The sequence below is a fragment of the Rhizophagus irregularis genome, chromosome 31, assembly GCF_026210795.1.
Source record: "Rhizophagus irregularis chromosome 31, complete sequence".
In the NCBI taxonomy this organism is placed as follows: Eukaryota; Fungi; Glomeromycota; class Glomeromycetes; order Glomerales; family Glomeraceae; genus Rhizophagus; species Rhizophagus irregularis.
In genome coordinates, this window is record NC_089459.1 from 884,729 (window position 1) to 1,028,404 (window position 143,676).

At 27.9% G+C, this 143,676-nt stretch overlaps 29 protein-coding genes across 30 annotated transcripts; 12 read left to right on the forward strand and 17 right to left on the reverse strand.

Annotated features, from left to right (window-relative positions):
- Positions 1–19,162: 19,162 nt before the first annotated feature.
- OCT59_022294 (uncharacterized protein) lies at positions 19,163–19,926 on the forward strand (the record flags this gene model as incomplete). The annotated part of the gene is made up of 3 exons (XM_066144720.1): positions 19,163–19,269; positions 19,335–19,444; positions 19,517–19,926. 3 exons carry the CDS (start codon positions 19,163–19,165, stop codon positions 19,924–19,926), a joined length of 627 nt encoding a protein of 208 aa, XP_066006155.1.
- Positions 19,927–23,617: 3,691 nt separating this feature from the next.
- Positions 23,618–24,443, reverse strand: OCT59_022295 (uncharacterized protein). Of its 2 annotated transcripts, XM_066144723.1 has the most exons (5): positions 24,391–24,443; positions 24,199–24,266; positions 24,044–24,132; positions 23,906–23,974; positions 23,623–23,812 (listed from the first exon to the last, which is right to left on the reverse strand). In XM_066144723.1, exons 1-5 carry the CDS (start codon positions 24,409–24,411, stop codon positions 23,718–23,720), a joined length of 342 nt encoding a protein of 113 aa, XP_066006157.1. In that variant the 5' UTR covers positions 24,412–24,443; the 3' UTR covers positions 23,623–23,717. The 2 variants fall into 2 exon arrangements, with proteins under 2 accessions (XP_066006156.1, XP_066006157.1); XM_066144722.1 differs by lacking the exon at positions 24,391–24,443 and having other exon boundaries at positions 23,618–23,812; positions 24,199–24,356.
- A 111-nt stretch (positions 24,444–24,554) lies between these two features.
- On the forward strand, positions 24,555–26,286 carry OCT59_022296 (uncharacterized protein). The gene is made up of 6 exons (XM_025322402.2): positions 24,555–24,821; positions 24,910–25,011; positions 25,087–25,183; positions 25,342–25,464; positions 25,589–25,999; positions 26,102–26,286. The coding sequence occupies exons 1-6, from the start codon at positions 24,572–24,574 to the stop codon at positions 26,139–26,141; spliced, it is 1,023 nt and encodes a 340-aa protein (XP_025166387.1). The 5' UTR covers positions 24,555–24,571; the 3' UTR covers positions 26,142–26,286.
- A 159-nt stretch (positions 26,287–26,445) lies between these two features.
- Positions 26,446–27,803, reverse strand: OCT59_022297 (uncharacterized protein; the record flags this gene model as incomplete). Its single annotated transcript, XM_025322401.2, has 3 exons — positions 27,671–27,803; positions 27,531–27,589; positions 26,446–27,430 (listed from the first exon to the last, which is right to left on the reverse strand). The coding sequence occupies exons 1-3, from the start codon at positions 27,758–27,760 to the stop codon at positions 26,446–26,448; spliced, it is 1,134 nt and encodes a 377-aa protein (XP_025166386.1). The 5' UTR covers positions 27,761–27,803.
- A 235-nt stretch (positions 27,804–28,038) lies between these two features.
- OCT59_022298 (uncharacterized protein) lies at positions 28,039–28,660 on the reverse strand. The gene has a single exon (XM_025322400.2). The coding sequence runs from the start codon at positions 28,523–28,525 to the stop codon at positions 28,094–28,096; it is 432 nt and encodes a 143-aa protein (XP_025166385.2). The 5' UTR covers positions 28,526–28,660; the 3' UTR covers positions 28,039–28,093.
- Positions 28,661–29,669: 1,009 nt separating this feature from the next.
- On the forward strand, positions 29,670–31,819 carry OCT59_022299 (uncharacterized protein; the record flags this gene model as incomplete). Its single annotated transcript, XM_025323337.2, has 6 exons — positions 29,670–30,239; positions 30,323–30,411; positions 30,501–31,269; positions 31,346–31,509; positions 31,594–31,723; positions 31,796–31,819. The coding sequence occupies exons 1-6, from the start codon at positions 29,730–29,732 to the stop codon at positions 31,817–31,819; spliced, it is 1,686 nt and encodes a 561-aa protein (XP_025166383.2). The 5' UTR covers positions 29,670–29,729.
- Positions 31,820–32,612: 793 nt separating this feature from the next.
- OCT59_022300 (uncharacterized protein) lies at positions 32,613–35,490 on the forward strand (the record flags this gene model as incomplete). The annotated part of the gene is made up of 4 exons (XM_066144724.1): positions 32,613–33,188; positions 33,259–33,601; positions 33,678–34,770; positions 34,854–35,490. The coding sequence occupies exons 1-4, from the start codon at positions 32,745–32,747 to the stop codon at positions 35,488–35,490; spliced, it is 2,517 nt and encodes an 838-aa protein (XP_066006158.1). The 5' UTR covers positions 32,613–32,744.
- Positions 35,491–36,799: 1,309 nt separating this feature from the next.
- Positions 36,800–40,035, reverse strand: OCT59_022301 (uncharacterized protein). Its single transcript, XM_025322399.2, has one exon. The coding sequence runs from the start codon at positions 39,865–39,867 to the stop codon at positions 37,084–37,086; it is 2,784 nt and encodes a 927-aa protein (XP_025166381.1). The 5' UTR covers positions 39,868–40,035; the 3' UTR covers positions 36,800–37,083.
- A 1,626-nt stretch (positions 40,036–41,661) lies between these two features.
- On the forward strand, positions 41,662–42,920 carry OCT59_022302 (uncharacterized protein). Its single transcript, XM_025322398.2, has one exon. The coding sequence runs from the start codon at positions 41,763–41,765 to the stop codon at positions 42,846–42,848; it is 1,086 nt and encodes a 361-aa protein (XP_025166380.1). The 5' UTR covers positions 41,662–41,762; the 3' UTR covers positions 42,849–42,920.
- Positions 42,921–43,045: 125 nt separating this feature from the next.
- OCT59_022303 (uncharacterized protein) lies at positions 43,046–44,867 on the forward strand. The gene is made up of 3 exons (XM_025322397.2): positions 43,046–43,189; positions 43,262–43,317; positions 43,401–44,867. The coding sequence occupies exons 1-3, from the start codon at positions 43,106–43,108 to the stop codon at positions 44,671–44,673; spliced, it is 1,413 nt and encodes a 470-aa protein (XP_025166379.2). The 5' UTR covers positions 43,046–43,105; the 3' UTR covers positions 44,674–44,867.
- Positions 44,705–46,225, reverse strand: OCT59_022304 (uncharacterized protein). The gene is made up of 3 exons (XM_025328501.2): positions 46,039–46,225; positions 45,277–45,932; positions 44,705–45,195 (listed from the first exon to the last, which is right to left on the reverse strand). The coding sequence occupies exons 1-3, from the start codon at positions 46,109–46,111 to the stop codon at positions 44,950–44,952; spliced, it is 975 nt and encodes a 324-aa protein (XP_025166378.1). The 5' UTR covers positions 46,112–46,225; the 3' UTR covers positions 44,705–44,949.
- Positions 46,226–46,940: 715 nt separating this feature from the next.
- Positions 46,941–48,526, forward strand: OCT59_022305 (uncharacterized protein; the record flags this gene model as incomplete). The annotated part of the gene is made up of 2 exons (XM_066144726.1): positions 46,941–47,086; positions 47,176–48,526. The coding sequence occupies 2 exons, from the start codon at positions 46,941–46,943 to the stop codon at positions 48,524–48,526; spliced, it is 1,497 nt and encodes a 498-aa protein (XP_066006159.1).
- A 4,992-nt stretch (positions 48,527–53,518) lies between these two features.
- On the reverse strand, positions 53,519–57,749 carry OCT59_022306 (uncharacterized protein; the record flags this gene model as incomplete). Its single annotated transcript, XM_025322395.2, has 15 exons — positions 53,519–53,724; positions 53,822–53,991; positions 54,075–54,153; positions 54,223–54,377; positions 54,476–55,361; positions 55,455–55,607; positions 55,700–55,781; positions 55,852–55,978; positions 56,063–56,130; positions 56,211–56,508; positions 56,584–56,590; positions 56,686–56,808; positions 56,890–57,007; positions 57,086–57,340; positions 57,420–57,749. The coding sequence occupies 15 exons, from the start codon at positions 57,747–57,749 to the stop codon at positions 53,519–53,521; spliced, it is 3,057 nt and encodes a 1,018-aa protein (XP_025166376.1).
- Positions 57,750–59,061: 1,312 nt separating this feature from the next.
- On the reverse strand, positions 59,062–61,319 carry OCT59_022307 (uncharacterized protein; the record flags this gene model as incomplete). Its single annotated transcript, XM_066144727.1, has 11 exons — positions 59,062–59,165; positions 59,241–59,282; positions 59,363–59,395; positions 59,562–59,570; positions 59,749–59,796; positions 59,861–59,917; positions 59,982–60,044; positions 60,115–60,297; positions 60,361–60,453; positions 60,529–60,850; positions 60,921–61,319. 11 exons carry the CDS (start codon positions 61,317–61,319, stop codon positions 59,062–59,064), a joined length of 1,353 nt encoding a protein of 450 aa, XP_066006160.1.
- Positions 61,320–63,080: 1,761 nt separating this feature from the next.
- On the forward strand, positions 63,081–63,488 carry OCT59_022308 (uncharacterized protein; the record flags this gene model as incomplete). Its single annotated transcript, XM_066144728.1, has 3 exons — positions 63,081–63,140; positions 63,224–63,230; positions 63,307–63,488. The coding sequence occupies 3 exons, from the start codon at positions 63,081–63,083 to the stop codon at positions 63,486–63,488; spliced, it is 249 nt and encodes an 82-aa protein (XP_066006161.1).
- Positions 63,489–65,588: 2,100 nt separating this feature from the next.
- Positions 65,589–66,456, reverse strand: OCT59_022309 (uncharacterized protein; the record flags this gene model as incomplete). Its single annotated transcript, XM_066144729.1, has 6 exons — positions 65,589–65,632; positions 65,697–65,759; positions 65,832–66,008; positions 66,085–66,186; positions 66,277–66,300; positions 66,378–66,456. The coding sequence occupies 6 exons, from the start codon at positions 66,454–66,456 to the stop codon at positions 65,589–65,591; spliced, it is 489 nt and encodes a 162-aa protein (XP_066006162.1).
- Positions 66,457–72,041: 5,585 nt separating this feature from the next.
- On the forward strand, positions 72,042–74,672 carry OCT59_022310 (uncharacterized protein; the record flags this gene model as incomplete). The annotated part of the gene is made up of 12 exons (XM_025322393.2): positions 72,042–72,044; positions 72,139–72,310; positions 72,409–72,467; positions 72,548–72,727; positions 72,854–73,164; positions 73,228–73,472; positions 73,588–73,737; positions 73,824–74,000; positions 74,060–74,155; positions 74,315–74,326; positions 74,399–74,440; positions 74,635–74,672. The coding sequence occupies 12 exons, from the start codon at positions 72,042–72,044 to the stop codon at positions 74,670–74,672; spliced, it is 1,485 nt and encodes a 494-aa protein (XP_025166371.2).
- A 648-nt stretch (positions 74,673–75,320) lies between these two features.
- OCT59_022311 (uncharacterized protein) lies at positions 75,321–77,667 on the reverse strand (the record flags this gene model as incomplete). Its single annotated transcript, XM_066144730.1, has 9 exons — positions 75,321–75,382; positions 75,464–75,505; positions 75,579–75,626; positions 75,703–75,750; positions 75,901–76,131; positions 76,204–76,320; positions 76,392–76,778; positions 76,867–77,188; positions 77,266–77,667. 9 exons carry the CDS (start codon positions 77,665–77,667, stop codon positions 75,321–75,323), a joined length of 1,659 nt encoding a protein of 552 aa, XP_066006163.1.
- Positions 77,668–79,230: 1,563 nt separating this feature from the next.
- OCT59_022312 (uncharacterized protein) lies at positions 79,231–82,823 on the reverse strand (the record flags this gene model as incomplete). The annotated part of the gene is made up of 10 exons (XM_066144731.1): positions 79,231–79,280; positions 79,367–79,408; positions 79,479–79,523; positions 79,624–79,714; positions 79,796–80,035; positions 80,113–81,335; positions 81,440–81,493; positions 81,562–81,792; positions 82,033–82,354; positions 82,431–82,823. The coding sequence occupies 10 exons, from the start codon at positions 82,821–82,823 to the stop codon at positions 79,231–79,233; spliced, it is 2,691 nt and encodes an 896-aa protein (XP_066006164.1).
- Positions 82,824–85,690: 2,867 nt separating this feature from the next.
- On the reverse strand, positions 85,691–87,063 carry OCT59_022313 (uncharacterized protein; the record flags this gene model as incomplete). Its single annotated transcript, XM_066144732.1, has 2 exons — positions 85,691–86,143; positions 86,476–87,063. 2 exons carry the CDS (start codon positions 87,061–87,063, stop codon positions 85,691–85,693), a joined length of 1,041 nt encoding a protein of 346 aa, XP_066006165.1.
- A 12,611-nt stretch (positions 87,064–99,674) lies between these two features.
- On the reverse strand, positions 99,675–100,551 carry OCT59_022314 (uncharacterized protein; the record flags this gene model as incomplete). Its single annotated transcript, XM_066144733.1, has 9 exons — positions 99,675–99,722; positions 99,795–99,818; positions 99,927–99,937; positions 100,003–100,044; positions 100,127–100,165; positions 100,266–100,283; positions 100,364–100,375; positions 100,456–100,465; positions 100,540–100,551. The coding sequence occupies 9 exons, from the start codon at positions 100,549–100,551 to the stop codon at positions 99,675–99,677; spliced, it is 216 nt and encodes a 71-aa protein (XP_066006166.1).
- Positions 100,552–104,756: 4,205 nt separating this feature from the next.
- On the reverse strand, positions 104,757–106,511 carry OCT59_022315 (uncharacterized protein; the record flags this gene model as incomplete). Its single annotated transcript, XM_025332657.2, has 6 exons — positions 106,068–106,511; positions 105,681–106,002; positions 105,216–105,608; positions 104,986–105,144; positions 104,875–104,910; positions 104,757–104,785 (listed from the first exon to the last, which is right to left on the reverse strand). Exons 1-6 carry the CDS (start codon positions 106,491–106,493, stop codon positions 104,757–104,759), a joined length of 1,365 nt encoding a protein of 454 aa, XP_025169115.2. The 5' UTR covers positions 106,494–106,511.
- A 2,054-nt stretch (positions 106,512–108,565) lies between these two features.
- Positions 108,566–110,031, reverse strand: OCT59_022316 (uncharacterized protein; the record flags this gene model as incomplete). Its single annotated transcript, XM_066144734.1, has 7 exons — positions 108,566–108,609; positions 108,672–108,713; positions 108,785–108,823; positions 108,964–109,185; positions 109,506–109,551; positions 109,640–109,872; positions 109,998–110,031. 7 exons carry the CDS (start codon positions 110,029–110,031, stop codon positions 108,566–108,568), a joined length of 660 nt encoding a protein of 219 aa, XP_066006167.1.
- A 3,854-nt stretch (positions 110,032–113,885) lies between these two features.
- Positions 113,886–115,306, reverse strand: OCT59_022317 (uncharacterized protein; the record flags this gene model as incomplete). The annotated part of the gene is made up of 4 exons (XM_025309550.2): positions 113,886–113,911; positions 113,974–114,405; positions 114,475–114,796; positions 114,863–115,306. The coding sequence occupies 4 exons, from the start codon at positions 115,304–115,306 to the stop codon at positions 113,886–113,888; spliced, it is 1,224 nt and encodes a 407-aa protein (XP_025169117.2).
- A 1,446-nt stretch (positions 115,307–116,752) lies between these two features.
- Positions 116,753–117,413, forward strand: OCT59_022318 (uncharacterized protein; the record flags this gene model as incomplete). Its single annotated transcript, XM_025327875.1, has 2 exons — positions 116,753–116,953; positions 117,171–117,413. 2 exons carry the CDS (start codon positions 116,753–116,755, stop codon positions 117,411–117,413), a joined length of 444 nt encoding a protein of 147 aa, XP_025169118.1.
- Positions 117,414–126,584: 9,171 nt separating this feature from the next.
- On the reverse strand, positions 126,585–127,913 carry OCT59_022319 (uncharacterized protein; the record flags this gene model as incomplete). The annotated part of the gene is made up of 5 exons (XM_066144735.1): positions 126,585–126,640; positions 126,708–126,863; positions 126,934–127,353; positions 127,427–127,748; positions 127,815–127,913. 5 exons carry the CDS (start codon positions 127,911–127,913, stop codon positions 126,585–126,587), a joined length of 1,053 nt encoding a protein of 350 aa, XP_066006168.1.
- Positions 127,914–128,636: 723 nt separating this feature from the next.
- On the reverse strand, positions 128,637–129,886 carry OCT59_022320 (uncharacterized protein). Its single transcript, XM_025321340.2, has 6 exons — positions 129,721–129,886; positions 129,607–129,624; positions 129,438–129,539; positions 129,173–129,358; positions 129,038–129,094; positions 128,637–128,945 (listed from the first exon to the last, which is right to left on the reverse strand). The coding sequence occupies exons 1-6, from the start codon at positions 129,803–129,805 to the stop codon at positions 128,908–128,910; spliced, it is 486 nt and encodes a 161-aa protein (XP_025169122.1). The 5' UTR covers positions 129,806–129,886; the 3' UTR covers positions 128,637–128,907.
- Positions 129,887–133,133: 3,247 nt separating this feature from the next.
- Positions 133,134–134,081, forward strand: OCT59_022321 (uncharacterized protein; the record flags this gene model as incomplete). Its single annotated transcript, XM_066144736.1, has 1 exon — positions 133,134–134,081. One exon carries the CDS (start codon positions 133,134–133,136, stop codon positions 134,079–134,081), a length of 948 nt encoding a protein of 315 aa, XP_066006169.1.
- A 2,112-nt stretch (positions 134,082–136,193) lies between these two features.
- On the forward strand, positions 136,194–141,228 carry OCT59_022322 (uncharacterized protein; the record flags this gene model as incomplete). Its single annotated transcript, XM_025308831.2, has 7 exons — positions 136,194–136,619; positions 136,692–137,013; positions 137,100–137,474; positions 137,564–137,728; positions 137,817–140,981; positions 141,056–141,097; positions 141,218–141,228. 7 exons carry the CDS (start codon positions 136,194–136,196, stop codon positions 141,226–141,228), a joined length of 4,506 nt encoding a protein of 1,501 aa, XP_025169125.2.
- Positions 141,229–143,676: the final 2,448 nt, after the last annotated feature.

Here is a 143,676-nt window from a genome sequence, read left to right on the forward strand (position 1 = left end):
TATACCGAGTACTTAATTCCTCAGGTAACAGCACCACTATAGAAGACATCCCCCATCGGGCCATTTTAGGCTAATCTGAAGCTAGGTACACGCCGCCTACTCATCCTATACTCATTGCATGATACTGATACTCAATTTATTTAACGACCTTTAGAGAGCATCTACTTTCATGGAGGACTTTCGACAGGTAACATCAACCATCTAGTACCCTTCAGTTTTATCCTTTTCCGTGTGCAAACAGTCTTGTGACTTTATCTTTTATTTATATTTTGATATCGAAAACATAAACGAACAATATTACAAAAATAAGAAAATAAACTAATAAAAAATAAAAAGAGTAGCTTCACGACTCATACAAGTAAAGAAATCTAAACTAAAATCAATTAAAGCAAAGAAAAACTAAACTATTACAGAATCGCATACCCCAACTTTACCCGAAGGCCAGTGTGAGTCAACTATCTAACATCCAAAAATCCAGTCCGTTACCAGAAAGAGATCCTAAGAGGTTGAACTGTTAAGCGGCGCAGAAAATCCAGGTGCGAGATCCATGATCCACCCCGAATTATAGAAGAGGATATCCAAGAAATCCAGGAATCCTGAGAAACTGTCGCCAAAGAGGAGTTGTGATGATGAGGAAAAATAGTATTAGAAGAAAAATTTGTAGAAGGGCCACGTAATTTGGAAGCAGCCGAGATACCCTGCGACTCTTCCCAAGCATGAAAAAGAACATTTCGGCATAGCCAAATTTCACCATATAATTCGACTTGAAAGTCATTAAGAAGGGGAGAAATAGTCTTGTATATAACAGAGAGAGAGAAGTGTTGATTCAAAAATGTCGTTAAATGTGCAGGCAACAATTCTCGAGTAAGCCAAAGACAGGATAAAGAAGGAGCTTCATAGTTCCAACATTCCAAAGCAAAAAATTCAGTTTGAAAAGAAATATCCAAAGATTTCAAGGATAGAAAGGAAGATAAACAAGAATCTCTAAATTTAATGACTTCAGACCGGTGTGTTAAACAAGGATTTAATTCCGGTAAAATATAAGGACAAGTCCAAAGATGATTCAAATCTTCTGGAGCAGAGTTACACTGCAGACAAAGCCAGTCAGGAGAGTATAAGTAAGGTTTGCGTTGTTGAAGAGTAGTTAAGGTAGGCAACATATCCAAAAGGAGTTTGATACGGAAGATCCAGAATTCCTGACGACCATTCTTATGTGAAGCAAAACCTTTGATTTGTGAAAGGCAAAAATATATACCAGCCCAATCAAAAAGTGAAGGAGAACCAAGAGCAGTAAAACGTGCCAATGAACAAAAAGATAAAAGAGCACGAGTGTCTGCTATAGAGCGAAGAAAGTGACGAATATTCATGTCAACAGGTAAAGAATTAAAAGTTAACAAGCATGGAGCATGACAAAATGCCAAAGGCGAAACAGAAGGTTGTATAGATGAATGAGCATCTTTTGCCAAAGAATCCGCTTCGTACATTATAAATGTCATCGCCATGAGCAGGGACTTTAATCAAATCGACATGGAGGTTACGATCCATAATAAGTTGTCGAATAGAAAACCAAAGAAGATGATTAGGTTCTCGAAGCAACTTCGGTGAGAAAGGAACATCAACAAAACGTGTCCATAATGAAATTAACTGACTACAATCAGTATAGATAGAAATTGAAGAATCACGGGAGAGGGCGGTCAATCCTAATAAAACAGCATAAATTTCAGAACGTAAAGCCGAATGGGAAACAAGAGGGAAGATGACGGATGAAGCATTCAAGCGATAAATCCATCATCATCGAGAGCAATCCAAGCAGAAGCCATGGAAGAGGATAAAGAATCTTTGGCAGGACGGAAAGAGCCATCGGTATTAAGGATGGTCATCGGTCCTACCGGTCCTACTCGGTCCTGGACCGGTCGGTCCCAGGACTTGTAGGACCGGACCGCGGTCTTGCATTTTTTTGTGGCGCAGTAGGACCGGTCCTGAGGACCGACCAGTCCTCGTACCGGTCTTTATATAATAAATGATTTTTATATTGAATAAACCTATTAATCTGATAAAGGTCTTCATAAAATAATATAAAGACCGGCCATTTCCAAACCAATAAATAATGACAATCACTCTTCCCACTTGTAGAGTTGCTTGTCAAAACGCTGAAACTCCGATACTCCAAAAAAAAGAGTTTAAGCGGAATATCTCGTCATCCAGTGATCGGAAAAGGATGAAACCACCACCATTCGAATCATCTCAGCGAGACGCGTCGAATGGTGACTAAATCATGTTTCTAGGATCGATAGATAGTCGGTAATTATTGAATTTATTATCAAATAGTTTTGCCGACGTAATATTTTTTTTATTGATTATAAAATCATGATTTTGATACCATTCGACGCGCTGCAGCGAGACGATTCAAATGGTGGTAAAATCATCCTTTTACAATCACTGGATGGTGAGATATTGCGTTTTGAAGTATTTTTTCTCAAAGCTTTAAATTTTCGAAACTGACTTCGGAAATTTCAAAAAAAAACTTTGAAACGTAATATCTCGCCATCCAGTGATTATAAAAGGATGAATTTACCACCATTCGAATCGTCTTACTGAGACGCGTCGAATGGTATCAAAATCATGATTTTAGAATCGATAGAAAAACAATTACGTCGGCAAAACTATTTTATAACAAATTCAATAATTGTTGGTTATCTATTGATCTGGAAATATGGTTTAGTCACCATTCGACGCGTCTCGCTGAGAGGATTCGAATGGTGGTGGTTTCATCCTTTTCTGATCACTGGATGATGAGATATTCCGCTTAAACGCTTTTTTTAAAGATTGGAGTTTCAGTGTTTTGACAGGCAACTCTGCCCACTTACATGCTTATATTCTTTCCTAATGCTAATTTATTAATTTTTAAGATTATTTGTTCATTCTGAAATTTAGTAATTTATTCATTTTTTATAAATGTTAATTTATTTTTAATGTTAATAATAAATACATATATTTTTAAAGAGAATACATAAAAAGTTAAAAAATTTATACAAAAAAAATAAAATAAAAGATTTTTTAATTATATGAAAGGATAAAATATCAAAATTTTTTAATATTTTATTCAATTTTTCCTTGTTCTAACCAAGATTTTAAGCATAAACATGCTCGTGCTGTATTAGCATCAATTCTGTTACGTGTTTGACTAAATTGGTTTCCTGCAATTGAAAAAAACTGTTCGCAAGGAACAGACGTTGGCATTATGGCTAAGTAGTCCTTTGCCATTTTTGATAATGTTGGGTATTCCATAGAATGGTTTTTCCACCATTCTAAAGGTACTATTTCATCACCCGGTGAGTTAGAAGTAAAATAAAGTTCCAATTCATTTAAAACAGGCTGCGGAGTTTGATTTGGTGCTATTAAATTGCGAAAAAAATTTCTTGTTTCAATTGCTGATAAATTCATTAAATGACGCTGAGAAGCCTGAATGGGTTGAGATGGTATATGAGTATCATCAGATTCTCTATAATTGGCCATTGCTCTACGAATTGGTTCAAAAATATTATTTTGAGACATATCACCATATGCTAATTTTTTATAACGGGGATCAAAAAAGGCTGGAACATGTAATGCCTCACTTATTTCATCAAAATAATTTGTAAAAACACGGTTCATTTCATCTACTTGGTCTTGTAAAATAAAATTTTCACCTCGAGATTGATTTAAATGCATTCTAATACCTTCAAAAAGTAATTTAACTTCACCAATAGTTGGATAACTAGAAGCAGATATCACTCTTGTTACTGATGCAAAAGGAGCTAATAAGTCTGCTAAAATAGTAAGTATATTCCATTCTTCTTCATTTGGCCAATTATTTGATAATGATGTAAGATTTGATACTAAATGAGCCAAAAGAGGTTTAATTTCTAATGCTCGATCTATCATGTAGAATGTATAGTTCCATCTTGTAGTACAATCTGGAAGTGGTACTTTAAATTTAATTTTTTCAACTTGAAAAAACTCCTTTAACTTATCCATTTGTTTAAAGCTGAATTTCTTACCTGTACTAATAAATATACGCAACTTTTTCGACACAATTAGGAACTATACTTGTATTAAGTGCTGCTTCAACAGCAAGGTTTAAAATATGTGCTGCACAGGCGATAGTGGCAAAATTCTGATAAATTAAGATCTTCTTTAATCAGTCGAGTCGCAGCTAACATCTTTGCTTCATTGTCACTAGTAATTCCAATTAATCGATCTGCAATATTTAATTCTGAAACAATTTTAATAATAGAATCTTTAATTGCTAAAGCTGTGTGTGGTGAAGGAATATACAATACATCTAATACAAAGTGATCAAACTGCCAATCATCTTTTATAAAATGAATTGTTACTGCCAAAATACCTAATGAACTAATTGTTGTCCACATATCCATTGTTAACGAAATTTTGGAAGTTGAAAGTTGAAGGTAGTTTTTTATTTGAATTTGTGCATTTTCAAACTTTTTCATTATCATATCTTTTATTATGTGTCGAGATGGAATTTTGTATTTTGGTTGAATAGATGCTATAAATTTTTTAAAACTTTGATTTTCAACAATGGTAAATGGTTGCTGGTCTGTGATAATCCAATTAACAAAAAGATTATGCTTTTCTTGTTGTATATCAACTGTCCAGGGTTTTGCATTAGATTCAACTTGACCTAAGTCTTTATATACATCAAAATGTTTAGCTTTTAAATGACGTTCAAGAGTTGTAGTAGAATTGTTTGCAGAGAAATGGCCTTCACAAATATGACATAAAATATAAGTTTCAGTTTGTTCATCATCTTTTTCAATTGTCTTTTTTTCAAAATGTTTCCAAACTCGAGCTTGTCTTAATTCTTTAGATCTAATACTAGAAGTTTCAGTTTCAGTTTCAGTAATTTCAGTTCCTCTTTCAGCCATTTCTGTTGTTATTTCACTATCTCTTTCTTCATATTCCTCATCCTCATAATCAATAAAAATTTGATCCTCTATAAAGGATTCATATGGAAAAGAGTTGTAATTATCCTCTTGTTCTTGCTCTTCAGCCATAATTCAAAAAAGAAAAAAAAAATTTAATAAAAAAAAAAAATTGCGATGGGAAAATTTTTTAACTACTGTGCAAGTTTGAACACTGTGATGCATTTTTGCATAAATACAACTAGTTTTATCATGCTTAACTCATATTTAGCTAAAAGGTTAGTGTTTGATTAAACGAAAATGATCATATGATTGTCACTAATACAATAATAGTAAGTGCATGACGTATGTGATGATCATAAATCCAGGTGATTTGTAAAAAAAAAATTTATATTAAAAATCATCCCAATTAGTGTTCATTTATAAAACAAGGCTATTCCTAATAAAGTTAAGGAAGAAAATCTTTTTTTATTTGCAAAAAAAGAAAAAAGACCGATCGGTCTTAAAAAGACTGCGGTCCTTAAAAAGACCGACGGTCTTATTATATGTGATACAGGACCGAAAGACCGCGGTCCTACACTAAGACGGACCGGTCCGTCTTTTTATGGTGTAGGACCGTAGGACCGCGGTCTTCTAGGACCGATGACCATCCTTAATCGGTATACAAAGATTGCACAGAAGACGGCAAAACATCATCATCTAAATTGTCCTTAACAGAAGGAGAAAGGGTGAAAGAAGCGGTTGAGGGCGGGTTCATCAAATGAACAAGGGCCAAGGACGTGGCATAACTCCATGAAGTAGAAAGAGTGATGGGAAGGTAGGCCGCAAAAACTTTGGCGTTTCTAGTAGGGTAGCCCACAGTTTCCGACAGGGTGATATTGAAAAAACACTTCTCGCTATTACAACGTTGTTTGATAGCAGATTTCTTGGATAAGGCAGGAATGTTAAGAGCACAACCAGGACAAGGGTTATAGGATCGTTCATCAGCCGAGGGAGATACAGGAAGCCAATGCGACATAATAGCCGAGTTTTGTTTCTTGTAGGTGATACACACACGACCAACAGATAAAGTTTGGGTAGCAGAGTCAAGATTAATAGCCCATTGAGGATAAAAAGAATAATCTTTAACAGTATGATCTAATAAACAAGGAGAAGCTAAAGTAAAAGAAGAATTAATAAAATATGAAGATAAAAGTAAAGTAGAAGAAGAAGAAGAAAGAAAATTATTATTGATAAAAATAAACCAATTAGGAATTCGTCCTTTACGACCAACGATGCCAAGATAACGAAGGTCAGGCCAATTCATAAGATAACGTTCACAAGGAGAAACCAACTGAGCAAGCACAAATATATTCAGGTTTTTCCAAAGTTTCCAACTTGATTGAAAAATGGAATGAGGTAGAATAGATCGGAGTGGCAGAGCAGGTTGTAAATCATGCCTCGGAGGCCGGAAGGAAAAAGACCACGTGATGTTCAAACGCGAAGAAAACAATAACGAATTAAACAAAGTGTGCGTTCGCAGAGAAACGATTTGTGACCATGGTTCTAAGTTGATAATAGTCGGGCAACTTTCAGCACCCAAATATCCTTGAAGATAGGAGATAGCATAAAGGGCAAAATTTTTGAAATCAGGATGAGTGAAGATTTTTTGCCAAGATGCAATATGGGAAGAAAGAAAGCGATAAAAGGCATTTTGAATAGAAAAGGGAAGTTTGAGGAATAATAAAGGTAACGGGGTAGTCGCAGCAAGACCAGCTTTTCTTCGAAGTACCGAAAACATAGGCTTGACAATTGTTTGAATAGTACTTTCAGAAAAAAGGGTAGTTTGAAGGCGAAATTCCAATCGCGGAAGAAGGACAGCATTATAAAGATAGGCCACATGCTGTGCTAATAATTTCTTCGGTCCCAGGAGAGCTGCCATATCTTTAACCATGGAGCGCACTTGTCTGAGAACAAAAGCAGAAGAGGCAGATAAAGAAAACCATACTCCTAAAAAACGAAATGAAGTTTTAACAGATAAAGAAGAAAGGGAAAGGGAAGGAATGGGAACTAAAGGAGAAGGGGAAAGATCAAAAATAATCTTCGAGGAGGGGGAAGAGGATGAAAGTAGAACATATTTCGCTGAATTAGCTTGAACATTATTTAAAGTATAAAATTCAGCAGTAATAGAAAAACGGTCTTCTATGCCAGATTTTGAAGAAGCAATGAGTGTAGAATCATCCATAAACGTTAAATGTGAAACCGGTAAAGAATGTTGTTCAAATTCAAGTGGAGAATAATTTAAAAGGGCTGAAGATTTTAAAATAAAAGGATCTCGTGCTTGTTGATTCAAAACAGTAAGTAAAGGATCCAAATAAATAACCCAAAGAAGAGGGGAAATGATTTCTCCTTCGATCGATACCAACACGTACTCTGTAAGCAGCTGTATCGCCATGACAAGTAATTATCTTATTATTTCGTCGTGTAAAAAGATTTAAAATAAATCGCACTAAAAGTGCAGGAATATGTAATCTATCTAAAGCTAATTTAAGCATATTTAAATCCATAGAATCAAAAGCTTTAGAAATATCCTGAGAAACGATCCATAGTTCTTGATCATCAGTAGAGTCATGCTGCTGTTGATGAATAATCGCATCGAGCATTTTGATAGGGACATCAGTGGAACCACCAGGTAAACCAGCAAAGTTACCTCCTTGAAGAATTTTACCATCAGCAAGGATATTAGAAAGACGATTCGTGACGACCTTAACTACACATTTACGAATTGTTTCCAGAAGGGTAATAGGTCGAGTGTTCTTCAGTTGAGCATCAAAATCGTGAGGTTTAGGAATAGGATAAACCACAGCTTCACGCCAGTCAGCAGGAATATCACCGCGAGAAAGGCAGGTATTGGCAAGTAAGAGAGAAAAATCCAAGGCTTCACCGGACAGATGTTTAATCATCTCATAAGAAATTTTTGAAGGGCCGGAAGCTTTGTTATTTGGCATGGAGGAAATCACAGCAGACCATTCTTGTAGAGAAATAGGTGCCAAAACAGGATCATATAATGAAGCAGACACATTAGCAAGAGGAGTGTAAGCTTGTTGCCATCGGGCAGGAAATGAAGCGATGGAAGAGTAACGGACCAACGGAGGAGAAACAATTGATTGAAAATGAGAAACAGCAGCTTGTTTAATATCCGAAGGATCCGTTAATAAAGTAGGAGTTGAGTCCAGAACAACCAGGACACGGTCAAGAACAATCGAACGTTTTTCTACTGATAAGGCAGAATCTATAAATGAGCCGAGTGAAGTCGAAAAATGTTCGTCACGTAGTGCAGTATAGTATTCCACTGAGTCCGTAAAGTGTTGGGCGAATTTAGTAGACAAAAAGCCAGAAACTAAATTCTTCTGTGATCGTAAAAACGATTTAAATACAGATGCAGGGGTGGTGGAATAGGTAGGAACTGAATAATCAGGAAGTAAGGAAGCTAAGTTCTCAAGATGGGAAGGCAAGGCAGCAGTCATTTGCGCAATCTGAGTGGGCCGATTAGAGCGACGAGTAGTAAGGCGATATAAAAATCGATCTAAAAACTTGTTAATAGCAATAAGTTTAGTTAATTCAGGAGAGTACGAATGTCGGTGTGTATTAGAGACTTTTTGAAAGGGTAATGTTTCAATTGCAGCACTAATTATGGCAGCTTTCAATGCATGCCACATACGATCAAGAGAAAGGGAGGAGAAATCAAAATTAGGGCGATATTGGCTATCTAAATAAACTCCAAGAGAATCATCTACTTCAACGGTAAAATTATTCCATTGTTCAACTGAAGTGGAAGCGTAAGAAAAAATAGTACGCATTTCTTTTTTTTGTTTAAGACGAGATTTAGCCAAAATGGCCAGACAAGAATTAAAGTCAAAAACAGTTGTAAGAACTTTGTGGTCGGTGAAAGGTCGATCAAAAAGATTCGGACAAGTAACCACTTGCGAAAAAAGACCAGGAGCAGGAAAATCAGGTGAAGACCAGATATAATCAAGTCGAGAAGATCCATTATCGTGAAAAAAGGTGGGATCAGGACCATCTGTAGAGGAGTGAGCTTGATGATCGGTAAAAAACCGAGAAGAAAGTAAATGAAGAAGTCTAAAATGATTAGAAGAATAATGGGAATGAGCGACTTCATCGATATTAAAGTCGCCAAGAATAAGTACAGAATAATTATTAGATCTGGCATAATCAAGCCAAGAAAGGAGTTTAGCAACGAGATCATTGCAAATAGATTGATGAATAGAACCAGAGGGGGGATAATATATAGAAATAATAGAAATTTTAGTTTGGTGAAAAAACAAATCTAATTTAAGAAGTCGACCTTTCCAGGGATCAATTGTTTGAACATGCTTATGAAGAGGATTACGTAACAAAATACCAACACCATCATGAGGGCGAGAGGAAGACGAACAAGACCAATAGGACTTAAAGTGATGTTGGGAGTGTTCATTATTAAAAATAAATTTAGCATTCGAAGGGGAAAGTCGCGTGTCATTAATAGATAAGTCACCAAAAGAAGAGTGAAGAAAAAAATTAAGCAAATGTTGTTGTCGAACTGGAGAGCATAGACCATTAACATTAATTTGACCAAATTTAATAAGAGGAGAGGGGTGAGGAGAAAAATTATGTTTTTTGTTGTCCATCATTATTACACACTAATAAATCGGTAATAAAGAAGGGGGAGAAAGAAGAACAATTATTGATTGGCTTGGCCTTGTTGCCGAGCCAAGATGAGGTTGTTTTGTTGGATTCCTTCTTTAATAGAACCAGCCAAAGAGGCAACAGTATCAGAAAGAGAGGAGAGACGCTGTTCCATATCAATAGGGGAGGAAGGAGCGACGTTGGAAGGTGGAATGGGAGCAAAATGAGGAATCGGGGAAAAACCACTTGTTGATTGCAAAGGGGAGAATTAACATCAACGAGGATATTATTATCAGTTCGATTCACTGTATCATCCCATCCTTGCATAGAGGAAGGGATGTAGGAAGAAGGTTTAGCGACAAAAGGTCCAGGAATAGGAGTACGAGCAGCTATAGCAGATTCCAAATTAGTGATGCGGCTGTTCATAGAAGCAAATTGTGTGGTAAGAAGGGCTAATTCTTCAACTACTTTTTCAAGAGCAGCACCAATAGATTTCCAATCAGTGAGCACAGTAGGAGGAGCAGGGTATGTAACATCCATGCCATCAATATAGTAATCAAGTTCATTTGCATCAGGAATGCGACGGCGTTGAGCATTATTATTGTTATTGAGATTGTCACGATTCCATGGGCGACGTTGAGAGCGAGAACGAGATTGTTGTCGGGTATTGGGTCTGGATTTTGAACGATGGCGAGAAGCATTGGCACGGCTTTGTCCATCATCAGCGTTATCAGGGCGAGCGAAACGATTATGTCGTTTAGCAGGATGAGAAGGGGGTAAATGCTTGTTATATAAAGCACGTAATTTATCATTAGATTGCCAAGGGCGAGAAGGGCGGTTGGGTCTAGATGAAGAACCACATCGATCAGGGTTACAGTTCGGGCGACCACATCGATGACAAAGAGAAGTAACTTCATCCGGAGAATGCCAGGTAAGTTCAACTTTCTTAAGGGCACATGAAATAGATTTAGCGTTTTCCATAGCCGTTTCAGAGGCAAAATGGCAATAGGCGTAAGGTTTCGGATTGTAGGAATTCATAGAGAAGGGAACATTGACAGATTTAGCGGAAATTTCATCGGCAATTTCAGCAAGATCGACCGCTATAGTACCACGCGGAAGACCGGCAAGTAAAGCGACATAAGCGCGTCTTTCAGCACGTTGGTCAGGTGAGAAGGTAGCGGGGCAGATACGCAAACAATGTCCTCCACAAAGGACGCCCCAGGTAGAGTCGAGGTCCCGTAAAGCACCAGTAGATTCAAAGGTAATGTATGCAGTACGATAAAGTTTAGATAAACGGGTATGGCAGCGAGTAATATTGCCGTAACGAGAAAAGGTACCACGCAAAAGAGCGTCAGTTATAAAAAGGGGGATATCGGTAACCACCAGGGTACGCGCGTGTTCGTCTGCCTTAATAGCCCGGGGGTCATATGCATGGAAATGCAAGCCAAACAAGGAATCCATAGCGGAAGCTGTGGCTTTGTCAAGATCATCCTTTTTTCGGAAGTGGACGATGATCCTCTTCAAATCGTTGGAACCACTACACGTGGCACGACTACCATAAGAGGGAAACAAGGAAAGTTGCCTATCAACCGCATCGCACGCGTCGCGGTTCGAAGCGAAGTGAGTCCAAAAGCCTTCGACGTCATTAGGAGCAGCCGAGGCGTAAAAAAGTGTAGGTTGAGACTGTACTGCAGCCTGGGACGCGTCCGGGGAGGCAGCACGTTCAGGGAAGGATACTGCGGGAGTAATATCTGGGCTTTTGCCTTTATCGCTAGGGGCGTGTTGAGAGGCATCAAGAGAGGAGGTATCAGGTTGAGAAGGTAGCTCAGCGGAAGTCGTCTCAACAGGGCCAGGAGGCGTGAGAGGTTTATCAACATCCATGACAGAGTCTTCAGCACTGACTCTGGTACGTTTATTAGTAGAGGTGGTCAAAGGTGGGGTGTTCGAAGGACCAGACATAGAGGAACCTTGACCAGAAACGTTGCCAGTTGGAGAGCTAGAGGCAGGACGTTTAGATGTAGTATCTTTGTTAGACTGGTTATTTTTCTTTTTGTTATCTTTACCCATTTGTAAAGTGTCGTAGTAGTTATCTAAAATAAAGAAATTATAAAGAAAAAGTAATAAAAAACTCCGAAAAAATTTTTTATTTTTTCGTAAATATTGTCAAGTGAGCAGAACGGGAGAGAGTTTTTTTTTTTTAGTTTTATCCTTTTCCGATCACTGGCTGACGAATTATTCAACAAAATGTTAAACATCGGCATTATAATATTTCTTGATTTACGTTTACTGTGCCATTTAACATTTTGCTAGATTTCTCGGTATCTAGTGATTGTAAAAAGACGATTTATAGATCGTTGGAATCGCCTCATCGAGACGAATCGAATGGTGGTAAGCTCATCTCTCTGTGATCAATATTGACGGAGTTACTACTTAAAAACCATTTAATATTTTTTAATTTCGGAAATTGATCTAGTGATCGGATTTCGATGTATCTTATACCATTAGATTCGTCTCATCTAGACGAATCGAATGGTAGTAAGATCGTCTTTCTAGGATCAATATTGGCAGAGTTATTACACAAAAACCATTAATATTTTTTTAATTTCGGAAATTAATCTAGTGATTGGATTATGACGTATTTTATACCATTAGAACCGTCTCATCAAGACGAATCGAATGGCGGTAAGATCATCTCTCTACGATTAATATTGGCGAAGTTATGATACAATAAAGTTTTAAGTATAATTCTGGCTAAAATTATGTTAATTTTTGGCCGGAATTATGATATACAAATATAAGAAATTTTTTATATAGTCACATTTTTTTATAATTACCAAATATGGACTGTCCCAAATGTGTGACTATAAAGAGAGTTGACTGTATTATTATGCATTTCTTTAGAATTTTTATCAGATTAGATATATAGCCAGAGAATTTCAATTATACTATAATCTTCCTTTTATTTTTTCACAATTTTTGAATGGTGTTGAAAATTATTAATTTTATGCAGTATTTATTTTAAGTTTTTTTGTTAAAAATCTTATAGGAATAAGCCAAGAGATCCCTTTTATAGATACCGTGCATAAAATGGGTATTAAGATTCTGCTGAAAGCAAATTGGTTTGCTAAATTTTTAAAGCAAAAAAATGACTATCAAAATGGATTTTTTGCAAATAGTATGATTTTTTTATTATTTAAATCTTTATTTTAATGGTATTTTTGGCCAAATAAGTGGCCATAATTTTAATTATAATGAATGTAAGTAACTATTTTTACAAAATTTTACTTTAGTTCAATTGAATATTTACGCACAAAAAACTATTTTAGATAATTTATTAGGAAAAACCAACATTTTGCAACTAAAATTCATTGATCATCTAACTTTTGATTTATATATTGTACGGACCTTTAATTTTGTATGTGATCAAGATTAGTATTGATCTTCAACCCTGGAAATTTTTAGGATAGGTTATCACATGACTTCAGAAAATATTGGGGTAAAGAAACTCATAATCAGGCCTGTATATAATATTAAAAGTTTTAACTTCAACTATATGATAACTTTAAGAAACTTAAAATAGCTTATTTTTTTGTAAAAATCTTTGAAAAAAAATTTTTTTCCTATAAAGTTATACTTAAAAATATCAATATAAAAATGGATTCTTTTTTATTTTTTTTTTTAAAAAAAATAAGATATTATATAAAAAAGATAAGTATTTGAAACACTTTCATGAAATTTGAAATGAAAGTTTTAATGTTATTTGGATATAAAAAATGCACCTATTTAGTAAGAGATTTTTAATTTAAAGTAAACGCTATGCTGAAAGAACAACCTTACGGTCACGTGAAAGGATCATGTGTAACTTGGCTGCTTCAATCCCTTTTTTGTATACCAGGTTTGTAGCGCAGCCAGCAGATTGTAGCGCAACAAAATCATAAAGAGAAAATTTTTTTAACAACATATAACTTCAAAATTACTAGATAGTTGTAATTTTGGCAAGGTTACTTATATCGACAAAAACGATTTTAAATATCATTATTGACTTATTTAACAAAAATTTTTCTTTCACGAAATCCATTTTTGGAAATGATCAATAAAGATGGTAAAATCAATCATTTATATGTAAAGTCAAAATCGGCATTCGTAACCTTCTTCCAAAACCTAATTAAACTTGCAGAACAAGTGAACTACATCTACAATATAAGTTTAAAAACTTTATGTCGAAGAAAAAATCCTTAATTGATGATCTGCGAGTTAACTAGAGAAATTACATATAAAATTTGACGCAAATCATATACTAATTTGTTGTAATACGCTGACTTTAATGATTTCTGATGTAACAAAAACTATAAAGCATAGTTTATTAAAAATAACACAAACAATAAAGTAAATGTCACACTTTTATTTTTCAAAGCTACAAAGTGTAAAACTTTTTTTTAACAAAGTTTACCTTGAAAGCACGCGGCATTTACTATGTTATTAGGTAAACTAAAGTTTTAAAAGTACAAATTATGGAAATATTTTTATATTTCACTAAACTTTCATATATATTGCTTTATTTTTGATATATTTTATTAGTAAACTGTACTGTAATAACTTCTAAACTGACAAATTCAAGACTTTTTCACACTCATTATACAAGTGATATGGTATGATAAAACTAGTTTTTGTCTTTCAAATCTCAGATCTCTTAGAAATTGGACTTTTTTCCAATGTTACATTATGGTTTTTTTTGCATGAGATTGGTGGGAAAACTGTGAAAAACTATTTCATTAAAGCAAAATGGCGTTATTTAAACATTTGGCTAGAGAAATTTATGAACAATCTCACATTCAGAAATGCAGCTTTTAATTAATAAATTTCCAACAAATTTTATTATTATTTTCGCTACTTGACTCGCAGATTACCAATTAATGATATTTTTTGCGCCACGAACTTAGCACACAAAAAAGAGGTGCAATCGTAACTGGGTTACATCTGGATATATCCGGATATGGGACTTGTCGACAATGTGCCAATATGTCATATCTTAATTAGGCAATATATAAATGAACTATTGGTAACGGTAACTATAACTTCTAGAAATTGAATTTGTGATCAAAAAAACAATTTAGAGATGAACTAATAAGAACATGAGACGTCTGAACAAATTAATTAATAAAGATGCCTTTATTGTAAAATTTGTTTGTAATTGCCGATTTGTTGCAGGAAGTCAGAATTCATTTTATTTAAATCCATGTTTCATTCATCCATTAACATTATCATACAAAAATGAACTATCTTATTCGACTTCTTTTCATTTTAAACTTATATACCTTTTTTATCTCTGATATTTTTGCTTGCAAATGCGCTAAACCTGATAGCTATGGCAGCGTTAGTACTTACTGTGGTGGTGAATTACAAATGCATGGTGGTGGTATGTAATGAAGTCTTCGTATGCTTTACTTATAATTATTAATAAACATAAATATTTTTAGAAGATGATTGTGGTTGGGATATTTTGTGAAAATGCTATGGTTTAGGATCTACAGCTAAACTTATAAGTCTTTGCGGGTATAGTTGTTGTAAAAATAATTTTGACTACAGTAAATGTTACATCGGCAATGGATATTTTAATAAATGTGATGAAACTTATTTGCCTAAATCTGCTAAATCTGTTACAACCAACCCGATCTCCTCAACAACCAATACAGATTCGCTTAATGTAATTACTCAATTTGAAAAATTAAAGAAATCAAGATTTTCTCAAACCTCACGTGAATACTTTAAGGCTAATAATAACTTCTTATGGGTTATTTTATGTAGAATTATAATAACATTAAACTTGCATGTAGAAATGTTTAAGGTTGTTGCTTATGGTGATGATGTAGGTAATAATTATGTAGATAATTTAGCAAAAAATGCACATTTTGATTAGGATCGTTATATAGTTTTTTGATGTGATGCTAGTATGATGAAAGTCCTTTCTTGTTGAAATGAGATTATTATTGAAAATAAGCTGCATTCATTTTTAAAAAATATTTGCAATTACAAAGGGTTAGAGAAATTTATTAATTTAAATAGAAATTCTAAATATCGAACATTAAAAGTTGATTGGACATCCACATTTAGTTGTTTAAATTGTAATATAAATAACAATGAAACTTCTGTTTCTTCTTCTAAAATGAAAGCTCAAAAAGTTCATTTATTAATTGAAGAAATTCCTACAATTGAATAGATGAAGAAATTGCTACTTGATTTATATGATGGGTGGATGTGCCCTATATGTGGATTACATAATGAAACCTTTAATTACGTATGGACGTGTAGTGATCATTATGATATTATTAATAATATTAGAGATAAAACAATTAATCATCTCTTGACTTGGATATTAGAATATAATGATAATATACAAGATTTCAATGCTCTCATGGCGCTTGATATGTAGGATATATCTTATGATCCTAACGTGTTTACTTTTATCAATCTTATTAAAGGAATTATATCTATGTCGCTTTCAGAATTGTTGAGTTTTTGGACTACAAAAAAAAATGTTGATGTTTTGATTCAAATGAGGCAGTTTATTTTTAATGAGATATTTGAAAATGTTTGGATTCCAAGATGTTCGCATTTAAGAGAATTTGAACGATCATTGGGGTTAACTAAAAAGAAAAAATTAGAATTCAAAAGCGTTCATTCTTTACCTAATAATAATAGTAGTAATAATAATATTATTCATTATGATTCTTTAGATAGTGTTAGGAATTACATTTATTTTGGTAAAAATATAATAGAATTTTATACTAATCTTACTTCGTAGCGCCATCGTAGATTTTAGTAGTTTGATTTATATAATTTTATAGGGTCAATTTTACTTTCTTCTGCAGGGCAGGCTTCAACTTACCAAGTTTCGGCTAGTGTATGGGAGGTAGTGGGTTAATTAAAGAAATGGTTTTCAGGTGTAGTTGGTTATATCTTTAATAGTTTCGTTTTTAATTGCCCCACCGTTGAAGTAGATTCTTCTGATAGTTTAGTTCATTTTTTTATTTTACTTTTTCATTTTTGATATGTTTATAAAATTTGTATTCACTAACTATTACTGTTAAATAAAAATAAAAATAAAAACTTTCTTGTTGATCGTTAGCTTAAAAGAGTTAAAAGTTAAAACTAATACAGTCAAACCTTTATATAACGATATGTCAGGACATATATGAAATTTTTAGAAAATATCATTATATCAAAGTTATACCGATATTTATATGTCCTCACATATAGTTGGAAAATAAAATTTTATCGGTATATCAAGTTTTTAATAGTATATCGGTATATCGAATATTGGTATATCGAGGTTAGACTGTACTTGTCTTTTTTTTCACTTTTATATTTCTTTTGAGAGTATCAAGCGCCAGTACAATAGTGCTCTTTGCAAATTTTGTTATGAAGTAAAAAGGTTGGCATATTGGAAAGTCTGATCAAGTGGGTTGCGGCATGGCACAAGAAATAAGATATCTAATATCTATTAATATAAAGTACTGACACGCAAAAGGTCAACACATTATTCACACGGTAATCTTTACTAAAGTTTGATTATGTTTTTTTTTAAAAGGTCAAATTACCATATATAATCACGTTATCATAATAATAGTGTCTTTATACAATTCGTAGTATTGTCTTATTACTTGTTACAAAAAAAGAGCAAAGCGTTTAAAATGAGGAAACTTGGTTTGTCCAAAAAAATTGGCTTCCTGATGGGTTACCAAATGATAAGTCCTCTGAAAACTGATGTTGATGAATCAGAGGTAAATTATGCGAGACTGATGATGACGATGATGATTGGGTCACGGTTGGAATTACATACATAGCTCGTTTTGGTTAAATTAGCCCGATCAAGATTATTGAACAGATTGATTACTGCGGGATATTCACCTCGTAGCCAGCACCTGCTTTAGCTGGAGTATGTGTAGAGACGGTTGTCTCAGCCTCAGTTTCAGTTTCATCTCTAATCTTATCACATTCAGTTTCAAGCTCAGTGATATGCTGTCTTAATCTAGCTCGGATGACATGATCGGTAATACTTTTTACACGACAGAAAATATTCAATGTCATATGGCAAATTTAAATAAATTTATTAATACAAAATAAAAAATAAGTACAAGTGCAGGATGCAAGCCTATAATACATGCTAATATACATTGATTATTTTTTTTCAACGATATCCTTCCATCCTGGCCCCTTTCTATCAAGTTCTTTCTCCATCCTTTAACAATCCTAACAATCCCACAATTATGCCAATAACCATCCTATTCCTTGTTAAATTCGATGGTACACTTGCCTGAGAGACTTCACCTGAAGAATAAAGCAAAAATTACCAATCCCAAGCAGTTGTTGTAATGCCACACAGGTAGTCGAAATCATCCTCATCGTCCCGCTTTCGCACGTTTCATACGAACTTTCCAGCTGCTTGTTTATGGGCGAAGCCCATTGTGAATTTATTTTGTTCGTCTTCCATGATGCAAATAAAGTCTTCAGAATCCTAAACAAAGATTATTGTAAACCCGCGTTAGTTCATTGCTGAGTTCAAGCACCGATAGATAAGTCATACCTTTATTGCGTAATCAACTCGCCCGGAACTTTTTTACTCCAATAATTTCATATTGAGGACGCATGCTGAGTTCTTTCTTTGTATCATCCCGGAGTGCAGTATGGAGTATTGACGCAACATACTCATTACGCACGGCTTCCAAGCTATCCGGACGCAAGGTACCATAATCTCTCAACTTATATTTTTGTTATACATTCTTCAAAATACTTATCAGTTTTCACAGATTGGTGGGTAAATAACGGAATTGCTTCAATACTATCGGAATCAAGGCTATAATTCATCTTTCAAACTGCGGTACGAGGAGAACGACCGCAAAAGTCTACAAGGTTTTACGAAGGCCTAAACTCAAGCCTAAACCTCGAAATTCTTCCTCACTCGTCTTGAGGCACGTCCATTAACTTTTTGTCTGTGTATTATTCGTCGTAAGTCCTTTACGCAGAAATCTATAAATTTGGACGTATTATATTTTAATTTCTTCCGCTAACGTGAGCGAGTCATTTCCAGTAGCAGTAGCGGAAGTGGTGGTAGAAGCAGGTGTATTAGTTTCTTTAGTGTTATTAGGCTCGGGTGAAAAAAAATAGTTGAACAAAATCTTATGTGAAACATTTTTAAACATTTTTATTGGTTAAAATTAATATTATATATAATTGAATATTATTGGTTAAAAAGGATCTTACCTGGGCTTCTATATATATCTGATATGAAAAAAGTTTCCTGTCGCACAAACGTAGCCCACTCACATGCTACATAAGTGTAGTGACGTACCCCTTAAGACTTTACTGATACATTTACCTCAGCATCATTAGAGATATCATTAAAAGTGATTAAATTAATGAGTCTATCAATAGCACAAATTCTCAATATAAGAAGGTATATGTGACGATGTTTTGTATAATAACTTTTTCCAAAACTGTTATATTGATATATAGAGGTTTAACTCTTAATTTCAATCCAAAAAAAATTGTTTCTACCTTATTAAAATAATAAAATGTTTTCATTTATTGTAATAATTGTTATTCTCTTGCTTCCTTTTATGTTTCCTTTCGCCTTGATCAGTTTTTTTTCACTTTCACCCATTTGGATACCAGTTACTGGGTACAATTTTTAATGAATAAATAGTAGGTGGAAAACATTTTACTAACATCATTGTTTCAATACAGATATTACTTTACAACCAAAGTGATAAAAATTATTACTTCCAAAATTCCTCAAAAGTATAAAAAATTTGAAATAATTCTACAAAAAAGAATTATGCACAATCAACAGGAAGGTTAGAAAAGGCAGATAGGATTTGCTAACTATATAAAATATCTAAAACTAATGTCACCACTTTCATTATCAGCTCTAGATGACGATGAAATTGAAGCTCAAGATCCATTTTTAGTAATCATTCCAAATAACACATGGATTAATCAGTATGGTATGGCCGCATACAACGCTGTTATGGATATATTTGCCACCAATGGCATGGGACAGAATCAACGCAGAGATAGAAATTCTCGACATATATTTCACTTTAGGGAGATTGCGGATCTTTATTCTTTACGCGATAGGATCAAAAATAATAATTTAGCACCAAACGCTTTCTGTGTATCTCCAGATATTCTCAATTATTATCAACTCACTTTTAATCTGATTGCTCCAAACCCGCCAAACTTACAACAGATACCAATCGGTACAGCATGGATCATAACAAAAATGGGAGTCACTTCTAGTGACTATACTGAAGACCGTCAATTTTTTTATTTCTGATGTATAATAAAGTACTTCTAAATTTAGAATAGCAACGGCCCTTTGTACAAAATATTTGTTTTTATTTGCTTTATATAATAAATTGGTTATAAAAAAATATATTAAGCTTTGTATATTTATATCATATCGGCAGATTTGTTTTATTTGCGTTAAATGGTCTTAAAAAAAGATTTTCACAATTTCCATTGCCCAAAATTGTTTTGTAATACTAGAAAATCATCTGATAAGTAATCCTGTGACTATATAATATGTTAAATAAAAATCTACATTCATAATGTTTAAAATTTTTCAAAAAAACATAGATGAAAAAAACCTATTTCACTAATAAAAAATCCATTTCTCACTCATATAGAAATGTGTTATTAGAAAATAAGTATATTTCAATAAAACAAATATATAATATGATTCTAATAGTCAAATATTTATAAAAAAAAAATTTAAAGTCGTTAATAAAAAATTTTTCTTATAAATAAGGATTTAAATTTTATACACACTTATGAAGTAAACCTCGATATAACGAAGAACACTATATAACGAATTGTTAATGTGTGACAGATATTAACATATGAAAAAACCCTTAATTAACCAAATTTTATCAATTATGGACTGTATACCATTATACAAAAGTTACAAAATAGCATATAAAAATAACCCTTTATAATGATTTTTTTCCAGTAAAACGAAGATGACTGATATACCAATGGCTCTATGATCATTTAATAAGAGGATAATTTTTTTTTAAATACACAATATATTTTTTAAATACACAATATATGAAAGGCACAGAATGCTTTTATAAAAGTTATTTAACAAATCGTTTTAATAATATTAAAATATTAAATTGTGTCATCGATTTCATTAGCTTTGTATTTGCACATCAGAGTTAACTCGGTTTGCATGGCACCTATCTACTATCTATATTTTATCTAGCATCCCTATAAAAATAAAAAAGTAGGAAGTTTTTTAAAGAAAATAATAATAACATCTCCCTCAGCCTCCTTTACCTTAATTGTCCTTAATTCCAAAAGTCCGGTCGTACTTTTCATCCAGCAACACTACAGAAAAGAAAAAATAAATAAATAATTAATTTATTTAATTAAATAAAAAAAAATAATGAAAAACACCTTCCCAACCCTCCTTTACCTTAATTGTCCTTAATTCCAAAAGTCCGGTCGTACTTTTTGTCTGGCAACATTACAAAAAAGAAAAAAAAAAATTAATTAAATAAAAAAAAACTAACGAAAAACACTTCCCCAACCCTTTCTTACCTTAATTGTCCTTAATTTCAAAAGTCCGGTCATGCTTTTATCTGGCAATACTACAAAAAAGAAAAAAAAATAATAATTAATTAATTAAAAAAAAAAATGAAAAACACCTTCCCAACCCTCCCTTACCTTAATTCTAATAGTCCGGTCGTGCTTTTCGTCCGGCAACACTACAAAAAAGAAAAATAATTAATTAATTAATTAAAAAAAAATAACGAAAAACACCTTCCCAACTCTCTCTTACCTTAATTCCAATAATCTAGTCATGCTTTTCGTCTGGCAACATTACAAAAAAGAAAAAAATAAATAAATAATTTAATTAAATGAAAAAAAAATAATGAAAAACACCTTCCCAACCCTTCCTTACTTTAATTCTGGTCATGCTTTTCATCCAGCAACATTACAAAAAAAAAAAAATAATAAAATTTTTTTTTAAGATCGGTTATCTGATTAGATTGGCAAGTCACATGTCCACTGCCTTTATACCAAATAATTCGTTATAGCGTTAACAAATTTTTTATAACGAAGGTCTTATTTTATTTAATTTTATTTGATCAACTAAAATTGAAATAAAGAATTAAAATTAAAGTTTTAAAGGTGAATGAAAAGGAACAAATAAAAGAATGAATAACAAAAAAAGGTGATGATAAAGAGCGAAAAAAAGGAAGAGAGATGATGAACAAACAGATGAAATGATGGAGAAGTAAGAGATCCAATTAAAAATAATAAAAGAAAAATGATGATAGAGACAGACGGCAGATGATGATAGAGATGAATAGAAGATAATAATAGAAATGAACAGAAGGTGACAATAGAAATGGATGGAAGATGCAGGCAGAAGATGATAGAGGCGGACAGAAGATGATGATTGAGGTGGACAGAAGATGATGATAAAGACGGATGGAAAATAACAATAGAGACAAATGAAAGAAGATGATATGAAGAATGGATGAAAGACAATAAAAAAAAATTTTTTTGAAAATTTTAAAATTTGTGATTATTTAAAATTACATTGAATTATTTTATAAAAAAAAGTTTGAAATTAAAGTAATTATTATTAAATAAATTTGCTTATAGAAAACTATTTTTATTACAAACCTATTTAAAAAATAGGAAATCAAAAAAAATCTTAGTAATTATTTTAATTTTAATTTTTTTTTATAAAGTAATTTAGAATAATCACAAATAATTATGAATTTTAAAATTATAAAGGGTAGTATTATAATTTTGAAAAAGTACAATACAGTTAAACCTTTAATAATCGCAAATAATTATGAATTTTAAAATTATAAAGGGTAGTATTATAATTTTGAAAAGTACAATACAGTTAAACCTTTATAATTGCATACCTTTTGGAATTAAATATATAATTTTAATTTAGAGATAGTATACATTTATAAAGGTAAAATAATTAAAGATTATATAAACTTGAAATTGAACCAGAAAGAGAAGGTATATATAATGGGTGCAATTATAAAGAATGCAATTATAGAGGACTGACTGTAAATTGTAATTTAAAATTATTTAATTTAATGGAAAAGTTAAATAATTTTAAAATTAAAGATATAAAAATTAATAATCAAAAAAATAAAAAAAAAATATATATTTTTTTTATTTAATAATAAAAATGGTATATAATATAATTTTTTTAGCTAATTAAAATAAGTAAAATTTTACTATTAAACAAATAATTTTAATTTTAAAATAAAATTTTACTATTAGAATATAACTAATATATATATATTTCCAGCTATTTATTTTTTAAATACTGGCTAAAATTATTATAGTTATAAACTGTATATTTTGAATCCTTTTATTATTTTTAATATCTTTTTTTGATAATTATATTTACATATTTTTTTTACTGATGCTTTTACATTTTTCCTTTATAGTTCTTACTTTCTACCACTTAGTAAAATAATCTATTGCTATTGAAATTATATATTTTTCTGTTTTTGGTAATAGCCCATTATATTTATCTTTCAGTAAAGTTAAATAAAAAATATTTTTACAAATGATTTTAAACATTTGACTTATGATTAGGCAGTTACAGCAGGTATTTAAAATCCTTTGGTAGAAAAGTAATGACTTTTCATATTAATTCTTTAATTTTGATATCTACTCTGAATAGCTTATAAAATATTTGGGTGATTAAAGTTTCAGGTTAGGAGTTATCTTACCATTAGGCTCTATAAGTGTTATACAAACCATAGAAAAAACAGATGGAAAGATCAATTAAAAGAGAAATCAAACCATAATAATATGAAATTATTTAATTTTTTTAAATGAAAGAAAGTTTGATTCCTAAAAGTGGGCGTATGCAAAACCACATGTTTGTACAATGTACAAACCATATTCTTATAATTAATGCATCACATTATCGTTGTTGCATTATTATTTATACATTGATTTTTTATAGAGTTAAATTTTTGTATAATTTCAAAATTTAGGTTGTATTTTATTATTATAATCGTGCAAATTACACATGATCATTTTTTCCTCTTGAAACGCTCTATCACTTTGTTTTTAGAGACCGCCATTAACTTCATAACTATCGATAGGAGTACTTACAGGAGCAACTTGTAGTCGACCTGGAGAAAGTGATTCACCTTTCGAATGACCTTATTAGTTTATTACAATAAAAAAATAAATTAGAAATATTCATTTATTTTTAAAAAATTATTCTAAAAGATAAAAGAAATAATCAGGTTTACGATCTGGATTATTATCTAATTCGTTTAGCTTTTTATTAATTATATCGAGAACTTCTTTAGTAAATTCCACTTTAAAAAAAAATTTAATTTGATCAGATTTTATATTAAAAACCAACTTTTTTGCGGTAAATACGGTACCTTGATGTTTAACATGTTTATCTTCTTTTGATAATCCAGAGCTGCTTTCATTTTTTTCATTCTCTGATACTTCATCGTTACTATCATCACTATAAAATTCACAGCCGATTTAATCATTTGATAAAAAAAGACTAATATATTAATATGTAACCTACTTTAAAGATATAAGGACATTCTTAAAATCTGTAGAATTTTTCTTTTCTGTACTCATGTTTTCAGTTTCCTTTTTTTGAAGTTTTTTTTAGGGGAAAAAAAGAATAAATAAATAAAATAAATTTCTTTAATTAATGCGGGATAAAAGAAAAAGTTATTTGAATAAGCTACTTATTTGGAAAAGTATTTATTACTTTGCTAGTTAATATTGCCATCCACGTGAAACCAAATAGGTCTTTGCCAAATTAGAGTAAAATATGGAGGAGTAAAAGTGACAATCTTTAATTACATTTTAAATCACTGTCGATCTGTGTAACAAAATGATGATAAATTTTTTCTTCGGATAGATTTCTTTTTTAAATCAAATAAAAAAAAATGATAGCAATAGGATTAGAAGGGTCAGCAAATAAATTAGGAATTGGTATAATAGAACATAATACCGAAACAGGCGTAGTTAAAATATTAGCAAATATAAGACATACGCACGTTACACCACCTGGCACAGGATTTTTACCAAGAGACACTGCAGTTCATCATAGGGAATATATTATACCAGTTATTAAAGAAGCTTTAAAAACGTCTAATATCAAAATTAAAGATGTTGATGTAATTTGTTATACAAAAGGTGGGTGATAAAGCGTTTTAGCGAGGAAAATGTGGATAATAATATTGATTTTAAATCACAATTTCTTTTATATTATTTGATAATAAAGGACCGGGAATGGGGGCTCCCTTAGTCTCTGTTGCTATTGTCGCTAGAACTTTAGCATTATTATGGAATAAGCCTATTGTAGGAGTAAATCATTGTATAGGACGTTAGTAGTTTTTTTTATAATATTTTCCTTTTAAAATTTATTTTTCTCTTATTGACTAATTCTTAATTTCATAAGATATTGAAATGGGAAGAGAAATTACTGGGGCGGATAATCCCGTAGTATTGTATGTTAGTGGCGGTAATACTCAAGTAATTGCATATTCAGAACATCGGTAAGAAAATTTTACAAAAAGAAAAGAAAATTTTTTAAAAAGGAAGAATCTTAACAGATGTAGATTTCAAAGATAGATGATGAATAATGAATTTAATCTTTTACTTCAGACACAGTAATTTAATTCTTGATAACAAAATGAACTTTATATACACATAGATATCGAATTTTCGGAGAAACGTTAGATATTGCTGTTGGTAACTGTTTGGATAGATTTGCAAGAATATTAAATTTACCAAATGATCCAAGTCCAGGATACAATATTGAACAATATGCAAAGAAGTATGCTCATGATCCCGTATAAAATTCTCAATTATATAATATATTTATATTTATTTATTTTATTAATGATATTTATAATATATATATATTTTTTTTTAAAAAAAAACAAAAAAAAATGTTTTAGAGGAAAAAAATTTATTGAGCTTCCTTATACAGTAAAAGGAATGGATGTATCGTTCTCAGGAATTTTATCAAATATAGAAACTATAGCAAATGATCAATTATCAAATAATCAATGTACTCCTGAAGACCTATGTTTTTCTTTGCAAGAAACTGTTTTTGCTATGTTAGTTGAGATTACTGAAAGAGCCATGGCTCATATTGGTAGTAAAGAGGTTTTAATTGTTGGTGGCGTTGGATGTAATTTAAGATTACAAGAAATGATGGCACAAATGGTTGAGCAACGTGATGGAAAAGTTTTTGCAACTGATGAAAGATTTTGCATTGACAATGGAATTATGATTGCTCATGCTGGATTACTTGCATATAGAACAGGTTTTGTTACTCCATTAGAAAAATCAACTTGCACTCAAAGGTACGTTATAAAAATTTATTAATTTCTTTATAGTTTCGCTATCAAATATATATATATATATACATATTCATTTATATTATATTTTTTATGTAACTATTTTAGGTTTAGAACTGATGAAGTTTATGTTGCTTGGAGGGATTAACTAAATTGTAAATTAATTGTACAGTTTTTTAATTAAATAAATAATATAGTTTTTAATATTACAATTGTTTTTTCTGTTGTCTCTTTAAAAAATAAAAAAAAAATGACAATAAATAAAGAAATAAATTACATTATTTAAACATGATAGAATCTTTTTGTTAATTTATTTTATCAATATCATATATAATCTACAAAAATCCCCACATTTCTTACTAAAGTCAGTTATAATTAATAAAAAAAAAATTATTTTATTTTTGTGCAATAACATAAATCAATTATTAAATATTTTCATTGCTTTACCTGAATTAATCGTCATCATCAGAATCTAGAATTTCTATGATTTCTCGAAGTTTTTTATTTTGTCTTATTTCTTCAGTTGGGTTATTTAAACCAGCTTCAATATCAATAAATTTTGTTTCTTCAATTATTTCTTCAAAATATCTCGCAAATTTGACGTTTGGTGTATTTGAAACCTTTCTATCCTTTCTTGAATTATCTTTTCTTGAATTATCCACCCTTTTTCCATTACATTTTTCAATGGATTTGTTAATATTTCTATGATTATTCTTTGTAATTCGTTTATCACGTTTCCTTTTACGTGAACGATTTTTTTTCAATTGTTCACGTCCTCTTTCAATCTCATCTTCGGATTCATTAATTTTTTCAATTTCATTTTCACTACTCCCTGATTCAGAAAGAGGATCCGGAGAAAGTCTTGAATATAATGGATCAGGAGTAAGGCCTCTCGATTTTAACCATTCTTTAGGACGATAATGTACAGTAAGAACGGCCGATGGTTTATCAGCACTTTTCCATCCATAATAAGCTCCAATTCCTACTATACTATTATGATCTGCCCTTTTTATTGCCAGTTTCCCTTCTTCGGACAATGGGGACTCTTCAAATTGAGTATCATAAAGTAAGCTACTGGAATCATTAAAATCATTTATAGAAGGCTTTTCGTTCTCCTTTAGAGTCCATTCTGCTTCAAAAAATTCTACGGATATACTTCCAAATCCATGACTTTTATTTTCTTTTAAATTAACATTTGAATCATCATCCGCCCACAATGATGGAGCAAATAAAAAATTATATTTATTCTTATCACTTTCATTGATAAAATAATCGATTATAGTTGAATGCGTGTCTGTTAATGTATAAGATACATGATCCCATGTACCATCAATATATACATGTGCTCGATAAGTCTTCCATTTCGCTGAATCTGCCCATAATTTAACGGTAAATTCCATTCCTGGTTTTGGTACTGCCACGAACACTGTTTTGTCACTAAAGAAAGGGTAGCATGAAGGTATGTTTTAGTAATTGAAAGATTTAATTCCTGTAAAAAAATGACCAAACTTAAAATATATCAAATCATTATATAAACCTTTCGTAACATTTGTTTGTTTTAATATCGTGTATAAGACTTGATTTCGTTGTAATTTGCTAAAGTTTATTCAACAAGAATAATATCTTTGATTTACATATGAAATATAAAATAAATTGTAAACTCTTATACAGAACTACCTCTTTACTAGTTTCATATGGTTCGCTATATTCTCGAAGAGGAATATTATTATTCACTAAGATTTCAATGCCGTAACCTTCTAAAATCATAGTTTTTTTTTTCTTCAGTTTTTATTGTTTTGGAATTTAGATACAAGTAAAATGCTATAATGTAAATTCTAAAAAAAAACTTGTTTCTGTTACACGATATCAACCATATTACTATATTAAGATTCTACGATTGTGTTACAAAAACTCGAATGCTAATAAAATGAAAACGAGAACAATTCTTTAATTAATAAGTAAAATACGAATTATAAATAATAATACAATATACAGTATATATATTACTTAACAATATAAACAATGATCACGGGTAATTAATTAGTAATTTCTTTAGTACAAAATTCTAATGAAATTTCTTTTTCTAATAAATTTCTTAATTCAAGTAAACCAAAGAGCTATAGTCGATATTATGTTAAAAATTCCAATATTCCATAAATTCAATAATGGTTTGTTGCAAGAAGATGTTTTATCAACTACAGTAACATAAGTTACAACAGTAGCAGTAGGAGGTAGAGTAGTAACAGCAGGGCCAACATACGTAGTAGTAGTGGATAAAACAGTTACAATAGAAGGTTGAATTGGTGAATCTGATGAACCAAAAGTAGGTTCTTCGGGTGTTAGGAACGGATTATTTGAAAAAGTTGGTTGTAATAATGAAGTCGGTGAGGGTAAAGGTGTCAGTGATGGCTCAGGAAATCCTGTTGTCGAAGTTAAAAATGGTGGTGATGTTGGAAAGCCTGGATATTGACAATTTGTTAAATTAATACTACACAGTATTAATAACGATATCAAGAAAATTATTATATGCATTTTATAATTTTGAATTTTTAAATTTTTATTGATTTTTTAATATGCAAAACGAAAATTTAATGAGAATTTATGCTTTATTTACTCATTTCATTCTGGTGATATACAAATTATATTAATAAATTTGGATTTCTTTTCACAATACGATTTGATTCGATTACCTTGTTTTTTTTTTTAGTATGAAATAATTTATTTTCAATGAAAAAAACTATAGCAGTTCATGACTTTTTTAGAAATAGAATAGTAACTGTGATACAATGATTCACATTCCGATTTTATACAGTCACGTTCAAAAAAAAAATAAAAAAATAATAGTATAAATATACTGTATCAACATTACTAGAGGAGATTCATTAAACAGAAAATAATTTATCGATGGTATCTGTTCGTATATTTTAAATTAGATATATAAGAACGTGTCTAAACGGAAGCGAATATAATTTCTTTCTTTGGTAGATATCCTTGTCGGGTTGCTGAAAGCAGGAATTACGAAGAAAAAAGAAAAAAGGCAAAATTAATACTTATACACATTGTTATTTGAAACTTATGCCCTTCACAATTGGATAATTAAATAGTAATTTTCCGTGTTTGTATTATTACCGTATGTACCGTATGACGCTACATACACTATTATAAGACCTAAGACCGGGGTTACTGTACGCAGCGCTATATGGCACTTATATTCTTCTAAATATATCTCCCCGAGGATAGACAAGTATTTATGTGTGACCATATATGATCATAATGCGTAATTGTGAAACATGAGAAACATGTTGATTTTATTTCTTTATAAGGCCGTTTATTGCGTATGCTTGCACAAAAACCAAAAAAAGGGATATTATTTAGGGGACGTTAAATGAATAATCAAAATTTTTTTCTTTTATAAAAAATCATAAAGTATTAACGCGAGTCGCAATAATAATTATTCACAATTCATTCAATTCTTAAGTAGTGGAAGCAGTGGATAGATAGCCTGGAAATAAAAGCGCATTTATGTTAAAGTAGTTTTGTGTCAACATTCATTCAAATCTTTCCAGCATCCAATTGGTAGAACGCGATCGCAGATCCATTTTTCCAATCCAATCAAAGTCGTAAGATCCACGTATGACGATTTAATAAATGCAGGCATTCATGAGCAGTAAGCTAGGGATCATATTTTTTTTAACAATTCCTCCATTCTTTTAAAAGTTTGTAAAGATAAAAAATTATGACAACTCTAAATAATAATTCAAGTTCATCTAAAAGTAAGTCTTCACAAATTGAACCAGTTGCAGTACAAGCGACATTAGAAGATGTAGCAGCTGGTATAAACAGGGTAGAAAATGTTTTATTAGATCTTACAAAACAAATAATCATACTAAATGAAAATATATCGACATTTTTAAACCAACAATTGCCACAATCTTCAAACGGTCATAAAACAAAGAATTTGGTTCATCAATTGGATGTACAACAAACTGAAATAAAACGAAGTACCAGTATAAGAACGTACCATAAAGATACATCTGATTCAATTGGAAACTTGACTTTACAAGTTGCTACTCTATCTACTAGTGTAGCTCAATTGGTTTCCCAACAGCAACAACAACAATTAAATAACGTTATCGCTTTACCCCGTCCTCCTCCAAGAATTCCAAGATGGGATCATGATCCTTATCGAAATCTAAATCATCGACCACCACCACGAATTATTTCACCCAGACGAGATAGTAATAACGTATGTTATTATGTTTATTGACTTTTATCAAAATTTCTCTTTATTTATTTTAAACCGCATTTTTTATTTTTATCTTTTTATAGTCAGTTGATAAAGGAATTGATGATGTAATTGAAAAATTTGAGAATATGCGTCTAAGACCAGAATTACTTCGTGGGATTTTGAATTATGGGTAGGATTTCAAATATAGTGATTTTTCTTTCACTATTTATAATGTATTTGAATCACATTTGTTTATTTATTTTATTTTTTTTTATTTAGTCTTGATCGTCCTTCATCGGTACAACAACGAGGAATTCCTTTACTATTAAAAGGGCAAGATGTTATTGCACAAGCTAAAGCAGGGAAAGAGAAATATGCGACATATTGTATACCAATTTTACAGAATATGGAATTACAATCAATGAGAACACAGGCATTAATTATAACATCAACCAACGAGACAGCGGGTCATATATATAGATTAATGTTAGGACTATCAACATTAATGCACCATGTAGAATGTATGCTTTGTATAAGTGGGGGTAATATTGGAGATGATGTTAAAAAAGCACAAAAAAGACCTCATATAATAATAGGAACACCGAATCGAATATGCGATTTAGTAAATTTAGACGCGATAGATTTATCATATTTGAAAATGTTTATTGTTGATGATGCAGAACATCTATTAATTCAAGGATTCAAAGAACATGCAATTGAATTAAGAAAAAATTTTCCTAAAACGACTATTATACAGACAATTATATTTTCAGGAAGCGTTAATACTGAAATAATGGATTTAACTACTTCATTACAAATGCGCGAACCTGTTAGAATACTTGTAAAAAAAAATGAACAAAATTTAAATGGAGTGCGTCATTATTATTTATATGTCGCCATGGAAAGAAGTGATTGGAAATTTGAAGCTTTAGCTGACTTATTAGAGAGTATTAAAAATCAAACAATAATAATTTATTGTAATAAAGAAAGCACCATGGATTCTATATGTTATAAATTATGTGAAAGGGATCTAAACGCTATTGCTCTGGTATGTAATTTCTTTTTTTGAGAAATCTTATGAATGAAAGATTTTATCTTTAAATTTTCCTGTGAATAATTTTTAGTATGGAGAAGTGGGAAGTTCACAAAGAGATTCAATTTTAGATAAATTTAAGTCAGGTAAGAATAATATACTAATAACAACAGAAGTATTGATAGACATCGATCTATCAGTTCAACTAGTAATCCATTTTGAATTACCCTCAAAACCCGAAGATTACGGGAAACGGTAAGTACGAAACTCCCCATTTTTTGGTTGCGTTTACTTATCTTGTTATTTTATTAATATGTTTTTTTATGTATAAATAAATAGTATTACTTTAGTATCTGCATCAGGTAGTTATCAGGGTGTTTCAATATCATTTGTAACATCAAAAGTTAAGGATATGAGTAATTTACGTGCGATTGAAAGTCTTTATAAAATTAAAATGCCTGAGATGCCGGTAAGCTCTTTTTTTTTTAAAAAAAAAGAAAAAAAATTCTTTATTAATTAAATAATTTAAAATTTCTTTTAGATTAATTTGCCTGAAATATTATAACATTGCTATATTAAAATACTTTATTAACATAAATAATATAATAATAATTTGGATGGGGTGGGGTTAATTATTGAGTATTTATAACAATTTGACATTTTACCGAAAGACTGATATATTTAAAATTTTTTCATTTTTATTTAATCAATTAAAAATTTATTTACTCAAATATTCTTGAAATAGTCCTTTTATAATAAAAATATAGTAAATACATATTTTTTTTTTCTAAAAGAACGGGAAAAATAAATTTGCAAGAGCCAAGTAAGTTTATCCTATTTAAAATTAACCTGTATCACCTTACTTTCTTGCATGTTAGTCGCACAAAGGTAAATTTGCATTTTGTAACACTGCATTATCGCGATCCACAAAGCATAGATTCGTTGTACCTTTTATGGAAGAGATACTGGAATACATTTAACATTTTAAATTTGATGTCATTTCATGGAGGAAAGGAATAATAAATTCTTAATAGGGCCAGCATTACAAACTTGACCAGAATTATGTAACTTCATGATGTGTTCTATACTAATTCAAAACATACTCACGTAAAATCTATTTCGCTAGTATAATTTAAAATCATGGATTGTAAGATAATTATAATATAATGTACCACTTAAAACTTGACAACATTTGAAATTAATGAATAAATAAAGCAGTTCCCACATAGCCTTAATTGCTAAGCCCCAACACTGCCTCAAGAAAAGTTAAGAAATTAAACAAGTATCTTCCAAGCCATGGTTTAGTGCGAAAAGCATCCCATAATTTATATTGATGTATACCATAATTAATTCAATTTTCCTCTTTTTTTGCTCTTACTCTTGCTTTTTTTTCAAGCGTAAATTATCATATGACCAAAGTTATAATTGGATCTCCGTTCCTTGAATTGTGATTCCTTTTTTCGTCTTGAATTCAAGGATAAACGAATATAATGAGTATCGTTCCCCCAGAGAAGCAGTCAATAAAGATATCTCTGATAGGGATTGTAACTCAGTTTGGGATAAATCTTACCTTAGGTTTTGGCACGCTTGTATTATTTAGTTTTTTAAGACCAAGAAATGTTATAGTATATTCCCCAAAACAATTTGCACCGGAAGATAAGCAACCACCAAAAATCGAAGAAAATAAATTATGGGGATGGGTTAAACCAGTGCTGGAAGCGAATGAAAAGTCTTTAGTGAATGAAATTGGATTAGACGCTGTCATGTTCATAAGGTTTATTAAATTATGTCAAAATATTCTCTTATGTTTATTAGTATTCGGAGCTTGTGTTATTATGCCCATTAACATTTTTGGTACTTATCGTGATAATAATTATGATATGCCAAGTAAAGATAATCCTTTACAAATTTTAAGCGTCTCTTATCTTGAACAAGTAAGTTAATATATATTAAGTACGCATTTCTTATTTTTATTTTTTTTTTAATAAATTATTATATTTTTAGACGAATTGGTTTTGGGCACATTCAGTATTTACGTGGTTATTTTCTTTAATTATATATTGGTTTATTTTTTTAGAATATAAAAATTATAACAGGCTAAGAATTGAATATTTTAAATCGGATGAATATCGTAAATCTTTACATTCAAAAACATTATTAATTACTGGATTGCCAAATTCCAAGCAATCAGATAAAGGATTAGTAGATTTTATGGAATCAATAAAAGTTAGACGCCCAATTTCTGAAGCAGTTATAGCAAGAGATATCGGAAAGTTACCCGATTTTGTGGTAGAAAGAGAAGCGGCTGTACGCGGCTTGGAGAGCGCTTTTGTCAAATATTTAAAAGGTAATTTATCTAAAAAAAATATAAATATATACTTTCTTAATTAAACCATTCTAATTTGTTTTCTATCTATATATAGGACATAATAAGGTGGCAGATAAAAGACCAGAACATCGAATGCATTTATTCTTTGGAGCTAAAGTTGATAGTATAACCTTTTATACTAATAGAATTGAAACGACCGAAGCAAGAATTTCTGAATTAAGAAAAGATCCAACTGAAAGAAAAGCTTTAAATTATGGATTTGTTTCTTTTGAAAGTATTTATCATGCACATTCTGTGGCAAGACAATTAGATAGCGTTCCATCTGTTGGTATAAGGCATGAATCACTTGGTGCTCCAGCTGTACATCTTGCACCAATACCTAAAGATATTATTTGGGGAAATCTTTCAGTGCCTGCCGCAGTCAGAAAAACACAAAGGTGGATCGGACGTTTCTTTTTTGTTGCACTTTGTTTTCTATGGTTAATTCCATTGGGTTTTATCACAACGGCAGGACAAATTAGGAATATTGTGAAAATATTTCCTTTTCTAAAAGATTTATTATATGAACATGATTTTATAGCAGGATTAATAGAATCGTGGATGACACCAATGGTTTTAGCGTTATTCGTCATAATATTACCAATAATTTTAAGATATTTAACAAAAGCACAAGGAATAATAACATACTCAGAAACAGAAAGATCAGTTTTAGGAAAATTATATTTATTTTTCTTTATTAATAATTTAATTTTATATACAATATCATCAACAGTATGGGATATAGTGGCTAAAGTTAAAGCATCAATAGACGCAGGTTACTTAGATTTAGACGATTTAAAAAAAAACATAACCAATTCAAAATTTTTGGATGAAATAGCGGAATCTGCCATTAAAGTATCATTCTTTTGGATAAATTATATTTCTTTAAGCGGTTTATTTGCTGTATGGGATTTGGCTCAATTGGTTCAATTGATTTACATCTGGTTTAAAAAGAAGCTTCTTAGTCCTACTCCAAGAAATTTAAAAGAATTAAGTATGCCACCAGATTTTGATTATCCTGTATATTATAATACTCATTTGTTTTTTTTTACTTTGGGTATACTTTATAGTGTTATAGCTCCTTTAATTTTAGTATTTTGTTACCTTTATTATGTTTTAGCTTATCTCGTTTATCGTTATCAATTAATGTAAGTATTAATTACATATTTTTTTTTTACCAGGTACATTAAGGATAAATTATTAAAATATTTAATGATCTATATTTTATTAGGTATGTATTTAATACTAAAATTGAGACGGGAGGAGTTTATTGGAAAGCTGTGTTCAATAGGCTCATAGTTGCTATTATATTTTGGCAATTAACAATGATTGGAGTAATGAATTTAAAAGGAGCCCATATACAATCTGTTACAGTCGCGCCCTTAATATTTCTTACTTTGATGGTGAAATTGTACTGTACGAATAGATTTGACCAATCAACTAAATATTACGTGCCGGATATAGAAAGAGCAGGAAAACCAACAACAAAAGATGATATCGTGGATAAAGGAAAACGTAAAGAAGAACATGTTTTTAACGTATTTGGACATCCAGCATTAACAGCAGAATTAATTGTTCCAATGATACATGCTAATGCTAAAAATCAATTAAAAACTGTTTATAAAAATAGTAGAATTACTGAAAAGACCGAACCAGGCAAATCAAAACCAATTATATTGATCGAGGAGGGGGATCATGTTTTAAAAATTCAACCTGTTGAAAGGAGTGAATTGTATATTTTTAATAAATATGATTTTAATGTAGGTTACACTTCTGCTTTTGGAAGAGATGATGATGAATTAGAAAAAGGTGGTAGTGATGGTAAAAGTTATTTATTTGGTGAGACTGTTTCTACTACTGAAGATTGATGACAAACTAATCGCACAAATAATAATAAACATTATTAAAAAGAATTCTTTTAAAATGATAATTACTTTTTTTATTATTATTATCTTACATTTTGGGACGCTATTTACTTTATTGGTCGATATGAATTGTATAAAAAATTTAATTTTTGTAAAATTAGATCCGCTTTGCTCGAAAATGTATGCAATATTTAATATTTTACAGATGTTGATGAGCGGATGGAAAATAAATTTAAGTAAACCCATATTGAAAAGAAGTGAATCCCAGGTCCATTATTTTTTTTCTCACGATTAAATTTTAATTTTTTGATTTGTTGCATATAAATGTGTTAGCAAACACTTTATCCAAAAGAGATAAAGGTGGATTGGTATGGCATCCGATCTAAGAGCCCTTTCAATAGTGCTTTAATGAATTTATTGCTTTGGACGGCACTTCCTTGAACAAATCACTAATTAGAGAATAATTATTTCATTTTATTACCGAGAAATAAATTCCGTGTTAAGACATCCCTGCTACTTCAATAGAAGGGGAATCTCCAGGCATACGATTATCGCTGGATTTGATATAAACGATGAGGAGTTACTGGTTAAACTTTTCTCTGATGATAAGCTTAATCACGGAGATGTTCGATTTTCTTGCACAATAAAGTATTTGTTAAATAATTGAAGAGCTTGCGTAAGAAAAAATCAATGTATTTTGGCGTGTAACTAATAAATATAATTATTTCCAACTTTTCGCAATGTATCAACACCAGTATGTATTTAAGGAAAATTGTTGGTAACTTAATAATGAACTGTATTAACTATATATTGTATGTTGCGAAATAATAATAATTGGGTAGAAAAGAAATACATATAATAAGTTATAATTTTCGTAATAAAAATTAGACGAGTGCCAATTTTAGATTTATTAAAAACACTCATAACATATTTTATTATTATTATAGTGGCAACTTTTTACTGCTGTGGATCAGAATTTATCTTTAGATAAGAAGGGGAATTTTTTTCTAAATCTTTGGAATTACCTATAATATCAATTATTTACAAAATTGATCAACCTGACGCAATTTCATTTCTAATTTCTATTAAAGTTGCATTTTCTTATCCAAATCCTAATTTAAAAGTGATTTTGAAATTTTGTTATTTTTGGTTCTTTAAAATATTTATTATTGTTATTTGGCCCCTCCGGAATTCTTTTTGTAAGTTATAACCCATAATAACTTTGAGAACTTCACTTACCTAAACGGCTAATGGAAATATCATTCTACACATCCTCAAACGTCATTCAAATCTTCAATAAATTATGTTTTGTGCATAAGGTAAAATTTGTGATCAGGATCTAACTCTACAATTCAAACAAATTTATTACGGGATTACTAAATCCAGATATAATGTACACATAATATAAAAACAAAATAATCAAAAATACAATATTGACATCAATAACAAGTGGTCTAACACTAAAAAATTTCGTTAAACCCTAAATATTTAAATAGATTATTCCATATGTGTAACATCTAACATTTTCAATGAGACAAATGGGTTTAAAAATGGTTCGAACCGTTTAAGCCAATGGTTTTATCAATTCTATTGGTGTTAACACTTAATCCCATTTTCTTCACTGCCACTACCACCAACAAAATTATAATTAGGAGTATCACAATTCTCACTTAAATGCCCCGAATTACCACAATATCTACATCCAACTGTACACTCTTGACTAACATGACCCTGATCTCCGCAATTTCCGCACCTCATATGTCGAGAACCTGAAGTAGGACTTCGCCAAGGATTCAAATATTTCTTAGATCCAATCAAAGGACCTGGACCTGTTCTATTATTTGGAAAGAGATTAAATCCTGATGGTTGTGAAATCTGGCTAGTACTAGTTCCAATAGGACTCTCGGGAGATGAACTGCTTTTTGGACTTGTTGACTCGCTATTACCATTACCTGCAATATTCTGCTTCTCTAGATGAGATATTCTTAATTCTAAAGTTTGAATATATTTCTTCGCTTCTTCCAACTCTTGCTGTTTTCGTGTTTCAATTTGAAATTCACGATCCCGAGCCATCTCCACAAGATTTGCATATCTAGCTCCCATTGCTTTTACCTCTTGTTGCATTAAAATCAGTGTGTTCACTAATTGAGTTTTCTCAGCCGATAAATTCTGAATGAGCATAATCAAATCTGATCTATTCAACACATCAAGGTTTAATTTACTAGCATCATCATAGTTTCCGTCTTGCAAAGACGAGTGATCGTTTGGAGGAGACTGTGAATATGTATCTCCAGGTGAACTTAAACCTGGTGGAATCGATAATCGACGTTCGGTTGTTTCTTTAGGTTTATTATTGGAAGTCGAGTAAGAAGGCTGCGGGGAACTTGTACTTACTGTTTCCGAATTCGCGGACATGAGAATATCATTCGGACCATTTTCATTTATCATATCTTTTAAAAATTGTTGTTTTGTTTGCTTTGACGTGTCATTTGGTGCGTCTAATTTATATTCTGAGCTCATCTCTTTGTCTACCGTGTTCTTCCGCTTCTTATTTTTCTTCTTTTTTGAGCTTTCAGTAGAACCTGAAGGTTCCACTAATTCTGTGGTGCTTTGGCCTTTCTTCTTTCCAGACTCTTGCTTCATCGATTGTAGAAATGATTCTTGTTTCTTTAGAGCTAATGTCTCATCCTGTTGTCTCTGAGCTTCCTTTAAAAATAAACGCCCAATGATACCAGACAAGACATTTCGTCCATTTTCAACTCCTTCATTATAATATTTTAATATTTGTTGTCTTTGCGATTCAAGTTTTTGTGATGTTGCTTCATAATTTTTGTAATTCCTTCCTAATTGAACAGCTTCCCACATTTCTCCTTCCATCATTAAAATTTCTAAACATCTCGTACAAATGTCCGTAAGTTCGGTAACTGGAAATAAATTTCCGATCAAATTAATAGTATGTTGCCTAGATCCCTGTATTGCATTCTCGAATTTTTTGATTCGTTTACGATACTCTTTATTATTCGCCTTTTCTAATCGACCATGTAAAGTTTTTTGAGATTCATTCTTATAGGAATCTTCAAGTACCTCAAGTTCTTGGATAAGTTCGTTATTTTTTTTTGTTATTTCTGTACGTAAGATTGACACACGTTTTGATATCAATAATTTAATGTCTTTCGCCGTTCTTAACGCATCACTACATTTTGTTAAAATATTATTATGAAATTTTTGAACACGTCCATCGACTATTCTTTCTTTACTTTCTACTATTAAACTAGTTAATGATCGCTGTGTTTCCTCTCCAAATTGAACTGCATTATTAAGAATCTTCTCAGCAAATCCTTCCTCCCAAAGTGAAATCACGGTTCTAGCATTATTAATATACGTACAAAAAGCCGTATCTATATCATCAACAACATTTGCTGAATTCGTATTCCCTTTCTTTGATTTACCCGATTTTTTATAGGCTTCAGCAATTGGCGCCCAATATTCATTAAAAGGAAGACACTCATCCTGATATTCTTTCAAAAAACTTGAAAGTTTTGTTGAGCACCCTTTCCCAAAAATTAAATCTCGGCTTTCTTCCAATTGAAGCATAGAAGTTAAAAAATTATTGACGTACAACCATACCTGACCCAAACTTTCGGCTAATATTTCCTCATTTTTATGTGCCTCCTTATGTAATTTATCATTGAATACTCTTCGATCAAGATCAAGATCGGTAGGATTTTTCCAATCAGGTCTGGTATGGTCGCATTTTTGTACCTTATTGATATGTTTAAGAAGCGGAAATGAATCTTTTTGAATTACCAAATTAGACTTTTCAATCTCAATTGCATTAAGAAGATCATTTTCTTGTTTGGAATATACTACTGTTTGTTGAGGTGTATCGAATTCTACGGAGGTAAATAAATTAGGTGGTGCATATAAACTGTTAGGTAATTTAATCCATGCAAAAATTTTTTGAACAATAGAATCAACTAGATTAGTTTCCATTTCATTAGTTGACCCAACTAATTTGATTTTTTCTCCGTATTTATTAATGAAATCATAACATTGCTGACAAATTTCTGATGCAGCTTCTTTCGGTTTCTTGTTCTCTGTCTCAACGGTACTATTAATATCATTAACATTTTGACCTTGGTTTCTAACGTTATAACTCTTCTTGTAAATAAATAGTGCCCATTCTCGACAATAAAAGCATGTTCCAGCATCACATGCACGATAGCGATTAACTTCCTTAAGAACGGACGCCATGTCGACCCGTAAGTTCGACATTAATTGGGTTTCAACATTAGCATTTTTTCCACCAGGCTGTGGCTTAATGCGCAAGTTGACTAGATTGTTGTAAATAGCAATTGGGTTGAATTCGCTTTCGGTCATTTTTACTTCTAAGGTACAAAATAAAAATTTATGTTAAAAATGTAAGTGCAAAAATTGAAATAGAAAAAAAGTGTTGCAAAATTCAAAATTAAAATTATTATAATACAAGAAAGGAACTTTTTATTTTCGCGTATATCGTTTAAAAATTGTACAAGTAAACCGTATTAATTTTGAAATTTAACGTTGTTCAGGGTATTACAAACAAGATAAGTTAGTTAGTTTTGTTAACAATAATTACTTTAAGGATCGAGCCCTTTTATATCAAAAAACTATAAGCAAATATGTACAAATAAAGGCATACGGATTGTAAATCAACAAAAAAATGGGTTAACATTCGACAAACGGAAAATCTTATGACCCTAACATGACGCAAAAAAATTTATTTTAGGGGCACCTGGCCAGAGACCTGACAAATGATACGAGTACACGTGATCAAGAATTCTCTATGAATAAAAAAATCTAGATTTCTTCGTTTTTATAACGTCCTTTTCTTATCAGATATTTCTTTAAAATGTCACTTTTTCGATTCAATTTTAATTTCTGTATCTAATTCCATTTCTATTTTTGCGTCTATTTTCGTTTCATCATTGTAAACGTCAAGCTCCACAATTTTAGAAGTCGAATCGCGTAAACTTGATAAATTGAATCCATTAGATTCAAACTAAATCGTGGTTCTGTAATGAAGAACTGTAATAGGTAAAGGATTGGATTTCTAAACTTACAGTTCTTCCATCATCTATATCAAAAGCTGTTATATATCGTTTATAATTGCCGTTTTATGATCTAAAGTAAATTTTGGCGGATTGACGATTTTTTCTTCATATTTTTCCTCTTATAAAAAAAATACACTGAAATCACTCCAAAACCTCCTTTTGCATAAACCTCCTTGTATGCTATGGCCATCATATTTGATAAGGTCGAATAAATCATCTTGTTTCAGATGGTTCTTTAATTAAACCTCCTTGTTAGTGTTATTTATCGTCTATTACTATCCGTGACTAAATCTTTTATATCCATTAGTTTCGTAACGTAAATTTAAAATAACGTTTGTTATTCTGAGATGCGTTCCAGTAATAATCTTTTGTTTAATATTTTGAAGAATGAATCTTTCTATATCTGTGATCATGCGTATAATTCTACTACAAAAAAATTATTTTCAGATGTTTTTTCTAATAATCATTAAATAATTTTTTTTTATTTTGTTTTAAACGCAGATAATTTTCTCAAGACTAAATTATGCTGCTTCTATATTTAATCAAATAGAAAATTTCTGATCGAGAAACCGCTGCATATATATTAATAATAAGAGAATATACATATATTTATTCCCTTGGTCTAAAAAAAACTGAATTATTTAAGAGACTTCTTACCTTTCATATTCTTTTCCATCACGTTCTTCAATTATTATGAAGGACCTGTAGTTGTTTTCTATTATATTATAATAGAGGAATTTGACTTTTTAAAAAGATATTAAAAAAAGGAAACTTGCCATTCCTGAATTAAAGGAGGGACCGTAAATTCTTGAAACTGTTCATCAAAAATAAGAATTTCAACTAAAATCCATTTAAATATGTAATGTAAACTTATTTGGGCAAGACTATTACGTAAATAAAATAATTACAATATCCCTTTTAACGTGGGTTGAGCGAAAAAAAGTTCGCATGATAAGCGAAATTTTGTGAAACTGCAAGTTTTTATTGGAACTACGGTATATCTTTTCCAGTTTTGAACAATAATTGAACATATTGCGATCTATTATCATATGTAGTATTTAAATTCCGACAATCCTATCGCGTCACTATTTATAGTCAGATTAAGTTCTCCGTAATTTTTTTAACTTTTCTTTCCCAAACCATTTCAAAATAAATGAATAAATAAAATAAAATAAAATAAAAATGAGTGAAATCGCAAATACGTTTATATGGGAAGTTGGAAATTTTCAAAATTTAATTAAACAAATTCCTCGAGGTAAAAGTATTATTAGTCAAAGATTTTTGTTGCCACAGAGATCTTTTGATCAAGATAATCAGCAGGATCGTAATCGTCCTACTTTATGGGAATTATCCTTGCTTCCAAATGGAGTTAGCGGAACAAAAGAAGTTATCTCTTTACAAATTAATGCGATTCAAACAGAATTCGAAAAATCCAACCATATTACGAGAAGGAGAAAGGAAATCTGTTTAGGAATTGGAAAATATGAGAATTGTGAACATTGTGAATCATCATTTAAAACTTTAATCAAAAGTCATAGAATTTTTTCTAAGTTAACCGATTTCGATTTAACTAAAAATGAATGCTTGGAGTTCTCAGAATTCATTTCATTAAATTCTATCTTTCCGGAAGGTGACAAGTCGAAAGCAGTCAGCTTATTTGTCCAAATGACGTTACTTGATGATAGTGATTATGACTATTGCAATTATAGTAGGGTATATGAAGAATATTTTGAAGATGAGAGGTTTGCAGATATTGAATTCGTACTTGATTGTGGATCAAGAATTAAAGCTCATCGTATTATTTTATCAGCCAATTCAATATATTTTAAAAACATGTTACAAGGTCAATGGAAAGAAGGAAGTATGGAGGCTATACAGATTAAAGAAACCAACTACATGGCTTTTCGTGCCGTTGTTTATTACATTTATTCAGGAAAATTATATGGTATAAATGGTTTTGATATACTAAAACAAACTTTTAAACTAGCGGACATGATGATGTTAGAAAATTTGAGTAAGTTGATTATAGATGAATTATCAGATTTGATTGATGAAGAAAATTGGTATGAATTTATTTTATTGGGATGGGAATTTAATAATAGTTCTTTAAAAAGTATAGGATTGAAATATATTGCTAATAATTGGGAGAAAGTAAAAAAAAGTGAAGGGATGCTACGATTATTTGCGAGTAATAATGTTGAAGGGATTGAAGAATTATTTTACGTTATAAATAGAAATATGGAAATAGCAAAGTGGGATTATTGTTGATTGTTCATTTTGAATCTGAATCTACAAAATTTAAATAATAAAATAGAAAGATTTAAATTTTCTGAATTTTCATAAAAAAAGTTATCAAAAGTGATTTATTTTGATTTATTGATATTGGCAATTATTTAGCACGCCTATGTGATGAATTTTACGTCATATGCGACTTAAGAGTTATGACGCGTCATCTGTGTCATACAATAAATGTTCTTGGTGACTTTGGTGAACATTTTTAACTTTTCTTTCGTACAGAATAAAAAATGTATTTTCGTGGATTCTCCATTGAGATACTAGAAGATGGGAAGCAGTTAAGAGAGTATTTTCTTCAGGCAAAGAACACGAGGGTAAGTGACAGTTTATAACCAGTTTATTTTTTATATTTAAGTAAAATAAAAAGATTCAATTGTTTCTTTAAGATCATAACAGGGAAATCATATGTTGTTGACGGAGAAGCAAACGAGCGAAAATATAGGTTAGATTTAATTAATATATACATATATATATAAAAAGAAAAAAAGAATTTATTTTAATATCTTTTTTTTTTTATATTTACAGTCCAGTCACAACTTATGCTGTAGTAAAAGAGTCTGGAAAAAAATTTGAAATTAAATACTCGGCAAAGATAGCCAGTGAAGATAATCCAATAATCGCAATTATATATGTAGATGGAACGAACGATTATATACATCATGGATTAACTTCACCGTCTCCTCAGATCCTAAACTTTTTTGGGGATTTTTCGAGAAATAAAAGATATTTTTTCGAGTTTTCCGAAGTTCAATCATCTATATCCTCACCCAACTCATGCATAAGAACGAAACCATTATATGGAGGGATTGGAGCCGTTTCCATATATTTTTATGAAGGATTAAGAGTGCCAAAAAAATTGACGAGCATACCCTACTATGCTCTAAGTCAATCAAAGAACATTGAACCAAAATTTAGGTCTGAAATTAATTTTACCACAAAATTTAATGAAATGGTTGACGCGAATATTCCAGCTATTCCTAATGTTGATATGATAAAACAAAGCAACGATCCAATTGCTGTTTTACATATTCATTATCGTTCCGAATCTTGGTTAATTTCTATTGGAATGCCAATAAGAGATTATGATAATTCTTTAACTGAATGTACGCCAAATAATAATTCGTTTAAACCAATTCCAACAGTGAATGGAAATGAAATATTACAAAGTGAGCATGCTAATAATCAATCTGCTACTGATAAAATGGATATTTCATTGATTAGTGGTCGAATTCACCAATTAAATCAATCTCTAAATAATTTAATACAATCTTTTAAAAAAATGAATGACAATATGAATTCAAACAGTAATGACGCCACGTCTGTGGATGTCATAGAAATCCTAGACAAGGAGGATGATGAAGAAAAAGAAATAAATGAAAAATGTAATAAGCGTAATGGGGAAATTTCTAAAAATGATGACGAGGATAATAATAGGAATAAAAGACCCGGAGGATTAAGGGAAAACGGCTTTAAAGTAAGGGAACAACCCAAGAGGAAGAGAAAACAACATCAAAGAAAATTGAGGAAAAGAAAACGACTAGCGATAGCTAACGTTCCGGAAGAAAAAGTAATAGAGAAAGAATCGAGAACGGAAATCGTTAAAAAAGAAAGACAAGAAATTTTGGACCTTGAAAACCCAGCGACAACGAAGTCTCCGAAATACAAAGAATATATAAGGCGCGAATATCATACTTCCGATTATATAGAGTTTGATGATGAACAAGATCAAATTTTAAAACAGAAAACTTATTGTATTGAAAAAATGATAATTGATTTGGAGGATACCGAAGATGAATGATAGGATGGATATATAGGGACTTTGGATGTATATAATCTTGCATAAAAGTTGATTTAATCGTATAGTATAATGAGTTTATATACAAAGGTTTTTAATATTTGAAATATACTCATTAACTCAATTTTTTGTTTTCCATCTTTTCTTAATTAGTGCATTAATATAAAATTTAAATTGAACCATTTTGGTTATAATAATTTTAGTACTTTTTCTATATACACTATTGTCGTTAACACTACTGTACTTATATCATCTAATAATTTTCAATAACTTTCTATTTTAATCGAGAATTTCATCTGGAGAAATATTATTAGCAATTTTATGCTTATCTCGTAAAGCAGTAAAAAATAAGAAATAAAATTCGGATGTACGAGAACTAAGACCATTATCTAATAAATATCTTTTAAAAACCGGCATAAACCGAGATAATAATTTCCCCTCAATTTCATTCCAAGGCTTTCCACTTGTTAAATCTGAAATTACTGGGTCAAACCTATTTTTTTTATGGTATTTATCCAACCAATACTAATGAAATAGAAATAGAAAAAAAAAACTTAACATTTATTTTTTTTTAAAAAAAAGTCTCATGATTGAAGTCTATCTTACCTTCATTATTTCAAGTTGCTGTTCTCGAGTTTGAGAACGAGACCAACTTTTTGTGTTTTCTGGAGAATCTGGAGATGAGTCAGAAGTTTCTTGAACCTTAGTTTGATTTTCTAATCGGCGTTCATGTTGTGAAGTATTCATAATTCTTCCCTTCAACTTAGTATTACTACTATCGGTTTGAGTATTACTACTAACGATTTGAGTATTACTACTGTCGGTTTGAAGACTTGAAATCGAACGTTGTGAATTAAGATTTCGTTGTGAGTTAAAATTTCGTTGCGAATTAGGATTTCGTTGTGAATTAAGATTTCGTTGTGAGTTTAATGACGCTGGTCGTGAATCGTCTGAAGGTAGTGGAGCAACATTCGGTGTTGATACATCACGAACGGATTCTTCAGAGTTTTTTGATTTTTTATTAAAATCATTTTGATATCTCAATTCTTTTGAAGATTTACTACTACTATCGGTGATATAAAGATCACAGGATCTCTTGTTCCCAGTAATGGACTGCTGTGATAATGAATTATCTTGTGAACTGAGTTTCTTCTTTTGGGGTGTATATGATGTTTGAGGTGTATATGACTTTTTTTGAAAGTTTAAGTTATTTTCTGATTTCTTGAAAATATTTATTTTTGGTATTGTATAATACTTTTGTGCTAAATTTTTATAGAAAAATATACATAATATACTTATATTAATGATTTTGATTAAAATATATATATATATAAAAAAAAGAGATAAAATAATAAACATTATGAATACCATGAAATTTATTATTAAAATCAATTCTATCTTTTTCTTGATTATTAATCATCGCATTGCTTGGATAATTCATTATTTATAATAATTAAGAAAAAAAAATTTAAAAAATTTTGTAAAAATGTATATTTTTTCTATTAGAAGGAAAAAAAAATAAAAAAAAGAATAATTTTCAGAGAGAGTACTTCCTGGAAAAAAAAATTTTTTTGTATCAAATTCAATTTATATAAACAAAATAACAATGATCACGTTACGCCGGCTCATATGACAACAATAGTTTTTCTAAATTTGTATAAACTAAAACAGCGCGTTGGTTTAGTTTTTACCTGTGCCACAAACGTCCGTCCGTTAATAATACAGACGGATAACGGTATTGTTTTGATTTCTAAACAGGGAGTACAAATAAATTTAACAACGAAGATAATGAAAAAAAAATTTAAATATACAAAGAAAAATCTCCCTTAAAATTTTCTCATATGAGAAAATCATAAGCTTATGACGGTTGAGTATGATAAACACCACCTCAAAGCCTTATTTTGATAAATAATTTAAATAGAATGATATATGTACCCGCTTGCCTCGCCACTTGTCCTGCTGTGCCATATCGCTTATGTAATTTACCGTTCATTCCGTTCATTCCAATGATACAAACAAAACACTAGCCCTAGGTTGGAGATTGATCGATCAAACTAAAAAACACATATCATAATGAGCTATTTCAGAGTCGATACGTCACTAAAGTTCTTTAATGAATTATTTCGTAAAATATGATAAACATGGAATGAGAAGAGTGAGACATGTAGAGTGTATCATAAATATTTTGACAAATTTATTATTTATATAAGATGTGTAAAATCTAGATAACCTCTTTTTTTCGCGTAAAATTTTTCTTGTTTGGTAACAAAATGAAATTTAAACAATATAGTCTTCAAATTCTTGTGAATGGCTTTCCTTTGGAAGAATGTTGGGAACTTTTGAATGATGATAATCATGAATATCATGAATCCTCAAGCTATGTTCGTGATGAAATAACTCAACTAAAATATGAAAGGTAACTTACTATTTATTCTTTTTTTTTTTACTTTTTTAATAAAAAAATATAAGATTATTTAATACTTTATTTTGAAATTACATATATAGTGGAACGATTCATTACGCAGCGGTTAATGTAAACCATGGAACTCGTTTTTCTGTACGTTTTTCAGCTGAAGACGCGACAAAAGATCAACCAATAAAAGCTTACCTCTCAGTTGATGGAAATTGGGATTTTACATATTATCAACTTACTGATGAAAAATTTCGTAAAGAAAATGGATTTTGGAACAAAGATAGGAACAAAAAATATTATTTTAAATTTATTCCAACAACACAGTCAGCTTCATCTCCTGATTCTAAACTCATTAATAACACCACCAATATTGACAATAAAGAACTTAATGATAATAAATTTTCTTTAAAAAAATCTGGTGGTCTCGGATGCGTTTCAGTGTATTTTTATCGTGCTAAATGGGTAAATCATTGTTGTAAAGTTCCAAATTTTAATATTAATCAAACATTGACTAATAAAGATGTAGGCTTACTTGTTGGATTTGATGAAGAATTTCATGAACAAAATTATGATATACAAACTGGTATTGTTAACTTGAAAAGAATTTCTAAAAAACCCATTGCCGAATTACATTTACACTATAGAGATATTTCTTGTCTCATAGATCGAGGATTTGATTTTCCTAATTTGTCTACTCCAAAGAATGATATTGTTCGTGATGATTACTTTGAAGATATTTTTATTAAAGAAAGGACTGAATTAATTGAATCAGTACAGTCAAATATGATCTCTTCTAACTACTACTGTCAAACTGATCTAATTGATAAGGATGAAAGCAACTTAATTGAGGAAGGAAAATTAGATAAAATGTTTTCGAATGTAGAAAAATCAAATAAGCGATCTTTTCACCTTGATGAAAAATGTCCATCCAAGAAAAGAGCAAAAGATAATTTCTACATTTTAAATACAACAGTACAAAGTGATAATATCTTGGACGACAATTTCAAGGTTGGCACCTCACAATCTGTTGTATCGCAATTTAATAATGACGTTACTGAAGCCAAGTTAACAAAGAATGCAAATACTGAAGAAAAAAATTTGGAATCGAGGATTTCAAGCATGAATACATTACAACAAATGAACAGCTTTTCCAATGTAATTATTATTGAAGACTCTGATGATAATAATATTCCATTATATATTGAGAACAATCCATTAATTGTATTGAGCGATAATGATTCTTTCAGTGAAGAGGTTAAAAGTTCCAAACCATTGCAGCAGGATCAGATGATTTATCTTAGTGAAGAAGAATTGGTTAGAAAACCACATTTACGTAAGGTTAAAAAACGAAAAAATAAAAATTTGGCGCATCATAATTTTTCTAATAGTAGCAAGTTCAAAGTGACTAAGCCTGTTTATGATGTCATTATTTTGTCTGATTAATCAAGGACAATATTTCTTCCATTTATTTTATTTTTTATTTTGTGGCTTAAAGTGGCTTTAGGAAGAGTATTGTAAGCTTTACATTTCATTTTTTGGATAAAGTCAACCACAAATAAATATGTATAAGTATATATGTATTTATTATGTACTTTTACTTTTTACTTTGACTATTTGCATAGGTATTTCAGATAATAAAAAATATTTTTAGCACAATTTACACAGCCTGTTAAGATTTGTTTTTCACTTTCTCCTTTATAGGAGATTTTTGTCAGATTATACAAAAATGATTTAAATATGGCCTATTTTAAATAAAAATACTATGCTTTGCCACAAAATCCAGGCAACGGTTCTTGATTTCTTGTGCCAAAAAGCTTAGACTTGATCGAAGGCTTATTTTTTCTCGTATTATAATTGGTTCATGGTTAATGGCAAATTAAATAAGTGAATAATATAAACTATCTTCTTTTTATATATTTTTCTATAAATTTGTTATTTATTTTCATAATAATTATTTTCATAGACTTAATAAATGGATTACATTATTCCATTTTGATAAATTAACTAACTGAAAAACGTTACACCCATATCTATTATATGAGTTATTAAATTTTATACATTATTAAATTATGATTAACAAAGTAAAATTCTCTAGATGATTAAGTATTACTAAAAATATTGGAAAAGTATGGACAGCTTCATCAAATACCAGTAATCAGTTTGTTCCTTAATACTTTACAAGATTTAATGCATCAATATAAGATATACATGCAAATTGTAACTGTGAATATTGAGATATACTTTCAAATTTACAAATTCACTTTTTTCCACAAGCAAGCATTCTCACTATAATAGTTAATAATTCTTTTAAAATTTAAACAATGATACAATTTTCTACTCCAAATCACCTATACAGCATCTACTTTCATTTCGGTATACTTAATTTCAAGGCATTAATAAACTAACTCTTGGATCAAAAACAGCCAGAATTTTCCTATCAGGAAGATTTTATTTCCCAATCTTAGCACGAGAATTTGATTGGTTTACATGCGAAGAATTTTTTAAATCTAAAAGAGATTTGATGCTAAATGCAAAGTACCAAAAAGTAAATATAAAATTATTATATTCATGGCCAGTTTTTAAAGAAAGAACTAAAAAAAGATAACAGATTTAAATCTTCTAGAATTATCAGGATAACTTTTTCAGCTATAATAATAAGAGAAAAGTATGTGAAACACCTTAATAAGATTTCATTTTTAATTTAGATACAAAATAATACTTATAAATAAGTAGAAGAAACTAAATGAAGCTTATTGAGAAAAAAAAATTATAAAGCTTATATTAGTATTTTTACGAAATATAATATCAGTTTGAGATATTATAAAAACAAGTTTTTCTAACCTGCTTAAACTCCTGACTTAAACCCGATTGAACATTTATGGGATAATGGATTGAAATACAACTCAAAAAAAAAGAGGTGGGTCACAAAAAAGAAGTTGGGATTATATTATAATAATAACAGAAAATTAAATATTTGGGAAAATGTCCTGTTGGGATATGGTCCGTAAGCAAGTTCTACAATTGGCTTAAATATGTAAAAACAAAAAAAAATTTGAAATGTTTTATGTGAACTCTCAAATACGTATAGAATTTCTATAATAGATCTCAAGATACAACATTGATATCAATATGTAACAATTTATTGTCTTTTAAAAAAAATTCTTAACATTCATAGAATAAAAGGCGCGAAATCGTTTTTAACAAATTAAAAGGACGAACGATTGGATGATCAAAAAGAGATTTTAAGCCTTCTAAGTGATAATAAATTATTGACTATTATTTTATTAACAAATAATAATGAGAAAATATACTAATATGTCAGTTGAAGGAATATTAAACCTATGCTTTTATCTGCTACTATCAATATTTAACAATCACGTATATGGTATGATTGAAGCAAAAGATCTTAGGAGCATTTTAATAAAATTAGAAAGTTTGTTTCTTAGAAGAAGACTCAGGTCTGGGATTATTTTGAAATATGTGGAGAAAAAAAGAATGGACATATGGATGTATACGCAAAGCATGTAATTGGAAGAGAGTCGTAGGAAAAACTTATGAAATGGTAGATCACCTGGCACTTTCATGTCCTAAAGTATTTATTTTCTAAAACAGGAACAGAGACATATTAAAAAATTAAATAGAAACAAACGGAGGATTATGGAGCTTCTTCTAATTCATAAAACTGTTGTACTTTTTTTTTTAACAAGTAAAAATTTTCAAATCTATAAAATTACCAGTAAAAAGAGAAAAAAGAAAACAAAAAGGGGAAGGTAATAAAGCAACATAATATTAATGATGAGGAAAATAGTAAAGAAAATAATGAAGAGAATTTTAATGAAGATTTTAATGAAGATTTTAATAAAGATTTTAATGAAAATTTCAATGAAGAGGATTAATATTAATTTATTCTTTGAAAAAAATGAGGTATTATGCAAAACAATTAAGGAGCTAAAATAGAAATTTAGAAAATTAGAAATGCAATTCTTTCATGTAATAAAATAACCTGGAATATCCAATTGAATTATACTTATGTATATTACAATTTGCATAGTAAAAAAAATTGTGAATATTATTATATATTTGGGCGTATGGACTCAAGAAAACTAAATAAATTTAAGAAGAGCGTTAGACGTTGGAGGATTTGCGAATAATGATAGAAAGGGAAGAGGAGGAGACAAAGTATAATGGTAGCCACGGATATATTTTGCAATTGCAAAGAAAATTGTAATAGTATAAATGTAATTGCAAAAAATAGGAATGGTAGGAATGGGCATGTAACTACCCAAACATTCAGACATCTCAATCAATCAACAAACATTCTGGTAAATGATGGCCTTCCTACTGGTGTTCCCACCTAATTTGGCCACTTCTATATCTTTGATTTATAAACAAAAAAAATCTCTGTCAAATTGGAAATAGCGAAGAAGGTAGTAGCAAACAAATCGATGTATTTTTCAATGCAACCAGCGGATTTAATAATATAATTTGTTAAATTAATAAGCATATAATCACATTTTTTGTTTTTTTTGAATTAAATTTATATGGTTAATGGCAATTAAATAGTAGCCATAGTACCATTTCAGATAGAAACAGCGATCTTGCAATTATGCCTAACCACGGAATAATAATAAAGTTATATTATAATATATTAATAGGATAATTATACGAAGAGCTGAAGTGTCTGTTTTTCGGAGTCGGAATCCACGTTCTGTTTTATAGCAACTCATTCATAAATTATTCGGTCTCGTAAAAGAGGCCGAAAAATTGGTCCAAGAGAGTTTACTGATTACCGGTGCGGTTTATAAGATTATTCTACCATATAATCAGAAATCGATAACTCTCAATTATAATTTTTTCATTCATGACCTTGATATTTAATCATATGATTAGATAGAAAAACCAGATGGCAAATATTGTGCTATAGGAGAACAGGGTATATATACGATTTTAAAAAAATTTATCGCATATAAATCATACCCAGATATCGTGTTAGTAGAAAATTTCCTCCTTGAACATGTAGAAAAATCACGGGGTATCAGTATTTAGCAATTTAAAAAAACACAGTAAAATATAGCTTACTTGATAACTTAAAAATCAAAGAGCATGCCGGGTTATAAATAACCTAACCTCGCTTAAAAAAATACAGACAATTATAATCTAATTTTGGGACAATTATAGTCTTCTCAGACGTTTAGTCTATAACGAAATATGAAAAGATAGGCCCGAGAGGACTACTTATGCGCTCACTAGTTCTTAGGGTATCTGATCAGATATTTATCTTTGACATTTAATAAATTTGTTAACGCAAAGCTATTTATTGACTTATCGCAAAAAATTTCATATCGATCATATTGATTATTTCCACATGAGAAGTAATTTCGACTTTAGGCTGTGATCACGTTCAGATTTGTAGTCTGTGAATATGTAAGTTTATGTGCGATCCATACTTCCATAAGGTACCATCCTTGTGTCGGTAATAATTTGAACACCTTAAACTCGTGTATCATCATATAAAATTATAATTTAACACGCTACAGGAATATGTAGTAATTTTCGCGTATCTTATTAATAACATTAGTTCATGTAATAGCTATATACTCTATATACTGTAAATAATAGGAATTTAAGATACTACCATATTGAATGAAATATCATCTTGTGTATTTCTTATCTAAAACAAATTAAAAGTTTAACAGTATTAGGCGATACAAAATAAATAATATCCTGGTTAACGAAATAATTTTAGATTGACCAATAAAAATATTCTACATTTAACATCACATGACTGATATAAAAATTGAAGTAGCAGCACTATATTGATTCAAGTAACCAATTGATCCTACTAAAACGATCAGGTATGATGATTTTTTCCAAAAGTTTTCGTTAATGATTCATGGACTTTCACATCTCAAATTGTAATACCATATTATTATTCAGCTGTGCAAAAAATCTAAATTTTATTTTGAATTTGTCAATTTTATTTATGTGGTTTAATAAAATATATATGATGAATTTTAGTACAAAAAAAATTTGTCCAATAAAAATACGTAAAGTTTTTTTTTTTAAAAAAAAAGTCATATAATCTAATCTCAGATATGAAACCCAATTTTTTTTTTATTTTGTATCGCTTTATTCGGATTTAAACGAATATTTCATCGTATGTATTTATGATAACTCGAACTTCTAATGATTTGAAGGTTTATAAAGAAATTAGTTCTTATTGAATAAAATAAATGATTGTATTTTCATTTATTTAAATATTAACCGGTAGAACTCTTCATAATAGATTTATAGATTTTTTTTGAAGTTTATTACATTTTTTTAATAAATAAATAAATATATTATATTGATAGATAGAATAGATAAATAACAAATGAATAATATACAAAAAAAATACATGATACATAATTCAAATGTATTACGTATACTAATAGTTTATTCAGTACTATTACTCGTAAATTTTGGTAATTTCGACGCGATAAGATAAACTTTATCAGAGATTTTAACAATTGTATCCCAATCTGGATTTACGTAAATATAGTTATGTGGACCACTTCTGTGTGTTACGCAACGATAAAGCCCCAACGGAACAGCTTGATGTTCTTTAATTAAATAACTGTATAAGTCATTATATGTATTGCCTAAAATGAAAAAAAAATTTGTTTATATGTAAGAATCATGTCATGTTTGATAAATAAATAAATAAATAAAAAAGACTCAGATTTATCTAAAAATTACCAATATAATGTGATGGCACATCAACACAGAATAGATGACCTGAATCAACTCTTAAATCTTCCCACTCATGATTTAGTTGCCGTTCAATTTTTGGTGATATCATCTTATCATCTATATCATGACTGAAAACAAGACATTTCATTATAAGAGGGATGTGCCGATTGTAAAAACTATGATAAAAGTTTAAATAATCGATGTCTAGTTAAAAAAATGTGAAAATTAAATTGATTCGACAAAAAAAATATTTTTTTACCATTGACAGAGCATTGTATCTAAATTACTTGGCGTGAATACATTTCCAGCCATAAATGAAGGTCTCATAAGTGCTTGAACTAAATTTTATAATTAATTAGATTATTCTCTAAATTTATAAGTGTGTATAAAAGTCTGAAATTACTTACTATAGTCTTCTTCGTTATTCTTAACGGAATCACTTTCACCGATCATTTTAAAGGTCTCACGATATATACATTCGACAAGAACATAACAATCATTAGTTAAAGATTCAATGTTTAGTGCAACCATGAGTGATGCGGCATCCGCATTTGTGTATAACCTTCAAATATTTTAGATCAAAAAATAAATAATTAATAAATAATTCATAATGTTTTTTTTGTATCGGTTTGAGTTATAATAAAATCTTTTTTAACCTACTTTTCACTATTCGATGAATCACTTAAGACGACACATTTTTTCGCATAGTTAACCCTAACTCGAACTAGATCTCTTCTGCGAAGTGGTGATCCTTTGATAATATATACTTGCCCAAATTCTTTTAAAACACGTTTTTGTGTGTCACTTGGTTTGCCATTACTTAAAATAATCACCGGCATATCACGACATGTTGAATTTTTTTCTCGTAATACAGAAATAAAAATATCTAAATTCTCTGGAAAATCCTTGCTTTGATCACAAATAATAATATGATCTGTAATATCTTTAATTTCATGATCTTCTGATTCAATAATATTTGCGGCTGCTTTTTTTAAATTTTTACGTAAAATTTCTTCGTCTGACTTTACATTACATAACGGAATAAGTGGGATATCAGGATCTTCCAAATCACTTAAATCATCCTCATCATCAGCATCGATCTTAACTTGTGTGAAGGGACGTAAAGGTGCAGTACTTTTTAACTTTGATGATTTGGAGTTACGATTGCCTCTATTAAATAAGTTATGCGCAGATTTTGCTATGTAAGTTACATCGTACCAACGTCTCGAGTTTTCATTAAAAGTTGCCATTTTAGCTGTTACTTCGGCATTATCACAAATCACGAATCCAATTTCATTCCCCTTAATCTTATAATTCCGTGGATTCAAAAATATTTGAAATGGTGATGTATCACTTCCAAGTTGAGAATTTGGAAAACAACCTTTTGTGAATCTATAAATCCCAATAGAAAATAATACGGCTCCCAAACGCGAATAAATGAGTTCAGAACATTCCAAAAATGTTTTTCCAATAAAAGCATCAGAAAAGGTGACAGCATAAATTTCATGTTTTATACCGCGGACATATTCTATTGCCCAATTTAATTCTTCAAAAAAATTACATTTAAAAAATAATTAATAACTTTTCATTTTATAAATAATTAAAACCTCGCGTTAAAAAAAAAAAAGGCATATGATACCAGGTTTCTTCTTTGCACTTCTAATCAAATTACGAACAGTATCGTCAGTAACTGATGTCGTAAGTAATACAACCAATGATGCAAATCCCGGTATGACCAAACTTTGAGCCATTAAACCCATTGTAATTTCGTCGATACAAATAACATCCTTCGCTATTTATTTATTATAAAAAAAAAAATAGAGTTTAGAATATGTATAATAAATATAACAAGTTTAATATGAGAAATATTTCAAAAGTAGTCACCCAAGAAATCAAAATGTGGAACATTTTCGGGCAAATTAACTTGAGAGTATATGTGCAGCTTTCGATTGTATTTTTTAATAGCCTGATTTTTTTTTTAAATAAAATTATTTAAGAGACAAAAAATTCAAACATCGAAAATAATATTCACATACCAAGGCTCTCATTATTTGATTAGCATCATCTTCGTCACCGTTTTTAGAAAACTTTTTAGTTAAAAGAAAAGCTGCACTTGCAGTATCTGCTCGAATTTTTTCAAGACTACGGCGCCAAGTAGGCGTTCTTAATATATGTGTAAAAAACTATTTTAAATATATTATAGAAGAGGGACGCATAGAACATTTGTAAATTTAAAATTTTATTTACCCTTTAATATATTGTACTCTAGTTACAAATGCCGGGTCTTCAAGAAACTCTACGATCTCTTCGTCAGGCTTTTTTTTTTAAAAAAAAAATACATAAATATAAAAGATGGTTTAATATTTTTCATATTTCAAAAATATAAAAAACAAACCTCGTCCGGGTGCATTATCACCACATATGTATTCATAGTTGCCAAACCATGGTCTAGACAAAAGAATTCTCGCAAGAATTCAAACAAACTTGTTGAATCAAAATCTCCAGTAACAATAATATGTTCTTTATATATTTCGCCTTTATATGAATGATTATACTTAGATCTTTCTTGTATCAAAGTTAGAAGTTCAGATAATGCTGTTGGGATGTATAAAGCTCCTGCAAGCATAACATATAAAATAACGGCACGAGTGAAAGCACTATCCGGGATCAAATCTGTTGACATTCCATTTGTACTAAGTTTGTAAAAAAAAAAAATTATAAAACATTATAAATTATTAAATTATATAATAAAGGTAAATATAGCTCACCTGCTTACTGTTAAGAGGAGAAGAATAATTAAACAAAATTTATCAATAATAGTAATAATAGTAATAATAAATTTAACATGTAATTTCATAATATATACATACAAACAGTAAAAAAAAATGCGTCGCTAAAAGAAATATTCTCATCAACTTTATTTTCCGATTGTTTGAAAGTAACCAAGTGAATGAAAGCAGTAACCGTGAGAAAAGTAAATAAAATCGCTGTAACTATTAAGATTTTCGAAAATAAATTAGCTTTGAAACAAGCTTAACGAAAATTATTAAAAAAAGTTCATAATAAAATTTTACCAAGTCTTATTCCTTTCCTCATAACCTTTGATAATTTAAAAAGAGAACTCTTTACAGGTGCGAAGACAATTTGTACCGCCCAATGAAGTCTTGCGAACCGAATGGGATATATATAAACCTTGAATAATTAAAAGGTTGGACATGTTCCTTGTTGGTGACGAAAGAAGCTTTAATAAAATATTTAATATTTATATACCAAAATTCCAGCACCCATATAAGTGTTATCCATAACATCATCAAAAATAGTTAGGATATATGCTGCTATGACCGGAAACACCGAAATCCATGTTAAAATTGAAAAAATGTTAAACGTATATTGAAAAGGCTCTTTATCCAACCATATGTGCGGTATATATTGAATTAAAATAAAAGTAGCAAGAATAAAGTCTGCCGTCTGAAGGATGAATGGAAATGCTTCTTCGCTGCTATCAAGCTTGACATATCTCGTATTCTAAATTTTTTTTTTTTAGAAAAAAGTCAAAATTCATCTTTACTGCGCCACAAACTTATCGAAATCTGGAAACACTAACCCAGATATATAAAAAAACAAACATTGCGGATAGAATTGCATCAAAAAGTTCCCAAATTCTTCCGATTCTTGAAGTATCACATTGAAACGCCAATCTTTTTCTAATGCTAGCTCTTTTACCAGACTTATATATGAATTCTCTTTGGTTTTTCACCCAAGCTTCATCTCTTTCATTGGCAATTACAGAACTAGAAGGTGATTGATAAGATCGTTGGCTATCAACAAATAGATAATCCTTCGATTTCATATTTGATCCTTCGCTATCATTTGAGGAACTTTTCGCACTTGAGCCGGTTTGCTCATTTTGTAGTAATGGAGTGTTCTCACTCATATTTTCTTTCGATTTATATTACAATTCGAAATTTCGTTTAAAGATTTAACAAAAATGATGGATAAAAAAATTATTCGGTTTTTATTTAATTTTTTTTTTACGAAATTGTCATACGTTTGACGATCCATCAATCCCAAAGAACAAATGATTTGGTCGGCTGGGTTAATTTGTGTTCTTGATTGGTAGATCTATTAGTCTTTTAAAATCTTTGATATTATTTTGTAACCAAAGTTCCCGAAAAAGAAGGAATCTATTAAAAATTATATATAAGGTAAATCATAATAAGATTAGCATCATTTTCTACGTAGAACTTCTTATACTAAAACAAACGAATTTTTAACAATCGCTGATGCAACAGAAAATGACGCAATCATGCAGTAAATCTGAAAATCCCCTGGGAAGATTCTTCAATTGAAGTCATATGATCGACAGTTTCACCACAAATAGGAAAATTTTTATTAATAAAAATAATATTTACGATATAAAATGACAATTTTACTAATATTAGAATATGGCGGCTACATTGTAGATATGAACTAATTTCCGCCCAAATAAATAAAGTTGAAAATGAAATTATATATTGTCCCTATTTAAAAGTATTTATATTTAAAATGTTTAAAAATATGCTTTAATTTAAAACTTAAATATATTTAAAATTATATTACATTTTTTTAAAATGTTTAATACTTAAATATACTTAAAATTATATTACATTTCTTTAATTGTTTTGTTCGTATGCTACAAGTTTCTTCCAAATGAGAAAGCAATTAACTTTTACAAAGCGAATTTTGAACCGGCCACATTGCGTGAATTGATCTAATAAATTTATTAACATGAAAATTAGGTGTATTTTCTTTTAGATATAGACTATATATTTAGCTTTTTCCGAAAAAATTTATTAATTATTTCCAATTTGAAAATACTTTTATTGGCAAATAATCCCAGACCATTTTTTGGGGAAGGGGTCAGAAATTGTGTTTAGGATTATCGATCAGTCTATAAATAGTAATTGCATACTAGATCACAAGGGAGACAAACGCCAAATTTCATGGCGAGTCAGTGAGCACCTGTAAATTATCTTAACCTGCCATTTTATGTTATAGCGTAATACAAAGTATCAATGATAAATCATCTGATTATAAAAAAAAAGAAAAAAAATAAATTGGGCCGAATAGTTAAAATTTTGGTAATTAGGTAATTTAGTGATTATGATCAATATATGAATATAATAACTAAACATATTTTCCATTGAAAACATAATTTATTTAATGAGCAATTCAACTCGATAAACAACAACTTATTACAAATAAAATTATTGTAATTTACAACCATCTACTGGAACTACTGGAACGGTCCCCCGGTTTATAATGTCTGTATTACGCGCATTGTAATCATCATCATAATTCTTGTTTAAACCTGTCATGTAATAAAGAAAATGTCAATGCGCCATTGATAATTATGATATTGGTTTATAATTTATATATCACTTACTATCCAACGAAAATTTATAAGTTTGAGTAATATATCTAGGATCTAAGGTCAAAAATGATATATTTAAATATATAACTTTTTTTTAAAAAAATAAATATATTAAAATATACTGTATACTGTACCTTCATTTTCTTTAAATTTTCTACATTCAACCACTTTAATGTAAAATATTTTTTAGAAATTATTACATATTATTAAGAGCTGTTACAATGTAAATAAACTTACGTGCTTTAAAATATAATATAAGAAATATATTTCAAAGTAAGTATTATTAACAAATGATATAGTTATTAAATAGTTTATAGTGTAAAATAAACTTACGTCGTCGTGCTATAAATTATAATATAAAAATAGATTCCATGGTTAGTTAATTATTAGTAAATAAATATAGTTATTAAACAATTAAGTTGCTTACGTGGTCGTTCTTTAAAATATAATTTAGGGAAGTTTTGATGTTAATAGATGAGATAATTATTAAATAATTAAGGTATAATGTAAATAAACTTACTTCTTTCAAACTTACTATTACGCGGTTCGAATTTTTCAGTGCTACAGCCTAATAAATTAAAAATAGTTAACCATTAGTAATAATTGTTATAATATACAATTTGTATACTAACGACAATATTCTTCTCGTTCTTCTCGTAGAGTATAATCATATGCCACGGTCATATATTCTAAAAAAAAAAAAAAATTCAATAGATATTAGACATTTAAATGTCTATACTTAATAATATATACCTTGAGTACTTCCACTTATTACAGAATTAGAGTTAGAGTGATGAGGTGAAACCAGGTTATAATCTAATAAAAATCAAGTATTATTAGCATATTAAATATATTAACGGTTTGTATATGGTTTAACTTGATGAACCTTTATTATTATCAACTATTTTACATGATTCCATCATTTCTTCAAATAATTTTGGTAAAAGAGAAGCATCAGGCCTTCCTGATGGTTCGGGATTCCAACATCGTTCCATAATATTAACATAAAAATCTGGCGTTCCTTTAACAATATCAGGTCTTAGCCCATCAAGAACTGAAAGCGCAAGTTCTGCATTATGATGATAATTTGAAAATGGGGGTTTCTTGGATGTCAATTCCCACATTATCATACTTATACTATACACTTCTGATTGTTTTGTATATGGTTTACATCTTAGAACTTCAGGAGCTATGTAGGGCAAAACTCCTTGAATTTTATCTGAAACTTTTAATAGTAAAAATTAAAAATTTTAATATGAAAACACTATATTTTATTAAATTACATTATTTTTTATTGTACCTGTTTCTGAGTCAATGGGCTGACAAAGTCCAAAATCACTTATAAAAACTTTATCATCTTTATCTACCAAGATATTTTTACAATGGAAATCCTTGTGAACTAAATTTTTTTGATGAATTGAATTTAAAGCTTTTGAAATTTCAATTAGAATCTTTGCTCTATTGGTCCAAGTTAATTTTGAAAAAAATTTACGAATATAATTTCGTAAATCTCCATGTTCCGCATGTTTTACTACCATAGCATAATCATTTCCTTCTGGTGATTTTGTTATTCCATAAAATGGTATGACTCTTGGATTACGACATTTATGATGAATTTTAAACTAAATAATTTAAAAAAATTAAAAAATTAATTTCGAAAATTTAGCTGTTAGTATGAATTTTTTTTGTTACCTCATTTAGAATAAGATCATTGACACTATTAGAGTCTCTAATTGCTTTTAAAGCAATATTACTAGACGAAGCCAAAGCAATATTACGAGGTGAAACCGAAGCAATATTACTAGATGAAGTCAAAGACATGTTTAATGATAAATTCCATGTTCCAAAAAATACTTTTGAATTTCCTCCATCTGCTAAATATTTTATGTTTTCTAGAATTGAACGTGGTATCCATTCAATAAAATCATCACAATATTTTGATTTCTTTTGTGTTTCTTTAATAAATTTATCCAATTTATTATTTCCACTTGATTGTGAAGTAGAAAGAAATTGATTCCTACAAAATTGACCCGAATAATTTATTATTTTCCGGTTACATTGCGTACAAGTAATATAATTTGAGGTTCCCATTTTTTGATAAAGATACAGGTAGTATTTAGTATTCGTTTGACTTACTTATATACAGATCTCATAATTTAATTTAACGATGTAATTAGGATTTTGTTCAATCGAAATATATCCCATTTTTGCTAAATTTGATTAAATGATAATAATAAAATTTCTCTTATAACATTTTAAGGTAATTGATTACCTAGAAGATACTTTATAATTGTATGTGAAACAATTAAAACGGAAGTTAGTGAGAAATATTTATGATTTAAATTAGGTGAAGCAGAAAAGTTTAGTACAGTATAATTAGATTATTATGAATGACAATTAAAAATAATCGAACATACGAATTTATTTGTTTATGAATCTATAAAGGAAATAATTTACCGAATAATTAAAACGCAGCATGCTGATCATTTTGAAGCTAACGTAAATTGATGTTTTATATCCATAAGGCGGCTGATTTTACATATAATAATAATCAAAAAGTAGAATTTATGGGAAAAAATGGGCATAAAAAATTTTGGAAATAAAAACCTATTTACAAATGAGGTTTAACATACCACAAACTTTTTAAGAATGTTTCTTTCTTTTACGCTTGGTTATGGTAATTTTAGATGAACAACGTTAGACATTTTATTAATATATCCGAAAACTTACACTATTATTTTTCTTTTTTTTTGTATGATATTACGTATACTATTTATTATTGGATATTGAAAACCCCCTCTTGCATCGGAATAATAAAATCCTATTGTATAATTCTCGTATAAAATTTTGATAAAAGCATAAAGGTCTGACAAAAGTAATTGTTTCCTTTTTTTCTCTCTTACATTATTTTATCAACGTAAATATCATAAAAATGAAAATGACCAAGACGACCAAAATCAGCCCATCTTGAGACACAATACTCCCAGATGTTATGGGTCGATTATTACTTTCTATAATGTCGATGATATATCATGATAGCTCATAACCTGATATCCCATCATTTGACCTGTGATAGTCAGCTTCGTGATGAGCATGTCTATTTGCAAGGTCGAATGAGCGAAGTATCTGGATCAAATATAAAGGAGAACCAGTAGAAATCCATTTTCAAGGAGGAAACGTTAATACATTAAAGACAAATATTAAATGCCAACCTACCAAATAAATTAGCAACTTGTCATCAATAATACATTATGAGCACATGGAAAAAAAGAAAGTTTATGTGTGGATAACATAATTGATGAAAAATTTGTAACGAGATATGACAAACCTCTTTATGTCGAGGTCGTTGATATTGGTAAGCTTTAAGTCATAATAACTAAACGTGATGCCCGCACTTTTTATACCACTGTTACGTTGGGATTTTATGTCTACCAGATGATGTGTCTTTTCTAGGAAACAAATGATTATAGAAAAAATAAGCAATTTAACTGTAAATTAATCGAGGAGAACGAGGATTTCCTAATTCGTAAATGTTATGGAGAACTCATAAGATAGATTGATCAATGCTTATGAGCTTTACCATGATTTTCTTCAAATCAATTTAGTGAGCCAAATGCTTCTGAACTTTGAGGTAACCTCTTTGCAAAAGAATGGTGCGTTTAGAATTCATGAAAAAGGAGTGACATCAACAAAAATAGTGGATAAAAAATAGATAATCTATATTACAGTTGTTTGATACGCTAAATGATGTACAGACAAATTCTTATATAATATACCTCAATCAAGAATATTTTGAAACAACCGATTCTTACTCTTTGGATTTATTTCAAGTTGCTGTATCAAAGATACACGATGATAATAGATTTCACTCGCGAGACCAATCCAGATAACCTGGAAGGTTCAAGAAGAATTGTAATTAAAGATTTGTGGTGGCGTTCCTCAACTGTATGTTAATTTGTTTTGTACATTAATAACAATCTGCATTTACTAATTAGTATAAAGGTAAGACAAAAAAAGCATAAATAGTATATATTTTATTAGTTATTTTTTAATGTGATGCTAACTTGCAGTTTTGTAGGTGGTTTGGAATCAAAAATTACGTGTGGAACGGTGATATCAAACTATATTTTGTGGTTCCCATCTGACAAATTTGATGATTATCCTTGGCAAAGTTATAGGAGTCCCAACGCACGAGATTTTTTTATGATTCCACTAGTAGTGTCACTTATTTCAGGCGAAACCCACAAAAGGAAATTATAGCTGGGTGCAGTAAAGTCTCATTCTGGACAAGTGTGGCAGGGAAATCAATAGTAATTTCGGAACTACCTACACTGCAGTGCAGTGTAAGGAGAAGTTCCAAAATTAGTGAGAGAAAAAAAAGTAAGAAAATTACAGAATAATATGATTTAATTATTCTTTAGGAATATAACAAATAATCTAAAGCAATATGTACTAAATATCAATTTCTACAAATAGAATGTAATGTGAAATAAGAGAATTATTATGTATTATGGCAAATCTGCTTTTGCGTGGTTTGGAGAGATATCAAATAATGAACAAAGTTGCTTACGTTAAAATTGTATCTACTATTAATAAAGTTTAACTTTATTTTTTAACTTGTGTATGTGGTGTACTGTTGGGATGTGTAACTGTGCATTGGAAATATTATTATGAGCGCTAGCGAAATGTACACTATTGGTGCCGATCCAAATTTTTTATCGGATAACAAAGTTTTTATCCCTCCCTATTTGAATAACTACATTTCGGCAAAATTTCTTGGCACACTCATCCTCGGTACGTAAATCACAGATCTTGCCATTTCTTTATTAGATAAATACAAATTATCATACATTACAACTTACAAGAAATACTTCTATATTCGCCGTATTCACCGTAAATTCGTATGCTCTATTAGTTTCAATTAAAATATAATTATTAAATAATATAATTATATTTACCATATTTACCATAAATTTTAATTACATCATGTTAAATTATTAATTTAAGGGAGATAGCAGCAGAAATTAGAGATAGGTTTATATAACAATACATTCCAAAATTGTTTTCATTATAGAATAATGACAAAATACAAAAATTTTAAATAAAAAATTTCTTTTTAATAAATTTATCATGAGTCTACTGTTTGGTCCTATTAAGAATGGTGTAACGACGAAGATATCATAAAATTCCCAAAGTCGGGAAGGATTCATTTTGTGCAGAAGTGACAAAGAAGATTAATTGAAATTATCATTCGAATTTCACCGATGAGGAGTGCAACAAAAAATTTCTAAACCTAACTCGTGCATACTATGTAAGTAGAAGATCGATTATTTGTCCGCCTATGTACTCACACCTCTACCATATAATATAGTGGGACTATTTTTCAGGTGATTAAAAATATTAAAAAAAGAAAAATTTGCAGAAACTCGTGACTTCTTTCTATAAATAACCCTGATAGACCAGCTTTAAGAATGCTTTTAAAATAAAGTGGAAAAAAATAAAGAATTATTTACCTGTTTCTAAGTCAACAGCATTTATTTGTGTTTTTTAATTTTTTTGCAATATCTCATTTAGAAATGATTATTAATATTATCAGAATCTCTAATTGCTATTCAAGCAGTATTAATAGATGACGCCAAATACATGTTTAATTGCAAATTTCATGTTCCAAAAAAAAAACTTTTGGGTTTCCTCCATCTTCTAAATATTTTGTTTTCTAGATTTGACATCACAATATTTTGAATTTAATTGTGTTTCTTTAATAAATTCATTCAATTTAAAATTTCCACTTGATTGTGAAGGAGAAAGAAATTGATTTCTACAAAATTGAGTCGAATAATTTATTATTTTCAGATCACATTGCGTACAAGTAATATAATTTATCTTCTAATATATTTAATATATTCATTTAATATATTCATTTTTATTTACTTTCTAATAAAATGCAAAATATAATTCTTTAGCATTATTATATTCATTATTATTAAGATTAAAATAGAAAAAAGACGATTGTATTGTAGTGCAATTTATTAAAATTTAACAATGTGATTAGGAAATTAACAATAGATTAAATTTGATATCTTTGCTTGTGTTTATAAAACAGGTTAAAATATTTAATGTTCATATTTAATACTTCTAGCAAATTAACATTTTTAAAATACGGTGCTGAAAATTATGGTATTTTCTTATATAAAGTACTGCGGGAAAAAATACAATACGTAATATATATATTATACAAGACAAAATAGTTTTTGAAAGATAAAATATTAATTTATTTAAATGAGAGACATGATAATTTTCAAATAATATTAATAAATTAAATAGAAAAATTATTAAAATGAAAATTATTGTTTAAGCGAATTATGGCGCTGAAGAAGATATATCGATATTTTGTTCTACATCTACTAAAAGTATTAGTTATAAAATCAATATCAATGTTTTTTAAAAATTACAATGATATAAATTTACCTTTTTCCTTTACGTCATCTTGCTTATTGTTATCATTATTATTATTTGGCTTATTATTTTCACCTTTGAAACAAACAAAACCGTTAAATTTGGTGATTATTATGTATTACAGAAGAATAAGTTACGCGAATTTACCTTGGGAGCGTACGATGGATTTTTTCTGATATCGAGAAAGTAGAGTATCAAATAGTTGCGATCTACCCGTTACACTTCGTTTCAAGGTCAACGAATGACTCTTGCAAGTTAATGAACGTGTGCAAGGTTTATTATTATGTGAATTAATTACCCCACATTGTTTATCCAAATCAATTTCTAAATTGAAAAAAAAATATTAGGTTAAAATTTTCAAATTAAAATTTAAAAAAGATAATATTTTATTTCCCACAACTTTTATTACGGCTTTTAACTTTCTTCTTTTCTTTTCCCTTTTTAACCTTTTGTTTTTTCTCAGGGGGTGTTTCAGCCGCTGTTGGAGAATTAGGTCTTTTTTCTAAAATATTTCGAAAAAGAATAAAAAAATATACGTGTATAATTAATTTCACGCAATTAGAAAATTTAATTTGAATGTTAATAAACTTACGAGTTTTCTCTCCCTCGTTCTCGACTGTAAATAGAAATCAATTTAAAAAAAAAAAAGAAATAGAAATTTTTAAAGATCCATAAAATATTTAATCACTATACTTTGTAATCTCGAATCAGCTTCGGATAACTTTTCTTGGGATTTAGAGGAATCAATAGAAGTTGACTTTGTCTCATCCATTTTATTCTATATAAATATATTATATATTTGATTTATTGTATTTGTATTAACGAAATTGATAAAAAAATTTGTTAAAAATTCTTGCTTTTTACTGATGATTTTATATGTTCTATCGGAATTATTAATTCACCTGATAAAGAAGATAATAGTAAAATTTAAAAATAAATGAACAAAAAATTTCCTAAAAAGATACGGAAAATATTTTATTTGTCAATACAAATATGAGACTTCAATATGATTAGTGTACAAATGAATTTCATTTCATTATATTACCATTTTCAGAAATTACCGGATGTCAAATTGAAACAATGAATTAATTTTTTTTGAAACATTTAAAATTAAAATCTAGAATTCAATATATTTACATTATACTAATTTAGTATTTATTAATGAAGAAAAAAGGTATCACAATGTATGAATTTTTATTTTCAATGAAAATGTTATAAATCGTATAAATCGTGAAATATGCAACACGTGATCAAACTATACGCAGTATTTCAGAGTTCGTCATTGGTCCATTTTTGTAAAAACTGATCATAATTTATAAGCAATAATAAGTAACAATCTCCGCGTGATATCCGTTTCCACCCGTAAAGTCTACGGTCAAACTCCGATATAACGATTATCGGAATCTATGAATATTGACCGACACGTCAATTTCGTGTACACGTAATACGTAATATAGATAATATAGACTCATAGTTAATTCAATAAAAGACTTTTTTTTTCCTCCTCTTCCTCTCTCGCTTCTCTTCCTCCCTCCTCCTTCTCTCCCCTCATCAAACTCATATATTTATTATACTCTTTTTTCTCTTTACGTTTAACTGCTTACACGATATATTAAGGTAAATTTTTGGGTATTTTTGCTGGAGCAGCATGGTGTTATGCGAGGGTGGGAGCATAGCGTGCTTACTTTGTAAGCCTGTGAGTACCAGATTTCTGCAGTCTCACAGTAGAGCTGGTTGGGAGTTTTTGGAACGGTATAGTACTATGCGAGGGTTGGAGCATAGTCGCTTACTTTTGGTAAGCTCGTGGGTACCAGCTTCTGCTGTAGTCCTGCGATAGGACCGAAGGTGAGTATAATTTCCTTGTTATTTTTTGGTTATTTTTTATTTTTATCATGATTTTTTTTATTTCTTTATTATTTTTAGCTTTGGGTATTTTATTGGAGCAGCATGATGTTATGCGTGGGTGGGAGCATAGCGTGCTTACTTTGTAAGCCTGTGAGTACCAGATTTTCTGCAGTCTCACAGTAGGGCTGGTTGGGAGTCTTTTGGAACGGTATAGTACTATGCGAGGGTTGGAGCATAGTCGCTTACTTTTTGGTAAGCTCGTGGGTACCAGCTTCTGCTGCAGTCCTGCGATAGGACCGAAGGTGAGTGTACTTTCCTTGTTATTTTTTAGTAAATTTTATCATGATTTTTTTTATTTCTTTATTATTTTTAGCTTTGGGTATTTTATTGGAGCAGCATGATGTTATGCGAGGGTGGGAGCATAGCGTGCTTACTTTGTAAGCCTGTGAGTACCAGATTTTCTGCAGTCTCACAGTAGGGCTGGTTGGGAGTCTTTTGGAACGGTATAGTACTATGCGAGGGTTGGAGCATAGTCGCTTACTTTTTGGTAAGCTCGTGGGTACCAGCTTCTGCTGCAGTCCTGCGATAGGACCGAAGGTGAGTGTACTTTTTTTTTGTTTTTTTTTTAGTTATTTGTATTTTTTATTATGATTTTTTTTATTTCTTTATTATTTTTAGCTTTGGGTATTTTTGTTGGAGCAGCATGATGTTATGCATGGGCGGGAGCATAGCGTGCTTACTTTGTAAGCCTGTGAGTACCAGCTTTTGTTGTAGTCTCACAGTAGGGCTGGTTGGTTGTGGTACGGCATGGTGCTATGCGTAATTTTCATGGGAGGAGCATAGTGCGCTTCTTAGGAAGTCCCTTGTTGGCAGGGCCGTAATACTTAAACAAATATAAAATCAAAAAAAGTTACGTAAGTAATATTTGAACATATGGATAATTTGAGTTAGAAGTTATTATTAGGAATTTTGTTGTGAATCTTGAGTTCTTGAATAGATACGAGCAGTCAAAAATATTATTCTTTAAATATTGTGTATGATTATAATTACTTAATTTTTGTAAGACCAATTCATCAATTTCTATTAAAAGATCTAATACTTTTATATCGTCATTTAAATTATTAACTAAACCAGTATAAAAATTTTTTAAAAATTGAAGAAATATTTTTCATCCATTCTTTTGTTAATGCAGTTTTAAAAATATTAATGAATGTGCGAAGAATTCTTTCATAATTTGACCTTCTCCTACTTGAATAATTAAATCATAATCATTTCCAGTAGTAAGAAGTTGACCGATATTTTGTGATAAGTCTAATAATAAGTTTTCCTCCACCGTTTTGGCGTTATAAAAAGAGAAACTATAATAAGTATGGTCGTGTGATTACGTTTAATTTTTTTATAATATATATATAACGTACATTGTATGGTGATCATGGTTTAATACGTTTGTAGTTAGTTGAAATATTTGATCATCAAAACATCGGATGGTAAAGGATAAATTATTTTTTTTTTAACTAGAATTTGAGGTTGTTCACATTGTAATCGTAAAATAACAACTTATTCAGGTCAATTCAATTATGTAGAAGACAAATTCTTTCTTCTCATTTCTCGGATATCGTAACATACAAACTAACCAAATTAATGAAAATAAATTAATTGATACAAGTGGAAATTCTGAATTAGATGAATTTATTAAAGAAACTCAAAATGATTCAAAATATTGCGACTTTATTGAATGGATACCAAATAATTACTTAGAAAATGTAAAATATTTAACAAAAGGAGGAAATTCAAATATTTTTTTGTGGAACTTGGAATTTAACCATACCTTTGGCTATAAAAGCTATTAAGGATTCTGATGAACAAATTCTAAATAAGGTAAAAGAAAAAAGTTTCAAACTAAAATAATAATAATAATAATAATAATAATAATAATAATAATAATAATTATTTTCATCTTTCAACTATTAGTTGAAAATGCATCATAATGTCGTAATCCAAATGTTATACCATTTTATGGAATAACAAAAGTACCTAATAGAAATGAATATACTATGGGCTATGGTAATAAGACGCGCAAAATATGGTGATTTACGAAAATATATTAGATTTTTTCCAAAATTAACTTTGGGCCGATAGAGTCGAGATTCTTATAAATATTTCGAAAGCCTTCACGAAATGAAATATTTTTGGTAAATGAAGATAGAAGAATTTTAATAAGTGATTTTGGATTTTGTAAACCTATTGACTCAACAATAGGTAAGTGAAGCAGACCAATATTTTAATTCCTCAATATTTATTAATCAATAATAATTTTATATATTTTAAAAGTTCAGGAAGACATCTAAGGGGTTTTGCCTTATATTGCTCCTGAATAAGCCATATACAAAGCAATCTGAAGTTTATAGCTTAAGTATGATAATGTGGGAATTAACTTCCATTTTTAGGTGATTCTCATGATAAGGATCTTGCACTTCAAATTATTGGTGGTAGAAGACCTGATATTATTAAAGGAACACCCATTAAAAGGAAAAGTATAAAAGTCTTCAATACAGTATGGTTTCGCCAAATTTTTCATTAAATGTATATAAGATTTAAAAATTGATTTTATAAAGTTACATTTATTTAATATTTGTTCTTTTTCTTTTTTAGAATGCAAAACTGAACTGAAATCAAAATCGAAATCGAACCATTTGAATATACTACTAGTATAGCTCCAATTGATTTTTCTAAAAATGACGAAGAACATCCGTAACAAATGATGATTTTGTTGATGTGAAACCATTACCTCAATATGATTCCCCAACAGATTCAAAAGAAAAAAGCACTGAGCCAGGTATATAAAAATGTAAAGAAGTGTATTAATAATAATTTTAAGTTACATATTTATTATATTTTTTATAGAATATGAATATGAAACCAAAACATTTGAATATACTACTAGTATAGATCCGATTGATTTTTCTAAAAATGATGAAGAAGGAGCATCCGTAACGTAAAATCATCACCTCAGTCTAATCTCCCAATAGATTCAAAAGAAAAAACAGATAAAGTAAGTGAAAATTCTGAAACTCAAACACTTGAATATACTACTGATACGTCTCTAATTTATTTCTTTCTGAATAAAAAAGCAAAGCCGCAAATGATGATTAATTTCCTGATGATTACTTTTACCTTAGGGTCGGTTTAATGTCTCATGTTTATGTATTGGGTGTTAAACGCATTTCTACTTTCTTTAGATTTAGTAATACTATTTTAAAAACTATTGTCACTTCACAAAAAAGTGAAAGTGATAATGATGTTCCTTATCAACTTTGGAGACATGAAAATGGTTATCTTATTAATAAACAAACCAACTTATATTTAGATGTTGATAGTGATGTTAGGGTATTTGAATTTAGTATTATAAGTATATTACACTTATATTTTCTAGTAAATTTAATACAAATCATGTGAATTTTAATGTTCTATCATATTAATATTATCGTAATATTATACTATAGGAAAACTTGGTAAACATATTGTCCTTTGTCACCAAAAACCTGATACTAATGGTGCTAATCAACAATGGACTTTGACAAAGGAAGGATATATTGTTCTAAAAAGTCATCCTAAATATGTTATCAATGTGAAAGGAACAAAGATGGTTCACACGTTGTGCTTTCTGATAGTAATTCAGTATCTTTTGCAAGGTGTAATTTTGCCAAGTGGAAAATAATTTCTTTAAACAAGGTCAGATTGTAAATAATAGAAGCTAAAGATCTTAAAAAGGTTGATTCATTCTTTACAGGCGGTAATGTTTCTATTTCTTTAATAGATCATTAATTCATTGTACTGTGAATATTATTTATAAATTTTATTATTTGGTTTTAAAGGAAAGTCTGATCCTTATGTTTAAGTTTCACTATGATAGTCAAGACATTATGACTCAAACTAAATTTATTGAAAATACTTTGGATCCTATTTGGAGCGAAGTTCATTATTTACCAGTAAAAAATATTGGGGATAAATTCATTTTGGATGTAATAGATTTTAATTCGTTTACTAAGGACAAGCCACTCGGTTATGTTATTTTTGAAGTTACTAAGGAACGGTTTCACCTAATGTGTATGTATGAAGGAACACTGAATGGCATTGATAGTAAGTATAATCATTAAAATTATTAGGTTTTTTTATTAATTGAAAGCTAACATACAGTTTAATATTTAGATGGGCCAACCTTTCAGGTCAAGGAAAACTTCATTACAAAGCAAAATTTTACCCTTTAACTTTAGATGCCTTACCAAAACCAACAGAAAATTTCCTTGTTAATCTTAAAGAAAAACCCTTTGATAAATCAACACTTTATATCCTTATTACATTGCAGACACCAAATAGTAGCTTCCCCCCTTCTAACACATTAGCAAACTTGTTTGGTTATTCCGATACAGAAGAACTGTTAATTTGTATAAAAATTATAATCATGATGAGAGAGTCATAAATAATACCAATAAGACAATCTGGACCACTTGTATGGTAAGTTTTAATACTATGTAATTTATGTATAAAAAAGTTATATTATTATTTTTTTTAAAAATCACATTATTTTTATTGTAATTTTATTTTATAGGTATTATGGTTTTTGAGATTTTTATTGAAAGAACACAGAAGTGAATGGGCCGGTATTTATGAACGTTCAGAAAAATATATCACTAAAGAATTAGGTGGTGATTTAGAAGTTGAAGAAATTGCAATCGCAGGTGGAAGAAAAGCCGTACGTGAAAGATTTGAAATCAAAGATGGTAAATAATTTAATTCACATTTACTTATTATATTAGAGGTTTATATGTATTTATCAATTATTTTGTTTAATTTCAAAATTATTTATTAATTAATTAAGATTTAATAGTTCATTCAAAGACAATTGTCATTGCTCGTCGTACCGTTTCCGTCCGTCTAGTACGTCTTCTCTTGAGCTATCAAAAAGAATCGGGTTGTTTTGAACTTGATAATCACTTGGCTGAAACTCTTGATTTCAGTTCGGTTCGGCCGAAGAAGCAAAGAAAAGTTTGGAAACTCATTTCTCATCTTATTCAAAAATTTCAAAACTTGATGTAAACTTACATAGCTCGGCTATAATGATTTGGTTTGTAAGATATGTATTGGCCGATTTCAGAATTGATAAATATCAAATCACATCAAAATGGATTACTGAACAGGTAAAGGGATAAACAAATCCAAGAAACTTTGTCAGAAAGAGATTCGATGTTGATGATGAGGTATTAAAAGTAGATGAAACTTTCAAATCTACTTTGGCTCTTAATATTCCTCTAAATATAAAAAAGGAAATCGAAGATGAAATAAAAAGTGAAAATGGTGCTATTGTAACTCAAGTCATTATTGGACTTCTCAAAATTAAAATTAAAAATGCCAGAAATCTTCCAAAGTCAAGTTTATTGTTTACTTATTCAAAACCAGATCCTTATGTTAGAATTCTTGATGCTTCTGGTCAGGAAATTGTTCGAACTCGTACTATTTCTGAAACGACTGAGCCAAAATGGGAAGAAGTTCATTATGTTTCAATTCATGGCACGGGAGAAAACATTACCTTTGAGATTATGGATAAGAATTTATCTGTAGCTGATAAACCTTCTTGGTACTTATGTTTTTGAAACCGCCAAAATTGTAAGAAATCTGAAGACGGTTCCTATGTTACTAGTGAACCTATAAGAGAATTGTTCTCTCTTGTTATTGGAAGAAAACCTAGTGGTGGAGAATTAGATTTGGAAGTCCAATTCGTTTCTGCTCAATATAACTGGAAAGAAAGTTTCGTCTTTAAAAAAAAAACTCTCACTATTGAACACATTTATATTATTCTTAGTTGGAGAAATACTAGAAGTTACTTCGAATTCTCCGATGATATAGCTCATTTCTTTAATTATAAATCTCAGGAAGAATTAAAAAGTGATTTCTTGAAACTTACCACTGAATTCACTGAATTGCAAATTTAGGCGAATCTTCTATTAGTACTTATTAGTAATCATATATTTAAAAATTTCATGTTGGAAATTTTGTAAAGCGTGGAAGAATATTTCAGCAGATAGTGAAGAGTGGTTAGGTTCGGAAATTGATAATATTGATAAATTATATGAAATTTGTGAAAATTTCATTATCAAGAGATTTAATATTAAAGATTTAGATGAAGAACAAAAAAACATTTTGATATCGGGTAAAATTATTTCTCATTCTATTTTTATGTTATTTTTCATTTGATCATTTTTTAGGTTAATGCTTCAAATTTCAAAATTTCATTAGTTAAAAAACGAGTTATCATTACACGTAAATTGGTTACTATTCGTGTCATTCGTCGTATTCATGTCTATCAAACTCAAGATGGGGCCATTCCTCTTGACAAGACCGCTGAATTACTTGGATTCGAAAATACTGAAGACCTTAAAAAAGAACTTCAAACTTACTTTAAGAGTGGAAAGCGTTAAGAAAGTTGAACATTTATGGGCTTGTGCTTGCATAATTTTGTACCTACGTAATAGATTATCGCATTGAATGGATTGATATCTTTAACAAAGCTTCTGAATATTTAATTATTCAATTTAATGATTTAGGCTTGGAAAGTGATGTTTTAGAATGTGCTAAAATTTATAATTGATCGATATCAAGTCGATAAAGAAACTTTTGAGGAAGATAATAAATTTGATTTTGACATTCAAAACAAGAACAAAAGCATGTCACATGAAGAGGTCGAACGTAGTAAAATTATTAAGGAACCAAATACTTGGGACATTAAGATGAAGTAGAAGGTATACATATTATAACTTGGTTTGAATAACATGAATATATATATATTAATTAAATCTATATCTATATTTTAGATTCTAAATATATTACTCAAACGTATAATTTTTCTTTGAACGGTAAGTTATTTATAAGTACTTATTTAATTAATATAATTAATATTGGGTTACTAGGTTAATAATGAGCTTTAGAAATTTTAAGATTAACTCTGAAATGACAACAAAAAATTTTAATTGTTTGACTTTAAAGTACTTTTAAAAATTAGTATGAAAATAACTATGTAAATAACTAATTTTTCCATTTTTTACCTTAGATTTGAAAGAGGCTTTTGATAACAATGGTAATGAATGAATTACGTTAAGTTCATTATCCACATATATTTATGTATTTTTATGTCACATTATTTTATACTAAAAATGAAACTATAAATGTCTGTATTTTAATAGTGAAATTATAATAAATAAATAAAGCAAATTTCAAATTTATTTTCAAGGATAGTTGAAAAATAAGATAATTAATTTGCGATAACTAATCATCCTCAAAATAAATAATAAATTAAGCAAGAAATTTTCAACTATTGAAAATTCAGTCCAAATTAGTATAAAATTTATGTTCGGAGCGGACAAAAAAAAATCGATCACGTGAATTTCTCTGTCCTCCACGTGATCGTAACCCAATGAAATCGCAAATTTTAGTTTTTTCGCTCCGAACTCCCGTTTCCTAGTAGATAAATATTCATGTTTTACAATATATTATTGCCATAACGATCTTGTTTTTTATTGGTTAATGTTAGAATAATATTATATGGTCGAGTCTATATCCTAGAAGTCCTAAAGAATACTGTATTTAGTGTCTGGAATTTTAAATTTAAACCGAAAAAATAACAGGAGAATCACACTTTGTAATGTACCTGTCAATATTGTAATTGTATTATTTTCAAATCTAGATAAAAAACTAAAATTTAGTAATTTAAATAAACATGTAAAATAGAAAATATGTTTATGAAAAATCCGATAATCTTGAACGATTATTGATTAATTCAGTGTAAGCCTTGTTTAAATCTGCAATAATATAAAGAAGAAAATTCAACAACAAGATTTTTTTATTTTCATTACTGATGAATTATAAATAAAATTACTTACGGTCCAAAGAAAATGCATATGTTTGAGTATTATATCTAGGATCTAAAAAAAAAAGGATAATTGTAAATAAATATTGCACACCACTTTCATTATAAATTATATCAATTAATATAACCTTCTTCTGTTTCATTAATATCGACATCTTCCATTTTATATCGATATCCTATAATTTTATGATATTATTAATATATTATTAAACATATATGAGTAATAAAAGTAGTACAAGTTTATATACTAACCTCCTTCTATTTCATTAATATCGGCATCTTCCATTTGATATCGATAACCTATAATTTATATGATATTATTAATATATTATTAGTAGTAAAAGTTGTACAAGTGTATACATAAATAAAGCATAAATTTTAATATTGCTAATTAATTTTAATCTAATAAAATGAATTTTTTTTTTAAAAAAAAAGGTTGTTAAGTCTCACCTGATTTTGGAAATTGAGATGCTTCGGGAAGTCGAGATCTTCGGAGAGGGGGAGGTGGCGCTGGTAGAGACGACTGGAAAGGTGGAAATGGAGGTGGTGGTGGTGGCGCTGGTAGAGACGATTGGAAAGGTGAAGGTGGATGTTGAGATGCTGAAAGGAGAGGAGAAGGTGGAAGCTCTTGGGGAACTTGAGGTATATTAAGAGAATATTCATATGCTTTTGTCTCATAATCTAAAAAAATCAAATAAAAAATGTAAATATTTAAATAATAGTATATACATTTAATTTTTACATATTATATGCCTGGTTCAATGTCTATATCTACAAAACTGTTTTCATTCGACATAAATAATTTTTCTTCACTCTCAGAGTGATAAGCTGGAAGCATGTTATCAAAACCAAATGATTTAGTTTCACGTTCTAAAAAAAAATTTAAATATTTTTAATATAAATATTCGTTTAAAATTAATATATGTTTATAGTTTGTATACCTGATTCAATTTGTGGCGGTAATGAATAAAAAGCAACTTTTGACGAAACAGTTTTATCATCAGCCATTTTACATAATTCTATCATTTCTTCAAATATTTTTGGTAAAAGAGATGCATCAGGCCTTTTTAATGGATCAGAATCCCAACATTGTTTCATAATATTAGTATAAAAATCTGGTGTTCCTTCAACAGTATTAGGTCTCAATCCATCAAGTATTGAAAGTGCAAGTTCTACGTCATGATGTTTATTTGAAAATGGAGGTTTATTTGATGTTAATTCCCACATTATCATACTAATACTATATACTTCTGATTGTTTTGTATACGGCTTATTTCTTAGGACTTCAGGAGCAATATAAGGCAAAACTCCTTGAATGCTACTTGAAACTTTAGTAGAGAATATATAATTTTATTAATAATATTCATAAAGCGAAAAGAATATATATATATATATTTTATATTTTTGATTATTTACCCATTTCCGAATCAATTGGTTGACAAAGCCCAAAATCACTTAAAAAAATTCTATCAGCTTCATCTACTAAAATATTTTTACAATGAAAATCCATATGGAGTAAATTCATTTGGTGTAGAGAATTTAAAGCTTTTGACAGTTCAATAAGAATTTTTATTCTATCAGTCCAAGTTAATTTTGGAAAAAATTTACGTATATAATTTCGTAAATCTCCATGCTCTGCATGTTTTATTATCATGGCATATTCATCTCCTTCAGGTGATTTTGTTATTCCATAAAATGGTATGATGTTTTGACTACGACATTTATGGTGAATTTTAAGCTAAATTATTAAATTAAAAAAAAAATTAATTTAAGAAAGAAAAAAATAAAGTAATTATTATTAATTTTTTTTTTTACCTCGTTTAAAATATTGTCATTGATATTATTAGAATCTTTAGTAACTTTTAAAGCGATATTAGTTGACAACTGGTTTAATTTCCAAGTTCCAGAATAAATTTTTGAATTTCCTCCAAATGTTAAGTATTTTATATTTTCTAAATTTGAACATGATACCCATTCAATAAAATCATCACAACATTTCGAATTTAATTGGGTTTCTTTAATAAATTCATCTATAATAAGATTTCCACTTTCAATTTTGTTTTCTTGATTAATTTGTACGCTACGAATTTTACTGCATTCATTTATCCGCGAAGGAGAAAGAAATTGTTTTCTACAAAGTTGATTTGAATAATTTATTATTCTTTGATTACATTGCATACAAATGCTAGTATTTTTTGAATCATCCAATATATCCATGTTATTTTTTTCTAATAATAAAAGTACTAAAATCAAATTCCTTTATATATTTAAAATCTTAAATTAGTAATCATGTAAACATTATTCTGTGCAAGATGAAATGCCGAAGGCTGAGGATTTATTTGCAACATCTATACCCGTTATAATAGTTTTTGTCTAACCGAATAGTACAACAAGGGATCGGCACTCAAGCTATATACATCTCTTCAGGGCCAGAATTTTCATATCCCGCCTGGCATTATCAAGAAGGGAAGGATCTACATGCTATTTTTATGTAATGTACGGCAATTAGGTTTGGGTAGTTTACTATGTTAGATAGGCCAGTAGTTCTTTTTAGTTTGTAATTTTCTGTATCAATGGTTTATACTGTTTACTTTATTACTTTAATAAATGAGCCACTCTATTTGAAAATTAGCCGAAATCAAATACTGTACTTTAATATTATTTATACGAATTCATTAATTTTTATTTTAAATATATTTCGATTATGATTGGTAGATTCCCACAGTTGATCATCTACTATATCATACATAAACGATTTCTTTAATAATCATCGATCAAGGACTGGTGAATTTGATTGAGTTAATCATGCTCGATTATTGATCAGGTTCAAGTCAATGTCCGATCTATATTGTATATAATGATACAAATAATTTTTTTTTTCGTAATGATGCTACGATCATTACGTATATAAGGGTAAGGGAAACTAAATCAGGGTTTTAATAACACTAACAAAAAAAAATTACACTTTTTAGAGTGAATTTTATAAAGAGGGGAATGAGTTTTTTAGGATTTATGTTGTAATACTTTTTTCTTTATTTATTAATAATTGTTTGTTACGTGAGATTACGTAAATCCTATAAAAAATTTATTCCGTATTTTTTTATTCCATGTTATTTCCGTAAATATATCATATTCACGGAGTTTTTACAGAAATTACGGATAAAAATTTTTTACAGGAAAATCTTTTTCCCATTTATCGATTCGAAATTAAAAAAGACATTTTTATTATCTAATAGTGAAATTATAATAAATAAATAAAACAAGCTCAAAATTATTTTTAAAAAATAAAAAAAAAAATTAATTTGTGATCTCTAATTATCTAGAATAAATAGCCTAAATTAATTTGGTATTGCCGTTATTTGTTAGTTAATGTTAGAGTAATATTATATGGCCGAGTAAAATACTAAAGGATATTTAGTGTCTGAGAATTATATAAATATATATAATTTAAACTTGAACAAATAATAGAATTACAACATTGAATCACACTTTGTAATGTACTGTTTTCAATAGTGTAATTGTAATTTCATTATAATTATTATCAAATCTAAGATAAAAATTAGTGATTTAAATAGATATGTAAAATAGATACCCAAACTCATAAACTGAGGTCCTTTTCTATTCAAAAAAAAAAGACTTGAACATTACTTAACAAATTCACGTAAGAATTTAAATTATATCACGATCACGTGACGTTGTTAAAGGTGTACTAATTATGGAGCTCTTAAAAATGAATATTTTTTCCTACTCTATGTAAAATAGAAAATATGTTATGAATCATCAGATAATCGAACGATTATTAATTAATTCATTGTAAGCCTTGTTTAAATCTACAATAATATAAAGAAGGGCTTAAATAAGATTTTTATTTTCATCACTGATGAATTATGATAATTAAATAAATAAAATTGCTTACGGTCCAAAGAAAATGCATATGTTTGAGTATTATATCTAGGATCTAAAAAAGATATTTGTAAATAAATATGCACATCATCTTCACTGTAAATTATATCAATTAATATACTGACCCTCTGTTCGATTATTATCGACATTTTCCATTTGATATCGATATCCTATAATTTAATTGATATTATTAAACATATATGAATAGTATAAATTTGTATGCTAATTAATTTAGTGAATTATTTGAAAAAAGAGATTGTTGAGTCTTACTTGATGATTTAGTAAGTTGAGATGTTTCGGGAAGTCGAGATCTTTGGAAAGGAAGAGGTAGAGGCGATGGGTATGCATTTGTTGAAGATGACTATTTCAAAATAAAGAAATATTTTAATTAACATTCTAAAAAAAAAAGAATGAATGAATGAATGAATTTAATGTTAGTTACCACTGGAAGATATTGAGAAGAAACAGGTGATTGTATTCGATTAGAATCAAAGAATTGTGGTGGTCGAGAAAGTGTTGAATTAGGAGGATAAAAATTTGAAGAAGAACTAGGATGAGGAGGATAAACATTTGAAAATTTAGAAGAATAATTATTTGAATAATTAGGAGGGGGATAAACATTTGAATTCGCTTGAAGATGTTGAGGCATTCGGAAAAGTGGTGGGTATGCATTTGTTGATAACTATTTCAAAAGTAAAGAAGTATTTAAATTAACAACCCATTTTTTAAAAAAAATAAATAAATTTTAACATTAGTTACCACTGGAGGATATTGAGAAGATTGTTTTCGATTAGGATTAGAGAATTGTTGAAATTGACAACCATATGAAGGAGTTGTAGAAGGGGGATAAACATTTGAAGGAGGATAAGCAGGTGGATATAAAGGTCCTTGTGCCGGTGGTTGGAGAGGTAAAGAACTACTATAAATAGATTGATTTTCTACAAATTTCTGAGGATATTGATAAGATTGGTTTCGATCAGGACCAGAAAATTGTTGTTGTTGTTGTTGAAATTGTTGAAATTGATAACCATCATTTGAAGGAGTTGTAGAAGGGGGATAAACATTTGAAGGAGGATAAGCAGGTGGAACAGACGAAAATCCTTGTGCCGGTGGTTGAAGAGGTAAAGAACTACTATAAATAGATTGATTTTCTACAAATTTCTGAGGATATTGAGAAGATTGGTTTCGATCAGGACCAGAAAATTGTTGTTGTTGTTGTTGAAATTGTTGAAATTGATAACCATCATTTGAAGGAGTTGTAGAAGGGGGATAAACATTTGAAGGAGGATAAGCAGGTGGAGCAGACGAAAATCCTTGTGCCGGTGGTTGAAGAGGTAAAGAACTACTATAAATAGATTGATTTTCTACAAATTTCTGAGGATATTGAGAAGATTGGTTTCGATCAGGACCAGAAAATTGTTGTTGTTGTTGTTGAAATTGTTGAAATTGATAACCATCATTTGAAGGAGTTGTAGAAGGGGGATAAACATTTGAAGGAGGATAAGCAGGTGGAGCAGACGAAAATCCTTGTGCCGGTGGTTGAAGAGGTAAAGAACTACTATAAATAGATTGATTTTCTACAAATTTCTGAGGATATTGAGAAGATTGTGTTCGATTAGGTTGTTGTTGTTGTGGAAATTGATAACCATTATTTGAAGGAGTTGTAGAAGTAAGATAAACATTTGAAGGAGGATAAGCAGGTGGAGCAGACATAGGTAAAGAATTATTATGCGTAGGTTGTACAACTTTCTGAGGTGGAGGAGGTGGTGGTTGTGTCGCTTGAAAATATTGAGAATGTTGATTAGATGCTTGTAAAGGGAGAGGTGGAGGTGGAGGCCCTTGAAGAGTATGAGGTAACTCAAGAGAATATTCATATGCTTCTGTCCTATATTCTAGAGGATATTCATGTGCCTTTGTCTCAGAATATTCATGTACTTTTGCCTCATATTCTAAAGAATATTCATATGCTTTTGTTTCATATTCTAGAAAAAAATCAAACAAAAATGTAAATATTTAAATAATTAATAATGTATATAATACATTCAAATTTTTATATTTTATGTGCCTTGTTTAGTAACTACAAAACTGTCTTCATTCGGCATCATTTTTTTTTCAGAATTGAATGTTTTAGTTCCATGTTCTAAAAAAAATTTAAATAATTTTAGTATAAATATTTGATTAAATTAATATGTATATTGATTTGTATACCTGAATCAATATATGATGATAATGAATTAAAAGCAACTATTGTTGATACTGTATTATCATCAGTCATTTTGCATAGTTCTATCATTTCTTCAAATATTTTTGGTAAAAGAGATGCATCAGGCCTTTTTAATGGATCAGAATCCCAACATTGTTTCATAATATTAGTATAAAAATCTGGTGTCCCTTCAACAATATTAGGTCTCAATCCATCAAGAACTGAAAGTGCGAGTCCTACGTCATGGTGTTTATTTGAAAATGGAGGTTTATTTGATGTTAATTCCCACATAATCATACTAATACTATATACTTCCGATTGTTTTGTATACGGCTTATTTCTTAGAACTTCAGGAGCAATATAAGGTAAAACTCCCTGAATGCTATTTGAAACTTTAGTAGAGAAGATAATAACTTTATTAATCATATTCACGAAGTAAAAAGATTATATATACCGGTATATATTTGATTATTTACCCTTTTCCGAATCAATTGGTTGACAAAGCCCAAAATCACTTAAAAAAATTCTATCATCTTCATCTACTAAAATATTTTTACAATGAAAATCCTTATGAAGTATATTCATTTGATGTAGAGAATTTAAAGCTTTTGACAGTTCAATAAGAATTTTTACTTTATTAGTCCAAGTTAGTTTTGGAAAAAATTTACGTATATAATTTCGTAAATCTCCATGTTTTGCATGTCTTATTATCATGGCATATTCATCTCCTTCGGGCGACTTTGTTATTCCATAAAATGGTATGATGTTTTGACCACGACATTTATGGTGAATTTTAAGCTAAATTATTAAATTAAAAGAAAAAGAGTGAATTTTAAGAAAGAAAAAAATGAAGTTAATAATATTTTTTTTTTACCTCATTTAAAATATTGTCACTGATATTATCAGAATCTCCAGTAACTTTTAAAGCGATATTAGTTGACAACCGGTTTAATTTCCAAGTTCCAGAATAAATTTTTGAATTTCCTCCAAATGTTAAATATTTTATATTTTCTAAATTTGAACGTGATATCCATTCAATAAAATCATCACAACATTTTGAATTTAATTGAGTTTCTTTAATAAATTCATCTATAATAAGATTTCCACTTTCAATTTTGTTTTCTTGATTAACATGTACGTTACGAATTTTACTGTATTTATTTATACGTAGAAATTGTTTTCTACAAAGTTGATTTGGATAATTTATTATTCTTTGATTACATTGCATGCAAATGCTAATACATTTTGGATCTTTCAACACGTTCATCTTTGTTTCTAACAAAATTCAAAAAATGTATTATAGAAAATTCCTTTATATGTTTAAACCTTTAATCATGTACATTTTTCGTGCAAAGATGAAATGCTGATTGATTTGCACATCTAATGCTCATTGTAATAATTTTTGTCTAACACAACTTGGATCAGCATATATTCCGCATGGGTATTACTGTATCAAGAAGGGAAGGATCTACATGCTATTTTTTGTGTTGCAGATACAACACGTTGTAACGCATGTTGCAACTAATACACAGGTTAATTTTTTCTATATTACTATTATTATAGAGGTTAAGACGGTTAACTGGTTAAGACATTGGTTAACCGGTTAAAACTATTTTGACCATAAATCCATAATTCTAGTCAGATTTAGAGATTGCCCTGTAAAAAAAGTCAATCCGTTTTTTTTATTTTATCTTTTTTCCGTAAAAGGCTCATATTTTCCTAGTCAGATTTACTTAATGCGGCCCAGAGGCTTGGTAATTTCAGTCATGTGTTCCCAAACTCGAAGTTTTAATACCTATTTATTAATAATGGTATTGATGAAAAATAATCTTCAATGTGTTAGTAAAATCAAAAATCAGTACAAAAAAAAATTTTTGATATTTTTCATATTAACCGATTAATTAACCGGTTAAGGTTTTTTTTGGACGGTTCCAACCTCTAATTATTTATTGTAGTACGACAATACAACGTTGTAACATATGTTGCGACATTGCGCAAATTTCAAAAATACAACCCCAACTCTAGTAGTTACCTTTTAATATGATTCTCGGGATCCTATTACAAGCCAAGCTATTTCTGTTAATTATTATTCATTCTATTTTGCGTTAATATCATTGTCATGAAATGATACATACTACAAATAAATTTTTTTTAAATGTTTTAAATGATACAATTCTTGAGTCATTCTATTTGAAAATTGGCCGAAATCAAAATACTTTAATATTATACTGACAAAGGCGACAATATATAAAATTTTATTTATGATGTAAATAAATTTATAAATTGAAACAAGGCGAAATAATAGGATGAGAAAATTATGGAGATTTCTGCAAGACAAAATAATATTCTGTAACTACTACATGGATATTAATTAATTGGATGCTGAAGACTCCTAATAATATATATAATGGGCTAATGCATTTACAGTAATAATAAATAAAATTAGACCATCGACAAAGGACTAGTGAATTTGATTTTGCTCGATTATTAATCGGTTCAAGTCAATACTCGATCTATATTATACAGTATAATCATTACGTGAACTTTGAAAATTTCTATTTCGTAAAATTTCTTTAAAATTTTAAATTCGAGTTCAAATTTGATTCGGATTATAGACCGATAATAAGTTGCATATTAGATAATCACGAAAATTTTAGCTAATTTAGTTTTTGACAAGTGTAATTAACACTTAATTAACACTAAAAAAATTCCACTTTTTAATATAGGTTTTATGTTCTGTGCCTTTCCTTATTTGTTAAATAATTGTTTTTTACGTGGGGTTACGTAAAAAATCTTTTCCCTATTTTTAGATTCGATATTAAAAAAAATTTGAATATTTTGTTTAAAAAAGGAGTAAAGCGATAGTCTGATCGATAAGTTAAAAATTTATCAATTAAGATGATATGTACGGTATATTAAAGTTAATGCTCGTAACAAATTCAAATTATACGAGATGACATATCATAACAAAATCACCTAAGAAAAATTAACGTTATTAATTTAATCGTCTCCTATTTAGAATCTCATTCAAATTTACAATAAAAAAAGAACATCTATTATAATTAGGATTTAATGTTTGGCGATTATAATAATCATTGTTTTAAATAAACTTTATAGTGTTTAATTTAAAATAATTTCAAGGAAAAGAACACTGAGATTTCAGTTAGTAGCTTAATTAAATTATGCCTAGCTGTTAAGTGAAAATGGACTGCATTTATATTGGGTTAATAGCACTATAGGCAGAATGCTTATTCCATTAAACTCAGTGACATGACCTAATATATCTTTAAATTTAGAACGTAAACTTATCTAAGTAAATGTAATAATTGGGATAATGTTAAAATTAAATCTTTATAGAGGATTTTCAATAAACAAACCAATGGTAAAGATATAAAAAATAGGAGATTGGTGACTACATTCTTATATGTTAAGTGTTAATACATTCACTTAGTAAATTATTTATTTTCAAATTAATGTAATACACCTTTAGTTAGTCATATAATATATATATATATATATACAGTGTGGGACAAAAATAGTTGGACTCACCTTTAAAATGCAATATTTTGGTAAGCATTGCTTTATTTTTCACAAAATTTTTACCAAATATTCGTCTTAATCTGGTGGATTTTACAAATTATTTGTTGTAAAACTACTGTTACTAGTTATCAAAATATTATAAAAAATAGAAAACAGAGACCCTCCATATTTATTACAATATTTCAATTAGCATTGCTCCATTTTTCATAAAAATACTATCAAAATAATCTTCATAGTGGGAGGATTCTAACAAGCTCTTTTTTTTTTTTTTTTTTTTTTTTTGTGGAGCTAATGACGTCACAAGGACGATTTTTATTAATTTTGTAGATAATAGGCCGTGAGTCCAGAAGACTCGGGGGCAACGAATCATACAAAAAATCTAAGTATACAACTAAACACGTAGAAGTATACCTACGATGCTACACGTTTACGAACAAATTACAAAAAAAGACTAAACTCCCACTCGCAAAGCAGAAAATCCACCCAATAAGCTAGAATAACTCCCACCTACCAAATGAATTACTGCCTAACAAGCTAGAAACGGCAAGAAAAAAAAAAATAAATGTAAAATAAATTCTAAAACCTAAATTAATATTAAACTAATTTACGCAGCAAATCTAAAATTTCTGCTAAAACTTTATTTTTTGATTTACTACGGGACTTGTCCTTCTTTTTCTTTTGCTCTTCAGACTTCTTGGACGTCGTCTCTTCTGGTTTCTTCTTGGAATTCTTTGAATTCTGTTGAGTTTTCTCAGTCTTCTGACTTCTTGAAGTTCGATTTCGGTTCTTATTGGCTTTATCGCTGTGTGACCTTGTTGGTTGCGTCGGAGGAGCGTGCCGATTCCATGATAGATTATAATTTTCCCAAATTACCTGATTATCTAATGCTGCGCGCATATCAACCCACCTTTCGAAAAAACCAAGTAACTTACGTTCCCCTCTCGCTGTTTGTACAATTTTAAAACTTTTCAATCCTTTTATCGCAGAAAGGAAAGAATGTGGGCGACGGTCGGTCCATAAGGCTGCTAGAGTCATTGAATCTAGTATCTTATGAATCGTAGCTTGGAACTTCTCACATTGTTTCCTTTCTTTGAGAGTCCACCTTGCTGGAAACCATCGTACTGGTATCCCCCTAAATCCGTAGTTCATACCGGATCTTCGTTAACTTCGAATTGGGCTAACCGAAAGGTACTTAATTCTATCTTCAAACGGAGCGTTTGATATTTTCTTTGTGGCTTCATTTGTAAAGAAATAGTTTTCCCCCATAAAGTTAGTTCCTTCAGAATATCTTCAGGAGTCCAGGATACCGGAATGTCATACACCAAAATGTCTCTGACTCGCGATGTATCATCATCGGTAGGTATATGTCCAGTTATTACATTTTTAACCAAATTTTTATTCGACTTCTTTTTTTGCTTCGAAGACTTTGTCAAATCCACATCCATATTTTCTTGTTGTATTACATGTTGCGGCTGTGTAATATCAACTATTAAGGGCATGGCTGTGTTCAGATTGTGATCCAAAAGTGATTGATTGACATTAGGTTGTGTACCAGATGATTCCGCGATCATCCGATCTTGAACATCAGAAGACTTATCGATCGGCTGATTTATATTCAAATCTCGATCATCATCCATTAGATCATCATCATCAGCTTCTAAATTCGGTTGAAAAGGTATTGCGTCATAATCTAACTCTTCTGAGTCAGAATTATTCGAGGAATCGAGTTGGGTTTTTGAAATCTTTTTTTTTGATTTTTTTGATTTCTTTGATTTTTTGGACTTTTTGTAACTTCTAGGTAAAAATTCCAGTTGTTTTTCCAGTTCCTCCCGATTTTTAATTTGTTGTTGTAATAGTATAGACAAACTTTCGTCATTTTCCATCTTCTTAGCTTGTACTGCGGCGAAGCCTTCTGAAGCGGAATACATAGCAACATGCAGGAAAAATGTAAAACTTTCTGGAGTCATTTGATAACGTAAAGCCCTTCCCTCCCAACTATTAATATCTTCATCGTTTAGGCCAAAATTATTCCGTATTATATTACGTTGAACTTCTATATTTCGTCCTTTAAAAAATGAAGAATAAAGACTTTCACAATATTGTATATAATTTTGATATGTGTGTAATAAAAATGGTTTTTGTTCATGTTCTTTAGTCAAAAAATTATTTTCGGCTATTTTAATAGTAGTTCTAACGCTGAGATCCCCCAATTCCCTCTGTCATCAATTTACAGAGTTGCCACATCGAACGGGCATTCCCATGGTCGAACGAACGAATGAACGAACGAACGAACAATTGAACAAACGAACAAATTATCAACAACATAATTAACAATAACATATAATAACAACATTCTTGGTTCACGACATAAATAGCGTTAGTAATATAAAACATCAAACGATATAAAATAAAATTTAACTTCTCCAAATTTTTCCCAAATTATATCCACTTTTACCTTTAATTTCAAACTTCGATAGCTCTCGCTACGAATTATTACTTTTCAACGGTGTATATTTAATTCTTCTTAAATTTCCATTTTATCCAATTAAAATTAATTAAGCGATCAATAATTAAAGTTTAGGGCGAACCTATTACCTTTAATTAATATTGTACTTCATTAACAAATAATTAAATGAAACTTATATTTTTATTGAGTTCTGTGGATGTGAACTATGGAATTACCTTGAATTCCGTTCTCTATATATACAATTTTTATGCTACTTTCTATTCTATCTATATACTATCTTTTACATTCTTTACATATTATCTTTGAACTATCTTTCTAATATACTATCTATATTTTAAATACGCTATCTTTTAATATGCTATCTTATATATTATTTTATATGTTATCTTTTCTATTATTCAAATATTACATCGTAAAGAAATAATTTATAACCCATCTTTTATGGCTGTGCTATCTTTTCTTTAAAATAATCTTTCAAATATTATGTCGTAAAGATATAATTCATCTTTTGTGGCTGTGTTATCTTTTTATATATGTTCTTTTTAATATGTTATCTTTTATATTCCATCTTTTTACTATCCTTTCATATTATCTTTTATATTATTTTGTGTTCTTTAATCTTTCTGACATTATTTTATATGTTTTTTTAATCCACTTTATGTGTTTTGCTTATAATCTATCTTTTGTGGCTTATAATTATTCTTTCTTATCGTTCTTATTGTTAAAGATCGCTAAGCCGCAAATGATCAACTCTATTTATCCTATTGGTTCTCTGTCAATCATTCAATAAATATTACATCATGTAGATCATTACTCTTCCTAAATGTTTATCCTTTTCGGCTAATTATTTATCCATCCACGCCAATCCATGATTAATTTGTTCGTTCTTAATACTTGATAATTACATTTGGCGGTTGAATTTTATCATCTTTTCATGCTTGATATTCGGCCATTTACATTATCCCCCTCTTCGCTATTTGTGACCTCACAAATAACTTTAATAGAATCGAACTCGTGTCTTATCCACAATAATTTTAATCGAATCGGACTCGGGTCTTATCGAATACCTCTTTTCCTTTAATTACTATTTTTGGTGTAAATCTCCCTCGATCATAAAATTTCTTTAACCATTCTCCATTTTGTGGAGTCTTTAGTATTCTTCCATCCAATTCTTTGAGTTTATATGCCCCATTTCCAAATTCTTCGTGAATTAAATATGGTCCTTTCCATTTGTTCTGTAATTTTCCAGACCATTGTTTTTCTCTCCACGCTTCGTATAATAATACTTTTTCTCCTACTTCAAATTTAGGTTTCCTAATTCCTCTTTTGTCATGTTGTTGTTTTTGTTTTTCTTGAGCTTCTTCCACGTTCTCTTTTATTTTTCTTCTTATTACTGGTAGCTCCTCAATTAGTATTTTTACTCTATCAGCTAATGTTATCTTGTTTTCATCTTTGTCTAATGGTAATTTCGCTCTCCTTCCGTATGTTGCATAAAAAGGTTTAATTCTTGTTGACGATTGCTTCTTTGTTCTGTATGCAAATAATACGGATGGTATATGTTTATCCCAGTTTTCTTCTCCTAATTTGGCTAATCCTTCGCATAAAGTTTTATTGAATCTTTCGACCAAACCATTTGTTTGTGGCCTATATGGTGTACTTAATCTATGATTTATCCCACATCTTTCTACTAATTCCTCCATCATTTTATTGTTAAAGTGAGTCCCTCTATCGCTAATTATTTTCTTTGGACATCCATGTCTACAAATTATGTCTCTCCAAATAAATTCTACCACTTCTTTCGCTGTAGCTTCTTTTAGTGGTGCGGCCTCGGGCCATTTCGTAAAATAATCCATTGCTACTACAATATACTTATTTCCCTTTTCCGTCTCTTTTAATGGTCCAACTATATCTATCCCAATCATTTCGAATGGTTCATTTATCCTTATTGGTATTAATTCGTTCTTTCCTCTTGGTTTTCCTCTCATTTGACAATTCCAACACGTTCTTACATATTCTTCTACATCTTCTTTCATATTTTTCCACCAATAATTTTCTTTTATTCTATCTAATGTCGCTTCTATCCCAAAATGTCCTGATAATTCGTTATCGTGCATCATGTACATTAATCCCTCGTATTCATAATCCCTGATTACTCTAAATTTGTTTTGTCCTTTTACTCTATATAAAATTCCCTCTTTCAATTCATACTTATTTTCTTTTTCGATATTGTCAATTATTCTTTTGTAATTATTTTCTTCCATAATATTTCTTTAATTGATTCTACTTCTAAATTTGTTATTTTTGTTATGTGTTCTATGTTTTTCTCCATTTCTCCACCTCTTTAAATACTTTTCTCTAACTACTATCGTCATTTTTAACTTTTATTCGGCTATATCTCTTGGTATCTTTGTATACACTCTGATTTTCTTCAAACATTTTAACCATATCCAAATATTCATCTTTCTTTAATGTCGGGTATGATGATTTTTCCGTTTTCTTTGTTTCTCTTCCAATGTAATTTTTCCAACATACGTCGCCATCTTTTTCTAAAAATATCACTATTGATTTATCTATTGTTTCTTTCAATCTGAATATTTCTTTTTCCATCTCATGATTTCCATGTGGAGTAATTAATCCTCTGTCAAAACTTTTCGTCTTTTGATAATAATATTCACAATATGGTGATTTATCTAAAATTATTATATCTGTATCTTCATCATATTCTAACATTCTTCTGTTTATTTGTTCTACTACTTCTTTTCTAAATTTCCATTCCGTCTCCATCTTTGATTCGTAAAATTCATCTTTGTCTTTTCTTCTTCTTTTATAAGTATTGAATCTTACTTTTAATCCTTGTTTTTCCCATTCTTTAATTAAATTTTGTACTATACTTGTTTTTCCTAATCCGTCTACTCCATCAATTATTACTATTTCTGGTTGGTCCTCTACTATCTTTAATAACCTACTTAATGCGTCAGCATTCGTATTTTCTTTTCCTGATCTATGTATTACTTCAAAATTATATTGTTGTAATTCCATTACCCATCTTGCTCTTTTTCCTTTCGGTATCTTTGCATTCATTAATCCTTTTAATGCACTGTGATCTGTTATTACTTTAAATTTTCTATCGATCAAATATTTATGAAAATGTTGAATTCCCCAAACTATTCCTAAACATTCCAATTCTGTTATCGGATAATTTTCTTCTGCTGGTAATAAGCTTCTACTTGCATATGCTATTACTACTTCTTTTCCTTTTTCATCCTTTTGACTTAATACTGCACCTAATCCTTTTCCTGATGCATCTGTTATCAATAGAAATTCTTTCTTCCAATCTGGATGTCGCAATATTGGATATTGTATTAACTTTTCTTTCAACTTTTCAAACGCTTCTTGTTGTTCTCTTCCCCAAATGAAAGGTATTCCCTTCTTTCTCAAATCACTTATTGGTCTCGCTATCTTTGAAAAATTCTTCACAAATTTTCTGTAATATGAACAAAGTCCTAAAAATGATCTTACTTCTTTCACTGTTGTTGGTGCCTTCATTTCTTTTATCTTTTCTATCTTTTTATCGTCTGGCCTTAATCCATCATTCCCTACTATATGTCCTAAAAATTCTATGTTTCTTTCCAAAAATCTACATTTCTTTAATTTTATTATTAAATTATTCTCCTGTAACTTCTTTAATACTTTTTCCACATGTTCCATATGGTCTTTTAAATTTTCTGAATATATCATAATATCGTCAATATATACTACTACAAAATCGTTTATGTATTCTTCTAATATTTCATCCATTAATCTTTGAAATGTTGCTGGTGCATTCGTTAAACCGAACGGCATTACATTATACTCAAATAATCCTTTCGAACATACAAATGCTGTCTTTTCTTTGTCTTCTTCTTTCATTTCTACTTGATTAAATCCTGCCGCTAGATCTATACTTGAAAACCATTTTGCTTTTCTATATTTGTCCAATAATTCATCCATTCTTGGTAAAGGAAAACTATCCATTATAGTTATCTTATTTAACTTCCTGTAATCAATGCAAAATCTATATTTTCCTGTTTTCTTTCCTGCTAATGTAACAGGTGAACTCCATGGACTTTTTGATTTCCTTATCCTTCCCTGTCTTAACAATTTATCTACTTCTTCGCTTATAAATTTTGCCTTTTCATCTGTTTCTTTATATCTTCTTTGCTTTATTGGTTCTACCCCATCTTTTATTTTTATCTCATGCTGCGCTGCTTTTGTTCTTCCTTCTATTTCCTCATCGTATTCCAAAATATCTTGGTATTCTAATAGTAATTTTACTATATTTTCCCAAATTGGTTCTTCTACCTCCCCTATACTTAGTTTTTGCATAAATTTTTCACTTGGTTCGAGCATCTTTTCCGTCTCTCTCTCTTCAGAGCCAAGACTCTCTATTTAAAATTCTGGTGCATTTTGAATACCTCTCCTTCATCATTGCTTTCATATTCTTCATCGTCCTCACTCTCCTCACTTTCATATGCTACTTCTCTTTCATATCCTACTGGAATCGTTATTATTTCTCCCCGTTCTTCTATTCTTAAGGTATGATCTTCAAAATTTATTTTTGCATTATACAACTTCCATATGTCATTTCCCAAAATTAGATCCTCTTCTTCTGAATCGATTACTTCAACTTCTTTTAATATCTCTAATTCATCTTTGTATCTTAAAGTTATATTTGCCTTTCCTAACGCTGCTATCTTTTGCCCATTTGCTATTGTACATCTAAATTTACTTTTTCCAAATATAGGTATATTCAATCTTCTTCTTAATTTATCTGTTATCACGCTTACCGCTGCTCCGGTATCTATTATTACATTCACTAATTGATCTTCAACTTCTAATTCTGTTCTCATTGCTGTAGTTCTTTTTTCTTCATCTTTCATAGTTCCCACCGAGTGTAGTCAATTTTTCTCGTTTATACTTCTTGGTCTATATGTTCCTTCTCTTAATTGTTTATGATACTTAGCATTTCCATTTATTAATTGTCCATATGTTATATTCGCTCTACAATTTTTCACGTCTTCCACAATATCATAAGGTGGTATTCCGTCAGTTAATCTTGGTCCATACTCTCTGGGTTTTGTTGGTCCTCCTGCTTCTCTCCATTTTCTTAGTCCTTCTGTTGGGTCGTAATAAGCTTGTCTTTTATTACTCCATCTCATTCCTTTTGGTCCTATTGGTCTACCCCCGTTTTGTTCTGTTCGTTCAGGTATATAATTTGGTGCCGTTGTACCACTTGGTATTTCTCTATCATCCATTCTATTTCCTGCTTCCCTTAATTCTTCTTGTAAATTTCCCTCTTCATTATTATTTTTATATCCCACTATTGGACTCGTTCTTCTTGATTGTCTTCTTCCTTTTACTGCATCATCTTTTGCGTATAATTCATTATGATAATTTAATTCTCCATCTTCATAATCATCGTAATAGCCTTGTGTGTAATATATTCCGTTATATTGTGGTTCCTCGTATCCATATTCATCATAATAATATTCTTCTTGATCATCATATTCGTCTATCATATTTACTCTTGCATTCCTTCCTTCGGGACAATTATTCTTGTAATGCCCCACTCTATTACATCCGAAACACGTTGGTACCCTATTCTGATTTGGTTGATAACTATTCCTATTACCATTATTTAATCTCCTTCCCATATTTGGTCGATACCTATTCCTATTATCGTCATTTAATCTTCTCTCCATATTTGCTACCATTCTTTCTAATTTACTAATTTTCGCCTTTTCTTTAAATATTTCAGCTAATTCGTCCTCATAATTTTCGTTCAATGGTTTTGCGAACATATTTTGTCTATTATCATCTTTTCCGGTGTCTATCCTTGTACTAATTGGTTGTCCTATTGCTTTCCTAATAAATTCGTCCTTTGCACCTTCTTCTCTTACTGCTATTTCTATTGCCCCATTTAAGTTTCCTGGATTCTGTCTTCTAACTTGATACCCTATTGTTGGTTCTAATCCTTCGATATAAAAATCTACTTGATATTCATCTGCTAAGGCATGTCCTCTAGTTGCTATTCTTAATATTTGTCTAAATCTTCTTGTGTATTCTTCAACGCTTTCATCTACCTCTTGTCGAGTTTTTCTTAATTCTAGCATTTTCTTTCTTCTAACATCCTCTCTGGTAAATCTCCTTTTTATTCTATGCTTTAAATCATTATCATTATCTGCATCTGCCCAATTCACTAAGTGACCCACATTTACTTCTTTCATTTCATTATACCATTGTGCTGCTGCCCCTCTTAGATGTGCTGCTGCGTATACCGCTTGTCTTACGCCATTAGCTCCCGCTGCTTTTCCGACTGCTGCAAATGCTACCTCGAATTGTCTAACCCAATCGGTAACATCTTCATCTTCTCTTCCATAAAAGAGTGGTATACTAATTGTTCCTCCTGCTTCATTCCCTGCATTTTCGATCCTTTCTATCAAACTTCCTCCTGCTCCTACTGCTACGTTCAAAGTATTAGCTGGATAACCTAAAGCATTCTCTATCACTCTTTTTATTTGGTCCTCAGTTGCCATATTTAATATATTCTCTTGGAACAAATCTCGTAAATTATAATCAGATAATTCACTTTCGTTGTCAGAATTTTTAATATTTAATGAACTATTCGTATCTGAGTTTTGACTTAAGTCGATATCTCCTCTATTTATAACATTTTCAATTTCATCTTCAAATTCTTCTTCATTAAAATTTTCAATATCTTCATCCCATATTTCATCCGGACTTAATATTTCTCCAGTCTTTTCTGAACCATCTGTATTATCTTCTTCTGATTCTTCATTATCACTTCTTTCACCACTTTCTTCACTATCTATTATTCCCGCTTGTTCTTTCAACAACTTATCCAACTTTTTCTTCAATTCTTTTTCCGACTCGTTTTTATTTTCTTGGAAGATTTCAATGAATTCTTTATCTAAAATTTCCCCATCTGTATATCCCATGCTAGTTAATCTCAACAATTCTTCTTCAGTCATTATTGTTCCAATATCTTCAAAAATCTTCTGTAATCTTTTTACCCGATCATCAATTTCATCGATATCTTCTTCTTCACAATCTTTGCATACCGTTCCTCCTAATCTAAACATGTCATTCATCCATCTTATTTCGCATCTTTCACACCAAGTTGTATTCTCATTTAACCACTTATGAATCTCCTTTCTTAATTCTCTATCTTCTAATTCTATTATTCCCATATATTCTTCCACAAATTCTTTAGTTATTATTATCCGATTATTTACCCCAAAACTCTTCATTCTTTGAATTTCCGACACATCTATTTCATATCCCAACTTTTCTAAATCATCTTTTAATTCTGCTAACTCATCTTGTTCATTTTTCTGCATTTCTTTAATACATTCCCCGCATTCACTATCCACTTCGTCCATTTCGAACCTTCTACTGCCGCATCTTTCACATATTATTGTTTCTTTTTCTAACCATTCTTTTATCCTCAATTCTTTTTCCCTTTCATCCATTTCCTCTACCTCTTGAACTTTATCTATAAATATTTTCGTTACCAATATATCCATTTCTATCATCAACTTTATTCCTATCTTCCAAATGTATTTCAATTGATCTTCGTCTATCGAGCTTGTCCTTCTTTTTAATTCACTAAATTTCCATGATTTATCTCCTATTATTATCTCTAATTCTTCCTCAGAACTATTTTCCAGTTCGTAACTTGCTGGACTATCTTCACTTTCCGAATCTTCTGGTTCTTTTGTAAAACCCCTAGTATCTATAAATATCCTTATTATCTTTTGTATCATATTCTTATGATGTTCTTGAACATTATCTATTCTTACATTTTCGTATATTATTCTTCTCCTTAATTCCTTCACTTCTTCTTCACTTTCCGCTATCTTTTCTTCTTCATATAGTAATTCTTTGAACTTCTCTATTGCTCCTACTTCTGCTTTTACAGCTCTAACTTCTCCTAATGCGACTCTATACCATTGCCAAAATTTCTCAAATCTTCTTTCGACATCCCAATCCTCCAAAATATATTTGTGTTCTATTAATTCGGGATTCCCAATTAATCTATCAAATACTTCATTCTCCAGATTTCTTTCAATACAATCTCTTACAATCACTAATATAATTGTTCGTAATCCCTTTTCTTTCATTTTCGGTTGTATTCTATATCTTATTGATTCCGTTATTCTATCCATTATGTCCCTACATTTCCCTTTATGTATTGTATCTTCTCTTTCTGAATTATTCATACTTAATAAATCTAATACTCCCTTAATTGTTACATCATTATATATTATTATTGCATCTTCAAATTTAAATAATGCGTCCCAAAATTTCTTGAATACTATTGGTTCATCTACTATTGGATAACATAATTCACAATTTAAACATTCGTCCAATTCTTCCGTTCCTAATTCGTGTTCCTCTTTATGTGTTCTATATTCGCTTTCCCATTGATGGTACCATTCCATTATACGCTTTAGTTAAATTGTTATGAATATCCATCCAGAATCTCAATCGGACTTCTCTCTCTATATATATATATATTTTACTCTTATCACTTCTATTTTTAATCTTCTAAACATTCTTTCGTCTTTAAATAGATTACTTCTTTCAATCTTTAGATTCCATCTTTCGGTTCTATATATTTACTACGTCATATTTTACTATTAATTTTTTTACTGCGCCTCAAAATTTCAAAAATTTCTCTAAGTCCACAATCTCCTCAGACTGCAGAGGTTTTTACTACGCCATAAAATTTATCTTTTATCACCGATTTCCATAATTTCACATGTCACATCTTTTCGTCACCGTGATTCATAGTTTCACTTATCACCTCTTTTTGTCACATCTTTTTTGTCACCAAGATCCATAATTTCACATATCACAAACTCCAAAATTTTCATAACTTTTAAAGTTTGCGAATTTTCAATCTTTCTTATTGTCCACATAAATCCTTCTTACTATATATTCTATATTATATAAATTAATCTATGATACACAAAATGTCGTTCTTTTCAAATAAATGTCCTTCTTTTCAAATAAATGTTCTTTTCCAAATAAATATTCTTTTTCAAATAAATGTCCTTCTTTTCGGATTTTACTGTATTATTAAATACTGCACGTAATATTCATTATACGGCTCGTTAATGTGTAAATATCCTTCTATTTTATCTTCTTTTAATGGAACATTGTAATGAGAACGTGAACTAGGACACTACACCAGGAACCTTCATCTGAAATGTAGCCTAGGACCTGTAACAATACAACGCATCCATTTTTCCTCCTTCGTTGGCCGACTTGTCTCTTAACGGGTGAATCTAACCTTCCAAAATCCAGTTTCAAAAGTCATCAGCTATCCATAAAACTCATCTAAACCAACTTATCTTTCCTCAAATTGGTGGACCTATACTGGGCTTATCTCTATCTTTTTCCCATTGGGTAAAAGCATGATAGTTTACAGGTTTGTCCTATTTTATTCTTTCAATGTTTCTTGATAGTAGGTGTCTTTACAATCTTCATTTCCCGTCCCCAAAGCAATTTGCGCATTATTGAGCTGGGTATCCAGATTTGACGTAACCCATACGTTATAATCTTTAATATCGAAGAATAAAAATTTTCCAATTTCGAGCATTTATCCAAAATTCAAACTCAGAGGTAACCCATACCACACAGATGAACCCCGGATAATACATTGGTGTTCTCCCATTATTAATCTTTATTCCAAAACTCATCTTTCACTTCCACATCTCCTTATGAAATTTCTCAGGTACTTTATTCCCGAAAGAAATATTCTTGTGCTTTCTATCAATTAGGTGATTACTTGCACAACAACAAACTTCAATCTTTCACCTTTTCAAGTTTTTAACTCAATTAAATCCTTATTGATTTATTGGTTCCTTTTAAACTCGTTAAAACCTGAAATCTAAAAATAAATTCTAAAATAAAATATTGATTAATAATACCTATCAGTGACTTACTAACGAAATTAAATTTTCATATTCATTATAATAATAATCATGTGATGATGATCATTTCCTTTCTCGCGAGCATGCACCATATGAGATCCCCCAATTCCCTCTGTCATCAATTTACAGAGTTGCCACATCGAACGGGCATTCCCATGGTCGAACGAACGAATGAACGAACGAACGAACAATTGAACAAACGAACAAATTATCAACAACATAATTAACAATAACATATAATAACAACATTCTTGGTTCACGACATAAATAGCGTTAGTAATATAAAACATCAAACGATATAAAATAAAATTTAACTTCTCCAAATTTTTCCCAAATTATATCCACTTTTACCTTTAATTTCAAACTTTGATAGCTCTCGCTACGAATTATTACTTTTCAACGGTGTATATTTAATTCTTCTTAAATTTCCATTTTATCCAATTAAAATTAATTAAGCGATCAATAATTAAAGTTTAGGGCGAACCTATTACCTTTAATTAATATTGTACTTCATTAACAAATAATTAAATGAAACTTATATTTTTATTGAGTTCTGTGGATGTGAACTATGGAATTACCTTGAATTCCGTTCTCTATATATACAATTTTTATGCTACTTTCTATTCTATCTATATACTATCTTTTACATTCTTTACATATTATCTTTGAACTATCTTTCTAATATACTATCTATATTTTAAATACGCTATCTTTTAATATGCTATCTTATATATTATTTTATATGTTATCTTTTCTATTATTCAAATATTACATCGTAAAGAAATAATTTATAACCCATCTTTTATGGCTGTGCTATCTTTTCTTTAAAATAATCTTTCAAATATTATGTCGTAAAGATATAATTCATCTTTTGTGGCTGTGTTATCTTTTTATATATGTTCTTTTTAATATGTTATCTTTTATATTCCATCTTTTTACTATCCTTTCATATTATCTTTTATATTATTTTGTGTTCTTTAATCTTTCCGACATTATTTTATATGTTCTTTTAATCCACTTTATGTGTTTTGCTTATAATCTATCTTTTGTGGCTTATAATTATTCTTTCTTATCGTTCTTATTGTTAAAGATCGCTAAGCCGCAAATGATCGACTCTATTTATCCTATTGGTTCTCTGTCAATCATTCAATAAATATTACATCATGTAGATCATTACTCTTCCTAAATGTTTATCCTTTTCGGCTAATTATTTATCCATCCACGCCAATCCATGATTAATTTGTTCGTTCTTAATACTTGATAATTACATTTGGCGGTTGAATTTTATCATCTTTTCATGCTTGATATTCGGCCGTTTACAACGCTTTCCATAATAAAAAAACAAAAGTAAAAAATTTTCCGTTTTTACTGCGGAATTGTTATGTTTTAATTATTTCGGGGAAAGAGTTTTTATACCGGATTCTAACAAGCTCTTGATCATTAAATTCCAATCATCGATTAACGAAATATTAAATTAAGTAAAATTGCAGATCATTTTGTAGATCATTTGCAGATCATTTACAAATCAAAATCACATTATTACACATGATTTAATCACATTTTTATCTATTATACTATTATATAATGGAAATAAAATATTTTGAAATTCTTGAATTTTCTTACAGGTCATAGATCAAGGTATACAGATCAATTATTTAAGGAATTTTTTAAAAAATTATTGGTTGTAAATTAAGTATTAAGAAATAGTTAAAACTTGAGTTATTATTAAATTTTTTTTTTTTAATCTTAAATATAACTTTAATAAATTAAATATCAAAATAAAAAATCATTAAATTATATAAATTTGAGGTAAAAAAGAAGGAAATTTATTGTCTTTTTAATTGAACTTATTAAAAAAATTAAAATTTTAATAATTTAATATTGAAATGTAAAAAAAAAAAAATTACTAATAATGTTTATATTACTAAAATTTATATTGATAAAACCCTTGGTTTTAAGCTTTCAACCCAGCTATTTTATATTAAATTTGATGCATTATTAGTAAAGCAATAAGGCAAATTCAGAGTTTAATTATTTTTGTCTCACACTGTATATGTGATAAGATGATAAATGCTTGTATTAATCTAATAATATTGTTATCAAAACGATATTAATAAGCTGTTATAATAGACCTAATCCACTGTTTATTATTCTTATGCTAAAAAATAACATTTTTAGAATTTTTAGCATTAAAATTTAACATAATATATATTTAATAGAATAGCCTTACCTTTAATATATAGGAGTAAAAGTACTATCTTAAATATTGCTAAACTATTGCTTAAATTCGAAATTTCGCAAAATAATTATATGATGAAATATCCAATAGTCTTGAACGATTATTAATCAAATCATTATAAACCTCATTCAAAGCTGTGATAAAGAAAAATAGATCAATGATTTAAATAATTTTGATAATTAATTTATAAATCACTTACTGTCCAAAGAAAATTTATATGTTTGTGTAATATATCTAGGATCTAATGATAAAAATGATGTTACTTGATTATTATTCAATTATTCACAGCTTTTTAAGAAAATTTATTATATTAAAACATATACCTTCTTTTTCATTATATCTATTATTGTTGTCATTACCTCCTTTATGAAAAATAAAACATTATGCCATTAATAAATACTTTTTTCCATAAAATAATATTTGGTCATCATATCAAATAATTTTAAATATTAAAATACAAACCAGTTTTCTGCTTCTTATCTAACAATTTAAAATAAATTAAAAAAAATTATGTAAACTTTAATTATTAAATAATTAAGATATAATATAAATGAACCTACTATTATCATCGTCTATTTCAAATTTAAAATAATAAATAATAATTAGTTACAATTTAATAACTTGTTTTTATATATTAATTATTAAGTCTAACTTGCCAAAATCTAGAAAATTATTAGCAAATTAAATTAAGAATTAGTTTTAATCATTAATTAAGTTATAATAAATATAATCTCACCGTTAATATCATCACCTATTTAAATTGTATAGTATATATTTCAAAAATTAATAAAGTTTTGATATTTCGTGAAATTAATTATAAAAATCTAACTTACTCAATCTTTTTTCTAATAAATTAAAAATAATTATTCAATAACAATTAGTAGATAACTTTAATTATTCAACAACTAAATTATAATGTAAATAAACTTACGCCCTTTGAATGTAGTATAAAAGAAGTTTTTTATTAAATATAAGTTAAAAGTTTTGATTTTTTATTATACTAATAGATATTTTATTAAATTATAATTTACTTACTTGAAGGTTCTATCAACCAAAATTTAGGATATAATTAGCAAATTAATTAACTATTAATTATAATGTATTAAATAAACTTACCAACTATACAATATAAAATAAAAAATTATATTTCAAAAGTGTAAAGTTTTTGATATTTAGTAAGTATTTAATAAATACTATTAGCAGATAAATCTAATAATTAAATAATGTAAATAGACTTACATTCTTTTAAATATAGTATACAAATGTTAATTAGTAGTTATGTTAACAAATAATATAATTTAATAAGTTATAATTAAATTAACTTACGTGCTTAAAATATAGTACAAAAAAGCCCAAATAGTAGATATGTTAGCAAATAATTTAATTATGAAAATTTCTAAGTTTACACGGGGTGTTTGTACACGGGTCATATAAATATAATTTTTAATAGACTAATTTTTTGTTTTTTAATTTGAAATTGAATGCTACCAACATTATACTCTTTTACTTTTTATTCTTATTATATTACAGATAAATATATGTATTTTCACCTGCTCTGCAAGTTTACTTAAGGCATTAAAGGAGGTTTTGAATGCCGTTTTTAATCTACTAATATGACCCGTGTTTAAACACCCCGTGTACAAATAGAAATTGCCTTTAATTATTAAACGATAAATTATAATGTAATTTAATTTATTAAATAATAAGTTATGATGTAAATAAACTTACGCCCTATAAATATAATATAAAAAGGTTAAGATATTGATGTTAGTAGGTATGTAAGCAAAATAATTTAATTATTAAACAATAAGTTATAATGTAAATAAACTTACTAGCTATAAAATGTAATGTAAAAAGGTTAAAATATTGAAATTAATTATTAAACAATAAGTTATAACGTAACAAACTTACCACCTATAAAATAAAAAAAGTTAAAACATTGAAATTAATAGTTATATCAGCAAAATAATTTAATTATTAAACAATGTTTCATAATGTAAATAAACTTACGAGCTATAAAATGTAATAAAATGTTAAAAATATCGATATTAGCATTTATATTAGCTAATTTAATTATTAAACAATAAAAGCATGACATGAATTAACTTACAAACTACAAAATGTAAAAGATAAAAGTTAAAATATTGATTGCGTAGTTATATTAGCAAATAATTTAATTATTAAACAATAAGTTATAATGTAAATAAACTTACAAACTATAAATGTAATATAAAAAGATTAAAATATTGAAATTAATTATTAAACAATAAGTTATATGTAACAAACTTACCACCTATAAAATAAAAAAAGTCAAACCATTGAAATTAATAGTTATATCAGCAAAATAATTTAATTATTAAACAATAAGTTATAATGTAAATAAACTTACGAGCTATAAAATGTAATATAAAAAGATTAAAATATTAAAATTAGTAGTTATATCAGCAAATAATTTAATTATTAAACAATAAGCTATAATGTAAATGAACTTACGAGCTATAAAATGAATGAAAAAGGTTAAAATATTGATATTAGCATTTATATTAGCTAATTTAATTATTAAACAATAGCATGGTATAAATTAACTTACAAACTACAAACGTAGTATAAAAAAGCTTTTAAAATATCAATGCGTAGTTATATTAGCAAATAATTTAATTATTAACAATAAGTTATAATGTAAATAAACTTACAAACTATAAAATGTAATATAAAAAAGACAAAATATTGAAATTAATTATTAAACAATAAGTTATAATGTATCAAACTTACCACCTATAAAATAAAAAACAAACTATCAAATTAATAGTTATATCAGCAAAATAATTTAATTATTAAACAATAAGTTATAGCAAAATAAACTTACGAGCTATAAATGTAATATAAAAAGATTAAAATATTAAAATTAGTATTATATCAGCAAAATAATTTAATTATTAAAAACAATAAGCTATAATGTAAACAACTTACGAGCCTATAAAACAAATGTAAAAAGCGTTAAAATATTGATATTAGCATTTATATTAGCTAATTTAATTATTAAACAATAAGTTATGATATAAATTAACTTACAAACTACAAAACGAAGTATAAAAAAGTTAAAATATTGATGTTAGTAGTTATATTAGCAAATAATTTAATTATTAAACAATAAGTTATAATGTAAATAAACTTACAAACTATAAAATGTAATATAAAAAGATTAAAATATTGAAATTAATTATTAAACAATAAGTTATAATGTAACAAACTTACCACCTATAAAATAAAAAAAGTCAAACCATTGAAATTAATAGTTATATCAGCAAAATAATTTAATTATTAAACAATAAGTTATAAATGCAAATAAACTTACGAGCTATAAAATGTAATATAAAAAATATTAAAATATTAAAATTAGTAGTTATATCAGCAAAATAATTTAATTATTAAACAATAAGCTATAATAAATGAACTTACGAGCTATAAAATGTAACGTAAAAAGGTTAAAATATTGATATTAGCATTTATATTAGCTAATTTAATTATTAAACAATAAGTTATGATATAAATTAACTTACAAACTACAAAATGTAGTATAAAAAAGTTAAAATATTGATGTTAGTAGTTATATTAGCAAATAATTTAATTATTAAACAATAAGTTATAATGTAAATAAACTTACAAACTATAAAATATAATATAGAAAGGTTAAGATATTAATGTTAGTAGGTATGTTACAAATAATTTAATTATTAAACAATAAGTTATAATGTAAATAAACTTACCAGCTATAAAATATAGTATAAAAAAAGCCCAAATAGTAGGTATGTTAGCAAATAATTTAATTATTAAATAATCAGTTATAATGTAATAAACTTACATTCTATAAAATGTAATATAATAAAGGTTAAAATATTGAAATTAGTAGTTATATTAGCAACTAATTTAATTATTAAACAATAAGTTATAATGTAAATAAACTTACGAGCTATAAAATGTAATATAATCAAGGTTAAGATATTGATGTTAGTAGATATGTTAGCAAATAATTTAATTATTAAACAATAAGTTATAATGTAAATAAACTTACAATCTATAAAATGTAATATAAAAAAGTTAAAATATTGAAATCAGTAATTATATTTGCAAATAATTTAAATTATTAACAATAAGTTATAATGTAAATAAACTTACTATCTATAAAATGTAATGTAAATAATATTGATGTTAGTAGGTTTGTTATCAAGTAATTTAATTATTAAGTTAGCAAATTATTAGACAATAAGTTATAATGTAAAATAAACTTACGTTCTAAATAAAAAAAGACAAAGTTTTTTATTAGCAGATTATTAAATAATAGGATTAAATATAAGCGAGGTAAAAGTTTCGATTTTTGATTATATTAATATTAAATTATGATATACTTACTTGTAGGAACTATAAACCAGATGGTTTAAAGTAATTATAATTAGCAAATAATTTTAAATAATAAACTATAATATAAATAAACTTACATTCTTTAAAATGTATTACAAACAAAAAAGTTAGTAATTATGATTAGCAATGATTTAATTATTAAATAATAAGTTATAATGTAAATAAACTTACGTTCTATTAAGGGAGGGTTAGTATAATAATATTAATAATTATATCAGCAAATGATGTAATAATTAAATAATTAAATCATAATATAAATAAAACTTACGTTCTAGTATAAAAATGTTAAAATATTGATGTTAGTAGTTATGTTAACCAATTAATGTTATTATTAAATAATAAGTTATAATAAAAATAACTTACGCTCTTTTAAAATATAGTACAAGAATGTTAGTAGTTATATTAGTAAATGATTTAATTATCAAACAATAAGTTATAATATAATTTAAACTTACGAACTATAAAATATCGTATGAAAAAAAGTTTTTTTATTAAACAGATCATTAGGTTATAATGTATTAATGTATTAAACAATTAAATTATAATATACTTACCTGAAGGAACTATAAACCAGAAGTTTAGTTGCAAAATGATATAATTATTAAATGGTATGCTTTTTTATTTTCATATTTTAAAATTCTTGTATACTTACCTTTAAGAGTATATTCATATGCTTTGGTCTCATAATCTAAAATTGCAAAATAAAATTAGTATTACATACGTTAAAGTGTCTATACTCAATAAGCACAGTATATATACATACTTGGTTGAAATCTGTTCTCATATGAATTTGTTGCAGACTGAGGTGATAATTCCATATCATCTACAGAATTGTTCATATTTATCATAATTGCTTTTCCTTTATTAGAGTAACTGGTTGGTCCCATATTAAGACTTAAATCAAATGCTCTAGTATCATATCCTAAAAGAATACTAAAAATTAATAAAAATATTTGCTTTAAATTATAATGCATTCAAATCTTTAATTTATACCTGGTTTATCACTATTATTGGTTACAAAACTAGATTGCACTTTTGATAAAATTGCATTATTATCAGCCATTTTACATAGTTCCAACATTTCTTCAAATAATTTTGGTAAAAGGGAGGCATCAGGTCTTTCTAATGGATTAGAATTCCAACATTGTCTCATAAAATCAGCGTAAAAATCTGGTGTCCCTTCAACAATTTCAGGTCTCAGTCCATCAAGAATTGCAAGTGCAAGTCCTATATCATGATTATAACTATTTGAAAATGGAGGCTTCTTTGAAGCTAACTCCCACATTATCATGCTTAAACTATATACTTCCGATTGTTTTGTATATGGTTTACATGTTAGAACTTCAGGAGCGATATAAGGTAAAACTCCTTGAATGTTATCCGAAGCTTTTAGAAAAGCAAAATATAATTTTATTAATTATTTTATGAAACAAAAAATTGTTTTTCTTTAATTTTTACCTATTTCAGAGTCAATTGGTTGACAAAGTCCAAAATCGCTTATAAAAATTCTATCACCTTCGTCTACTAAAATATTTTTACAATGGAAATCCTTATGAAGTAAATTCATTTGATGAATAGAATTTAAAGCTTTTGAAAGCTCAATAAGAATCTTTACTCTATCGGTCCAAGTTAATTTTGGAAAAAAATCACAAATATAATTTCGTAGATCTCCATGTTTTGCATGTCTTATTACCATGGCGTATTCATTTCCTTTAGGTGCTTTTGTTATTCCATAGAATGGCACAACTCTTGGATTACGGCATTGATGGTGAATTTTAAGCTAAATAAATAACAATAATTAATTTCAGGAGAAAATATATTTCTATTGATTTTATTTTTTCTTACCTCGTTGAGGATATGATCATTAATGTTATCGGAATCATTAATGGCTTTTAAAGCAACTTTAAAAGATAATTGATTTGAAACTATTGAAGCCAAAGACATGTTTAACATTAAATTCCAATTTCCAAAATAAACTTTGGAATTTCCTCCATTTGTTAAATATTTTACATTTTCTAAATTTGAATGTGGAATCCATTCGATAAAATCATCACAATATTTTGAATTTAATTGAGTTTCATTAATAAATTCATCCAATTTAAAATTTCCACTTGTTTTGTCATTAAATTGTACGCTACGAATTTCACTATATTCATTTATTCGCGAAGAAGAAAGAAATTGTCTCCTACAAAGTTGATTTGGATAATTTATCACTTTTTGATTACATTGCATACAAATATTATTATATTCTAAACCTTCCAATAAATTCATGTTACTTATTTTATAGTCAAGAATATATCACTTTTTAGTGAGAAAAATAATTTATTTATTTATATATTTTATAGACTCGAACATTTAAGGAAAGAACTACATATGTATCAATAAATGAAATTGGTTATAAGTTAGCCACAAATGCATAATGTATACACGAACATGCATATTGTGTAACAGTCTATTTTTGGTTTAGCCATTAAGAAATTGGTTTGGTCGGAATTTTTCGGGACTCCGTTATATTATTGGATAGATAAACAAAATTTGAAATAACATTCTAACAAAATATGGCAGGTAAATTCCTGAAAAAAAGAAAGTTCAAAAATAAGTAATACATGCATGCATTTGTATAAATAGACTTCTTTAATCAAAAAGATTCATTTGCTATTGAATGAAACTTTATATTATTAAAAAATAATTGCCATAATTTATAAAGAAAACATTTGTGTTTAAGATCTTTAATTCTATGCATGGAATTTAATATAAAATTTACGATATTTTTTTTTAAAAAAAAAAATTTCATTGATAATCCAAAAATAATATTATGCATATAATAGGACCGAATATGTCACGAAGTCGCAGTGACCGGTTAATCATTTCATATTAATGGATTATTAATAGCTAGTGACTCGATTTTTATTAATTTTATATAGATTTATTTTTTTTTATTATATTACTGTATATTATGTTATATTATATTATTAGATAGTTTTTTTTATTGTATTATTTTAGTTAGAATTTAGATTTTATTTTACAATTATTGTTAGCCGTTGGATGATCATGATTAGGTAAGTTAATTGACGCAGGACCTGGCAAGTTGTCACCAGGACAATTTGTCCGGTGTACAAATTATTCCATGGTTTAATCCATTAGAATTTTACGTTATAAATATTCCTCAAGATTGAGACAAGTTTTGCAATTTTTACAAATTTTTTAAATTTTTACTGTAACCTGTTTTTTCTTTCGAAAAATAGTTGGTTTTAAAGTTTTTGATACAGAATTTTATAGGAAGTGTTTGATAATATTAAATTTACTACAGAGACAGTAGTAAAAATTTTATTATCAACGCACCGCTTATCATTTTAGATTTCTTAACGTGACACATAAATAAACTGTTATACTTTTGATCGTATTTTTATTTTCTGTTATCACTGAATTTGGTTAATAAATTGATAAATTTATTAGAGATGGTTAGCTTTGATCGTAATTGAATAAACATAGATTTAATAGATTTTTTAACATATACGTAAAAAGGTCAGGTACGAGTTTGCGTACAACTAGTCAAAAAAAAACATGAAAATCTTTCCTTTTCGTGGAAATCTAGTGTCTTTTTTGGACACTGACCGAAATTATTATAATTCTGGCCCTGAAAAAAATGCGTATAGCCAACAGTATAATTTTTTTGGCTGTCATTGACCTTTTTATATATATATTTCGGGTTTCATATAATATAAGGTATTAGGTATACTTATTTGTGTTAACATAAATTAGTAATCAATTTAAAAATATGATGCAAATTAAATTTTAAATAACTAAATTAATTATAAAAATGAATGATTTTTCGAGAGAATTATTATTTTCTTTAGTAAAAACTATAAATTATAATATAAATAAACTTACCAACTATAAATTATAATCCGAAGGTATCCAAAAAAATTAAAAGCTTTAGTAATTATAATATGACAAATAATTCAATTATAATAAAACTTACTACCATATACACGCAATTGTCCATCTTTTTTATTAAGCTGTTTCTTTATATGCACACATCTTGTGCAACAGTCTCAATATAATACTGATCCTCAGTTTTTTCGAAGACAGGGTAAATATCCTTTTTTAATTCATCCTAATATTTCTAATGCTAATACACCAAATATCGCTATTGATAATTTATCTGAATTAATGAGTAATATATTTAAGGGTATGTTCTTTACATTAATAATATTATATTTTTTACACAAAAGTCACGTTACCGAAAACTTTTTGGTGGTAGTTAGAAGTGTATGCAAATTGTGATTTATCAATCCTTTTTTGTAAATCTAATGATATAAATTCGTTAACAGTTAAAACAATTATGAGATATCCAATGATCTTGAACGATAAGCCTCTTTCAAATCTATAATAAAGAAAAGATCAATAATTTAAATAATTTATGCTATTAATTTATAAACAATTTACCATCCAAAGAAAAATTGTAAGTTTGTGTCATATATCTAGAATCTAACAATAAAAATGATATTAATTATTTAATTATTTTTTTTTAAAGCAAATTGTTACATTAAAACACCTACCTTCTTCTTCATTAAATGTATCATCTCTGTCATTATTATCTTTATAAAAATGTTACAAACATTAACGTTAAAATTTTGATGTTTAGTAACTCAGTAAATCAGTAGTTATAGTTAGATCGATGATTGAAAATGTTCAATTTTTAAATATACTAATAAAAAAAATACTAATATAATATTACAAACAATATCCACCTGATTGTCCATCAAAAATTTAGTGGCCCTTTTAGCTCGATTTAAGACATCATCTTTATTTCCATGAGTAACATTATTATCAAATAATCTATTAACTTCGTCTTCGGTATACTTGAGTGCCAAATCAGTAGCTTTAGATACATATTCTAAGGTCTTATTTTGGGCTCTTTCAAGTTCAACTTTACATTTTGCCCTGGCAGCTGCTCCTGCTACAATCAATTCGGAGTTAAGATAATGATCTTTTTATGTTACAGCACGACCATCAGATCCATAAATAACAGATTGAGAAGGTTTATTTAAAACTTCTGTGACGATGGTAGTATTTTTGCTATTGAGAAATTCGCAACCTTGTTGAATCAAATATTGTTCACAGGCTGAATATAATTCTTTTTCCAAATCAGAATTATGGACTTGTTCGCTGATCCAGGCACTTGCACGAATTCGTATTCAACCAAAACAATTTTGAAATAGGTGACAATGAATGCAGATATCCAAAGACTCTTATCAAGACGCCTCAAACGTAGACTACCAACATAAGATTTAAGAGTTTCGACAGCTTCTTCGGGTGAAGAAATCTTGAGTTGTTCGGAAATTATTTTGTGAAGAGTGAAAGATCCATTGTTATGTTGGGATTTGCATAAAGAAATAAAGAGCATGGTCAACTTTAGCATCAGATCTAAGTCCATTATATATGGTAATTTTTGTTGTTTCATCTACATCAAGCTTAGTAACTTGAACATTTATGGTTTGATTATTATAAGCCTCCACAGCTTTTTCAATCAGATACTGGTCGCAGGCAGAGTCTAATTCTTCCAACTCTTCTTTACTAAGTTGTTTACTGACTACCCATTTATTTGCTTTTTCACAAATGTTACGCCATTCACTTTCGTAATCAACTAAAACATATTTGAAATATATATGTAATAGTAAATAAAGTTTGCCAGATTGATTTATCACAATTTTTTTAGATTTTTGGTGCCAACATAACGAGTAATTGAATCGTTTATTAATTTCTGATTACATTGTATACAAATGATATCTTCTAACACGTTCATGATGGCAAGAAAATATCAAGAATATATTTTTTATGTTTAGTAACCGTCATACTCCATATTTTTAACGTTGTTTAAATAAAGTGAAGATCTACATCGCAGACATGAATGAAATCAGGTGACGCAAATATTTACGTTAATCACTGTCATTTTCGGGTTTGTGGGCGCGGTTTCTACTTTATGCACCCCACAAAACCGGGTGCAAGTCATAACTAGTTGTCATACAAAGATAATACAAAAAAAAGTGGCTTGACACGTGACTTTTGACCCGCATTACGGCATTATGCACTAACATGTGAAAATAAACAGTGACGAATAAGTTTTTACTTACTCGAAAAAACCAATCTAAATCCCTCAGATAAATATAAAAGTGGAAACGTGACGGTTGTGATGAATAAAATGCAGTCACGTGTCAGCCACTTTTTTTTTTGCCATGGCTATGGTTGTATATAAAGACGTATGGGCGTAATTTAAGTTAGTAATCTCCAAACAAGATTCAAGTAATTTACACATGCATTGGTGTGATAAATAAACTGGTTTTAATCAAAAAGATTCATTTGCGATAGAAACTATATATTATCAAAAAAAAAAAAAATGCTATAAATACAGTATACTGTATTAATAATGATAATATTTTTAAAGCAATGCGTGGAATTTAATATAAATTTTACGATATTATATTTTTTTAAAAAAAAAATTCATTGATAACCCGAAAAACAATATTATTATACAGCGTATACTTTTTGATTGGTTAAATAGATCATTTGTTTTATAAATTAGTAAGTATAATCGGTTATTATAATGCTTACATAAAAATATGATACAAATTAATTAAATTAATTAATTAATTAATTATAAAAATGAATTTTTTTTGAGCGAATTATTATCTTCTTTAGTAGAAACTAGTGTTGAAGCAAGGAGACATTATTAGTATTTTTTTTTTCTCAGAATAAATATAAAAATTTAAAGTAAAAAATTATATTTGTTATAAATTCACCTTCTTTCTCTATATCATCTTTTTTATCGTTATCGGTTGACTTTGACATGCCATTATCTCAACATATAAATAAATTAGATAACAATAATATAAATTTATACAAAAATGTACATATAAATTAATTACCCTTGATGAGCCTGATAGATTTTGTTTTTTCTGATATTTGAATAAGTAAAATAACATATGACATTTCGAATGAGGCGTGTACAAGGCTTATTACTAGGCGGCACAATTATATGTACTTCGCATTGATTGTCCAAATAAATCACACTAATTTTAAATTAAATATTAAAAAAGTCTAAAAAGTTGTCAAAATTTGGAATTTGTAAATTTCCTGCAACCTCTATTACGTCTTATAATTTTCTACTCTTTTTAATCTTTTGTTTTTCCTAGGGAATTCTTGCGAGAATTAGACCTTTTTTCTAAAATTTTATAAGAGTGGATTATAATCATTCAAATGAAAAATTTTGAAGAAATATAAACTTACGAATTTTTTTTTTCTTTCGTCTTTGACCTGTTGACCATAGATCTGATTTTAAGAAAAACAAAATAATGAAATTTTATTGGTCTATATATCTCATTATGACTTCTAATATTTAGATTTCATGAATAAAAAAAAAAGGGTTAAAGAATTTCGGTGTATAAATCTGCGGAATCAGAATTTAAAATAATAAACTTATTTGTTAAAATTAACATATCTTTAATATAGAACATCCGATTTCAATGTCGTTAGCATGTGGTTATAACTTATAAGGCCATGCACTTTGTATTTTTTTTTTTATTATCCTTTAAACGGTAAAAATATTTCTACCAATTATTACAGTAATAGTCAAAATTTTTAAAATGAAATTGATGTTATTAATTTTATTAGCTAATTTTTTTAATTTGTACCATAATACAATCCAAAGTTTCAAAAAGGAATGAAGTCGTAAAACAAAATCACAAAAACCAAAACAAAGTATAATTATAAAATTCGAAAATCAAAATACACACTAAGCAAAACAAAGAAATGCATAAAAATCCAACAAAAAAAGCAAAATGTAGTAAAACTGACCAAAAATGAAAAATAGAAAAATAAATGATAAAGAAAAAATGAATTCCCAAAGATTCATCATATGTTAAATTATATGTCACATAATGTGGTATTTCGCACAATTTATCGATCCTGTTAAAATTTAGTAATAGAATTTATGAAATATCTAATAATCTTGAACGTTTATCGTTTATTCGTTAAATCATTATAAGCCTCGTTCAAGTCTATATTAAAAAAAAAAGATCAATAATTTAAATATTTTATGCCATTAATTTACAAATCACTTTACCGTTCAAAGAAAATTTGTAAGTTTGAGTAATATATCTAGAATCTAATAATAAAAATTATGTTAATTAAATATTTAATTATTTCAAAATAAATGTTATGATATTAAATTTTATACCTTCTTCTTCATTGAATATGTCATTGTTGACATTAACATCCTTATAAGGAACTACTTGTATCGGAGATACTTGTTCTATATCAATTTTAATTAAATTTTAGTAATATAAAATATTATGTCATTAATAAATACTTATTTCAATAAAAATATTTGGTCATAATTTCAAAATCAAACCGGTTTTCTGTTTTTCAACTAACAATTTAGATTTAAAAATAAGCAAGTTTTAATCATTAAATAATTAAGTTATAATATAAATAAACTTACCATATATATTGTCTAATCATATACAAAAGGATATTTATTTAATTATTGTTAATGGAAAATAATACAATTGCTAACTAATTAAGTAATTATAATAAACCTACTAACTACAAATATAAAAATTAAAGCTATAATTTGGCAAATAATTCAATTATAATAAAACTTACGATTATTATCTTCATCCTCATATTCTATATAAATTAATTATTAGCAGCAATTAATATAATTGTTAGATAATTAAACTATAATATAAATAAAACTTACCAACTATAAATTATAATCCGAAGGTATCCAAAAAATTAAAAGCTTTAGTAATTATAATTTGGCAAATAATTCAATTATAATAAAACTTACTATCATCAGATTCTATATAATTAATTATTAACAACGATTAATATAATTGTTAGATAATTAAATTATATTATAAATAAACTTACCAACTATAAATTATAATGTGAAATATTTCCCGAAGAGTAAAATTTTGAAAATTAGTAAATAATTTAATTTATTAAAAAATAAGCTATAATATAAATAAAAAATAAACTTACATTCTTAAAAAATGTAGCATAAAAAAATCAAAACATTGATGTTAGTAGTTTTATTTAAATAAATAATTAATTAATTTAAAAGAGCACATCATATATCGAGTGCATTAGTCGTCAATAAACTTACGAACTATAAATGTATTTATAAAAAAAAATTAAAATATTGATTTTTAGTACTCATAATTAGCAAATGTTTTAATAATTAGTATATAATGCAATAACTTACATTCTTTAAAAATGTAGTATAAAAAAAATTTTGATGTTTAATAAATATAATTGGCAAATGTTTTAATTATTAAATAATTAAAATAATATTAAATAAACTTACTACTAGTACGACTTTCTTAAAGTATTAATATTAAATTGCATTCCAAAATAAAGTTATGCAACAATTAGTAAATGATTTAATTATATATTAATAATAAGTCATAATGTTAGTAAACTTGCTTTAAATATAGTAATTAAAATATACTTACGTAAAGCATCTATTAACCAGAAGTTAATAAAGTTTTGATATTTAATAGTTATGATTTATAAATGATTTGTTATTATTTGAATAATTAACGTATACTTTATCATATTTTAAAAAATATTGTATACTGACTTTTAAGAGTATATTCATATGAGTGCTTTAGTTTCATATTCTAAAAATACAAAATGAAATTAGAATTTACTTAATTACACACATTTAAATATCTATATATACCTGGTTGGATACTATTTTCATTTGAATCTGTTACATAATTAGGTTGAGTTGATGTTGATTCAGACAAACCAAAAGCAATTTTTGACGAAATCGTATCATCATCAATCATTTTACATAGTTCCATCATTTCCTCAAATAATTTCGGTAAATGAGAAGCATCAGGTCTTTTTAATGGTTCAAAATTCCAACATTGTTTCATAAGATTAGAATAAAAATCGGGCGTTCCTTTAATATCTTCGGGTCTCAGTCCATCAAGAACTGCAAGCGCAAAACCTGCGTCATGTTGTCTATTTGAAAATGGTGGTTCGTCTGAAATTAATTCCCACATTATCATACTTAAACTATACACTTCTGATTGTTTTGTATATGGTTTACGTCTCAGAACTTCAGGAGCGATATAAGGTAAAACTCCTTGAATGCTATCCGAAGTTTCTAGAAAAGCAAAATATAATTTTGTTAATTATTTTATGAAACAAAAAATTGTTTTTCTTTAATTTTTACCTATTTCAGAGTCAATTGATTGACAAAGTCCAAAATCACTTATAAAAATTCTATCATTTTCGTCTACTAAAATATTTTTACAATGAAAATCCTTATGAACTAGATTCATTTGGTGAATTGAATTTAAAGCTTTTGATAGTTCAATAAGAATCTTTGCTCTATAAGTCCAAGTTAATTTTGGAAAAAATTTACGAATATAATTTCGTAGATCTCCATGTTCTGCATGTCTTATTACCATAGCGTATTCATTTCCTCCAGGTGCTTTTGTTATTCCATAGAATGGCACAACTCTTGGATTACGGCATTGATGGTGAATTTTAAGCTAAATAAATAATAATAATTAATTTCAGGGAAAAAGTTTATTTCTATTGATTTTATTTTTTCTTACCTCGTTGAGGATATTATCATTAATATTATCGGAATCATTAATGGCTTTTAAAGCAACTTTAGAAGATAATTGATTTGAAACTATTGAAGCCAAAGACATGTTTAACATTAAATTCCAAGTTCCAAAATAAACTTTGGAATTTCCTCCGTTTGTTAAATATTTTATATTTTCTAAATTTGAACGTGGAATCCATTCAATAAAATCATCACAATATTTTGAATTTAATTGAGTTTCTTTAATAAATTCGTCCAATATAGAATTCCCACTTATCTTGCTATCAATAAATTCCTTTTTAGTTATGTTTACTTCATTAATTTTTACGCTACGAGTTTCACTGTATTCATTTATTTGCGAAGAAAGGAACTGTTTTCTACAAAATTTAATTGAATCGTTTATTAATTTTTGATTACATTGTATACAACTGGTATCTTCTGATACATTCATTTTGTTTATTTTTTAGTAACAATGCAAAAAAAAATATACTGCATTTATTTATATACAGTATCTATTTAGACAAAAAGGACCTATATAAATGAGCCACGTATTAACGTCGACTATTAAGGGAAGATCTACGCAGTAAAGAATTAACCGATTAAGGTTGGCACAATTATTAGCATTTTCCGTACAAGTTACACTAAGAAATTCATGAAAGGTTGTTTATGAAAGAAACTTTAAATACTAAGTAATCTTCGAACCAAATTTCGAAACAAGTTACTCATACATGCATTTTAGTGATAAATCAATCGTTTTAATCAAAAGAAGATTCGAATTAACTGTTATTATTCAATACATTATAAAAAAAAATTATGCTATAAACATATTTATTATAACTTTTAAGGTCTTGAAGCAATGCATTAAATTTAATCTTTATACTAGGAAATCCAAAGCAAAATTAGAATTTGCGATTTTATTTGGTGAAGATCATGCATTTATTATGAAATATTTGGAAATTTTCGATTTTTTGATGCTTCAATTCATTGTATTAAAAGCAAGAGAATGGAGAAATTATAAAATTGAGAATCAAGGATAATGATGATGATTGGAATATCAAAAGGAAGAAAATTAAATTAAAAATTCGCAAAATAAAAAAAAAATCTAGTGGGATTTATTCACTTTAATTTATTATTTAGCGCAGTTTCTTTTTTATTAATTACATTATTAATTATAATACTTTTTAGACTTTTAGCACAAGAAAAAATTATTTGTACAGAAATTATAAAATTAAACGTTTCTTCTTTATCAATTTGTTTTATTTGTTTATATTTTATTCTTATTTTATTCTTTTTTCTTTTGTTCTCTTCAAGATTATTTAATATCGACATGTCGGCATGTCGTGTAAACGGATAGCTAATTATTATCATCAATTTATGATAAGCTTAATATTAATAATTATTATAAGTTTATTATACTTAAAATGAAAGATTAAGTTAACTGGATCGCAAGTTCTTTTTGGAGTTTTTTTTTGTATGCAGAACTGTGAGACAAATTTAGATATCGCGTCGCGTCCGCTTTTATAATACGACAAAGTTTTTGAAAAGAAATTTTCAACTTTTGAAGATTGCTGCGGGTGGCGAAGTAAATTACGACTACATACAAATAAGAAAGTGATTGTAACGGAAGTAGCAAATTTTGTACACTCCACCTTGCAGATAGTTTGCAGATCCTTAGATCAAGGATAAATAAGAACGAAAATAATTTAATATTCCAAAAAAGATTCTATTTCCAAGTGGGAGCCTTTTTCTGGAAGGATGGTAATACTTATAGTTTTTTTAAAATTATAGTATTTGGAATTTTATATTAGCTAGTATGTGGCGTATGTAGTGTCATTTTTACAAGTGTAACATTTGCATAGATTTTCAATAAAGAGAGAATTTCCGTCTAACAAAAGAAATGGAAGAGAAATTTCTTAAAGGTGGATCAAATATAGCTTTATCAAAAAATGAACGAACGTATTTTTTTAGGATGTTTGACGCAAAATTGGATGCAACAAAAATAAAAGAGAGATACGCATGGCAAGCATATAAAAAATTAGATGACAAGGAACAGGATAAAAAGGATTACGTTTTAGTAACAGAATACATTAAAAATACGGTGGACATTTTGCCAAAATTATCAAAATCAACAAAATCAGATATATTTCAACAACGAAAACGATATAATGAAGGCAATTTATAGATCTACAATGGACGAAGATATGGGGAATGGTCTAAAAATGAAAAATCAAGATGAATTAATAGGAAAGGATTGAGTTTATAAGAAAAGGACCGGGACCAATAAGTTTAGTGTACCTACATAAACAACATCTAAGGGTGAAAAATTCGTAGACGCACTATCAAGTCATCTTTCAACGACACCTCGAAGTAAAGAAGAACATGAAGAACTTGATGATTTGAATAATAAATTTAGCGAACGCCTGGATAAATTAGAGAAAAAGAAAGAAGATACAATGACAGAAGGACCTACGAGTGCAGAGAAAGAAGACAAAATTAACGATAACAAAAAACGTGTAGTGGCAACACAAGGACGAAGAGATGATTCCGACAGCGAATAAACAAATTTGTCCAAAATTAATGAAACAAAGTTGAGATCAAGGTTTCTGGATTTACGCTTAGATTTGGTTGAAGAAAAATACGCGGACGAAGATGGAATTTCGGACAACTTTTGGATAGTACATTTCTGTCAAGGGCGTAAATTTAGGGATTTCTTTTTTCTTAATAATTAATATTAATTTTTTTTTTATCTCAATTTGTCTTTAGTTTACAAATGATTTTTGAAAGAGATTAATGTTTTTAATTTTTTATTTTGGTCAATATCATATTATTTTAGTATTATTTTGAGATGTCAGAAAAGTTTAGAAAATTTAGAAAACATAGAATAATATCAAAAAAATCAAAAAAATTCAAAACAATTCAAAAAAATTCAAAAAAGTTTTAGATTAGTAGCGTTTTTAACACAAAAAGATAGATTTTAAATTAACAATTAATTTTTAGATTTATCATAGTTAGTATTTGTTTAGATTCTTTAGAATAGATTGGTTAGTTATAGAGGGTAATATTATTTATTTATATTATTTTCTAGGTGTTTGTATAATTATGCAATTGTCTTGATATTCATAATTAATAAACGCGTTACTAATTATAAAAAAAAAAAAAAAAATAAAGAGAAATTTTTTTTAAAAAAAAATATTCTTTCTTTTGTATATGTCATGCATATCATAAATTTAGGTAGTACAACGCAATGTTTGCTTAACATTCGCTTTGGTTACACCGACATTACTATTTTAATATTTATAACTTCGGAGTTAAAACACCGGTTTCAACCTTTCTTTTTTTTTAATTAATAAATATATTTTTATAAGAATTTAAAGCCTTATAACATATTTCATTATGTCATATAGTAAAAATAAATTAATTAATAATGCAATTAATAGATCATTTGCATTAATAGATTACAATATTCATAATGATATACACAAAATATATGAATTCCAAAAACAAACAATTCTTGATGATGAATCACTTATAGAAAATGAAAAATCTGAAGTAATTAGCTCACTGACTCAAAATTATGATCTTAATAAACTTACTTTTAATAAAGGAACAAAAAGAATTTGTGAAAATTGTAATCAAGAATGTTTAGCTACAACATAGTGAATATTGTATTCGAAACTATTCAAAAGCAAATTTTTCAAATTGGACATCTGGAAATGTTATTATTGATAATTTAATACAAGAATGTCAAATGAAATCAATTGTCCCATATAAAATACCAGAATGGATATCATATAATAATCTACAAAATATTGAATACCTAACAAAAGGTGGATTTTCAGAAATTTATACAGCAGTCTGGATTGATGGGCGTTTTATTGAATGGAATTCTGAAAGGCAATAATTAAAAAGATGATGTAGTACTTAAAAGATTAGAAAATGTTGAAAATGCAAATCAAAGTTGGTTTGAAGAGGTTTGTAATCTAAATATTAAAAAAAGAACAGATAAATTTTTGTTTAAAATTTTTTAATGGTTTTTTATAGGCTAAATCACATTTATTCTTAAGCAATAAATGGAATGATATTGTTAAATGTTTTGGATTAACACAAAATCCATCAAATGGAGATTATATGCTTGTAATGTATAATATGGATATAGATTTAAGAAGATATTTACAACAAAATCATAATCAACTTACATGGAAAGAAAGAATTCAAATTATTGTTTATATAATTAATGCACTATCAAGGATTCATAATGAAAATGCAATTCATAGAGATTTGCATTCTGGAAATATATTATTTAAAACTAAATTTTTTATTAAACAGTATATACGGAAATCTTCCTTATATAGCGCCTGAGGTTATTATTGGAAAAGAACAGACTTTTAAATCTGATATTTATAGTATCGCAATACTTATGTGGGAAATTTCATCTGGACAACCACCATTTATTAATTATGATCATGATTATGATCTTGCAATGCATATTGTTAACGGTATAAGACCAAAAATTGTACCAGGAACTCCTTCAGAATATAAAAATTTAATGAAACAATGTTGGGATGCTAAGACCACACAAATTCAATTTTTCGGTTCACGTAAATTGAAATTTAAAATCGACCCGGGGACCCGGGGTTTATTGTTTATTAGTAAAAAAAAGTTTATATATAAAATCGTGACATTTGATTGGTTGACTTTTAAAAGGGAGGAATTTATTTTCGCTCTAGAAGTTCTCAGCCGCGTGATAAACTTACCCACCAATAAATTTACGTCCTGATCACGTGATAAATTTTTTTATATATAAACTTTTTTTTATTGAAATTTGAAAAAGTGACCCGGCCGGGTGAAGTGAACCGAAAATTCGAATTTGTGTGGCCTAATCCATCAAAAAGACCTAATATTTATATACTTTGGAAAAAATTAAATGAAATTAAATTATTTTATCAAAATAAATCAGATGAACTAGAAGAAAATAATAGTTTCGAAATAGAAAATTATACTAGCAGTAGCAAACTATTTACAAGTAAACTTCATCAATTTGATAATCTTCCTGAACTAAGAAATGCAACAGAAGGTATTATATTAATTTTTGTTAATTTTAAAAAGTTGTATTAATATATTTAATTAATAATGTTTTATTTTTTTAATTTAAATAATAATAGAAGAACAAGAAGGTATAAATTAGACAAATTCTTATATAATTTTAATTTATAAAATTAATGATAATATGGTTGATTTTTTTATAGCATTTCATAGTAATAAATCATATGATTTTCATATTCGTAATAATAGTAAGTGCAATTACATATAAATATCATAACAAGGCATTATTTATTGATTCATTTTGCTTTTTTTAGTTGATGATTTTAATAAATTAAGTAGTAAGAAAAATAGTACTTCAAAAATAAACACCATATTTAAAGGTAATTAAATACTAATATATTTTATTTTGAATAATCAATGAATGAATAACTTACTGTATATTTGAGATTATCTAGTTAGCAGCAAAAAGTTATCCAATATATCTAAAAGAAGCTCAAAAAATGGCAAGTAAAATAATTTAAAATGTGTTAATTTTATAATAATATTAAACATGACTTATTATTTAGATGATTATAAGATTGAATCAATGCAAAAGCGAATAAAGAAACTTCATATTAATGATAATGGTACGATAAAACAACTATTTAAATTCTTAAAATAATTATTCTATAGCATATTTTTTGATTTTTAATTTTAATTTATATCTGATAGATGAATATGAAGCACATAACAATCCAAATCTTCATTCAGAAGAACAAGATGAATTAGAACTTCCTGAAAGTAAGAATTATTTTTTAAAATGTTTAAATTTTACCTCTTAAATTACCAAATTTAACGTAATATTTTTTTTTTCTTTATTTTAGATATTTAGATATAGAAGAATTATATAAATTAGATAAAATTATTACACCTGATTTTTTTTTCTTATAAATTATTTAAACACTATGACTTTCTTCAAGATTCTTAGTTTGTAATTTGAATTATTTATTTTTTATTTTATTTTTATTTGTTTTTTTATTTTTATATTATTTATATTATTATATCAGTAAAATATCATGTGCGTAAATTGAACGCGTTTTTATTAAATAAATTTTTAAAGTATATCATTAAATTTAAATTTTGTAATATTTTCATGTACGGTAATACGATTAATATAAGGAAATATATAAATATAAATAGCGCATAAAGGCAAATTCATTAAAATAATAGTGATCTTTAATATGAATGAATTGTTGCAAACTGGCCGAAATTACCAGAATTGTCATAATTCTGGGTCCAAACCACATGATATACTTGCTATATATATTTGATATTTCACGTCCGCATCTTCGGTATTATAGCGCTTTCACTAACCAACATACATTTATTCTATATTTAAAAAGGAAAGGAGTTAAAAATTATATATATATATGTGAGCAGACAGAACTCGATTTTGTTGTTGGGCGATGATCCCGTGATCACGGATTTTTAATAACCAAATATTATGTATATAATACAAGGTAATTGTTACATAGTTTATAAACTAATAAGTAGTATAAGCATCAATTATAATTATAATAGTTATGCAGGTAAGAAATACTGTAAGATACAAATTAACAGAAAAATTCTGTATAATAGATAAAATTATAAAAATGAATTTTTTTTGAGCGAATTAAAATCTTCTTTAGCATTAGAAACTAGTATTGAAGCAGGAGAAATTTTAGTAATTTTTTTCCCTTCAAATAATAATTTTAAAAATTTTAGAGTAAAAAAGTATATGCACCTTCTTATATTTGTAAGGTTGTAACATCAAGCCGTAAAGTTGTAATTTTATGCCGTAATTGGTTGAATGGATGAAATAGGTGTGAATACTAATCTGCAATTCTAAGATACATAGTTGTTAGATAACTATAGAAGTGAGGTTATTTGATTAATATTAAAAAAAGTCTATGAGGATTTAATAAAAATTCTGGCCGGAATTAAGATTTTTACTTGTACAGTTTAATTTTGGTCATAATCTGATTATTTTTACTGACTGCACTAAATTGTGTCATACATAGCAGAGTGAGCAGACCGATAGTAAATATGATTTAATCATCTACAACCAATCACGACTTACGTATTACAACTTTAATACGATATATTCGCGGTTTGCACCTCATGTTGTAATCTGAAACGCTGTAATTATTATTAACGGCCAGCCACTTTAATGGATAGTATAAATTATAGTAAAACTTTAATTCTGAAAAAAAGATCAAATTAGAATTTTTCAATGAAACGTATTTTGATTTGTTTTAAATATACAATGCATTCAATATCTTAATAATAAATATATTTAATGTATATTAGATAATATAAAATTGGAAAAAATGTATAACTCAAACTCCTTTAAAAGAAAGATACTGTTAGTCTTATTTCAAAACAAATATTAAATATTAACAGTTTTAATCTAAAAGCTAACAGGTGAAGCTGAATAACTTTGGTGATTTTAACGTATATAATTTTACTAAACTTACCCTATAAAAAGTATTATACTTAAAATATACTTAAAATATATTTAAAATATACTTAATTTAAAAATTGCAAAATACTTATAATATATTTTTAATATATCTAAAATATACTTAAAATTATCTTAAAATATATGTTTAATATATTTAATTTTTGCCCATACACTTAAAATATATTTAAATTATATTTAAATTAAAATTTAAGTATATTATAAGATTATTATAAGTATATTTTTTACATACTTAAAATATACTTAAAATATATTATGAAATATATTATAAGTATATTTTAAGTATGTAAAAAATATATCTATAATATACTTAAATTTTAATTTAAATATAATTTAAGTATATTTTAAGTATTTGGGCAAAAATTAAATATATTAGAAATATATTTTAAGATAATTTTAAATACATTTTAAGTATATTATGAGTATTTCGCAATTTTTAAATTAAATATATTTTAAGTATATTTTAAATATATTTTAAAAAGTTTTTAATTATATTTTAAATATAAATACTTTTTATAGGGTTATAGGTTTATTTCTATATGCTGTATATGTACTATGTATAAATGTAGAAACATTCTTACAAATGATGGTTGACCTAACAGATAGTAATGATAATTTGTTCTTATTTAACCCGTACAACAAGCACATTATTATTCTTAAATTCGTATCAACAATATTTTATACATTTAGAATTTCAGATTAGAAATAAATATTATATATATATTTAATAAAATGTTAAATGTTCCTTTAGTAAAGTAACAAAAATAAACAAAAATACTCTATAAAATATGTTGCAAATAATTATGGATTTAATATTTGCATAATTTGCCAATCCTTTTCGTGTAATTCATTAACAGTTAAAATTAAAATAATTATGAAATATCCAATAATCTCAAACGATTATTAATTAAATCATTATAAGCCTTGTTCAAATCTATATAATAAAAAAAAGATAAAAAAAGGTAATAATTTAAATATTTCATTATTAACTTATAAATCACTTTACCGTCCAAAGAAAATTTGTAAGTTTGTGTATTATATCTAGGATCTAATAATAAAATGACATTACTTAATTATTATAATTATTTTTTTTAAAAAAAAAAAATAATATATTAAAATAAATACCTTCTACTTCATTAAATATATTATTGTTATCATCATTATCATCTTTAATTTCGTAAAACTTTAATAACTTATTTTATATAGTACCTAATTATTAAATAATAAATTATGATATAATAAACTTACCATCTATAAAATGTAATGTAAAAATTAAAATAATATTAATAATATTGATGTTAGTATTCATATTAGCAAATCATTTAATTATTAAACAATAAGTTATAATGTAAATAAACTTACTACTATCTATAAAATGTAATATTAAAAAGTTAAAACATTGATGTTAGTATTATGTTAGCAAATAATTTAATTATTAAACAATAAGTTATAATGTAAATAAACTTACCTTCTATAAAATGTAATATAGAAAAATTAAAATATTGAAATTAGTAGGTATGTTAACAAATAATTTAATTATTAAACAATAAGTTATAATGTAAATAAACTTACGATCTATAAAATGTAATGTAAAAATTAAATAATATTGAAATTAGTAGGTATATTAACAAATAATTTAATTATTAAACAATAAGTTATAATGTAAATAAACTTACCAACTATAAAATGTAATATAATAAAGATTAAAACATTAATGTTAATAGTTTAATTAGCAAATAATTTAATTATTAAACAATAAGTTATAATGTAAATAAACTTACAATCTATAAATGTAATATAAAAAGGTTAAAATATCAATGTTAATAGTTTATAGCAAATAATTTAATTATTAAACAATAAGTTATAATGTAAATAAACTTACGAACTATAAAATGTAATATAATAAAGGTTAAAATATTGAAATTAGTAGTTATATTAACAATAATTTAATTATTAAACAAATAAATTATAATGTAAATAAACTTACTGTCTATAAATGCAATATAAAAAAGGTTAAAATATTGAAATTAATAGTTTATAGCAAATAATTTAATTATTAAAAATAAGTTATAATGTAAATAAACTTACTAATTTCTATAAAGTGTAGTATAAAAGAGTTAAAATATTGCTTATATTAGCAAATAATTTAATTATTAAACAATAAGTTATGATATAAATTAACTTACGCCCTACAAAATTTAGTATAAAAAAGTTAAAATATTGATGTTAGTAGTTAAGTTAGCAAATAAATTAATTATTAAACAATAAGTTATAATGTAATAAACTTACAAGCTATAAAATGTAATGTAAAAAAGTTAAAATATCAATGTTAGTAGGTATGTTAACAATAATTTAATTATTTAACAATAAGTTATAATGTAAATAAACTTACATTCTATAAAATGTAATGTAAAAAATTAAAATAATATTGATGTTAGTAGGTATGTTATCAAGTAATTTAATTATTAAACAATAAGTTATAATGTAAATAAACTTACGATCTATAAAATGTAATGTAAAAATTAAATAATATTGATGTTAGTAGGTATATTAGCAAATAATTTAATTATTAAACAATAAGTTATAATGTAAATAAACTTACCAACTATAAAATGTAATATAATAAAGATTAAAACATTAATGTTAATAGTTTAATTAGCAAATAATTTAATTATTAAATAATAAGTTATGTAAAAATCATATAATTAAATAAATAACATACTCCCTATATTATTAAATAAAAAATTTAGTTAGTTTAAATTATATGTAAATATAAATATAATAGATTAATGTTAGTAGTTAAATTAGCAAATAATTTATTCATTAAACAATAAATAAACTTACATTCTATAAGATGTAATATAATAATTAATAAAGGTTAAAATATTGAAATTAGTAGTTATATTAGTAAATAATTTAATTATTAAACAATAAGTTATAATGTAAATAAACTTACCGTCTATAGAATGTAATATAAAAGGTTAAAATATTGAAATTAGTAGTTATATTAGCAAATAATTTAATTATTAAAAATAAGTTATAATGTAAATAAACTTACTAATTTCTATAAAGTGTAGTATAAAAGAGTTAAAATATTGCTTATATTAGCAAATAATTTAATTATTAAACAATAAGTTATGATATAAATTAACTTACGCACTACAAAATTTAGTATAAAAAAGTTAAAATATAGATGTTAGTAGTTAAGTTAGCAAATAAATTAATTATTAAACAATAAGTTATAATGTAATAAACTTACAAGCTATAAAATGTAATGTAAAAAAGTTAAAATATCGATGTTAGTAGGTATGTTAACAATAATTTAATTATTTAACAATAAGTTATAATGTAAATAAACTTACATTCTATAAAATGTAATGTAAAAAATTAAAATAATATTGATGTTAGTAGGTATGTTATCAAGTAATTTAATTATTTAACAATAAGTTATAATGTAAATAAACTTACCGTCTATAGAATATAATATAAAAGGTAAAATATTGAAATTAGTAGTTATATTAACAATAATTTAATTATTAAACAAATAAATTATAATGTAAATAAACTTACTGTCTATAAATGCAATATAAAAAAGGTTAAAATATTGAAATTAATAGTTATATCTGCAAATAATTTAATTATTAAACAATAAGTTATAATGTAAATAAACTTACCTTCTATAAAATGTAATATAATAAAGGTTAAAATATTGAATCAATTCGTAGTTATATTAGCAAATAATTTAATTATCAAATAATAAGCTATAATGTAATAAACTTACGTGCTTTTTTTTTAAAATGTAGTACAAAAAAGTTTGATGTTTAGTAATTATGTTAGCAAATAATTTAATATTAAGCAACAAGTTATATCAAATCCAGTTTGTTAAAGCCAGCATTCCTATAAATAAACTTACGAACTAAAAAAAGTTAGTTTTTATTGAAAGATTGTTTAATTAGTATTAAGTATAATACAATTGTGCTCGGGTTATTTTATATGGATCATGAAAAAATTGGCCGGAATTAGCCTAATTCTACCATACATTATACCCGGATATATTATAACGAGGTGGGTCTTTAGTATAATGTACTACTTACTTGTAGGAACTACAGTATAAACCAAAAGTTTAAAGTTTGATATTTAGTATCAAATAATATAATTATTAAATGGTTTGCTTTTATTTTATATTTTAAAATTCTGTATACTGACCTTCGAGAGTATAGTCAAACGCTTTGGTCTCATATTCTAAAATATAAAATGAAACTCAAATTATTTACATTTAAATGTCCATACTATAAAATAAATATTGTACCTGATTGAATAATACTTTCATTTAAACTTGTTACAGAATTAGGTTGTGGTGATAATTCTATATCTACTGAATTATTATTATTTATCATAACCGTTTTTTCCTTAGGGTAATAAGTTGGTGCCATATTAAGATTATCAGTTGCTCTAGTGCCATATCCTAAAAAATTTCAATATTACAATATTTATTTTAAGTTATAGTGCATTCAAATTATTATTCATATTTTTACCTGAAATAACACTATTATTAGTTACAAAATTAGATTCAGACAATGATGAATAACAAGTTATTTTTGATGAAGCTATATTATCATCAGCCACTTTACATAGATCTATCATTTCTTCGAATAATTTCGGTAAAAGAGAAGCATCAGGTCTTTTTAATGGGTCAGAACTCCAACATTGCTCCATAATGCTAGCATAAAATTCTGGTGTTCCCTTAACAATTTCGGGCCTCAGCGGTTTCAGTTCATCAAGAACTTCAAGCGCAAGACCCGCGTCATGATGATTATTTGAAAATGGAGCTTCATCAGAAGTTAATTCCCACATTATCATACTTAAACTATACACTTCTGATTGTTTTGTATATGGTTTACATCTCAGAACTTCGGGAGCGATATAAGGCAAAACTCCTTGAATACTATTCGAAGCTATTAGTAAAAACAAAATATAATTATATTAATTATGTTTATGAAATAAAAAATCGTTTTCTTTAATTTTTACCTATTTCAGAGTCAATTGGTTGACTAAGTCCAAAATCACTTATAAAAATTCTATCATCTTCGTCTACTAAAATATTTTTACAATGGAAATCCTTATGAACTAAATTCATTTGATGGATTGAATATAAAGCTTTTGATAGTTCGATAAGAATCTTTGCTCTATCAGTCCAAGTTAATTTTGGAAAAAATTTACGAATATAATTTCGTAGGTCTCCATGTTCTGCATATCTTATTACCATGGCATATTCCTTTCCTACAGGTGCTTTTGCTATTCCATAGAATGGTATAACTCTTGGATTACGGCATTTATGGTGAACTTTAAGCTAAATAAATCATATAATTAATTTTAATATTTATATATTCTTTTATTTGATTTCATTTTTCTTTACCTCGTTTAGGATATGATCATTGATATTATCAGAATCATTAATGACTTTTAAAGTAACTTTAGAAGATAATTGGTTTGAAGCTATTGAAGTCAAAGACATGTTTAACAATAAATTCCAAGTTCCAAAATAAATTTTGCAATTTCCTCCATTTGTTAAATATTTTATATTTTCTAAATTTGAATGTGGAATCCATTCAATAAAATCATCACAATATTTTGAATTTAGTTGAGTTTCTTTAATAAATTCGTCTAGTACAAAACTCCCGCTTGTCTTGTTATCAATCAATTCATTTTTAGGTAATTTAGACTTAATCTTAAATAATTTAATTATATATGATTTGGCTTTAGAAAGTTTGTTTAATTTAATTTTTTGTACGCCTCGAGATTTATTTATTTGCGAAGGAGAAAGGAGTCGTTTTCTACAAAGTTGATTTGGATAATTTATTATTTTCTGATTACATTGCATACAAATGATATCTTCTAACATATTCATGATAGTTATTTAAAAATAATGCAAGGAAATATCAAGAATATATTTTTCTGTTTTCATACCCCATATTTATAACGTTATAACGTTGGGCAAATACTGTTTAAAAAAAGGAAAGATCTACATCGCAGACATGAGGGGACGGGACGTCGGGACGGTCGGGACGCAAATATTTACGTTCATCGGCCGAACAAACTAGGAAATTCATGAAAGAAGTAGTTTATGAAAAAAACAAGTAATTTATACATGCATTGGTGTGATAAATAAATCGTTTTAATCAAATTGCGATAGAAACTATGTATTACCAAAAAAAAAAAAATGCTATAAATACAGTATACTGTATTAATAATGATAATATTTTTAAAGCCATGCATGTATTTAATATAAATTTTACGATATTATATGTTTAAAAAAAATTACACCCGAAAAATAATATTATGCATATAATACAGCGTATACTTCTTGATTGGTTAAATAGATCATTTGTGTTATAAATTAGTAAGTATAATCGGTTATTATAATGCTTACATAAAAATATGATACAAATTAAACAGATAAGTTCCGTTAATTAAATTAAATTAATTAATTAATTATAAAAATGAATTATTTATTTTTTGAGCGAATTATTATCTTCTTTAGTAGAAACTAGTGTTGAAGCAAGGAGACATTATTAGTATTTTTTTTTTTCTCAGAATATAAAAATTTAAAGTAAAAAATTATATTTGTTATAAATTCACCTTCTTTTTCTATAACATCTTTTTTATCGTTATCGTTTGACTTTGACATGCCATTATCTTTGAGACGTCAACATATAAATAAATTAGATAAAAATAATATAAAATTATACAAAAATGTACATATAAATTAATTACCTTGATGACGCCCGATAGATTTTTTATTTTTCTGATATTGAATAAGTAGAATGACATATGGCTGTGATCTACCCACCACATTTCGTTTCGAAGCCAACGAATGTTTCTTACAATTTAATGAGCGTACGCAAGGCGTATTATCAGGTTGCGCAATTACTCCGCATTGAACGTCCAAATCAATCGCTCCTAATTTTAAATTAAATATTAAAAAAAAAAAACCTAAAAAAAAATTGTGAAAAATAGGAATTTAGAAATTTCTTGCAACCTTTATTACGTCTTATAATTTTTTTCTTTTTCCTGCTCTTTTTAATCTTTTGTTTTTTCCTAGGGGATTCTTCAGCTGATATTGGAGAATTAGGTCTTTTATCTAAAATTTTATAAAAATAAATTAATAATCGTTCGTTAAACTTGGAGGATTATAAAAATGAACTTACTAGTTTTTTTCCTCTCGTCTTTGATCATAAATAAAAATATTTAATTATAAAAAATAAATAAATAAAATAAATACATTTTGTTTAAAATTTGTAAATATCTATCTAAACATTTACCTTGTAATCCTTTATTTGTTTCATTTGTTACAATCGTTTCTGGTATTTTTATATTATAGGATTCAGTTGAAGTTGAAGCGTCCATTTTGATATATTTTTAACGAGTATTTAATAAAAATAAGAAAGAGGTAACAAAATTTTTACTGATGGCTTTAAATATTCTATCGGAGTAAACATTCTAAGAAGTTCGTCCACCCCCTTTTTATTTGCCAAGTCTGTGGCAAAACGCGCCACAGAATTTCCGGATTGCGGGAATAATTTATACCAAATTAGGAAAAGTCCAAAACTGTGTCACAGCAGCCATTTACACTCTGGGAAAAATGGATTTACAGTTTGAATAAATTTAACATGGGATGAAATTTCTTTAAATAGTATTCGAAACAGGAAAATGAACAATGATGTTACATTTGTTACATGATATTCTTTTTTTGTAAATAGTATTACCATCTAAATGGAAAATTCCATGCGCATAATTATTTTGAATAAATATTTAAATAATAAATTTCCGAATCAAGAAAAAATCCGCCTCATGAAATATTATTTTTAGAATATTCTAAAAAACCGAATCCATTTTTTTTTTATATTAGTACTTAATTGACTTGCAAATAATTTTTGATGAACCGAATTACCGAATTACCGAACCGAATTACCAAATTACAAGTTATAGTTTCCGCCTAGTACAACTATCCTCCTATTTTGCGCTATCTGTTATGTAAATATCATATCACATTATCACATGCTGGATTTACATAAATTTAGCTAACGCAGCACGAAGCGAAAAAAACGAGATTTAATGAAATTTATTATGAAATCTTTATAATTCACACAAATTTACTCATTTTTTACATGTCAAAATTCCATGAAAAATAAATGCATTTCTTGACTATCATTAGTATTAATTTCATGAGGAGTTGGGAATAATAGGGTTTTTTTTACGATGGGAAAAAAACCCTGATGTTCCCTTCCCATGAAATAAATGGAGCGTGTCACTCATTAAATATCAACTATTTTAAACTAACTATTTTAAACTAAAATTAGTAATTTCCCGGCTATTTATATGAAGGCCGGGAAATAAGTAAACGAAGATTCCCGGTCATTTATAAACTCAGCTAATCACTCGCAATTTTTAAAAATTAGTATGGTGATCATGAGTGACACTTAGTGCGACAGGGGATTACTGCGTTTGTTCATATTCAATTATCATAATTATCATCCATTACTGTCTTCACTTTTGTTTGATTCAAATCTTATAATTACTATTATACTAACTATATCATTTTTAATTATCATAATATTAATTATAGGAATTGAATAAGTAGAATAAAATACGGATATACTGTAATAATTATAATCTACTTATTACACCACTAATTAATGAGCCTTCGCAAGACAAATAAAATTATCCCACATTTATTTTTTGATTCAAATTAAGAATTATAAATAATGAATAAAAATTTAAATTGAAATTTACAACCATATGTTTAATTTGATAAATCTACGTCCGAAGAATCCTAACTTATCTTTAACGTAAAGTTTAATAAAATTCTTTATCGATAATTTACTTCCGCGGAAACCTCAATTGTGTATAATTGCAATGGATTAATTTTTAACAATCTTAGTAGGCTTAACGTTCTAGAGTAGATTTACTTTCACCGCATTATGTATGTACTGTGCATGTAATAACTTTTGTTGGTACGGTAAGAACTAATGACACAACTTCCATTCGCTGGCAGTTTTCTTTTTTTATTTTACTTTTGCATGCAGATTTCTTTCATCGAATATACTGTAGTTTCACGTGTTTACAATATTTCACATGTGCTGTACGTAAATCCATCATTGTTCCCTAATAAATGTAATTTTTTTTCACAACCTCCTACATTGTCACTGGTTACACAGCGAAAGTTAAAACGAAAAATTTATGTGAATTTCTTAATTTTAAACACAAATAAAAAGTACTGGTGATCCGATCTACAAATTCTATTATTTTAGAGTCACAAAAATTCGTATCTAAGATATGTCTTAGAGTAAAAATGCTGTATGTATAATTTTTCCCTTCTTCTTTCACTCCTCGTTAAGTGTAACAAACTCGCGCAATTTCGTAAACCATACTTTCGTGAATAAAAATAATATCAAATTAATCATATTCAAATAAAAAGCTCATTTTTTTTTTTAATAAAAAAATTCATAATATACATTATTACCATTGGTCGTTTGACTGGGCTTTGGCTGTTACCTGTTTGGTCGTTTGGCTGCGGCTTAATAACCAAAAAAATCTTTAGCCGTGATCAAATGCTAATCACCACCCATTAGGTACTAGTACTTTTGGCCAAAAATTTGGCCGCTTGCTGTTGGCTGTTTTGTCGCCAAAAAGTCCTTGACCGCAGCCAAAATCCCAACACTGAGTCATATCATTATCTAGTTGTTAAATGTAAATAAAAGAGACCGATATCGTTTAAACCAATCAAACCCCACAAAAATTCTGGTTAAATATTTAGCCCAAAGTTATTAAATTTTATTTGCCGTTAAAATAGTAAAAAGGGGTTAAAAAAAAAAATCTGCAAAAAAATGTAACTGATGATCTTACACAATCTTTTTTTTCTTCCATCATAAATTTTTTAAACTTTCAATAAATAATAATTATTATTTTTTAAAATCTTATTTTACACAAGTATTAATTTGTGTTTATTGATAAATCTCTTTATCTCTTACTTAATAATTATTTAATTTTCTCCGTGATTTTTTTTTACATGTTACAAAAATCATTTTAATCTTAAATTCCGGTTTTCATTTTTTGTAACTTTTTTTTTCCTATTGTGAATCTACATTACTCCTTTCTTTCACTTCACTAAATTAGAAACGTAATAAAGATAAAAGGGCAAATTAAATAAAATTAATTTTACAAAGTCAGCTAGCGGGGATCTTCTTCATTGAAATTTCGATTACGTACATATATGGTGTGGCTTTTTATGATCGACGTTCCACCATTCAAATCATTAACAAAAATAATCAACAGAAGATTTTTTTTTTTTTTTTTTTTTTTTTTTTTTTTTTTTTTTTTTTTTTTTTTAAAACTGTAACGCATCTTTATTAAGGTCTATTGATTACCCTAAATTACAAGTAATCAACAGAAGATTATTCAACTGAAAGACAAAAATAATCAACAGAAGATATTGACAAAATGATTCAACTGAAAGTGGAAATTGACAAAAATAATCAACAGAAATCTTAACAAAAAAGGCCAATAGATATTTACCGCGGAATAATACAATCATTAAATTAATCCATAAAAATTTTTATTTATAAAGAGGAAGTTATCTTCGTTATTCTACTTTTTTTCAAAAAAAAAAATATCTGAAATACGCTTTCAGTACACGAAAAAATTAATAATAATTTTATCATCTACTAGTATCAAAATGGTACCTCCTGACCCTAACAAACCTACTTTTTCTCTTAATTTGAACATTAAAACCCCTGAACAAACTTGGTATGATACAGATTATCCATTTACTATGGACAGAGACAAACTTTTAATGAACTCGAATAAATCTAGGCCTGATATTCCACGTCCTCCAAATTCCTTTATTTTATATGCGAAAAATGAAGGCAATAAACCAAAATACAAGAAGATGCAAGCAAATAAAAAGTTTAGAATAATTGGGAAACTCTGGCTAAATGAATCAAATGAAGTCAAAAATCTTTTTGACTGTGGCGCAAAAGTGGCAAAGAAAAAACATGCTAAACAACATAAAGGATATCGATTTAGAAAGAGAAATCAACAAAAAGGAGCAAAAAATGTTAAAGAAAATAAGTTACCTATCCAATCTAACCTTTTTTCAACGTCGACTACATCATCTACTTCATTAGAACATCATCCTCAATTACAGTATATCACTGAAGATCAATATAACTTTTCGTCTACGACTACCAACTTTATTGCTACAGCTAATTGTAATCAACTTGAGTTATCTATTCCATCCAATTTAGAATCTCCTTTAACATTAAATTTTCCTTATATTCGACCTGTATCCAACTTCGCTGCTGCAGCTTGTGATTTACCAGGATATATTAATTATAACCAAATTGAGACATCTAATCCATCTAACTTGGAATCTTTTTTAACTCCTTCTACATTAAACTATCCTTATATTCAATCTAACTCCAACCTTAATGCTGTAACTTATGATTTACCAGGATATCCTAATTGTGACCTTATGGAGTCACCTATTCCATCCAACTTGGAATTTTTTTCAACTTATGCAACATTAGATTATCCTTATATACAACCTGAAACCAACCTTACTTTTGGTTACAATTTGTCAGGATTGGTAATAAATGAGTCTTCCATAGTTCCTTTAGGATAATTTACTATGGATTCTTTCTCCGTGAAATAGAAAGAACCTTTTCACGTTGCAAAAGGTGGAACCATATTGTGATCAGTTTAATAAGTCATGCTTATTATGACATTCGTAGGATTAAAGTAAATATAGAGAAAAATGCTGCAAATGATCAAATAGCAGAATTAACTTGTAATCAAATAGCAAGAATTAACTCTGTAGAATTAACTCTGTTTTCAGATAGCAGAATTAACTCTGTAATCAAATAGCAGAATTAACTCTGTAGAATTAACTCTGTTTTCAGATAGCAGAATTAACTCTGTTTTCAAATAGTAGAATTAACTCTGTTTTCAAATAGAAAAATTAACTTTGTAGTCAAACAGCAAAATTAACTCTATAATCAAACAGCAAAATTAACTCTATAATCAAATAGCAAAATTAACTTTGTAAATCAAATAGCAAAATTAACTTTGTAATCAAATAGCAAAATTAACTCTGTAGCTAAATAACAGAATGAAAGAAAATACCTAATATTAATTCATTTAAATAATGTATAATACTATTCATACAATTCTTCTCACTTATAGATGATATATTCATCTCACTGGATGATCTGATAAAAGAGCAAAACGGTTGGACGATCTTTGCCAGACCAACATTAAAAAAAACTCAAACGCTCATCTCGGAACAATCAAGCAAAAGTAATAGGAGACATTAACTTTGTAATCAAATAGCAAAATTAACTCTATAGTCAAATAGCAAATTAATATAAATATTAAATAAAAAAGTATTTTAAAATTATTATTATTTCATTTCATAAAAGTGGTTCTTGTAATATTATTCTTCAGATGCATATTGAGTATTGACAACGAATATTCTGTTAATTTAGCAGCTTTACTTTTTATTTTTCATGCACTGATATAGGTTGTGCCAAGTTGTATATTCAATGGACTGTTATATTCCAATAAAAAAAGCAAAATATTAAAGTTAATAATTAAAAAACATTAAATATTTATAAAAATAGTGATAAACATGATAAATAATTAAATCTTTTTACTATACAAAAACAATAAATTGAAATTGATAAATTTACAAACAATAAAATACTGTAAACATAATAAATAAATACAACGACAAAAAATTAGTGACATTAATAAGATTTCCGATTTCCAAAATTAAATTGGTATGAGGCTTTATGCACTTATTATGTGATATACTATGCGTATTTTTGGCTGTTCTACAAATTTAATTAAAGACGGAATGATGGTTTAGAATACCATTTTTAACTTTTATATATATAGCATTTTTTGAGAACGCGATATATCGCACTTTTCACCACGAGAAACCATCGAAGCTGCATTATCGGTGTTCACATTTTCTGCTAATCCAAACTTGCGAAGAACTTCCGTTGGAGTATTACCAGTACAACAGAATGATATCAAGAAGGAAAACTTTTAACTTCCAAGAATTTTCAACATAATGAAAAGTAAGGCTTGTACTACTGTACACTTTCAATTGAAGATCCCATCTTATTATTGGGTATTTTTACAAAATCAAAGTAGTTATTTATATCCATATTTGGATTTTCTTCTTTTCTTATGATGGGATAGATTCTATTTTTTACTATTAAATACAAAAGTTTCGCAAGCCATGATTGTTATTATTTGTTTATTTAAGTTTAATATAAATGTCAGATATATACAAAATGATCTACACGGGTTTTCCCCAGCTGATGTAGTGATGTCATTTTAAATTTTAACTATTTACAAATCGAGTTAGTTATTGTACAAGCTTCCCAGAATTCTTATGACAATAACCAACTGAATATAGTAAACAGTGTTTTTATCGCTGATATATAAATAGGACAGTATTTTCCCTGGCACGAATTCCAAAATTTATTATTTGTATGAATTTTTAATCGTAAAATAATAAGTTATTCGAGTCATAAATTCAAAAAAATGTAAAATGTAATCATGTCAATCATGTTAACTTATGGATTTTTTTAATAGGATACCAAAAAGCAATAGTTAAAAAAACGTTGATCGTCAATCTTAATAACAAATATGGTAAATGGCGTTTTTTGTTACGAAGTATAAAAAGGGTGCTTTTTTTGGATATACGAATTACGTTTGAAAAATCATGAATTTATCCGAAGATTCAAAATTTACTATTTGTACCCATTGTAATCATATAATAACAAGTTATGTAGGTCAAAATCAAATATGTTTAAGAAAATTTCATTCTTCTCATTCTTCACAAAATAATCAAAAAAATAAGTCCAATGTAACCGCAACTCGTAGCATACAAACCAACAAAGTCAATAAATATGAAAATAAATTAATTGATACAACTGGAAATTCTAAATTAGATGAATTTATTGAAGAAACTCAAAATAATTCAAAATATTGTGATGATTTTATTGAATGGATACCAAATAATTACTTGGAAAATGTAAATCATTTAGCAAAAGGTGGAAATTCAAATATTTTTTGTGGAACTTGGAATTTAACTATACCTTTGGCTATAAAATCTATTAAGGATACTGGTGATCAATTTCTAAACGAGGTAAAAAGGAAAAAGTTTCACACTGAAAAAAAAAAACTACTAATTTTTTTTGATTTTTTTTTTTATGAATAGTTTAAAATGCATCATAAATGTCGTAGTCAAAGCGTTATACCATTTTATGGAATAACCAAAATACCTGGAAGAAATGAATACGCTATGGTAATAAGACGTGCAAAATATGGGGATTTAAGAAATTACATTCGTGATTTTTTTCCAAAATTAACTTGGGCCGATAGAATAGAGATTCTTATAAATATTTCGAAAGCCTTAAAACACATTCACGAAATGAACTTAATCCATAGGGATTTTCATTGTAAAAATGTTTTGGTAGACGAAAACAGGAGTATTTTAATATGTGACTTTGGACTTTGTACACCCGTTGATCTAGAAATAGGTAAATGATTTTGAAAAAAGTGTTACTTTTATTTTTACAATATTTTAAAAATGAATAATTAAAATTTTTAATTTTTATATAAAAAGCTTCAGATAAAAAAATTCAAGGAGTTTTACCTTACATCGCTCCTGAAGTACTAAGGAATAAGCCATATACAAAGAAATCTGAAGTTTATAGTTTAAGTATGATAATGTGGGAATTAACTTCAAATGAACCTCCATTTTCAGATCATCCTCATGATAAGTATCTTGCAATTCAAATTGTAAAAGGACAAAGACCTGATATTATTAAAGAAACACCAAATTTTTATGCTAAATTTATGGAACAATGTTGGGATCCTGATCCATCAAAAAGACCCGATTCTTCTGACTTACCAGAATTATTTGAAGAAATGATGGTTTTATGTAAAAATCTTAAATATGATAAGGTTTTGCCAAATTTTTCATTAATTAGAAATATAGGTATATAAGATGTAAAATTTGAATTTTATAAAAAATGGTACATTTTATTTTATTTTATTTTATTTATTTATTTATTTATTTTACTTTAGAACGCAAAACTGAATCTGACAAATCATTAGGATATACTTTAAGTATACCTTCATTTGATTTTACTAAAAATGATGATGAAAGAGTATCCGTAGTAAATGATGATATAAAGTCATCGCCTCAGTCTAATCTCCCAACAAATTCAAAAGAAAAAAGCACTAGACCAGGTATATAAAAAGTGTAAGGGTGTGAATTTATAATAATTTTAAAAATGGTACATTTTATTTTATTTTATTTTATTATTTTTTACTTTAGAACGCAAAACTGAATCTGACAAATCATTAGAATATACTTTAAGTATACCTTCATTTGATTTTACTGAAAATGATGATGAAAGAGTATCCGTAGTAAATGATGATATAAAATCATCACCTCAGTCTAATCTCCCAACAAATTCCAATACATCTAAATACGATTTTTCTAAAATTGATGATGCGTCTACTAATGAGTCAACATGGTCTGAGCAATACAAAAAAGCTAGTTTAGAAAAAGAAATTTTGCAATCATCACAAAAATTTGTTACTGAAGCTTCCACAAATGCTGTCCGCAAACAAGCTAAACAAGAAAAGAAGACCGAGAAAACTGCGGCATTGATCACTCTTAAATCAAAAACCACTCCTGAAACAACCAAAAAGATCGTAGAAAACCAAAAACCCGATGGTTCTATTAAATTAGATAAAACCGTTTCCGATCAAATTAATATCTCTTCTGATAACATACAATCCTCAGTTCAAACTTATGGTGTTAGCGATAAATTAAAATCAGTCCCAAAGAACGTATGGGAAACAGCCTTGTCACTCCGTTACTTAACCATTACCTCTCAATCTCAAGATCAACATAAAGAACAATATGAAAAAGCCAAGAAGTACCTTATTGAGGAACTCAAAGATAAAGAATTAGTGGAAGAGTTATTACCTACGTCAGAAAAAATTATTGTAGAAAAATGTGTTGAAAAGGAAAAGAAAGATACTGTCGCTACTATTCAGAACTCTACCACAACCGAAAAAGCAAAAGAAATAGTATCATCCCGAAAGGAAGATGGATCTTTAGAACTCACTGACACCGTTTATAAGGAGCTCGATGTTGAATCTAATGAATCATTAGTTTCATCTATTAAAACTTATTTCATCAATAAAGAAACGAAAGTACCAGAGAGCAAAAAATTAATAGATACCGCTATAACCTTATCCTTCCTCAGAAAAACATCATCTACTGATACTTCACCAGAATTAAAAGAAAAAGTTGAAAAAGCAGAGAAATATTTAACAACTGAGCTAGGAAATGAAGAAAAAATTAAAGAATTATTAGAAAAAACCGATATAATTGTTGTTGAACACGCAACGAAAAAAGTAGTTAAAGAGAAAGCAGATCAAGTTGTTGTCGGAAAAGTTCAGGAAACTATAACTGAAGAAGAGATCACGGAAGTCATTGAAACTCAAAATAACGAAGGTTCATATGAAAAAATATCCGACAAGATTACCGAAAAACTTGGAGTAATTACAACTGAAAATATTTCATCCTCCATCCGTATCACTGATGAACGTGTCAAAAAATTTGATACCAAAGTATGGAATACATTTATAACAATTGCTTATTGCAATAAAGTGTTAGGTAAACAACAATCAAAAGTGACAACTCCAAATGAAAAAGCCCTCGCTTGGTTGCATACTCAAATCAAGGATGAAAAATTAATAAAAGAAGTTCTAGAATCCTGTGAGAAAATAGTAGTTGAAAAAGTTTCTAATAAGAAGAAGGATGAATCTACTACTACTATTTGGCCTTCTTTGACTGATTGGGGATCTAGTTGGGGTAAATATATTGCCGATACAGTTAAATCAACAACCGAAGGTATATACGAAGTAGCAAGACAAACAACCGATAGCGTACAACATACCGCTGACACTGTATCTTCTACACTTGTCAATCTTAAATCAAAAACCACTCCTGAAACAACCAAAAAGATCGTAGAAAACCAAAAACCCGATGGTTCTATTAAATTAGATAAAACCGTTTCCGATCAAATTAATATCTCTTCTGATAACATACAATCCTCAGTTCAAACTTATGGTGTTAGCGATAAATTAAAATCAGTCCCAAAGAACGTATGGGAAACAGCCTTGTCACTCCGTTACTTAACCATTACCTCTCAATCTCAAGATCAACATAAAGAACAATCTGAAAAAGCCAAGAAGTACCTTATTGAGGAACTCAAAGATGAAAAATTAGTGGAAGAACTATTAACAACGTCGGAAAAGATTGTTGTTGATCAAAGTGTCAAAAAAGAAAAGGAAGATGCCGTTTCCACTATCCAAAGCTCTACCACAACCGAAAAAGCAAAAGAAATAGTATCATCCCAAAAAGAAGATGGATCCTTAGAACTCCCTGACACCGTTTCTAAGGCGCTTGATGTTGAATCTAGTGAATCATTAGTTTCATCTATTAAAACTTATTTCATCAATAAAGGAACGAAAGCACCGGAGGACAAAAAATTACTCGATACCGCTATAACCTTATCCTTCCTCAGAAAAACATCATCTACTGACACTTCACCAGAATTGAAAGAAAAAGTTGCAAAAGCAGAAAAATATTTGAAGACCGAGTTAGGAAGTGATGAAAAAATTAAAGAATTATTGGAAAAAACCGATACAGTTGTTGTCGATCATGCAGTCAAGAAAGTAATCAAAGAAAAAGCGGAACAAACGATTGTCCAAGAAATTCAAGAAACTGTAACTGAAGAAGAAGAGATCACAAAAGTCATTGGAATTCAAAATAACGAAGGTTCATATGAAAAAATATCCGATAAGATTACCGAAAAACTTGGAGAAATCACAACTAAAAATATTTCATCTTCCATCCGTATTACTGATGAACGTGTCAAAAAATTTGATACCAAAGTATGGAACACGTTTATAACAATTGCTTACTGCAACAAAGTGTTAGGAAAGCACAAATCAAAATGGACAAATCAAAATGCAAAAGCCCTCGCTTGGTTACATGAACAAATCAAGGATGAAAAATTAGAAAAAGAAATTTTAGAATCTTGTGAAAAAATAGTAGTCGAGAAAGTTTCCAATAAGAAAAAAGAATCATCACCTTGGTTCAATTTGTTACCCACCTGGGGTAGTAGTGATACCACAAAACAAACAACAATAAAGAAAATCGAATCCATTCCTGTAGCTCCTACCACTAGTACAACAAAATCCCCAGAAAAACCTAAAGAAAGCGTAGTTAGTAAATTGGCTGAAAAGTTTTCCGGTACTCCTAGTACTGGTTCTCCTAGTACTGCAATATATCCCAAGAAAGATACTAGAAAAGCTCAACCTAAAAAAGATCAACCTACTCCTGAAACTGAATCTAAAACGAAATCAGGATGGTTTGATAATATTGCTACAACCGAAAAAGCCAATCATGAAATAGAAGGTATGTTTTATGAAATCTAATGAAATACATAATATATATTATCTTCGTGCTTTTTTAACAATAATTTTTAATAGATTCTAGATATAATACTCAAACATACGATTTTTCTTTGGATGGTGAGTTAAGCAATGCTTCTTTATCGGGGTGGATATTTCCAAACCGCCTGATAGTATTATGTATCTGTAAATTTAATAATTTGATCTTAATATACTTAAATTATTATTTTTATTTTATAGATTTGAATTAAAAAGTTATAACAAAAAAATGGAATTCTAAATTATAGTATTTAACAATGTATTTAATAATAATATTTTGATAATATTATTGTACAAGTAAACTTTTTTTCCGAATTTTACAATATAGTAGTTGATTTGTCGCATGAATATATTTGAATATTATTTAAAAGTTTATCAGAAAAAAAAAACCGGTAGTTTGTTTATAAATCATGTAAGATTATAAAATCTGATACTAGCACCCTCATAATATCTTAATACAAAAAAGATACAATCAAATTGGCAGATTTTGGACGTTCGTGTCTAATTATTTTTTTACAAATAAAATTTTTAAAGATTTTTTTTTTTATAATTATAGTTTGGAGCCAATATTCGGTACAATTATTTAACTTTAATATTCTTTATTAAAATCTTCATAGTTTGACGGTTTTTTAGTACTATATAAATATTACGGCTCAATTTCTCTAATGACTTAAAATTTGAACGAACATTTTCCAATCATAAACTTTTAAATTTGATAAACGAAATTTTCCTATAAAAATGGCACATTTTTTTTAGATGCTCAGATCGAACAACTTCTTCTTTCTCAAAGTTTTTTTACATTTACTTGAACTTTAAGTAGTTTTTCTATCTGATTTTTTTTAGGAATTTTATTATTAATGCAAGAAATCCTTAATCTTTATATGCTTTTTTTCTCAAAATGCAGGATCGTTAAAGCTATTGAAAATTGATTGATATTATCGTCATTATATTTAATTTGTATATATTTGCATTATTGTAATATTAAAATTTTAATTTATATTATCGTGCACCCCATTATTACGTGACTCTTCTTTTAAATATAGTGAAGAGAAAGTGGAAATCGATTATTTATCTAATCTGACGTAATTGGTTAAAATGAGACTACTATCCGAAATCAACATTTACTTTTAAAAAAATACTCATATTGTGATATTGATCATATTAACCTCTATTACCTTACAGTACTCACATTTTTTGTAACTGCATATGAAGAATATTTATTAATACATAACATTTATAATATTCCAAATTTTCACCAATAAATTCCAGCAGTTACCCAAGGATCCTTCCAAACATCTCTAACAGAAGTTAAATATTTATTTTTTACAAATGTGAAGAGTATAAAATAATTGAAAATAATTTTTTTATCAGATACAATCATCGTCACTTTTTTTGAAAAATTTTTTGCCGGAAAATCCGTTAAATAACATGTGAATCTTATTTGGATTTTATTTTAATAAACAAAAATTATTATGTATGGAATTCGCTGCATATGTATTACGTATCATTGTGTTTATCAGTTAATTTGCTTTGATTTCTGAAAATAAATAAATACCTCTTTCTGAACATCCTTTCGTTTTAGCCTTTTAATAAACTCTTTTAAGTATTGGATAATACTAATAATTAATTAGAAAGTATGTGTTTTTGTTTCCATTCGCTGATCTTTAAATCTTTTGCGTAATCTAGCGGGTATAATAAAAATAATATTCAGCTACTGGCGCGATGATCTCATTTTACTTATAATGAATTTATTGCAGAATTTTTAGAATCAATTCTTCAAATAACAACGTAATTTCGTTATTTCGAGGGCTGTAACCTGTTCAATACCTCAAAGTTTCTTAAATAATGGCATGAATTTTCTTGATAATTGTGATGTTTTATAATTTTCTTTGGGAATAAGAATTTTACTGAATGTCACAAGTAGTAATATGAATTTTTTTTTTCAAATTTACAAATTTTTAACTGAAATATATGTAAAAAAAAATAATATTACTATAATATATAATCCATGAGTAGAAGAAATTTATCTTAAAAGTTAAAAATACTGTTTTTTTAGATAGTTTTAAGTAAAATTCGAAATAAAAAAACTTTTTCAAAATTTTAAATATAGGTACTGTCAAAATTTAAGAATTACGGCAGTGTCAATTTTGTGCATTTCCAAGGATAAAAGAGATTTAGCAATGATGAAATATGCACGGTGGTCGGCGTATAAATATTGGGGGGAAGACCAGTATATATATTATGTGACACGACTTTTACCATACAATAACTTATTAGATGAGGATATCAGATATTTTTATCTTCCAAAAATATATACAGTATACTGTACTTATTGAACGAATAATATTTTAATTTGCTATAATTTTATATAATTTTAAATTATTATAAATACACAGTATTATGAAATCGAAAATTTGTCTAATAAACGTTAGCCGAGCAAATTAAATTTTAGATTCTCATAATCTTTGCTTGTGCCAATTTCTCATAAATCACATGATTTTTTGTTCTAAAGTTTTACGCAAAGTCACAAACTTTTTTTTACACATCAGATACTTAAAAGCCGATTTTATGTTATGAGAAACTAAAAATTTATTTGTGCAGCCTTACCTAAATTCCAATTATATTGTGTAGACTGTGAGTAAGACAGTAAAAAAAAAAGA

Coding starts and splice junctions, on each gene's coding strand:
- OCT59_022298 (XM_025322400.2), bottom strand. CDS start 28,525: ATGCATATAATAATTTTCTTGATATCGTTATTAATACTGTGTAGTATT.
- OCT59_022296 (XM_025322402.2), top strand. CDS start 24,572: ATGATAGCAATAGGATTAGAAGGGTCAGCAAATAAATTAGGAATTGGT. Junction 24,822..24,909: donor TGTAATTTGTTATACAAAAG/GTGGGTGATAAA, acceptor TTGATAATAAAG/GACCGGGAATGGGGGCTCCC. Junction 25,465..25,588: donor ATTGAACAATATGCAAAGAA/GTATGCTCATGA, acceptor AAAATGTTTTAG/AGGAAAAAAATTTATTGAGC.
- OCT59_022302 (XM_025322398.2), top strand. CDS start 41,763: ATGAGTGAAATCGCAAATACGTTTATATGGGAAGTTGGAAATTTTCAA.
- OCT59_022304 (XM_025328501.2), bottom strand. CDS start 46,111: ATGAATTATCCAAGCAATGCGATGATTAATAATCAAGAAAAAGATAGA. Junction 45,933..46,038: donor TTTTAATAATAAATTTCATG/GTATTCATAATG, acceptor ATAAAAATTTAG/CACAAAAGTATTATACAATA. Junction 45,196..45,276: donor AGCAACTTGAAATAATGAAG/GTAAGATAGACT, acceptor CTATTTCATTAG/TATTGGTTGGATAAATACCA.
- OCT59_022301 (XM_025322399.2), bottom strand. CDS start 39,867: ATGACCGAAAGCGAATTCAACCCAATTGCTATTTACAACAATCTAGTC.
- OCT59_022303 (XM_025322397.2), top strand. CDS start 43,106: ATGTATTTTCGTGGATTCTCCATTGAGATACTAGAAGATGGGAAGCAG. Junction 43,190..43,261: donor TTCAGGCAAAGAACACGAGG/GTAAGTGACAGT, acceptor TGTTTCTTTAAG/ATCATAACAGGGAAATCATA. Junction 43,318..43,400: donor GCAAACGAGCGAAAATATAG/GTTAGATTTAAT, acceptor TTATATTTACAG/TCCAGTCACAACTTATGCTG.
- OCT59_022295 (XM_066144723.1), bottom strand. CDS start 24,411: ATGGCAATATTAACTAGCAAA. Junction 24,267..24,390: donor TGGCAATATTAACTAGCAAA/GTAATAAATACT, acceptor CTTCAAAAAAAG/GAAACTGAAAACATGAGTAC. Junction 23,975..24,043: donor TAAACATGTTAAACATCAAG/GTACCGTATTTA, acceptor TTTTTTTTAAAG/TGGAATTTACTAAAGAAGTT.
- OCT59_022320 (XM_025321340.2), bottom strand. CDS start 129,805: ATGGACGCTTCAACTTCAACTGAATCCTATAATATAAAAATACCAGAA. Junction 129,359..129,437: donor AATTATAAGACGTAATAAAG/GTTGCAAGAAAT, acceptor ATTTAAAATTAG/GAGCGATTGATTTGGACGTT. Junction 129,095..129,172: donor ATCTATCGGGCGTCATCAAG/GTAATTAATTTA, acceptor GACGTCTCAAAG/ATAATGGCATGTCAAAGTCA.